We start from the raw sequence: 117,851 nt of genomic DNA, 5'->3' as shown, positions 1-117,851 counted from the left end.
TTCCCAAAGGACAAAGAACTTGGAGTGTGTGTGGGGTCACTGTGGGGGAGCGACAGCTGGTGAAGACATATACCTCCTTCCTAATTCCGAAAGGGAAAAAAGTTGTAGTCAGCAGATATCAGCTATATAAATTGTGTTCTGTCATAGTGTTAAAAGAATCCATTTTTTGTTCAGTTACAAAGGAAAAACTTAAACTATAAGCATTTTGTTATAATGTATTGATATGACTCCAATATCATTATTCCCATCTAACTGATGTTCTTGCCTGAACAAGTGTTTGTTGATGTTGACACTTACTCTTTTTATTGTGATAAAATGTACATAACATAAAATGTACCATTGTAACCATTTTTCAGGGCAGAGTTCACTAGTGTTAAGTACATTCACACTGCTGTCCAGCCATCACCACTGTCCGTCTCCAGAAATTTTTCATCTTGCAAAACTGAAACTGTATACCCATTAAAACAATACCTCCTCATTGCCCCCTCATCTGACCCTGGCAAATACCATTCTATTTTCTGTCTCTACGAATGTAACTACTCTAGCTACCCACATAAATCAAATGTGATATTTGTCCTTTTGTATCTGGCTTAGTTCACTTCGCATAATCTTGAAGATTCATTCATGTGGTAGCATATGTCAGAATTGTTTTCTTCTCAAGGCCAAATAATATTCCATTGTATGTATACATACCACATTTTGTTGATCATTCATTGATCTATAATCATTTGGGCTGTTTCCATCTTTTCACTATTGTCAATAATGCTGCTATGAACACGGGTGAACACAGATATGTGTTCAAGTCTCTACTTTCAATTTTTTTGAGGTATATACCCCAAAATGGAGTTGCTGGATCAAATGCTAATTCTATATTTAATTTTTTAAGGAGCTACAATAATGTTTTTCAAAACAGCTATATTACTTCACATTCCCATCCATAGGGCACAAGCGTTTCAATTTCTCCACATCCTCACCAACACTTGTTATTTTCTGGGATTTTTTTGTTTTGTTTTGTTTTATAATAGTCATCCTAATGGGTGTTCAATGGCATGTCATTGTTATTTTGATTTGCATTTCCCTAACGATTAGTGATGTTGAAGACACTCTTTAAATATTTTGGCTCTATTTAGGTATGCATTTTTCCCCCTCGATAACTACAGTTGTTTAAAAACAATGTCAAAATAAAAGCCTGTGTTCTCAGTTATCTCAAATATTTCTGAGAATATGCCTAGTTAGTCAAGAATGGTGCTGATAACTGCATATTTCATTTTCATTGTTATCACCAGTAACTCTAGTTGATAGAGGTAAATCTGGAATTGATGTAAATGTTGAGAATGCAGTGGTTTCAGGCTAGAACCATACACCTGGATTGAGAATCCAGTGATGAATCATATCAACCCATATTTATCATCAGAAGTACAAAGAAGCCAGGATCAATGGTGTAGTTTTTCATATTTTGTCATTCCTATTTCTCAGGATTGAAATGCAGCTATTAAGAAAGTGACATTTTGTTTCTTGTACCAGTTATGCCAACAAAAAATTAGTAATAAAAAATAATTTATAACTTAAAAAAATTTTCTATTTGGAAGAAAGTTCTGGAAAATGTATAAGTTAAATGAGTTAGAATAACTGTAGTTTTGCAGTGGAGATAAATTTGATAATGAATTAATACCCATAAATAGCCATCAGCTTACTTGAAACAAGCGGAGGAAAATAGAACATCTCCCAAACACATCTTTTAATATGTATTTGTTTGAAGACAGTGATTAGAGGTGAGGTAGGAAGCATGATGAATCTATGTTATAAGCATAAAGACAACTTTGAGACATCATAACTGTAAGATAAAGGAAAAATATTTTGATTTCTAAATTTGAGTTTATTCCTACCCAATTCAAAACTAAATCACGGGGCAATTAAAACCTGAAACTCCTTCGATCATCATGAGTACCATAAATATTTCCTCAGTTTATTCAATAATATTTGATGAGGTAATACTGCAATAAATGAATACGCATCCATTTATGAAAGTTACTCATAGAAAAAAAATTCAAGGCTGGGTAGATGCTACTAGCAGGTTCTCTACCTGGCTCACAAAGACTTGCTCTTCTCTGAGGGTGACCCCAAGGCCAAAGGAAGGTCTAGAGTAGATGTGTCAATGCTGTAAATCCCTGCACTCTGGCCATAGCTGATTGGTCATGTGTGGTTACATGACCTTAGCTAGGCCAATCAGAGACTATTCACAGAATTTTTGACCGTGGACCTGTGAGAGGCATGAGTTCATCATTACAGAAGTTCAGAAGCTATGAGAAATTAGGAGCCATGCTGGATCACTTGATTCATTTTGTACTCCATGCAAAGATGCCCATGTAAAAAGTGGAATTTGGGCTGAAATCTCACTGGCTTTTGCTGACCAAATTTTGGGCCCTAGTATAACAGAGCTGCATCCAAGAAAAAGGAGTGCCTTTTTCTTTTCACAAAGGTACCTTCTGCTCACCAAACTGGGAGACTGCCTCTACCCAGAGGAGCGTTTTTCCTAATTTGCAGAAACATGCCGTACAGGCTAGTCAAGGCCCTGAGGCTATGTACCCCACCATGGGGAGAAATCTGATCTGCAGTAGGAGAGAATGAAGAGAATGCACAGACAGAGGCCGAGGCAGACGGTAGAAGTCCCAGCTGCAGCTGTGTCCCTCTTTCCAGCTGTCCTTGGGACACAGCTGCTCCCTGATTTCCTTTCAGGCAATTTAGCTGTAAGACACCCCAATCCTTCCAATAAAATCTCCTTTTGCCTGACTTAGCTCAAGTTTAGCTTCTATTAATTGAAACCAAAAGAGTCCTGACTAATGCGAGTTATATTAATCGAGGAGAGGGTATGACCTGGACTAACTGACATAAGGCAAAACAAATTATTTGCAGCCTATTGGAATGTCTCTGAATAAAGTGCCTGGGTAGGTGCATGATTGCAATATTAACATAAGCAGAAAGAGTTGCAGTGAAGTTTAAAGGAGAAGAGCTATACCGTCGTATTTTTAAAGAAAATAAAAGAACTTCAAAATAGTCAATATTGTCAATTCCTGTATCTATTAGGAAAAGCTTGACAATTTTTTGAAACATGCTAAGCAGTATGAGGGCATAACATGTAGAATGATGTGTGGCAGGTTTTAAACACATCACTCATTGTGCATATTAGCGGGGACTGAAGCACTTTCATAATTTATCAAAACATTAAAAATTGTATGAGCTAATCCTTCAAATACAGTGGTGGCCAATGAATCAAGTTGGGTATTTATATTTGTTTCCGGTTTTGAACTAACTATTTGTTTCAAATTTATTTACCATTCACTAAATGTTACCAGAATTCTTTCTAAACAGCCTCAAAGTGTTTTTAAAAGTAGAAGCAAAACCACATAGTTGATCTTCAGAGAAAAATGATGAATATATCAACACCATTTGGCACAAAGTGGGAATTTCTCCAGAAAAACAATCGCTAAAAGTCCCATATTTAAAAATATCTTTGGAGGAGAAAGAATTAGAAATCACAAGAATTTGGTTAGTGCATTTTTTTCCTACCTCCTCAGGATAATATAAAATTCATATCTATTACTATGGATCACAAACTATGTTACTAGATTTAAATTTTTTTTTCTGAGAATGATTATACCAAAATAAGAATACTTTCTGAATTAAGTAAAGTAATATCAAAAGACATAAAAAAAATTCCTTACCAACTTGATATGATTGTAATCCTAGAACTTGGCTTTTACCTGCTATAGTGGAATTTCATCTTTTAACCAATCTTGACTCTTACTTGACTTGGTCCCATTTGTGAGTCTTGTGGTTTAGAGCTATTGTCTGTTGCTTTGACCTGGCCAGTCACTGCAGCAAGAAGGCATGACCATTTTCTACTTTACATTGATAGCAACATTTACATCGTGTTAAAAGAGGTCCAGGCCTCCTCACTAATTATTGTGGAGTAGAAATTAACAACCAAACTAATAGAACTTCAGCGTTCAGTGGTATTATGGTCTCACTAGTCCCATATACTGAGAAATAACTTATATTTTACTACTTTAATCTCTCTTATGAGAGTCTTGCCCATCAGCTAGCACTAATTTATCTTTCCTGTAAGATTTTTGGACTTCAGGTTGTCACTGTTGGGTTAATGGGCAGGCATTGAATTTTAGCTTGTGAAAATAGTACTGTTTGAAAAAATATTCCCCTGAAACATTTCCACAAGCTTCATTCTTGCTTAGTGAGAGGAGACACTGTTTTCATGGCTAAGCAATCTTTGCCCATCTGCTCCTCAAGCACCCCAAAGCCGCTCTGGGAGGCTATGCAGAGAGAGAAAAATCTAGGGAGTTCCTTAAAAAGCAGGCACCCGAGTGTTGTATCACACCACACCTTCTAATAGCAAAACCTAACACTCACCATCATGTCCATCACAGAATGGATAAAAGAATTGTGGTGGATTCTCTAGGTCAAAGCTTATACAGCGATGAGCATGAACAAAAATTCTCCCACCCAGTGTGCTGAGCAAAAGTAGCCCGACACAAAGCATTTGCAGTCCACATTCACCTAAAGTTCAAGCACAAGCAAAATTCATCTCTGATGTTCAAAGTCAGGATGATGGTTACTTTTCGGCGGGGGTGTGGTGGCTGGAAGGGAGTTTCTGGGGGTGCTGGAAATAGTTTCTCTTTTGATTTGGGTGCTAGTTACTTGCGTGTGTTCAATTTGTGAAAATTGTCACCCTGTGAACATATGATTTGTATGCTTCTCTGTATGTATGTTCTCCTCCAATAATGATCAGTTTTTAAAAGACAGGTGAAGGAAAAGAACCCAGTGAAGAAGCCAGAGCCGGATGAGCTAGAGATAACGGGGAAAAGTCTGCAAAGAGGGGTGCCTTGGAAGTCACAGAAAGGGGATATTTCAAGAAGGAGGAATTGGTCCTCACTACCAAATAGCTTAAGAAAAGGCACGTACGATCAAGACCAAGATCCATTGGATTTGATAACTGATCTCTGAGAGAAGAGTTTTAATGGGAGGCAGAAACCAGAGAGCAAAAAGTTGAAGGTGAGAGATGAAGCCTGCAGCTGGTCTTTCAAGTAACTTGACTGTGCAGGGAAAGAGTGACAGAGACAGTAGCTGGAAGGAGCCTGGGGCCAGCAGTCTTCATTTCCCTGAAGATAGGAGAGATTTGACCATGTTAATATGTGGGAAAGAGCCAGTTGAAAGAAAGATGCTAAAGTTCCTGATGGATGACTGATGGGGTCCCAAGGAAGGAGAGGAGGTGGAATTAGCCTTGGGCAGGGGGAGGGGCATGTTGCATTCCAGGGACACTTGTGAGGGGGATGAGAGGAAGGAGGCCAGGAAGGTATAGGTGCAGATTTATTGGGGAGGCCAAGGCCTGGAGTTGAGGGTGTTCACCCTAGGTGCTCCTATCTTAAATGTGGCATAGGAAAATAAGGAGATTCAGTGAGATAATGTGAAAATACCTTATGAATTATAAATCGGTAACCAACATGCAAATTGATAGTCTCATCTTTTCTTTGCCTTCCTTTGACTCTTTGTTAATAAGCAAAGCACGTGTTCAGTCAGTCACCTAAAATGGGAGAGTAATTCATATACAATGTGTAGATCTTAGGGGCCAAATTATTCCTAGACAATCCCCCTCCCAACACACACACGCTATTATATTCATCTAATTAGTTGGCAAATTACAGGTAGTCTTGTTATTCAATTCAGATTGATAGTTTAAACTAATACCACCAATAAAAATGTTTCCTGGAATTTTTTTTCTCAGTTACAGTTATTTCTGCACTGGGAGAACTGAACCATTTCAAAGGTTTGCTGACCCCGGGAAAACAAGGACCTAGTTTCTGGGTCTCACGTCCACCTCAACCTACGCCGCACCCTCCAGGCCCCTGTTGGTTTCCCTGTACTCCTCTCTTTCCGGGGCACCCAGCCCCAGTCCTATCTCTGGAGTTGCTCCAACTTTTCCCCCATTCTTCAGACTGCATGGAACATCTACTGGCACCCCCACCTCCATCGAAAGCAGATCAATTTGGAAGAAATTATTCATATGGAAATTAAAAATTTGGAAATGTATCCATGTTTCTTTGGAAGCTCTTCGTGGACTTTGGAAAGTGGGGGAAGGGGTAGTCTACACACTGGAGCAAGAAGAACTCTACTCTAGCAGAATAAAACTAAATCAAGCTGTTATCAAACATGAGGAGGCAGGTTGCTATTCCAAGCACATTTTATACCCTCACTTCAAAAGCAGTTTAGAATTTTGCTGACTTTACATTCAGAAAACCCACCAGAGCTCAGAGATTTTATGTTTTCTGGGTAATAAGTGTAAAATACTTGGCCAGATAACAGAGTCTTAGGGGTTGCCGAGGAGTGTTTCATAGCAGACCGTTAGTCTGGGCTGTTATCACATAGCTAGAGCAGGAGTTTTGAGCTGCTGGCTGTGCATCGAGTCTGATAACACCGGAATAACTCCACTCCCTGGGCAGATCTGCCTCTCCACAATCTCAGGACATCGTGAGCGTGGCCTCAAGAGTTAGACGTTACAAAAGGCTCCAGCCAGCCAGGGTCAAGCTACACAACCAAGTGACAAACTTAACAGAGAGAAAGAGACATTCTAGTGCCAAAAATAATTTTTGAGAATCAGTGACCAGGAGTAATTCAGAACAACTTCTTTGTGGTGATCTTTTAAAGAAGATAAATCATAGCAGTGCTTTGAGTACCTGTGTGGGAGGTATGTGCCTCCTTACAATTCTAGAGAAGACTTGGCACCTGCCTTCAGGAATTTGCAATCAGGAGGTTGGCAAGTAAAATCTCCCCCAAACCAGGGCCATGTGTGCCTGCAAAACTTTCAACAACAGGTGCACAGCCTGCCTCCTGGTGCCATCTTGCAACAAGCAAATGATCAGGAGGTGCTCGCTTCCAATTTACCCGCCAATGGGCAAAAACAACACAATGACCAAAAACGATGTCAATTCTTCAGTTACTGTTTGACCTTGAGCATAGGGAAAACAGAGGAAAGTGGAAACAACGTAGGCAGCATCCTGTGAGGTGGTAGAAGCAGCGTGGGAAAATATTTCCCAAGGTTCTTGCCTGCTCAGCCTGACAAAGAAAGCCTGTAGTTTGTTGTCAGATTCCCTCAGCTAAATTTGTCAAAGGGACAAAAACCTCTCTTGGATGAGGGAACTCTCTCTCTTCAAACAGCTCCATATCACCCCCTTCCTTAATGACTCATAGCACCCTGGCTCTCTACTTCCCTCTCTTTACACCCTTTGGGACAAGGAAAGCTGGAAAGGGGAAGAGGTCCATATGCTTAGCTACACATGGTATGTCAGCCTTTGTCCCTGCCCTGGACTCATCTCTGTCTCAAACCCAGTGGAAATGTTGCTTGGCCATTTTAACAGAACACAGAAGCCGTGGAGAACTGGGGTACAAGCAGTCCCCCTTAGTAGTCATCTGGAAGCCCCCATGAATGGTGGGCAAGCAGTTTCCGTCCCCACAACTTAACCAAATTCTGATTCTCTTTATTCTTTAATGAAATTAAATTATTTGAAAAATGCTATTTCTCTAGATCAATCAATAAATATTTGAGTGTGAGTACTGTGGTATTGTGGAAAGGCATGGTCTTTGAAAAAAGACAGAACTGGGTTCAGATCTCAGATCTGCCCCCTGCTTTTTTTTTTAAAGCAGGATGTTGCTATTAAAATTATGAGAGAAAATGTCTGCATTAAACCAGGAGCTCCGGAAGAAAATATATGAAGGTTTTTTTAAAAAAATAAATGATGTTTCTTTACTTTTCTCTCAACACGTATTTACGTTTGTTAGATTATACGCATATTTGGAGAAAGATTGAACGTGGTCCATCAAAGTCCCCTAATACATAAGACTGTGTTGCTTTTTTAAGAGGTCATATGAGGTCAATATTTGTTTCCTAACAAGGCCTGGAGATGCCATCTTAAGTGAAAGCCCTGTCATCAAAGACAAAACAAACTTTGCAGTAAAATAATTATCACTGGATTTTCTGGTCAAGATGGCAGAATAGGTAAATACTGTGTTTACCTCCTCTCACAACCACATCACAATTACAACTAAACTACCGAACAACCGTCATTGGGAAGCACCTGAATTCTAGCTGAACCAAAGCCCTACAACTAAAGATATACAGAAGAAACCACCTCGAGACTTGTAGGAGGGGCAGAGATGTGGAATGGGCTCGTCCCACACCCATGTGTGACCACTCAGAATCAGGAGGGATATCTAGGCTGTGGAAGTCCCCACGAGGAGTGAGGGGTCCCAACCCAGAGTTGGGGTCCCAACCAATATCCCCAGCCTAGGGTTCCAGTGCCAGGGAGAGAAGTCCCCAGAACTTCTGGCTGTGAAAACCAGCAGATATTGTGGCTAAGTGGGACAGAAGGCAGCTGCAGTCCCAAGTGCTCCTCTTAAAGGGCCCAAGCACGGACGTACTCACTGATGGACTTACTTACTATGAGCTCCAGCACTGGGGCAACAGCTTGAAAAGTGACAGGGACACACGGGGAGGAACTGAGTTGTCTGGCTGCAGGGTGAGGGCTAGAAGGGCAGTTTTCTCCCAGATAGAGGAGCTGGCAGAAGCTATTGTTTCTTTGTTGGGCCTTCCCCCTTCCTGGCGTGCAGATGCAGGCAGCCACCATATTTGAATCTCCATCAACCTGACCCTGCCCTGAAGATTCTGAGACCCTGCCCCACCCAACTTATGGGCACTCCCCAGCCACTTTCAGTGGCTTTTTTGTACAAACCGCCTGCTTTGGCTCAGCTACAGACTTTCTAAAATTTCATAAAGGTTCACAAAGCCCAAACAAGCAGCATCTGGCTTCAGTGTGGCCCATATCTATGACTGAGCAGCCGTAAGCCTGCACTAGTGAGAGCCAGCCTTGGTTTGCTGCTTGGCTTCTCAAGGAACGTCCAAGCACAGCACAGGTAGCTGATTGCTTTGTGGCTCATGCCAGGTGGCCCTGGGCAGGGCACAGGCTGCAGCTGAATTTGGCCTATGGCAGGACCCCTCCCAGGAGGCCCTGGGGCTGTCACTCCCAGTTACCAGCTTTGGACCAAGCCAAATCATCACCTGGCCACCTCCAAGGGTGACACACCCAAAGGGTACACTGGGCAGGCACCAGAGCCCTGCTAAAACAAATCCTTCTCTGTAGGATCAGCCTATGCACCACAATTCCTCCCCTAGTTATGGCCAGCCCTCACAACCAATCATCCTAAAGGTTAATTCCTCCCATTGATGTACAAACAGCAATCAACGCTCAACTACAATAGCAGGGCACACACAACCCACACAAGGGACATATCTGGAGCATCCAGTTCTGGTGACCAGGGGGACTGCACCACTGGGCCCCACAGGACACCTACTACATAAGGCCACTCTCCTAGGCTACTAAGACCAGAAGGCATAGTAGCCCTACCTAATACACAGAAACAAACACAGGGAGGCAGCCAAAATAGGGAGACAAATAAAAGAACAGAACAAAGCTCAAGAAAAGGAACTAAACAAAATGGAGACAAGCAATCTACCAGACATGGTTCAAAACATTGGTTATAAGGATGCTCGGTGATCTCAGGCAGAACTTCAACAAAGAGAAAGGAAACATAAAAATGGAGATAGAAAACATGAAAAGAACCAGTCAGAAATAAAGATTCCAATAACTGAAATGAAGAATACATTAGAGGAAATCAACAGATAAGAAGAAGCAGAGGATCAAATCAGCAATTTAGAAGATAAGGTAGCAGAAAACACCCAATAAGAACAGCAAAAAGAAAAAATAATCTAAAAAAACCAAAAGGGTCTCTGGAACAACATCAAGCTTACCAATATTTGCATCATAGAGGCACCAGAAGGAGTGAAGAGAGCAAGGAATTGAAAACTTATTTGAAGAAATAATAACAAAAAACTTCCCTAACCTGGTGAAGGAAATGGATATTTAAGCCCAGGAATTGCAGAGAGTCCCAAACAAGATGAACCCAAACAGGCCCACATCAAGAGACATCATAATTAAAATGCCAAAGTTTAAAGACAATGAAAGAATCTTAAAAGGAGTAATAGAAAACCAGTTAGTTACTTAAAGGGAGCTGCTATAAGACTGTCAGTTGATTTCTCAATAGACATATTGCAGGTCAAAAGGGATTGCCACAAAATATTCAACGTGATGAAAAGCAAGAACATACAACTAAGATTCCTCTACCCAGCAAAGCTATCATTTAGAATCAAAGGACAGATAAAGAGCTTCCCAGACAAGAAAAAGCTGAGGAGTTCATCATCACTAAACCATTACAAGGCATCTTATAGAGACTGCTTTAAGATGAATAAAAAATTTAAAAAGATCAAAATTATGAATAATAAAATGGCAATAACTACATATCTATCAACAATCACTTGAGCTCTTTCCGTCTCCAGCCACCTCGGCGAGAGGTGCTATTGCCCTGTCCGTGCTATTGCAATGGATGGCTGGGTGCAACTGCTCCAGCGTTCTGATCAAAAGGAACAAGCGGATGTACAGCATCGACCCCAATAATCTGAAGGCGCACAACTCCTTCTGCTACAACAGGCTGATTCACCGCAAGACGGTGGGCGTGGTGCCAGAGGCCGACTGCAAAGGTGTGGTCGTCCTGATGTACAGATCTGGACAGCCAAAGCCGTCCACCTCCTACGTGCGGACCACCATCAACACGAACGCCCTGGACCCGTCAGCAGCTTCCTGAACATGATCCGTAAGAACAAGTGCCGCGTGGACCTGCGCATGGCTGCCTCGTGCAGAGCCAGCACCGTCCTGTGCAGCCAGGAGCCCATGACGCTGAAGAGGAAGTGGGCTCGCCCCTCCCAGAGCTCCTGAGCACCCCGCAAAGCAATAAAGCATCAGCCGACTTTCCCAAAAAACAATCACTTTAAATGTAAATGGATTAAATGCTCCGATCAAATGACATAGGGTAGCTGAATGGATAAGAAAACAGGACCCTTACATTTGCCGCCTTTAAGAGACTCATTTCAGATTGAAAAACACACATAGACTGAAAGTTAGGGGCTGGAAAAAGATATTTCATGAAAATGGAAACAAAAGTAAAAAATAAAACTGGGGTAGCAATAATTAATGCCAGACAAAATAGACTTTAAAACAAAGGCTATAACAAGAGACAAAGAAGGACCCAGTAATTCCACTTCTGGGTATGCATCTGAAGAAACCAAAAATGCTACTTTAAGGGTGCCTGTACATCCATATGTTTATTGCAGCATTATTTACAGTAGCCAAGAAATGAAGTCAACCTCAGTGTCCCTGAATGGATGAATGGATAAAGAAGAGGTGGTACATACATACAATGGAATATTACCCAGCCATAGAAAAGAATGAAATAATACCATCTGCAATAACATTGATGGACCTAGACGGTATGATACTGAGTATAGTTGTCAGACAAAGACAAATGTTGCACGATTTCACTTATAAGTGGACTTTAAAGAACAAAATAAACAAATGAAACAGAAACAAACTCATAGATAAAGAGAACACTTTGATAGTTGCCAGATGGAAGAGGGTGTGGGAATGGGTGAAAAAGGTGAAGGAATTAAGAAGTACACATTGGGAGTTACAAACTAGTCATGGGGATGTAAAGTACAATATAGGGAATATAGTCGGCAATATTTAATAACTGTGGTGTCAGGTGGTTACTAGAATAATAAGGGAATCACTTCATAAATTATATGAATGGCTAACTACTATGCTGTACACCTGAATCTAATATAAATAATATTAAATGTCAAGTGTAATTGAAAAATTAAAAAACAAAAGTTATCACCGGCTTTCACCCTTTAGCAGCTCAATTGCTGCTGAAGAATGGCAAATACTCAAGGCCTAAACCGAGGCAGGAAACCCAACAGGGCTGTTCCAATCCTTTTCCAGAGCACTTAGGATATCCCTCTGAAAGTGTTGGATCAGGACTTTCAAGATACCAAAAGTAAATTCTCACTTTTCAAACTACAGACTCACGTCCTGTATAGAAGGTGCACCCATGGTTTGCATGCTCTATATAATGCAGAGTGAAAAGCATATTTCTTAGAGAAAGAAGAAAACAACTTTTTGACTCAAATTGCCTTCCTTATGGGGTGGGTGAATTCAGCCCGAGTAGGGGAGATGGGGCTGGGTGAGCTTTGGATAGAATGTCTACAGACCTCTTTACTGTTATTATTACTGCTGTTGAAGACATGGAGAGACCAATTAGAGATAGCCCTGACAAGCTCCTCTGAAATAAGTCTGTTTTCAAAGCAAGCTTTAGTCAGTGCTTCCTAAGATCTTTTGCCTTTTTCTTTTAATTTACCATGCTTGCCAGATCCATGTAACACCTGTACTTTATTAAGTTGAATTGATTTTAAATTGCCTCACTTTTTATACTTAGCTGAATCCTCACCAATAATATTGGAAATCACAGGGGTGTTGTTATACGTATTTTTCCGGAGTTCTTTTGAGCCCAGAACTATTCAAATACATTGTTCATGTATCTCTTAAACTAATCTTATGTCTCACCAGTAGGCACACCATACTTTGAAAGGTACTTCTTTAGATGGTCAAATATATCATGAAAGGAGTGACTATTACAGGCATGGAATTGATGGTTATTTTAATTTTTTCCTATACTACTTACTAAACCTTCTCCCTACCTCTTTCTGGTTGAAGAAACTCTTAAATATCTAAAAGCACTTTCACGTACACCATCTCACTTGATCCTCACTACTCCTTGCAAGGTGGGCTTGGATAAACATTATGACCTCCACTCTTAGAGGAAATTAAGGCTCAGAGTTTAAATTACTTACTCAAAGACACATAGCTTGTCCTTCTTAAGGCAGGAATAAGAACTTGAGCTTTCTGACACTTCATAAGTTACATCACACTTCTCCTCCTTAGCAAACTCATGGTTGACAGGGCCCCAGGTGTGTGTGCATGTGTTTAAGCTACTCTCATCATCATGTACCAATTTCAAAGGCAAGAACTTAACTCAAGGCCAACTTGTCACAGAGACAAGACTTCCGCTCCAATTCGACGGAAAATAGCGTGGCTACCATGCTCTTCAAGATTTCGGTGATTAAATACACATGCTTTAGAGTAAGACACATTTGGGTTTGAAACTCTATTCCACTGCTTATTTAGGTATATGACCCTAAGAAAGCTTCTAAAATTTTAATTTTGATCAGTTTCATCACCTGTAAAGCGAGAATAATAATATCTGTTGCATGGGGTTGTTGTCAATAGTGGCTGTTAAGAACTCCTACATCACAGGGCCGTGATTAACTAAGATGATATGAGAAGAAGACCACGCTCAATCTAAAGGGAGCTTAAGGGATGGTTATTATTCTTTGATAAGAAATATCTACTGTTGATGCATTTGCTATGTAATATTTTGAAATCAATGGTGACATGATTGAGCTTTTAAAGTGAAGGTCCACATTCACACATATAAAAATATACCTGTGATATTAGATAAGTCTATTCAAACATTTACTATTTCCCCTCTCAATGCACTAATAGTACACTTTCCTCTCTTGCCTCATTTCTGTGACCCAGAAACCATCACCATCCCTCCAAATACCTTCACAGCAGCAAAGATACTTTCATTTTTATAAGGCGTAAAATGTGCATTAATTCAAGCATACTAACTCACCTGTCTTTCACAACTCTCCTGTGATGCTGATATCATTTCATTTCACAGATGAGGAAACACTCTCAAAAGGTTGGATGGCCTGCCGAGGTCACATAAATAAACAAAAAAAGTGTGTAAATAGAAAAGTTGGGACGGAAACACAGGCCTTCTCATTCTTTCCCACCACATGAGTCTCTGACAAAGCAGGAAATAAATACATGATTGAAGCTTCCTTTGACTTCCATCTCCTCTTCCTGGTACATAATGTCATAAGCTTCTGCAAAAAGTTACCCAGTGCATCAATGAGTGGGAAGTGTCCTTTTTTCGACCGACACCAATGCAGAAAGCAGTCCTTACCTCTCCACCTTAGACTGCCATTGGTCATTCGTGGTTTTATCCCTTTTATTTCAATAGGGAAATCAGGCAGCTGGAATTGAGCATTTTCTAAAGGGGAAAACTGAGTCATTTGTTTTTCGCTGATTTCCATTCTAACCTCCTTCTGTGCTGATAGATGGCACATAGCTTGCAGACCTTTTGGTGACTCAGCCACATATTGGCAGCTTGTCTGGGGTTCCAATACAGCTTCTGGAGACTAACTTCCTATTTCCTCTCCATTTCAGAAATCATAACAATAGACTTTAATTACCACTGGGAGCATCCAAAGGGAGGGAAAGATGTGTTGGTTTTACCCACTGTTATACCCTTTTAATCCTGAAGATGAGATCTTTGACTGAGAGCCTGCAGCTGAGTGTATCATCCAGCTATCTTTTTAAAAGGTCAAATAACCCCCTTCAGAGGGCTGTAGGTCTCAGACTTAACTCACATTTCTGAGAAAAAGCGAGGGAAAGCAAAATGGAGAGCAAGGGAGAGAGGAGGAAAAGACTAGAAAAGTTAAGAGCAGAGAGAAGGGAAGGCGCTAACCTCAAGTCCTTCTCACGAAACCTTAGCCCAAAGTGGGGGAAATCCAGTGGTACTGATGCAGTCGGGAAGAGTCACTAGTATTCCTTTTCCTCTCTCCTCTCCTCCTACAAATGCTTCACCAGCTGAATCACCGTTTTAGCTGAACACCTTTGCAACATTAAGTGATTTCCTAACTGCTCCCAGCTGTAGAGAAATGTTATTGTGTCAGATTACCTAGCAGTATCCTCTTTTGATAAGATCATGGATTATATTTGAAGTTGTTTTAGTGGGGTCCGCATTCTATTTTCATTCAGATTAAAGGGTAGGCTTTGTAAAACACTTCCAGCAGCTTTGCTAAACCAGTTTAGTTCACTGGATTTGAAAACATTGACTCTGAGAAAAGTTACCCAGTGCATCAATGGGTAATTTCAACCAGGAATAAATGTCTCCAAGGATATGTAAGGTTATTGGGTGCACAAATACATTTGTTTAAGAAAACAGGTTTAATAAAACAGCATTACACACACCTAGCCTGGGAAAACTACCACAACGGCCTCTGTTGTCCAGCCCTTGCATAGGTTTCCTTCAGCTACTGGAGGAAGCACAACCCAGAGCATCTGTAGGTGTCCTAACCACTGCCTCAGAATCAACCTGGAATGGCCCTGAAACATGCAGAGTCCCCCGACGTGGTGGCTGAGCTACTCAGTCAGGACCTCGGGTTGAGGCCCAGGAATCTGCAGGTTTAACAAGCATACAGCTAGCATTAGAGAAGCACCTCAGAGATTAGAAAGACAGGCCAGGCTTCCACTGGGTATCAGGTTTGCCTTCAGTCTCTGTAGTCTGAGTCTAATTAATTCTCACAGTTTTAGGATTACTGCAAACTAATTGCCATTGTAGGAACCACCAAGAGTAGAATTGGTTTATACTAAGAAAATGTAATACTGATTTCCATTACGTCACCTGCAAATCTCTGGGAATTTTAAGTTACTGAACCATATAACTCAGCTCTGGGATTTTTTTATGTGAGGTGCTTATTTGAGTGTATGGTTATTCACATTTAATTCAAGAAAAAGGACTTCATAAATATAAAGAATGTTCTGTGGCAACAAAGGTCTACCCTTTCTGCAGTCTCAGATGGTTAGCAACCAGAATGTCTTTACCAAAAAAAATTAAAAAATAAAAAATAAATAAAAAGACCTTTTTTAAAAAAATTACAAAAGAGATTGGGCCTGTCTGGGTTAAACCAATAATTTGATGGACTTAAATAACACAACTTGAGCAAGTGCCGCTGTGGCTTTGTTGGCATTTTACTTCCTTAAAATCACTGGACTTACTTGATGTAATGATTTCCAGTAACCCCTTAAGCTCAATCTCAAACCAATTCGCCAATTATGCAAACAGTTTTTGAGGGTCTATGTGCCAGGGAGTGATGCTGGATGCTATGGACAGAATTAGGTATAATTTTACAAAGAGTGCCTCTCAACTCAGCTGAGCAGCAGAGGTACTGGTAACGGTTTTTTAAAATGTTGAAGTATGGGCCCATCTCACGTGTACCGAACTGAAAGCTTTAGGGGCAATGTCATGCGGGATCTCAGCTCCCGCTCCCCACAAAAGAACTCAGGACATGGTGAGGCCAAAAAGGAACACCCACGGAGTCACAAATAGCGGCGCCACATCTCTACCCTCTTGATGGCAGCTGGTCGAGACACAAAAGCAACCTTCCTGCACCCCATCTAGCTGGCGGCCGTGCATGACACAGAAGTAGGAGCAACACGACCCGCAATGTAATCCGCTTGCTCACCACATTCACTAGCTGCAATCCGCCGTCTGCTTCTCTGCCAACCAACCCTTTACCGAAGCCACGGCAGTTATATCAGTGGCTAATGGCTGACTGGTTACAGCTGATGGCCAACTAGTCACAGCTGATGGCCATCTACTACCTGAGCCAGCACCTTTCCACGTGAGGCCGAGAGCCTGGAAACTGCTCTCTGGGGCTCTGTCCCCACAGAGCTCTTTTTGGGCAGATTCTATTTCATGTGGTTGGTGGTAGGAGTAAGAGATTCTGCATTTGTTTTTTGTTTTTGAATTTCAAATTAAAGGCTTATAGTCAGACAAACTGATTCTAGTTTAAAAGGTAATGCTTTAACTTTTTCATAATTCTGATGTATTTGAAGTAGTATAAAAATTGTACAAAGAAAGTATTTAGAGTGTATACAACTGGTATTGCAATTATATGACCTCTAATTTTTATTTTAGGGTAGACCTACAAATAACTAACTTCTACATAAGACTGTATATGCCGTCCAGGAAATATGAAAGACTAAACCAATATGCTGTGAACATGTACAAATATACATTACATGCATATTTAAATGAATTCCAGGCAGTCACGTATCAAGTGTAAGGGAATCAAAGGTTTGCAGTCTGGCTAATGAGAGGTTCTCTGAAGGGCATTCTGTGGAAGGTATTTCTCTTGGCAGTTACTCTAGTGGACTCAATTAAATTCTAAGCAGATTTCTTTAATCCTCAGCTTATCTAACTGGGTCAGCATCATCTGATTTTAAGCAGTATTACAGGAGACATATGCACAGTGATTATTGAAATAGCTGCAATAACCTTGCCTGGAAAGTTGCTTTTTCTTTCTGTAAATGCTCAAAAGACCCAATTCACATAAATTGAAAAGTCAAAGGGAGGACTACCAGTGTTATAAGAGAGGGAGCAAACTGAGGTGGCCCTCAGATGGCCAACAGGTCAAAAATTCCACTGAGGCTTTTTGGCTTCTTTTTTAATAGGCTGCTTAGGAAAAAATACTTAATTAGCTAACCATATTGGTTCAGGAAGATTCTCTTGGGTAATTTGAGGACACGGACTTAAAGAGAATTTTCAGAGTTGGGAGGATAAACATATTGTTTTTAAATCAGAAATTCTAAACAGAACAGTCAATTGTGTAGCTACCCCTTCCCAGAGACAATTATTATTAGGTGGGTCAATGATACTATTTCAAGATAGCTGTTAAGTGTTACTCATTAATTTAGGATCCTTTTCCTAAAATTTCCCATCATCTTACCAAATTCTCTTATTGTTTATAGTTCGTTAGTGATTCTCTTTGAGGTTTCCTGTTAACAATCACATTTCATCTATAAATAAGCGATCATTTTATCTTGTGCTTTCCAAGTTTTTTACTTTTGCATTTTTTCTCTTGCTTACTTCTAATATTTCTAGTACAATGTTAAATGGTAATTAAATAGTAGTAGCAATAGGCATTCTTGTTATGTTTCTCTATATCAGAATGCTTCTAGTGTTGTTGAGCCATTAAGTATGATGCAGACATTTAAAGTTGTTACCCCCACTCCACCCCCAGGTAAAATTACATTAATAGATTTTATGTTATGTTACAGGACCATACATGTATACCTGGAAGAATTCCAGAGTTTACAAATGTAAGAGGCACTATACTAGCTGGGCCTAAGAAGCCATAGTACCGTTTCTCAAGTAAATGAACCAAAATAGAGAGGATCTTATTCTGCTTGCTTTTGAGATCTCTTGATTGACAATTCATCACAGGAAACAATTTTTCTCCACCTCTGTATCCATAAATACTCATTGCCCAAATGTGGCCTATAAGAAACGTATCAAATGCCCTCCCATCTTTGTAGCTGAGTCTTCAGATCATAAAGGCAGATTACCTGGAGGAGTTCTCCAAATTCTTAGGCTCTGTCCCTCACACACCCGCACAGAACACAAGCCGGGCACTTCTGGGAGTCAGAAACTCCATGCTATTGCCCTTTCCCATCAGTCAGATCTCTCTGCCCATTTGTAGTAAGTCACCTGCCAGACTAGTGATTTCTACAATAGAAATCGCAGCGTCTTTTCTTGTTTAATGGCTTTCAGAAGCTGGCATGTGTCTACAGGCTGAGGATTATAAGTAGAATGAGATGCCAGAGACCCTGAAGGCTGGATTTCCCAACTTATCTCAGTGTGCAGGTTGGGTGGCGGGGAGGGAGTTGGGGAATGGGAAAGGAAAACTAGGTGAGAAGAAAGGAATGACAGCAAGGAATGGCACGCCCACTGAGGTTTGCCAGTGAGGGGAAACGGAGATGTCAATTTACCAGGTGATTCCATTATATTTTCCGGTTTGGCTGTCTTGACATGTTAAAAGACATGTGAAGGTATCTTAAACTGCATAAGCACTAGCACCTATTATTTAATAGTAAGATTAAGAGCCCTGATTTTGTAATCTGACAATTCTATGTGTGAGTCCTGGCTCTGTCAGTTACTGGTTGTGTGCTCTTGGGCAAGTGCCTTAACGAAGCCTTAGTTTCCTTGTTTGTGAAACAGGGATGATACACCAACCTCTTTCTTAAGCTTGTGTGAATGAAATGAGAGAACGTGTGTAGAGCACCAGAAGCCCAGCACAAAATGTTAGCTACCACGGTTTTCTTTTTAGGTTTCCGTCAGTAACACGATGCTTTTATATTTGACACATTGAGGACCGAAAACAATGCTCCAGGCAAACAGGGTGGGCTACTCATTTTCCTCTTGTTCTTAGTGCATTAAGAACTATAATACTACTTCTCATGAAATGTATTTCCTCTCACAGCCAAGGGAAGTATGATTCAAAATGTTGAAATCTAACAGTATGGCTCACAGACCTGAATAAATTCTAAGAGACCATGATTTCAGAGGAGCCATGAATCCTTGAAATAGGTTGCAAAAATTGAGTTTATGCATCTCTATATATTTAGCAGCTATAACAAGGTCATGCAAAACATGTAGCACAGACAAATATAATGTGCAGATACCAATGTGGACACTTAGGCTATTTTGGCCTGTCTTATATTCTATTTTAGGTGCATTAGTCAAAACCCAGAAGAGGGAATTCCTGTACGTAAAACACACACTTATTGGAATAGCAAGAAAAATATTTAGCTCACAGTCTGACTCATTCATCAGATCTAGGGGTCAGCTAACTTTTTCTGTACAGAGACAGATAGTAAACATTTTAGGTTTTGCAGGCTGTAGGGTCTCTGAACCAACGACTCAACTGACATTGTAACAGGAAAGCAAGCACGGACACTGTGTAAATGACTGAGCTGGACTGTGTTCTAATATAATTTATTTACGAAAACATGTAGTAAGTCAGATATGGTCCGTAGGCCATGGCTGGCTGCCCTTGCTCTAAAAAATATATCATACTCTAAACAATATTATTTACTCAACTATTCAGAAACAAGATTAAATTAGTTTGAGCTCTGTACTAGTTAAGACTTTATGCACTGTTCACTTATGAAGATATATAATTACATATTATATATACTTATATATAATTGATATGTTACAAATATATGTTTTTAAATGCTTTACATAATAGTGAAAAAGCTTAAAACTGTATTTATTTTATATCTATACTTCAGTTATTGAGTTTTAGTTTTTTGTTTTGTTTTGTTTGTTTTTTAGTTGTTCAGTTTTATAATGTGTCCTTTTACAATGAAAAACTACAGTTAAGGTGCTCTTTAGATTGTGAGATCAAAGAAGTCATATTTTTGGAATATGACTTGATGGCTTTAAAACACTAATAGTTCATCCCTCTCCCAATATTTCTGCTTTGTTGTGCGTACACTTTGATTTTTCAAAATTTATTTTTAATTGTCATTGACATACAATATCATATTACTTTTGAATCTGCAACATCGTGATTCAACATTTAGATACCTTACAAATTGGTCACCACAGTAAGTCTAGTAGCCATCTGTCACCGTAAATAGTTATTACAATGTTATTGACTCTATTCCCTCTGTTGTACATTACATCCCTGTGTCTTATTTTATAACTGGAAGCTTGTACCTGGTTATCCCTTTTCCACCCAATCTCCCACTCCCTTCCGTTCTGGCAACCATCAGTTTGTTCTGTGTCAATGAGTTTGTTTCTGTTTCATTTTGTTCATTTGTTTTGTTTTTCAGATTCCACATGTAAATGAATACACTTTGATTTTTTAATCTGTAATCCAGTTCTGAACTTTTTTCACCATTACATAAAATACTCATCAGCATCGAATTTGATTGGGAATTTAAAATTTACATATGCCAAAGACTAAGTAATGGAAAACAAATTATCATCACATTTTAAAATCCAAGTAATGAGAGTTAACTAAACCACATGATTCCAAAACAAGTTTATGTGCATCTTCTTTTTGCAATCCAGATGATTGTCACTGGTGAAAACTAAAATCCTGGTATGAAAATATATAAACATAGTTGCTAGACTTAAGCTATTACAGGAAAATATTAGAAAATAAAGCTGTCAGTTGTCATTTGGAATATAAAAGCTTACATTTAACAGAGTACAACTGTTAAAAAATTCTCTTTTTACAACTACATAATTTATACTGGAGAGGTTTTTTTTCAAACCACTGCAGTCAGAAAATTATTTCTATAAAGTAAGCACTTAATTCCACCCTAGAAAGTGAAACTGCTTTTTACTGAATTTATCTATCAGTTTGATAACTGTACTGTATTGAAGGTGGATTAAAAGAGACCATTTTACAGGATCGAAAAAAATCAGGGGATCTTCAAAATTTTTTAAATAGCTCGCTGCATTTCTAAGTTTCCAAACACCAAATGTGTGATGCGTGTATTGCTCAGAAGTCATTCAGGAGATTTATAGACTGTCATTACATGTTTGGGCTGCAATATTCTCAGCACTCTGAAAGCAGTTCAAGAATTTGAAGCTGAGCAAGATCTAGATATTACTGATTTGTTTTTTAGAACATCTTGGTCCAAGGCCAGAAACCCGATGTTTTCTTTACAAAGGAATGAATGCCAATTATTTTTTTTACAAACTAAACTTGAAGGGCATTCCAAAAGACACATTAGAGCTGATGGTCCGGCTAGTTCTTATTTTCAGGGAAACACAGTAACAGCCAAGTTTGGGTTCATAGGTGTATAACCTTATAAATCAATAGAGAGCTCACTAAAGTTTCTTGAGTGAGAGATAGACGCAAAGTGCTTAGAATAGTGCTTGACCTAATTCTCAATACCTGTAGCTCTTTTATTATGATAAACATTTCTTGTAATATATACCGCATCATGGAATAGTGGAACCACCACAGGCTTAGAAGTCAGACTGGCCTAGGTTCACATCCTCCCTCGTGTGGTTTCACCAGGGGAAAATGGTGATATTCCAGATACTACAGAAGAACACTTTCCAACTTGTCTTAATTTACATTTCCTGTTTCTGCCATTTCACTCATTAGGAGGCTTTATAAGAAGTCTATGGGCAAAGTTACAGATCTACTCAGGTTTTAGAGGAAGTCGATGAGGGATTTTTCAGACATTTTTTATTTTGAGGGAGGAAAGATGTTTGAGCTTTTGGTCTTCGAGCAGGTGTATAATGTCATCTAAGAAAAAGAAGAGAAAAGAAAAGTGAAGAAAGGATTGTCACTGTCTATACCAAAATTGCACTTGTGTGGCACTTGAATATAAAGCCTGAGTTGACAGATTCACTATCAGAAAAATAAAATTATATAATTTTATTAAACAAGTTATTCACAGTCTAAAAGATATGTAGGAATTCGTGAATATTTCATCCTGCTTAGCAGACAAAAACGGTTACCTACTCAATAGAAATACCTATCCCTAAAGTTATATTAAAGGATTAAAGTTTCACTTGGAATAAAATTATATATATATATATGTCTGATGTAATAAACAACTACAAAATACACTTTCAGTTTTTAATACAACTTGTTTCTGTGAAATTCCTTTTATGAAAATTTCAGTATTTCCATATGACATATTCATAGAAGTGAAATTGCTGGGTCAAAGGGTTATGATTTCAAGAGGCAGACATTGGTAAATTAACCTCAGAAGTTACAGCAATTTACACACCAACCAAATGTGGGTGTGCCCTTAAATCCCAAGGCTTTTGCCAACTCAATCTGCTTTTTAATTACACTCAATCCACAGTGAGACGCCTTATGTGTCCTTCATATCTGATCAAGTAGTAAATAGACTGTAACATTCAACCTGTCCAGCTAATTCTAATACCCATACTTAGTAAATTCATTTGTATTTTCTATGTACCTAGTTGTATCATCTGCAAACAAATGATTTTTATTTCTTCCTTTTCAATCTTTATGCTTTTCATAAATTTTTAAAAAAGTTTTTTACCTTATTGTATGGCTAGAATCTCCAGTACAATGTTGAATAGAAATAGTGATTACTGATCTTAGGGGCAAAACTGCAATGTTTTACTACTACATATGTCTGCCGTAGACTGCATCTGTATGTTTAGGGGAGTTCTATTCAGTTTACTAAGAGTTTTTATTATAAATGACTGTTGAATTTCATCAAATCCCTTTTTTAATTTGCATCTATTGAGATAACTATATTTTTCTCCCTTTAAAAAATTAATAGGGTAAATTCGTTGATGTTTCAAATGTTAAACCACATTTGCATACATGGAGGGCTATCCTCACTTGGTAGTGATACATTATCCTTTTTATATATTACAAGTTTCTTTTATATAGATTGTGATGTCCTTAACAGGTTTTGGTACCACGCTTAGGATGAATTTAGAGTTTAGAAATATTTCCTTTTTCTACATACTGGAAGAATTTGTACAAAGTTGGGGTAATTTCTTCCTTAAATGATTGAAAGAATTCACTAAGAAGGTCTTACATTTGTTTTGTGGAGAGGCTTTTAACAACCAATTTAATTTGAACTAATCTACAGAGACTCTCCAGATTTTCTATTTATTTTGTCAGCTTAATATTGGGGGAATTTGTCCATATTCAAATTTTCAAATTGATGTTAGGTTCTTTTTATATTACATCTTTTCAATGTTTGCAGAGTCTCTCATGATTCGTATCCTTTTTTTCCTTTCCTGATGTTATTTTTTTCTTTTTTAATTGATTTCTTACTTGGGGTTTATCAACTTTCTTAATCTTTTCAAAGAACCAGGCTTGTAGCTTTATTGTTTTCTATTTCACTGATATTTATTGTTTATTGTTTCCTTCTTTCTACATTCTTTGTGTATCGTTTACTATTTTTCTTGCCTGAGATGAAGTTTAATTGATTTTAACGTTTTGACTTTTATAGTAAATGTAGTTAAGCTTATAAATTTCTAAGCATTGCTTCAGCCCACAATGAATGATATGGCATGTCTTCATTATCATTCAGTTTAAAACATTTTCTAATGTCTGTTATTTCTTCTTTGATCCATGGATTATTTAGAAGTGTGTTCTGTTTAATTTCCAGGTACTTGAGGATTTTCTAGTTATCTTTTGTTACTGATTCTACAATAATTTCCCTGAGATCAGAGAGCATATTTTGAATTATTTCAATCCTCTGAAATGTTTTGAGGCTTTCTTTATCTCCTGATTATTGTCAGTTTGGGTAAATTTTAAATATGGGCTTAAATGAAATACAATTCTGTCATTGTTGACAGTGTTCTCTGTATGTGAATTAGGTTGTTTGTTAACTGTGTTCTTCAGATCTATATTTTTACTACTTTTTTTTATCTCTTCAGAGGTATATTAAAATAATGCTCATGATTGTAAATTTGCCTGTTTTTCCTTTGTCTATTTTTGCCTTATACATTTAAAGCAGTGTTATTTATAATTGTGGAATCTTCCTTATAGATTGACTTATCATTACGGAATATCCCTTTTTATCTCTAACAATGCTTCTTGACTAAAAATCCGTTTTATCTAATATTAATATAGCTATATCAGTTTTTCCTTTAGTAGCTGCTTGGTTTATATTTTCCACCCTTGTAGTTTGTGTGACTTTATTTAAGATGTGTCTCTTATACACAGGATGTAGCTAGATTTTGTTTTCTTTCCTAGTCTGACAACATTAGTTTATCACTTGGAGTATTGAGTCCATTTTCACTTAATGTAATTACTGATTTAGGTGATTTTTTTTTTTAAATCTATGATACTATCCAACTGTTTCCTATTTGAACAAGTGTTTTCACTTTTTCCTTTTGTCTTATCTTTCAGATTACTCAAATATTTCATTTTCCCCTCCTTTTAACTTATCATTCTTTCTGATATTACAACATGTATCTTAAATTTAATAGTTACCACTTCCTTCATAATGCTAGAACTTTATAATACTTTCTTTTCTTTGCCTTTTCCATTACTGGTGTCATGTATTTTAAGTCTACATAAATTTTAAACTCCACATTACTAGTATTGTTTTACAACAGTCAATATTCATTTATATTCACTTTTTTAAAGGTATTCATTCTTTCCTGCATTTCTGTATTTCCTTCTGCCTAAGAACCTTTCTACAGAATTTTGATTAGTGCAGGCCTCTGCTGACTAGTTCTTTTTGGTTTGTCGTAAACATCTATAGTTCATTTTGTTTCTGAAGGATATTTTTACTCTTTATAGAATTTTTGGTTGACATTTTTTCCCCAGTGCTTCAAAGATGTTTTCTGGATAATAAGGTTTAAATGCTTCTGTGCTGACATTAAAGACAGTGGCAAAATGAAAACACTGAAATTGTTTAACGCAATGATTTTAGGATTTCTAGTACCTAGAAACATCTCAATCACTTTAAATGGAAGGTCGCGGAATCAGGATCAGAGGTTGAAAAGACGTTACAGATCATCCAGCCCAATTTCCTTCCTAATAATAATCCTTAAAGACGGTTATTTAGTTTTTGCCTTGAATACGTTTCCAGGTTTGGGGAACCTACCAAATTGCAAGATAATGTATTCCATGTGAAAACAGTTCTAATCAACTGCTTCCTGAGAGACTACTGATGCAAAACTTGCCTCCGTTTAACTCTCATAGAACTTCATTCTATCTAAAGGAGTCAGCAAGATGTTTAACTTCATCCTTTGTTTTCACTTAGGATATTTGAAGAAAGCTATTGTGTCTCCAATTTCCAGGTTAAGCATCCTGCCCAGCTCCACCCTCAGCCTTCACTCCACATTCACTAATCCCTGTCAATTATGTTCCTAAAAATAAACTGGAATTTAGGTCATCATCCCCACAGACAGTGGCTTAATGTAGGGCTTACTTCTCACCTGGGTTGCTGCCACTATTCCTGATTACAAGCAGAAGCTAAGAGAGCTCACGCAAACCCTATTCTCTCTGTGTTTCACATCTCAACAGCTCTCCATGACCGACTTGTTTTCCAGACTGTTCTGGGATAGCGTGTGGAGGGGTAAACCTGTTTATGCTGTCACCTGCTGTTGTTTTCCCATTATTAGCAAAGTTTAACCTACAAGTTTTTCTGTAACCCAGAAAACTGGGCAATTTCAGATGCAACGATTTTAACTAAATGAATGGGCTTTAATACATACGTACTAAAAATGAGATATGATAACCCTAAACTTCAGTATCCCAGCAACTAGAAAGAAAAAATATAGCCTGCAAACACATGATTTATGACAGTCTCTGTCTTAAAAAGGTGAAGATGAAATAATTTAGAAAGAATTTATAAACAGAATTGAAAGATAAAATTTATAACACAGACATGTGGGTTCAAGTCCTATCACCCTTTCTTAGCTATGTTACTTATGGTAAGTTATTTAATCTTTTTGAAGTCTATTTGCTCATCTGAAAAACACAGTTAAGAATACCTGACTCGGTGAAGATTAAATGAGATGACAACCAGAAAGCAGATTTGCTTTTTTTAAAAGTGAAGAAAAGAAAAAGTAAAAATTACGTTTTCAATGCAGCATTGTTCACTGACAAAAAACAAACAAAACGAAACAAAAACACCCCCCAAAACCTTGGAAGCAACCTAGGTGTCTATTAACAGCGGGATGAGTAATAAGTTGTAGCACATTTACCACAGCAATACTTCACAGTGTTTTAAAAAAGGAAAAATGTTTGCAGCTACAAACATCTACATGGATCAATCTCAGAAACATGTTGAATGTAAGAAACCACAAAATAAACAATGATTCCACTTGTAGAAGTTTCAAAAAACAGGCAAAATTAAATATATAGGTAGCAAATTTTTCAAAAAGCCAGGAAACAACATAAAATTCAAGACAGCGGTTACAGTCTGTGGAGGGAAAGGCAGGCATGAGATCAGGGCACGCGGTCTCTGGTGGTTCTTTAACGTTCTATTAAGGGGGTTGGGGGAAAACGGGAGCTCATTTTATAATTATTCTTTAAATGATATGCTTACACACTTCTGCATTTATGATCTATGTCAAAATAAAAATCATTTAAAACTCACTGAACCTAAATTATTAAATATCTGTCTGAACTTATAAATGGAAAATTCATAGATTCACTGCTTTCTCCCATGTGGAATCACGACACCTTCTGAGCTGATTGGCAACTGACTAGATGAACTCTCTCAACTTGGAAGAAAATAGTTGGACATAGGAAAAGTTTTGATTTCCTTGGAAGCAGATCTCAAAAAACAAATTTCTGATGTAAAATGGAATGAGATATAGATCATTAATTTAGCAGACAGCAACTATTATAACCAGGCTCTATGCCCACAGTTGTAAATAAGATCTTACCACTTAGTCTATGTCCTGATTTTTAGTTTTGGGTCACATTCACTTATTAACCAGCACTTCTTAGACAATGACAAGCTCACTGGTATATTCACTGTTATACCACCTTTACTTTCCAATTCTTTGGACACTATAAGGAAGACAAAATATCCTGTACCGAGTGGGCAGGACCATATTCAGAAACCTGAAACAGGTTTTCATGAGACTTACGGTTATTTGTTTATTTACTTAAAAGCCAACACCACAAATAAAACGTGTACCTCAGGAACAGGGAAAATTAAGTCTCTTTTACTCTATTTTCAGAAAAGCATGCTAATTTTATGTATGGAGAGTAAATTGGTTGATTGTAAAGACACTAAAAATAGTATGATGTGTAATATGGTTTAATTACAGGAAGTACTATTTAAAAATAGCTGCAAGAGTTAGGGCTGAGACAAAAAAAGGGATAACAAATAATTTAACTTCCTATTTTGTAAATATATCCATCTATGTTTAAATATTTCTTATATGCATAACTATTCATTTCAAACTTTTAGGTAATTCAATCAATATTTAATAGTTGGCCATTATCAAAAGATCATGTTTGTTCCTTTCCTCCCTTCCTGTTGGGATAGCGGATGCAGCCAGATGACCAGGGCCTAGGATTCAAATGGCATGGTGGGGATTGTCACTGGGGTCAAGGATTCAGCTGGCCTGGTCCTCCCTGGTAGGGTTTCGACTTCCATGTTAGGGATCGGTAGGGCCAGGATCAGTTCAGCAATGGCTGAGGACTTATTTGGCATATTTGGGGCTAGGATGGCCAAGGCAACAGCTGGCATTGTCAGGAGGTTGGAACACAAAGGAAGAGTAAGCAAACATATATTTAGGGTCATAGGAGCCAGTTTCCTCACTATGACAGAAAGGAGTTACCGTTTCTTCCCGAAAACAAGACCTAACCAGACCATCAGCTCTAATGCGTGTTTTGGAGCAAAATTTAATATAAGACCCAGTATTATTATATTGTTATATTATTTATATTATATACCAGGTCTTGTATTAATTTTTGCTCCAAAAGGCATTAGGCTGATAGTTCGACTAGATCTTATTTTGGGGGAAACACGGTACAATATGTAAATACAAGATTAAACCTTGAGGTACTGAACTAGAATTGAAGGTATCAATGTGAACTCGAGGTTTTCAAGACATACGACAAATTCATGATCTTGTTTTTAATGATGTTGCTAACCTCTTTTGATACCACAGGAATTATTCATTATGAATTTATACCTACTGGACAGTTAACCACATTTACTATTTGGAAGTGCTGAAAAGGTTGTGTGAAAAAGTTAAGACGACCTGAACTTTTTGCCAACAATTCATGGCTCTTGCATCATGACAATGCACCAGCTCACACGGCACTGTCTGTGAGGGAGTTTTTAGCCAGTAAACAAACAACTGTATTGGAACACCCTCCCTACTCACCTGAGCTGGCCCCCAGTGACTTCTTTCTTTACCCAAAGATAAAGGAAATATTGAAAGGGAGACATTTTGCTGACATTCAGCACATCAAGGGTAATACGACAGCTCTGATGGCCATTCCAGAGAGTTCCAAAATTGCTTTGAAGGGTGGACTAGGAGCTGGTATCAGTGCATAGTTTCCCAAGGGGAGGACTTAGAAGGTGACCATCACTATGGTCACTATTCAGCAATGAAGTATGTAGCACTTTTTTAGGATGAGTTCATGAACTTAATTGTCCGACTTGCATGTATATATAGAAATACATATGTCTGTGTGTGTGTATTTACACATGTTTCTTTGATCTGCCCACGAATAAGGGCTTAAAATCAATGGCTTTTCAGTAGCAATGAGCTCTTCTCAGCTCGTTTTCCACATACTATTTTTGTTTTAAGGGAACCAGGGCTCTGTGGAAAAATGGTTGGGGCAGGGAAAAGTACAAGATAAGCTTGAGATACCTTGAAGTGTCAAAAAACAAGGAAGAACTCAAAAAGTCAAAAGGACATAGAAGCGAGCTTGAAGAGATTCCCACAGACCACATCTGACAAAAGTTCAAAACAAATGACAGCAATACATTGCAACTTATTGAACAAAGTAGGAATCCATGAGTTCATACCAATAAAAATGAATAAAGAAATGAACACACGGAGAAGGGACTGCTCTTCCTTACAGTAGAGTATCAATCAAAGCATAAGCAATGGTAGACTAACCATTTGACAACCAGAATAGTAATAATTGGTTCAGGCATGAAGTGTTAATGGACTCAAACTGAGTGCAATTTGATGAGAAATAGGACATTTACATAGTCTCAAAGAATCCCTCACAAAGTTCTGAATAATACTGATAAGTACTATCCTAACCAATGAGCAAAGTGAACATCACCAGGAATAGGACAATCTGATATTGTGTACCTTCTTGTACCTTCTGGCACGATACAGTGAGAATACATCATTTCTGTGGTATTTCTGACAAAAATGTGTATCCTGAATCTAATAATGAGGAAACATTAGGTAAACCCAAACTGAAGGACGTTCTACACATTACTTGGCCTATAGTCTTCAAAAGTGTTAAGGTCATGAAAGAAAACACTGAAAAACTGTTCCAGATTGAAGACGAGAGAGGACAACTAAATGCCCTATATAATCCTGGACTGGGACGCTGGAGCAGAGAAACATTATTGGGACAATCAGTGAATTCGAGTGTGGTCTGTGAATTAATGTCCTATCCTATGTCAGTGTTAATCTGCTGACTTTGATGGTCATACTCTCGTTACGTAGGAGTGTTTTTGTTTTAGGGAAATATCACTCAAATATTTACGGGTAATGAGGCATCATGTCTGCAACTTACTTTCAAATGGTTCAAAAATTATATTGGATGAGACTATATTGAACCTATAAATAAATGTAAGGTAAATGAACATATTTATAACATTGAGGAGGCTTCCAATCCATGTGTATCACGGAGCACTCCATTTAAGATTTCCTCAAATGCCTCTTGATATAAAAATTTTCTCCATGAAGATATTTTGTTAGATTTATTTTTAACTATTTCCAATTTTTATGCTGTTGTTTAAGAGATCTTTCTAAAAACTTTCATTTTCTGTTAGTTGCTGATATAAAGGAATACAACTGACTTCTGCATATTGATTGTAGCAACTTTGCTAAACTGTAGATGTTACTCAATTGTCTACACACATAATCCTATCAACACATCAAAACCATTTCCTGCCTCTGGGAAAGAAAATCCAGAGAATTACGTTCACTGTAACTTGTCATAAAAATATAAAATGGTTGCCATTTTAAAGAGATTTTTATAGTTGTACAAAGACTGTAAGTAACACAGTGTTAGTTGAAGTAGTGAAGCCACAGTACCATCTTTAAATTAAATCACCCAAGGAAGTAAGGTATGATTCTATTTGCTTGAGATCTCTAGGCATAGGCACAAGTCCCTCATAGGGATATCTTCACCTCTGTATCGAAAGAAATATACTCAGCAAGATGTACTCAAAGTAATTTTAAATACTCATAAATTCTAACTAAGTTCTCAGCATGTAAAACAAGCCTATATGGGGAAGTTACGTTCACCCCTTCACAAAGGACTTGGAAACTTGAACAATACGCTTTCCACAAAGCTTTCTGGTGGTCTGGCAGCTCTAAAAGGACTCCCCACTATCACCCTTTCCCTTGGTTTCCATTCTATCCATGTGTCATAAAAGAATTTCCTGACAAAGATTGCTACCACATTACGGGGTACTAGAGCACAGTGCACACTGTAAGTACTCTACAAATAGCATCGTCTTCTCAGGAGATACGTGCTTAATTCCCCATCTATAGACTGGCAGCTTAAGCTGGACAAGATGCCAGAGAGCCCTAAAGGCAGAAAGAACCCCAAAGTGGAAGGAACTCTTACTTGTGAGGTTTAACAGGAAGGGGAAACAGAGAGCACAGCTGATTATGTAATCCATTCTTTCACTGGGTTGTCTCAATACAATAAAAGAAAACTGAAGGAGTTTTAAAAGTACATTTTCTAAGTTGCAGTATGGAATGATGAGATAGTTTTGGAGATGGACAGTGGTCATAGTTACAAAACAATGTGAATGTACTTGATGCCACTGAACTGTATACTTAAAAATGGTTAAAATGGCAAAAATTATGCATATTTTACCATAATGAAAAATTTTAAAGGTGAATTTTCTATTGTTACACACCACCTGATATGACTCTGATATGATTTAGTAACCAGTAATTAAGAGCACTAACCATTGGAAGCTGACGACCCTGTGTGTGAAGAATTGACCCCAACTATTACAGCGACGGAACCTGGAGCAAACCATTTAACTAAGCCTGTTTCCTTTTCTGTAACACAGGAGCAACAAAATACCTACCTGTAACAGGCTGCTGTGAATTTGAAATAACTTATGTAGAACTTAGCAGAGCTCATGGCATATAGAGAGGGCTCAATAACTGTTGCCTCTTATTTTCTTTTTAGGTTTTCGTAGCACTACAATTCTTTTATATCTTGTACAATGAGGACTAAAAACAAGGCTCCAGCACAAAAGAGTTATTCATCTCTCTTGTTCTTAATGTCATACAGAACTAAATAACTTCCCATAAAATGCATTCCATGTTGCAGTACTCAAGGGATGTATGACCACTAAGCCAGTGGTTAATAAACCTTAAAGTCTCATGCCCTAAGAGGCAACAATTTCAGAGAAGCCAAAAGAACTTGAAATAATTTCACAGGTTAATATATATATATATACATATATATGTATATGTACAATGTATATATATATATACCTGTGTGTGTGTGTATTTTATCAAGTATAACATGATCATACAAAAGCATTTACTACAAACAGTTCACATATACAAAAAGAGGCTATTTTATTCTTTTGTCCCTTTTATATCCTATTTTAGGCAAAATGAAGAAACCCAGACAATAAGAGAACTGCACTAGTTCTAAAAACTGGGCATTTTATAAATGAAATATATCCAATCATCTATACCTCCTCTCAAATTCCAAAACAATGAGGTTTACTGAACTATAGTTAGAATCAACTTAAATAAATCTTTGCACGATTCAGATGAAACATACATTGTCAATGGTTAAAAGTCCAGGTAGAAAAAGTACATAAAATTATTCATAAGTAAAAACATTTCATACAAAAGAGATGGTTTTTTAAAAAAAACCCAGATAATATCAAGAAGAAATGCATTGAATTTTAAAACATTTTTTGGACCATTATATAAAATACCAAAAGGTTCAGAACTGTTGAACAACAAAAGTTTACGTAGAACAAAGCCAAAAGGTGAAAAACTATTAAATGTATTAAAATCATCTAAAGACAAGTAAGATAAAACTGAACTATGTAATTTAGAAACAGGTTTAAGTGCATTTTCTTTGTACAATTCAACTGATTACCACATGTAAAATCTGGCAATTAATTAAAATGCAATTAAATACAGATTTGCAAGCCTTTTGGCCATTATGTAAATATTAAAAAGTTAAGTAAATTGCCAATTGGAAAAAAAAAGTTTACATACATAACAAGAAAAGCACAACGGTCAAAGATGCACTATAAAATTGTGTGAAAAAAACAATCATACTGAACAAAGATCTTTTAGGCACTTGCATTCAGAAACATTCCTTTTATAAATAAGCATAGTTTCACTTCAAAAAAATAAAGCTGATTTTTCCCAATTGCACCTATTAGCTGAGAACTATATATTAGGGATGCATTTAAATGGACCATTTTATGAGGAAAATCAACTAAACTTTAAAAAATATGAGTCCACCTACTTATTCACAACTTCAGAAATACAGGTAATTCCAGTGAGGCACAAATGTGGCCCTATCAAAATATTCTACTATTCAATATAACACAGGATAACACAATACAATGACAAAAAGCAAAATCCACAATTTGGCAATCCTTTACAAAAGGGGCCCTGTCAAAAATTCTTTCACAAAACAAACACAATACCACAAAACAAAACAACTAAAAAAAGAAAAGCTGAATTTTGACAACCCTACACAAACTGTGGGATTTCATCTTCAAGGTCTTCAAACTGCTGCATTCGCTTCAGCCGTGGTCTCTGACACGGCGGCTGCGCACCAGGCAGGTCATGCCCCTCCGAGTTCTCCTTAGGCTTAGCGAGTGGCTGCACAGGACAAGCCGGTGCATTTTCGGAGTCTGGAACTGATTTCAGCGCATGCCCCTGAGGGATGTGAGCGATGCCAGGAGGCACTCCTGGCGGGGATGCCGTGGGTTTCTCCTCAGCGGCTCTCGCACTACCTGCGGGAGCACGTGGCTTATAAAACGTTGTCCAGTGCTGGGGCTGCAGTGTTCTGGGTGCTCTGAGAGGAGCAGGAGGGCACGAGTCAGAGGGCCGTCTCTCTGACACCTGTCTTGCTGACATGGCCGGTTCTGTGTATGGCTTACTGGGCTGGGTGGCACTGAGTGGATGGTCCCCACCAACCCTGATGCTGGTCAGCACTCCTCCCTCCTGGAGCGCGCTGGGCACACTCACTGCAGTCTTTGCAGTGAGGTCATTTTGTTCATACTGTTTCTCCCGAGTTTTCTGTAGAGTTTGCTGGTTAAAGCCATCAAATTTGCAACAAATAGTAGGGGTGTCTTTTCTGTAAACTCCTTCAAAGGTAGGATTCTTGTAAAATTTGTCTGAATTTACATTCCCCGTATTTCTGCCATTTCTCTCATGAGGAGGGCTTGCAAGAAGCAGTCTATCTACAGGCAAACTTACAGGTCTAATCTTGGTCCTTGGAGTACACCTCTCAACAACACTGTTTGTTTCCCTATCGGATTTCAGAGTAAGTGGCTTGGAGCTTTTAAAAACATCTTCCACCTTTTGTGATGCCGATTCAAGCTCTTGGTCTACAAGCAAATGCACTTTGTTGTCTGAAAAAGGAGAAAATTTATTTAAAAAGCCAATTTCATGGTACCTGGTTAACAAGAGAGTCTGAATAAGTTATAGATGAATACGCTCTCCAAACAACAAAGGTCTGACATGTTTTTTTCAAGTTAGTCTCAGTTACCTATGCAGATGAGTTTAAAGGCAGACTCTGAATAAAAATGGTGGAATTCTCTATTTACTTAAATCAATAAAATCAATATAACAAACAAAATCCACTTGGGTTAGAATAAAATACAGTTGCTGAAGGAACCTCTTTGGATGTGCCACACATGAACAAGTATGTGCTGGGTCAAAGGATTGTCATGATTTGAACATGAAGACACTGGTAAATTAACCTCAGAAAAGTTACACCAATTCACATGCCAAAGTAGGGGAGGCCTTGAATCCCAAGGCTTTTGCCAACTCACTTAATCATTTTTCCGTTACCTCAACCCACAGTGCGAGCATATCACATGAAACGCCTTACATGTCCTTCGTATCTGATCAAATAATAAGTGGACTATAACATTCATCCCATCCCAGTGAAGTTGAATTGTTTTACTTTAAGGAAAAATGCCATTCACTCCATTGACAGTTTACTTCCAGACTTACGTTCCTCTTTCCTACCAAGTTCCCATGGTCCATGTTGCCTCAGACTAGAACGCTGAGCTGCTTTAAACCCTGTGCCTCTTTGCTACATCTCTCCTAAAGACGTCCGATTTCTGAAACATTCCAGCCCTCTGCTCACAGTCCTTTGGGCAGCAGTTTGCTGACAGGCGCCCATCAGAATCACTGCCAATAGTCACCTCATCTGACCTTCTCTCTTATCTGAGACTGCTGACCTCTCTTCGCTGGGCTACCAAAGCAACACTCTCTTGTTTTGTTTTCCCAGGTCCGAACCCACATTTACAGACCCCTCTAAGGGAACTGACTCGTTGTGGTTGGGCTGTAGGTACCCACGAAAGTGTACTCTGAGGGAAAAACTTATAGCCTAATGGATAGAGTGCAGACTCTGAAGCCCAGTGGCTGCGTTTGCAGAAGTTCTACCACTTCTGCACGGGACAAAGCCATCTCACTTCCCTCAGTGTCTTCATCTGTCAAAAGAAAATCATAATTGTATCTATGTTGATGTGTGGCCCAAATGATCTAATCATGAAAAGTGCTTAGAATTCTCTGGTATATAATAAGCACTCAAAAATGACATTTATTATCATAACTATTCGAACTGGGAGCCCTAGATCATGGGATAGTAAAATGAGCACAAATATAGGCTCAAATATTGACTGACGATTTATTAGGGGCATGACCTTTGGCACGATTTCTCAGACTATTAGGCTATAGGTTGAATGGGCCTACTACTACTACTGACTTTATAGCACAGACTATTATGAGGATCAAACCAGATAAATGGCACCAGACAATAAACACAGTGCTTAGCAAAGAGCAGGGGGCACTTAATGAATATTAGGTCCCTTACTTTTTAGACCCAATCAGGCTATGATAACTGCTGTTTGATCATACATCAAATTTAACATATATGGCTGAATTTTTAAAAACTGGCATTTAGCTCTAGTAACTTGTAGAATTACAGTAATAAATGGAAGCCTTTCTACCAGCTTGATAGTTACCAATCACTGCAACTAAAATCATCATATAGTGAATAAAATGACTGCAGTGAAGGAAATAAAAAGACACACATATATGTGTGCTTAATGTGTTAAAGGCAAGTGCTAGGTAAAAGCATTTGGAAAACATTTTAGACGTTTTAGGAGTCTACATTTTTTTGTCATTTTAGGAATCCAGCTGACTCCTCATGAGCAGTTAGACCGATACGATGATCTGTAGTAACATGCCAATGAACTAACACACTACTCAATACACTTCTGCCATGACTTGAATTCATGGCAAAAATGAAAACAAAAACATTTTCAGAAAGAGCACAAGCAATATCTATGAACTACAAGATGTCTTTTTCTAAGAAAGACTATTATAGGCAGTGACATTCATTGAAATGCGAGGTACACTAAAAGGCAACTTTCTTAATGGCTAGCAAAGATCCATGTACTAACGATGCTGCTTTCTCTGACTTCTCTCGGCCCCACTCACCTTTGCTCTTAAGCATGGTTTAGTGACATAGTTTTAAGTCAGAAAACACGTATTGTATCTGGCCACTCACCAATGAGACATGCATCACATTTTTCTAATGCATTCTGCTTTCGTTCTGCTTCCTCAAATGACGTAGCTGGTTCAAGAACTTTGCTTTCACTATCTGCTATGTGGATATCCTGTTGATGGAAGAGAATTTTTAAACTTGAAGGAGCAAACACACCTCAAAATACACAATTCAAAGGTTTTTTTTTAAAACTTAACATAAACATTATAAAGTTCCAACACAATTGCATGAAGGTCAAAACTCACTTCTTTTGAAGAAAAAAACAGTGACTTCATGTAACGGTCTAGTTCTCTTTCTTCTGGTGATAACGGAGGCTTCAGAAGGCAGCCCTGATCCACCTGAGGCGCGCCACCACTTGTACTGCACCCCACAACATCTTGTGGCTGTAGGGACCCATCAAAGATCTTCTGGGAGTAGGTAATGAGGAACTCTACCAACCGCGCTTGATTGGAGTATTCAGCAAGAGAAGAGATGGTGATAGGAGCAGTTGTGGGCCTTGGCCTAATGAGACTTGGTCCAAATATCACCCCCAAGTTTTTGGAGTTCATCTTGTTTTCTTCTGCATGATCTACGACCCTGCAGAGTAGAACACATAAAGCTGTATGACATTTGCCTGTCAGATTGCCCTGATGGTACTTTACTACTATGGGTTGAGAAGGGTGGAGTGAAAATGGGCTACAGAGGTCTAAGAAAAGGATAAATTTATTTGATTAAAAACTGACACACACCAAGTTGGGTTTCAACAGTAAGAGGATACAAATTAAGTTAGGAGAAGAAACTGAGGCAGGATACATAGCCTAGGAAATTGACAACCCCCTCCAGGGTATAAATGCCAGGTGCTTCACTGGTTACACAAGTAACAAGTGACTGTATCTGGCTACCTGCAGCTGGAGAAAAACAAGAACTAGATTCACGCAGCTGGGCTAATTCCTGACGTGACATTTACTTAACTAATTATAATAGTGACATTTACTTAACTAATTATAATAATGTCATTATATATAATCTCATTTACATTGTGGTTACTATGACTCCCATCATGTATCTGACGCCATGACAGTTCCGGAGGAAAAATAAGGAAGAAAAGGCTGGGTCCTGCCCGGGGGAGGACATGAATGGACCAGTCAATGGGACATCACCAATTCCTGCCCCAGGAGAGATGGAAAACCCTGATCTTGACTTCCTCGGGGTGCCTGCACTTTCCCCTATGTACTTTCGTTTTCAATAAATTGCTTTCCTGCATCTGTCTACTTTTGAATTCTTTATTGCGCAGAAACTAGAACCGCTGCTCCAGTTTGAACCCTCTCTGGACATCCCCGTGAGCCTCCAGCGATAGAACTGCTAGAGTTTTACCAGCAGAAATAAAAAATACCCCTAAAACCTGCAAGTCCCGGTGCTGGAAACTTAAACATCACTGTCCTATTCTCTCTGATTGCTCACAGCTAGCCTTCAAGCCTAGCTGATTCTCCCTCCTAAAGACCGCTCTGTTCTATTACCACTCCCTCTGCTATGGCCTTACTTCAAGTTCTTGTCACCTTTATTTCTATGACTATTCCAGGAGGTCTGAAGTGCAGTAAAGGCCTCCCTCCCCTCCAAACCATTCTCCACATTGCTGCCAGAAAGATGTAACAGGCAAATCTGAGCATGTTGATTTCTTGCCTCAAAATTCTTTAGTGGGCACAGAAGGAAGACAGTCTAGTTACCTGCCAGGTAGGTAAGGCTTTCTTTTACCAGGCCCCTGCCAAGCGAGCTCATTCCTGCCACTGCTTGCTATATCCTAGTCTAACCAAATTGCTTATACTTCCTCAATGCAAAATGATCTCTTGTATCTCTGTGTCTGTTACTCTCTGCCTGGAATGCTCTTCTGCATATTTCCTGCCACCAAACCATTACTTAGCTCAGGGCTGGCTCAGGGCTCCCTTCTCTGATTCATGAGCCTCCCTTAGCAGTCTTCCTTGGCTTGCAGTGCATAGCTCTATTAGAATAAGAATGATGCCGCACTGCCCTTGTCTGCAGGTCTGCCCCTGAAGCTGACAAGCACAACAAATGACAGAAACCTTTTCATTGTTTCCCCAGCCGGAGCCAGAGCCGGCACAGAAGAGGCAGCTGAGGCACAGAGGCCAGGTGCATGCCCACACATTCCCTGACTCCCTTTCCCTAACACATATCGGGGTGCCAAAAAACTGTATACACATGACTTGTATTCATCTTTCGATATCAGTATATATCATTACAATTTTAATGCAGGTTTTTCCTTTTCTTAAAATGTGTATACATTATTGGCACCCTCTGTATGGAATGAAATGTTCATTTAAAAAACATTAGCACAATAATGTGAATGTACTTAATACTACTGAGCTGTGCACTTAAAAATGATTAAGATGGTAAATTTATGTTATGTGTTTTACCACAATAAAAAATAAAAACAACAAAACTGATCAGTTATCCATCCACTAATGGATACTCATCTTATACAAAGTTCTTACCGCTTAAGATGTACTATGAGGTAATGAAGACTGTTAAAATTTGATGCTGGCAATTGTCTTAGAAGGTCCTTGCTTTTCAGAAGAATTCGGTTTATTTCTATACACGTTGGCCATTTTTTGTCCTCAGGGCTATCCTTTTTTGTCTCTTGTTCTTCATTTACACGTTGGATCTCTTTTGCAAGGTCTATAAATTCCTTGTACAATCGGAATAAAATAAATGGTTCTGGAAGCTAAAGAAATAAAATTACATTAAAAATATAATTCTGTCCTTTCCTTCCCATTAATATCCACTGAAGAGCTTACTGAATGGTTTAATACATCCCTTTACATTAACAAGAAAGATTTGAGGTCAATCCACATTTAGAAATGTACATATGTTTGCTACAGACATAATCTATAAAGTCGATCTGACATAATCACCATAAATCATATTTATATTAAAAATGAGTTAACTCATAATCAGTAAAATCTAAACCTTAGATTCATGACTGCACCTAAGCCAGCAAGAACTTCAACTGTTTTATTGAAACAAACCCAGGATGATACAAAAATTAAGCCAAATTAATTAGAAAAAGCTTATACTCTGAATTTAATTGGTATGGGGGAAACAGAACAAAATGCTTTCTGGTCTTTGTGTTTTACTTAAATCAGACTGAAGATAAGACAATATGGCTTACAAGAAAGAAAATGTCAATATTTTATTTATCAATTTTTTAAATGTAACTTGAATTGGTGTAAGTAGTTCAACAGAAAAAGTTCCTCAAACTATCAAAGGGTATGCCACCCTTGATATGCCTACTGGCATAACTTATTTCAATATTTCCACTGCTTAGCAATGGAAAATACAGCAAACATCTGGTGTCCTATACTATCTGTGGTGAAGTAGACACCTGCTTATCCAGTTTCCCGTTGGTCCCAGAGAGGGGACACTTTGAGATCCATTTCTACCTCCACCACTCTGGGATCTGAAGAAGATCACTTAACCTCTTGGAGCTTTAGATTTCCCACATGGTATATGAGTAAAATGAAGGCTACTCTCTAATACTGTAGAATTGAGCATGGCTTCCCACACTAAAGTCTTGGTCCCATAGTATTCCTGAGCCAGAATGATAGCTGATAGTATCGGACCCCATTCATTTCCTTTTCCTATATGGCTAGAATAGATAAAGGAGGCTTCACTGTGAGATTTATAGTCATTCAAAGGTACATTTTCTCAACTTCTCAGCTGAGAATATTATAAAATGTGATTAAAGAGCTATCAATGGTTTCCTGGGCTAACATGGCAGGTCCAACATTTGTATCTATTTCTTTTTTCCCCTCTGCAACCCTACTGAAATACAGTTCAGCCCATAGGACCAAGAAAATAGGAATGGAGACAAAAGCAACATTTCACAAGCGGAAGGGCAGATGACCAAGTGCTGCCTTAGCAGTCCCGAGAAAGCTACAATTCCAAACTGAGATACAACAGTTTACAGCATGAGGAAACTCAGGGGCTGTCAGCACAAGGTCCTCTAACCGTGAGGAAGGGTGGGCTACCCAAGAAGCATTAGGTCTCTAGATCCTTGTTGTCTCTACTCCATGTTCCTGAGCAACCTGTTCCCCAGAAGTCTGGGGGTTTCTTCTCTGGGCAGTGTTAAACTGACAGTTCTCAGGACAGGCAATGCCAAGCACAAGAATCAGGTGGACAATCATCTAAAAACAGAAATTTAGTGACTGGATGCATGCCGAAAGCAGAGATCCTAGAGTCTTCTTACCCTACTTGACTCCCAGAGTGCTGGCACCACCCATCTAGGCAGCGAAAGACCCTCCCCTAGGGTATCAGACTAGCCCTGGAGATGCAGACATCACGTGTTTCCCAAATAGCCCACCTAGATCACACTACAGTAAAGTTCAAAATCTTGAAAGCCTTTATGTATTCATTCAAGAGTTTCCAAAGACATTTTAATTTCCAACTCTCATTTTAAGCAGAAAATCATGGAAGACAAATCAAAACAGGTAGGAAAAACAACAACTTGAAGGTCTAGAACTTCAAGGAAACGAGCAACAAAAGTTGTAAGAACTAAAGGACAAGTAACCAGAGTGATAGAGCTCCTGGAGTGCCCGAAATAGTGGGTGAAACTACACCCCCATTAAGGCATATCATTGTTTAACTTTAGGATAATGAAGAGAAAAAGAAGATTCTATAAACTTTTGAGAGAAAATTAATAGGCCACATACAGAGAATCAGGAATGAGGACCTTAGGCTTCAAAGAGAACAACAGAAAAAATGCCTGCAAAATTCTGAAGAAAAATAATTTCCAGCTTAGACTACTATTTCACACCACTCACACTCTTCCATTCCATTCAAAAAAGTAGAATAAAGACAGATGAATAAGGTTTCAAATACGTACTCTTATTCCACCTTGCTCAAGAGATGGGCTTGATCAAAACAGGAGAATAAACCAACATAGGAAGCCAAGACACAGAAGACAGGTGTTCCCTTACAAAAGAGGAGAGGGTGGAGAAGAGCGATCCCAGGATGACAGCTATTCGCTATGTTAAGAAAGGCCCAGATGGAGATCAGAACTCCCGAGAGCGACACGTTGAGGACCGAGAGCGACACGTTGAGGACCGTAGTCACTATGCTCCCTGTAACTGTCTCTTCAATTTTAGCCAAGGACCAAATCATTTTTATACTTGGCTCATCATGACAGTGTGCTGTTTGTTCCTGAAACTCCTTCATAAACTGCTGCATGAAGCCACGAAGGTCACTTATTTCACCCCACAGAAGTGTTTTCTTTGGATCTAATCCTGAAAACTACAGGTACAACAGTGAGCATAGGAAGAGAAAATATAGAGAAGCCCAACCACATTCCTGCTAACTTCCAGTAGCCAGCTTATGCAAGGATAGCCCTACTTGATGTCCCAAATATGGTGAACTTCCAGGATGAGTTCATGACCTTGCCCAGTGACCTCCCACAACAGCTATTTTAAAATATCAATGAAGGTAAAATTGGACTATGACCTAGACACTGTTCTATTTACTGAATCCTTCATGTAACAGTCTGAATAATAGCCTTTCTTTACATAGATAGAATTATGCTATCTACAGAGTTTTCTGAAACTTAATGATACATGGCTTTGGAATACACAACAGGTATTAAAACTATTAAGGAAAAAGAGGGAGTTACTAACATGGTTAGAAAAAATTATTGGGGTGGGGTTATAGGCTACAACTGGGAGGGACATATAGGGCCCTTCTAAAAGGTACAATAATGTTCAATTTCCTTAAGATAGGTGATAGGAAATGAGTGTTTTTAGTAGTATTTGTCTGTAAACTGTACATATATTTTATACTCACTTTGATCTATACAACAAGTAGAAAAATATTAATACGGTCTTTGTTAATAAAAAGATCTGTGTAGCAAATATTATGAACAAAATGCAAATCATGTTTGTTCTTTTCTATTTAGTGGTAGGTTTCAAGGGTAAAAACTTTACCTGTCGAAGGTATAACTTTAAGACGTCACAAATGTCATGTGAACTAAATTCTGAAATGTCTACCAAGTGCATTCCATTTTCCAAAGCTTGACAAAGTTTTTCAGTTTTTATTTTGTTTCCACATACACGATAAATTCCCTTGAGAATAAAGAAGAAAAATTTTGAAAAATTCTGCTTTAATACAAATGGCTAAATGTGGACATCTAGATATATTCGATGTATCTATTTTAATTTTTATTAATACTTTACAAAAAAACTTAGGCCAAATAAGGTAATGTTTTCCAAATAAATCTGAATAAAATCAGTTACTTATTAAAAATTGAGATCATTGTTTTCCTTTAAAGTCTCCTTATCATTAGAACAAATCACAAAGGCATTTATATTTAAATTTTTTAATTTCAAGAGTTACAACATACCTGTAGACACAAGGCTCGATTTTCAATCTCTGAGGCACATATTTTGAGTATAAAAGGGATACCATCCGGTTCCTTTTTTGCAACTTGTGTGAATTCTGCTCCAAATAAGTGTATTTTCCCCAGAAGTTTTTGATGACCACAAATGATGACTAAATTTTCCAAACACTTTCGGTGACAAACAAGGAGACACTGCAAGAAAATGAAAGTTTAAAACTGGTTAACTTACCTTAAAACTATTCACAACTGGACAAACGATAGGTAGAGTGGTAACACAACAAAAATGAGTTTAAAAATATAACTTGTGGTGCTTGACATACATTTAATAGCAAAAGAAAATATAAAATTATAGAAGGTACATTGTGGTTCCTTATATAATTTATTAAAAGTATATTTGCAAAAGATCCGACTCAGTAAAATTAGTAACAGAAAAGGATAAAACAGAAAGCATAAAGGGGCTAAGGTAATGCCAGAAACATCTTACCTCTTCACACTCAACACCTGGGAAGACTACAATGCTTTCACAATCCCTACATTTCGTGGGGGATCTCAATTTGCGAAACTTGTGGGTGAGAGCTGCCTTTGACATCAATGTTTTCTTACATGTTCCAAGGGAATTGGGTCCTTGCAACAGAAATAGATTATTATATAAGAATTATAAGGCAGCAAAAATTATACCACAGAATAGTGTATTTTGAAAAATCTCTAGACTTTACAATCATTCATATATTACAAAAAGCTATTATTTTGAGCCTGTAACATCAAAATAAGCACCTTATTTAAAGATCTCTTACAATGCACATATTTATCAAACATTTTAGCAATAAGTAAAAAGCACCACCAAACCAATAAGATGCTCCTAAATCAGCACAGCATAATGTTTTCAGAATTAGAAAATTTATAGTTATTAACATGCCCTTTATAGAGCTGGGAAGGGTGTTACATTGGTAGCATTACATTCTTAGAAAAAATGCCCCTATAAAAGCTTCAAAGAAAACTAGCTCTATGACATTAGTGTGTTAGCATTATTTGCATTATGGATAAAGCTATTTTTAAATCATTATAAAATTACAGATAATAATAGCTAGTTGTGTATCAATACCCTACCGGAGGTCAATGTTCTGTATTATTTTAGTAAAAGATGCCAAAACAGGTAACTGGTGATTTCAAATATACAAAACTAATTTATATGAGTCTAATTCAAGTCATTAAGGTAACAGACTTCTCTTTTATATCCTTCAACATGCACAACTTTCCTTGTCATCAAGAAGTATACTTATTTATTCTTCTTGCTTAGCTTCTTGCACTGTTTCTTTTAAAGTGGCTTTATTTCAGAATTTCTCACGCACTGCAACCCTTTTAACAGTTAAGTCACTATATTAGGTTTATGAAAGATCAAATATCTAGCCTATTTTAGCACTGTGCTAGTACATTTTAGATCTAGTAGTTCTGCTGCTTGTTTTTACATTTGTAACATTTGATTAATATATTATCAACCCATACTTGTACATAATTTGTTGGAATATATTTAAGCCATTAAATGCCTTTTGTTTAATACACAGCAGAGTAATTCTTTGAAATATACTATTTTCCTAATATCATGCAGTGCAACTGATTTAACTGGTTTAGTGAGAACTTGATTCAGTGACATTCAGCAATTGTCAATACCAGTTTCTGAAGGGGAAGGTGGCTCTCTTTCATCTAGGTCATCTGCAGAAGACATGGTTCCACTGGACGGAGTTCGTGGAAGTTTTCGATGGAAGTCTCCTAAAAGAAAATTATGGGTACAATTACCTGATCATGCACTGGAGAATTTTATGACGGCCGGATAGCATTTTTTGAATAATACAGTCATACTATTTTTATTAGCTACAATGTACAAAATTTGCTTCCATTCTCAGACTTTGGATACAGGAAAATCCTGGGAACAAAAGAGAACTGAACTAAAACTTGTACAAATCAATGTAAAATTGAGGATCAGCCATCCCAATGAGACCCTGACTGCCAATTTCTGGTAGTGCTAGGGAATGTAAGTTTTACAGGACAAGGAGCATTTTCTATTCACATCTCATATCTAATATCTGACAGTGTGCCTGGCACAATACTAAAGTTGTCATTAAATGCTTGCTGAATTAAGTTATAAATGTACACAATATAACCTAAAGCTTTGTAAAGTATACAAAAATCTTTAAATATAGCAATACACTAACAGTAACATCACATTTATCTTCCCAGGAAGACGAGACTGGGAAGCAGGAACAATGATTCCTGGCAGGAGCAGAGAGCACCGATGCCTATGCCAGCAAAGGACCCTGCCATGTGTATCAAAGCATGTTCAGAAGCAGCCCAACTAGGTAATGAGGTTCATTTGCTCCCTGCTGATATTACAAACAGGGCTACAACTAAGTGGAAGAATTCACTTAAATCAAAGCCTAACAGTCTAAGGGTCAGAGTTAGAAAGGACTTTACAAATGATTTATAGCAATAATCTCGCCCCAAAAAGATTCCTCTGCACAATATTCTTAAAAGGTAGTCATCTAGTTTTTGCTTTGAACATGTCTGCAACAACTTAGAAATCATGAGGTCATTTGTTCCATTTTAGAACTATTTTAATTGTAGAATAGCTTTCTTGTATTACTGAGCAGAAATCTGCCTCCGTATAAATCCTAGTCTTAGGTCATACTTCTCCCTAAAGGAGCAAACAAAAGCACTCTGACTACTTTTCAGTCCCTTTACATCTCCAATATTTGAGGATAGCTGTAATGTCTCCAACTTTCCTCTTTTCCAGGCTAGGCATCCCCAGGTCGTCATCTATTTATCATGCGACCAGTTTTCAAATCTTTGTGTATCACATGAAGTCTTACAGGATTCCAACTAATTTAGGGCTTGCTCTAGAATGGGTCTTAATTTCTGGGGACAGGTGGAACTACATTGTTTTTAAAAAGCTCATTACAAATACTCAAATATTTAGGCTCAATCCTGAGTGTCCCTTGAACAGAACTAGTTTTAAAGGAGGATGCAAAGTAAGCCTACAAACCCCAGTGCTGCATGGAAATGATATCTAATTTTAAATTCAACACATTTATTTACACGAATAAAATTTCTATAATATGTAGAACACTAAAAAAAACTGTGTTGGACTTTGTGGTTAAATCCTGTAGCATTATCTCCTGCAGTGCCAAATAAAAGGAAGGAACGTAGCAGGAAGAAAAGGACTGGCGCAGTCTTTGGTAGAGGAGCGGAGAAGAAGGATGTTGAAGTAAGAACCTTTTGGGTTCAAGTGCTACCTACCTTCTTCTCCTGCTAGCTGTATAACCCATGGCAAGGTGTCCTCCTTGAAGCCACTAAGGGAGAGTTCAAAACACCTAGTCTGCCTCTCTAAGGAATATGAGATTATCAAATTACGGGCCTTAAAGTACATTTGTAAAAAATTAATGAGAATAAGTGATCATAGGCATAAGAACTGGTGTTAATTATGGTTTCATTATAGCAATTAACTACAAAACAATAAAAAAGATTGACAATAATGTTCACAGAACAGAAAGCTATTCAGAGTATAGTAAAAAACAAAGACAGCTACTCACATCAATATGGATCTCAAAAAAAAATGCATGAAAGAAGTCACAAAAGAACAGTACAGTTCCATCTGTATAACATTCCAAAGAGGGCAAAGGTCAACCAAATACAGGTACTAAAACATTTTAACATACCGTGTTTCCCTGAAAATAAGACCTACCCCTAACATAAGCCCCAGTTAAGATCATCAGCCAGATGGACGCATTTAGGACATTATGCCGATGTTCCAGAAGAAGATGACATGACTGTATTTGAATAAATGTAGATTGTTGTACATGAAAAAATAAGACATCCCCTGAAAATATACCCTAATGCGTCTTTTGGAGCAAAAATTAATATAAGACCCGGTCTTATTTTCGGGGAAACACGGTAGGTAGGGAATGATTAACAAAATTCTGGATGATGGCTTATTCTGGTGTGTTAAGACAATGTTATCACGGAGGTACACACAGGGGCCTTGTAATATACTGATAATGTTCTATTTCTTAGGTTGGGTGGTAAATATACGAAGATTTATTAATCTTCTTTTAAATATATATATGTATGTAGATACACATATGTTTGTATATACACGCATGTATGTATGTGTATATATGTGTATATATATACACATACATTCATATATATGTATGCATACACATACATACATACAGAGGGTGCCAAAAAAATGTATACACATTTTAAGAAAGGAAAAAACTATATTAAAACTGTAATACTCAATATATACCAATGACAAAAGATGAATACCAGTTATGTGTACACATTTTTTTGGCACCCCTGGTACATATTCTTCTCTAAGAGACAGTTCAATTATAAACATAAGGCAAGCAAAGCATATTCCCAAAAAGGAATATTTTATTAATCTTTCACTGAATTTTCACTGCTAAACTTACATACCTGGACTTATAGACTCTGAATCCAGAGACCTAGATTCACTGCTTCCTCCAGTGCTCTCAGAGTCACTGAACATCCCAAATGTCCATGGTCTTATGCAAGGACCTTTAAGAAAAGAATATGGAAAGTTAACCTAGGCTATAGATGGATAAGGGAAAATACTGACATTATTTAAAATGAGATCAGTTTCTTTAACAGTGATCAATAACCCACTTTATGAAAGACACAGGGCTGACAACTGTGAATAAGGCCTCATAAAGTTACAATTCAAGACTTGATTTTTAAATTCCAGAGTTGCAACTCATTTAATAATTGCATTTTAAACAATCTGGTCTTTCATAAATGAGTGCTCTCATTACTGTGAAACTACCTGTTACATCTGCACTGCTGGAGCACCCGTCCTCTTCCATGCTATTAGAGTGATCGGGGAGGCGCACGACGTCCTCTAAGGAGTCAGCAGGTCCATAGCCAGAAGTGTGGGGATGACTTGTTAACTGTTTATTTACACTGCTAAGAAAAACCCAAACAAAACTCATCACTGAGAAGAATGACTAATAATCAACCTATTTTATTTTATTTTCAGAAAAATCTGTTAATTTAATGAATGTAGAGTAATTTAAATATTAAGAACAAACATATTATATGGTTCAACTTCTTAAGGGAGATGTGAATAAAACTTACTAACCATTTGTACTTTTTACAGCTGAAATACAGAAAAGAGTAGCAAAAGTAAAATCAATTATTCATGTCATGGTTAAACTTTTCTACTATAACCTGTGGAAATGTAGGTTAAATCTGTGTCCTCTGCATTCAAAATAGTAGATATTATTTGTCGTTCTCAAAGGATTTTTAAATCTCAAAGAACTGAGCTCTTGTTTCAAAATGAAAAGTTTTTTTATTCTTAAGTGGATTAGTTATAGCTTAAATAATATAAAAAACTTCAGAAAATTTTAAAGTCAAATCTGCCAATGTTAGAAAAGATACCACTTGATACTATACAGGAGGTTAGCAATAAATATTTTATCTGATGAAGAAAATTTCATCTATACATCAATTCTCACCCATCAACTTTTTCTTCTTCAGTTGAATTCGTGGCCTTGACAAACTCACTATATTCTTGGCCTGGGTCATACAGTTTGGCATTATCACAGAGAGACTGTAAATTGTTTGCGAGGGAGGCAGCCTGTAGTTGTTGCATCTGGAAGAGGTTAACTGTAACCTACAGTCACACATAGGGATAAAAGGCAAAATAATTCATGATATATAGAATGCTATGGAAACGTACATTTATTTCAAGTGACAGCACCAAGAAATAGGCCATCCAGTGACACACACAGCACTGAATAGTATCGTGAGCATACTATGTTGCCTGACTTTGTGCATGATCTTGATCAGAAGGGAAAAAAAGTAGCCTTAACCCAATGTATCAATCATTTCCAGCAAAACTGGCTTTAAACTGAGAAGTTCAAAAATACAATCCCATGCCCCTACTCGTTCACAATTTTAAACAAATGTATTTTTGAGAATTCTCAGCACTGTACTCTCATAGTCTGATCACAACTTTCTAAAGTCTTAAGTGAAAAATGTGGGGGGAAAAATTCCAATCAGAACATGATTATTTTGACTTTCATTTTTCAATCTTATGAAAATAGAAATGCTTTATATGTATAATGCATCCTACAGTACTTAATTTTTATAATTAGGTATTATTCTGAATCTATTCAAAATACATTATTCCACTGAGTTTCTACCTATGCCTAAGTATGCTCTTACTACTACTACTACTACTACTTACAGTAATAGCAACAACAACAATAATAGCAGCTGATGGGTGCTCATACTATACCAGAGCCATTCTGAGAGCTTTACATGACTTAATTAATTTAATGTTCATAAAAACCCAGGCTTTGGGTATATTATAGCAAATAAACAAATGAGATTCCAGTACTCATAGCGTTTATGTTCTCCCAAGGGTGGCGTTGGAGAGAAAACAAATTAAATAAAGATCATTTCTGGCACTAAAAACTGCAAATAATACTATATAAGATTGTCAGGTTATGGAATATGACCAGGTATGTGCTTGTGGAAAGGTATTTTTGACATGGTAAGTTAATGAAGGCCTCTCTGAGGAGGTAGCTTTTGAACTGAGACCTGATATAAGAAAGAGCCAATGCCAAGTTACAGGGAGAAGAGAGAAGACCAATCTAGACAAGAGATCCCAGGACAAGAGTGAGTGGGAAGAGCTTGTGCTCAAGAAATAGAGGACAGTCAATATGGCTGAAGCACACTGAAAGAGGTGGAGCCCGAAAGGGAAGTAGTCATCTAACCCACCGTTAAGGAGTCTGGATTTAAGTACAATGGGAAACCAGTAAAGGGTTTTAAAGAGAGTTACAAACTACATAACATGATCTATTTTTTAAAATGCTTCCAGCTCCTGTGCGGGGAGTGCGAATGAATGAAAATTTGACTGGACTAATGTTATTTCCAAGACTGCCATGCTTCCTCTTCCTATCTCTTCATATACCAGATGATATGGGGAACTTTGGATTAGCCTCTAAGTCCTTTTCAGGTAGACAGGCATTCCTCAAGGATAACGATGACTCAGCACAAACAGTATTTAAAAAGTAAACCTAATAGAATAGCTTATTTGTGCCCTGACTCTTTCAAGGGACAAAGGAAATTCAAACTGCTGATAGTAAAACGTAAGTCCAGCAACTAGCAATGTTCAGGGAATTCTCCCGTTAATGGTAAAGTGAACTCACTCTTTTGATCCTAAAGGTAACTGTACATTTTTAATACTTTTTAATAAATTTTATTAATCTAGTTAAAAACACCACTAATTTGAAAAGCCAAATGAATAGAATGGTATTAACGGATGGATTCATGTGCTGATTATTTGTCTCTGAGTATTTATTAGTAATAAGAGACTTAAGTAATAATATATACAGATAGCCCCATCTTAAAATCTCTTTTCCCTAAATCACTTAGCCTTTTCCCTCACTTAACAGAAATGCTAAAGGGTAAGGCCCCCATGGGGTAGATCCTGCAAAACTTGCTGGGCATCTTAATTGCAGGGTGGCTCACAGATACCTAAAAAATCATCAAGCCTCTAGATCTTTTTGTCCCTCAATCGGCATTCTGAGTCAGGGACTTAGCCCTTTTCTTCTAGGTCTCCAATGTGTAACGCAGTGTCCTAAATGCTTCATAAAGGGGAAATGACCAAATGAATAGTAGTAGAAAATGTTACTAGTCAAGATCATACTGTAATTCTGCACATTTTCTGGTATTGATCACTCAAGCACACAGGTCTTCCAACTTTATGCCCAGCTTTTACCACTGACATTTAATTTTTAGTCCATGGTACCTAGATTAGTGCTAATTTTTCTGACAGCTGGTGAAATAGAATTTTCCGTAATTTCAAATCAATGAGAAAAGTTTCTCCCATTTAATCAGCACTAACCTAAAAATTTTGTTCAATATAATTTTCTGTCCTATACTTTAGAAAAAGGATAAAGGTTTCTTGAATGCTCTGTAAAACAAAACAACACAAAACACTCTTATTCTAATTTTTCCCATTCTTCAAAGCCCATTGATTTGCTTAGATCTTTAGTGACTGACTTGGTCATTTCTCCTCCTCTCTCTTAGTAATGTAATTATGATCTACATCTTATACCACCAATACTATAATTGAAGACAATTTTGAATATTCAGGAATAATCCTTGATAACCATAACTTACAATTTTGCTGGGATGTGAATCTTATTTGTGTGTGTTCCTTATGATTGTAAATGAATCTGAGTGTCTAGCATCTTTATATATCAAATGATTTTGTTTTCTCTGAAATACATATGTAATTATATGTCCTAGAATGAAAATATAATTAAAAAAAAATTTTGGAGGTGGTGTTGAAAAATAAATCACCCAAAATCCCAAATTCTTGTGCCTTTGATGGAAAGGAAAACAAAGAAATCTGAGAAAGTTATGCTTGTTACCTAGGAAATAGTATCTGCAGTCAAGAACTGCTGTTGCATTTGGTATCTACTTGGATCTGAATGTGAATAATGCCATATAGAACAAATAAACCTGAGCAAATTGGTTTAAAACAATTCTAGCTAATAAGAAATTTTACAAATATGTATATGGAACCTCTATATAATTACATGTTGTAGTAATTTTCATAAGTTTGGGGATCTGATCAAGTTTGGGAAACTTTAACATCAAAGTCTACTTCATACACCGGTATACATCACTTTCCAATTTTTCAGATGTGTTAATTCTCTCTCTCTAAATAGATACTGAACTCCTTGACAGCAGGCATATATCTTACATTTCTTTTACATAACTAGTAGGCATTAAATAATACAGATGTGTTACATACAAAATCAGGCAACCTCTTGCTGACATGACATCAAATTAAAGGAAATCATAACTGTTGGATAACCAAATAGCATCATGTTTTAAGAGGGATGTAGAAAACAAGATTGTAACTCATGAGAGAACTTAAAAACCATGTTATACAAAGAAAAGTAATAGTTTTGGAGGTATTTAATCTGGAGAAAAGACCCAGAGAGGGCAGGTAATAATAATTTTTAAATATTTAAAGTGTTATCTTATGGAAGAAGGATTTTATTAGCACAGTATGACTTGAAAGGTCCACAAGGAAACATATTTTGTTTAGCTTGATATAAACATCATCCTAATTTTGGAGTTGTTCAAATCCAGACTGAATAATCATTAAGCAAGATAACACAGTATTTACGAGCACATGGTCTAAAGCCATTTAATCAGGTTCTTATCCCAGCTTTACAACTTACATGCTGGGTGACCTTGATCAAGATATATATAACTTCTCTAAACAAGTGCTTCAAAAAAGTTAATGTGCCAATGAATCATGTGGGGGGATCTTGTTCAAAATGCAGATTCCAATTCCAAAAGGAATGTATCTATGCCTATTAAAACCTTAAAAATAATTATACAAAGAGATACAGTCAAAAACCCAATAGATAAATTAAAATGTATGTAAGCATTTTAGATAAGTGAAAATATAATTCTAATAGGTAAATAAAACAGATTAAATTAAATCTATACTAGATAAATTAAATGGATAAATTAAAATGTAATTCTAAAAAATTGCCAATTTATCCAAAATGAGGTAGCTAAAGGCAAACAAATGAAGGGAAACAGAAGGTATAAACAGAAAACCAATAATGATATAGATCTAAATCTGAACATATATTTATATCAAGTATAAATGGTCTAAACATTTCACTTGAAAGATACAGACTGTCAAAACAGATTTTTAAAAAATCAAGATAACTATGTGCTATATAAAAAATTCATTTTAAATATAATGATAATGTTAAGAGTAAAAAAATGAAAGTATACCATGCTAAAAATAAAAATGAAATAGTTATATCAATACTAAATGTAGACTAAAGCAGACTAAAATGTAAGGAAAATTATCAGAATAAAAAGAGACATTTCATAAGGATAAAAGGATCAATTCATCTCGAATATACAAAAATCATTAATGTATAAGCAGCTGACAATTTCAAAACACTTAAAAAACTGAGCTAAAAATATACTATATGTTGGAGACTTCAAAATTCCCTTCTCAGTAATTGAAACAAGTAAAAAGTAAATCATCAAGGACATAGAAGAAATAAACAACTCCATAAACTGACAGGAACTGACAGGAACTAATTGACATTTACAGAACACTCCAGTCAACAACAGCAAAATACGCATTCTCTTCAAGTGCATACATGGAACATTCAACAAGACAGACCATATCCTGGGTCATAAAATAAACCCTAACAAATTTAAGAGAATTGAAACCATAAAGAATATTTTTCTTACCACAACAATTAAACTACAACTCAGTATCAGGAAGATGTCCAGAAAACCCTCAAATACTTGAAAATTAAACAACAAACTTCTACATTACCCACAGGTCAAAGATAAAGTGTCAAGGGACATTAGAAAATATTTTGAACTGTACAAAAATGGAAATACATAATTCAAAATTTGTGGGATGCAGATAAGCAGTGCTTAAAGGGAAATTTAAATCATTAAATATTTGTATTGAAAAAGCAGGGAGGTCTTGATGAACGATCAAAGCTTCCACGTTTAAGTAACTAAAACCAAAAGCAAAATAAACCCAAAGCAAGCAGAAATAATATTTGTTTTTTTTAAAAAAAGAGAAACACCAATGAAATTAAAAGCCGTTTCTTTGAAAATATCAATGAAATTCATAAACTTCTAGCCAGGTTAACCAGTGACAGAGGAGAAGAGAGAGAAAGCAAAAATTACCAATATCAGGAATAAAAGAGAGAATATCTCCATAGCCCACTAAGACATTAAAAGGATAAGAGAATACTATGAACAACTCCATGCACATAGACCCCACAACTTAGATGAATGGGACCAATTCCATGAAAGCCACAAACTACCAAAAATTCACCCCCAAAAGAAACAATTAACTCATTAGGCCAATATCAAATAAATTGAATAGATAGTGAAAAATCTTCTGAAAATGAACACTAAGTCCAAATGCTTTCACCAGGGAATTCCAATAAACATGTAAAGAAGTAACATCAATTCTAATCAATCTCTTTCAGAAAATAGAATAAGAAGGAACACTTCCCAATTCAATTTATCAGGCCAGAATTACCCTGATATCAATATATAAAAGGAGCAATGCATCACAACCAAGAGATGGAGTATGCCAGGAACGCAAGTCTAAATCAATACTCAAATATCAATGTAATCCATCATAACAGACTAAAGAAGAAACACTACATCATCACATCAATCAAATGATACAAAAAAGCATTTGACAAAAATCCAACAACTTTATGATAAAACTCTCAGCAAGCCAGAAAAAGGAGAAATTTCTGAACCTGATAAAGGACAAAATTTCAAAAACCTACAGCTATCCTCATAGTTAATGGTGAAAGACTAAGTGCTTTCTCCCTAAGATCAAGAATAAGTAAGGCAAAGGTGTCTTTTCTCACCACTCCTATTGAACAATAAACTGGAAGTCCTAGCCAGTGCAATCAGAAAAATAAATAAAAGGAATACAAATTGGAAAGGAGGAAATAAAACTGCTCCTATTTGCAGTAACATGATTTTCTATGCAGAAAACCCCAACTGATTCTATAAAATAGCTCCTACAACTAATATGTGAGTTTAGCAAGGTTGCAAGATATAAGATCAACATACAAAAATTAACTGTATTTCTAAATACTTACAATGAACAATTGGATTTTGAAATTAAGTAAATGTATGTGTATGTGTGCATAGATACATATACACACATAAATTGCATATGTGTGTATGTATATATATATCTCTGGTGTTATTTCATTTTAATTATATGTATGTATATATCTCTAGCTCTATCCATTAATCAACCAATCACATTCACAATAGCCTCCCATATAAACACAAATATACATAGGTTTAAATCTAACAAAACACGTAAAAGACTTATATGTTGAAAACTACAAAATGCTGATAAAAAAAATCAAATACCTAAATAAGTAGGGACACACACTATGTTCACGGACCAGACAACTCTATATATAGTTAAGATGCTACATATTAGTCAATTCTCCCCAATGTCATCTAAAATTTATTATAACCCCGATCAAAATGTTAGCAAGATTTTTTTGTAGATATAGACAAAGTGATTCTAACATTTTTATAGAAAGTCAAAGGATCTCAAATACTCAAAAACAATTCTGAAAACTAATACAGTTGGAAGACTCACACTACTTGAGTTTAAGACTTACTATAAAGCATTAGTAATCAACACAGTAGGGCTTTGGCTAAAGGACAGACACACATATATCCATGAAACAAAACAGAGACTAGAAATGAGATCTACAAAAATGTGGTCAATCGATTTTTGACAAAGATGTAAAGGCAATTCAGGGAAGACACAATATTTTCAACAAATGGTATTGGAACAAGTGGACAACTGTATTAACCATGCTTTTTGTTTTCTGTATTTTATGATGTTTAGACATTTTAAAAAGCTTGCTGGCTGGGGAGAAACTGCTCCTCTCAGAGCCAGGCAATTCTTAGCTTGGGAGCATAGCATGTCTTTCATATGCCAACTCCCACCACTGCATTATCTAACTTTCGCACACCAAGCCAATATTTTCTCCTCCCATATGTCATCCCAGGGCCAGGTACCAAGCAACTAAAGACACTCCTATACCCTAAAGCCCACTGGAACTATTCAAAATAACCAATCCTATATGGCTTATCCTTCCCTATCTTGCCTTTTCCTCAGAAACCCCAGTAAAGGCTCTGTACTTCGCTTTCCCTCACTCCTACTCTGTCTGACCAAACTGCTATTTCTCCTGTGGCCCTGTGTGGCATAGCGTGTCCCTGTCTCTCGGGAAATGTAAGTAAGTAATTCATGTTCCAATAACATTGACCTCTCCATGTCAGTGTTCAATCATCTCCATAAATTAGAATCTGGTGGGTATAATTTTAATACAACAACCAAATGCAAAAAACAAACCTCAACCTGTACTTCACACCTTATACAAAAATTAACTCCAATGGATCACATATCAATGTCAAACTATAAAATTTTTAGTAGAAAGCACACAAGTTTTTATGACCTTGGATTAGGTGAAGCACTCATAGGTACAATACCAAAGCATGACCCATAAAAAGAAGAAATTGACAAGTTAGACTCCATCAAAATTAAAATTGTTTGCTCCAAAAAAGACACTGCCAAAAGAATAAAGAGAAGCTTCAGATTCTAAGACGATATATGCAAGCTCAACAATAAGAAAACAAACAACTCAATCTTTAAAAAGTGGCAAATATATACATGTGGACTGCATATAAGCCCTTCAGAAGATGCTCACTATCGTTAGTCTTTTCAGAAACACAAATTCAATCTACTACCACTACCCACTTAATGTTCTAAGAAGCTGTTCTAGCTAAAACAAAAACAACAACTGACAAGAGTTGTCAAGGTAGCAGAACAACTGCAGCTCTCATACGTTGCTGGTTAGAATGAAAAGAGTTATAGCCACTGTGGAAAACAATTTGGCAATTTCTTATGAAGTTAAACAGACATTTACCATACTACCCAGTAATCTCACTCGTAGGTATTTACCCTAGAAATATGAAAACTTATGTTCACACAAAAACAGTCAACAGATATCACAATCACTCAAAACTGGAAACCATGCAAATGTCCATCTGCTGAATGGATAAACACCATGGTGCATTCATATAATGGAATACTATTCAGCAATAAAAAGGAATAAACTATCGATTCATGCATAACATTGAAGAATCTCAAAGGAATTATGCCTAAGTCAAAGAAGCCAGTCTCCAAAACTTACATACTATGTGATTTCATTTATATGACATTCTGGAAAAGACCAAACTATAAAGATGGAAAACATATCAGTATTTGTTAGGGGTGGGTGCAGACTATAAAGCGGCAGCATGAGGACATTTTTTTTGAGTAATGTAATTGTTCTGAATCCGGATCGTGGTAGTGGTGGTGGTTATACAGATTTATACATGTGTTAAAATTCATGAAATGTACACCAAAAAAGAGGGTTATTTTTGGTAAATTTTTTACAAAAACTATTTTAAAGAGGCAAATGAAAACACATGAGGGCAGGATAATTTTGTCTTCAAATAAATCACTGAGTTCAATTTTAATATCTAGTTTACTGAAATTTTGAAGAGTATATCTCATAGTGCTGATAGAAGTTTCAGGGGTCAAATCCATTCTGACAAGCAACCCAAGCAAGACAGTGTCTTAGAGGCAATTTCAAAGTCTCAGATTTCAATTTTAAACAAAGAAATCATCTATTAAAAACTGAAAGTCAATTTTCAAACTCTAATAAATGTCCCATTAATCTTAGAAATTAAATCTCATAATAATCATGACTCATCAAGCATCCCTCTCCCTTCTGCAGATACGTACTTTTTTTCCCCTCTTGATTTCAAAGTACTAAAGAAATTACTTACAGCTTTAAGGGTAAGATCACACTGGAAAACAAGTTTCCGGAGTTGTGTTAAAATTTCTCTTTTTGTATTTTCTAGATCATTTCGTCTTTCTTCAACATTTGTCACACAAACTTTGTAGAGTTCATTTGCTTCTTCTACCTTCAAGAATGAATATCACACACACAAAAATAACACTAATCACTAGAATCTCTATTTTAAAACAAATACTTATTGCAGTAAAGCTGAATTTAAATAATTAAAAAGCCTTTACGCACAAAAATTCTGAAATATTCTATATCTTAAATACAATATTTCTAAAGATAACAAATACTCTGTTTTGGCCAGTGACTCAAGGGCACCTGACTATAATGGACAATCAAGTATGACTTACAATTAGTATATTGTTTGCCTGTTACATAAATGTTCACTTTTATTTAACAGCATTTGCTATGTACATTTACCATTTTCTATACAATCTTTTTAATTTGTTTATCAAATTAAATTTCATAAATAATACAAAGCTTCAGCTAGCCTTGCTATCTGGTACTGGAATTAGTACACATATACACATAGTTGCCTAACAGGTGAACTTTCTAAATAATCAAGTCAAAAATATTAAACTGCTGGCTTCTCCAAGACACTTCTTTCACAAATGAACCCCAAAATTAGAAAGACAGACAAAAGTCTCTTGGCATAGCGGTTCTCAAAGTGTGGGTCCCCACCACCCCCAGCAGCAGCATCACCTGGGAACTTGTTAGAAATGCAAGTTGTCTGGGGCTGATCAGAAAGTCTGGGGGTGAGGCCCAGCAATCTGTTTCAACAAGCCTTCCAGCTGATCCTGACACATAGTAAAGTTTGAGAACCAGAGCTTTAGCAGATCGTTGCTAATTCAACTTGCAAATAACAAAATAAGATCATTACTTTTTGAAGAGCCTCCTCTTCCAGCCTTCGCTTTTTTTCTAGCTGCTTGTTGAGATTTTTCACTAATCCACCACTTGAGCTCAGATGCTCCTCTTCGGCACGAATCATGGAAGATTTTGCTTTCTCATACTCTTCTTGACGTTGCGTGCATGACAATTTTGCCTTTTTCAGAGCAGTCTCTGTTTCGAGCTACACAGAAAAAGACTATTATTAAATACAGAATAAGAAAGAAACCCTAATACACATGTTTCTTTAGCATATTAAGCAAGATGGTTAACAGAGCATTTTAGAAGAACTATAGAGTAAAATATGCACCTTCCCAGGATAGATGCTAATATATACTGCAGGTGATTTTAGATGTTCATAGATAGGTAGATAAAAACTCCATTGTAATACTAACCATTTTATTTTGTTCCTGTTTCCAAAGTTCTTTTATTTCTTTCCTTTGTTTCTCCATTTCATTTTTCCTTCCAAGTAGAGGCTGGTTTTTTTTTTTTTTTTAAAAAAAAGGAGGGGGGGGGTTACTTTTAAAAAAGAAAGAAAAAAAAGCTGTTTTCTAAAGATATGCTGTTGTCAAAAAAATGTGTATTGTGCATATAAATTTTTACCTGAACAAATTTGTTGGCTTGCAGAGCTGTAATTGTTTGTTGTAAAAGATGACTGCTCTCTATATCATTAAGAAGAGCATTGGTAAACAGAGACTGCAGTGGCATAAATTCCTGCAATTTAAAATTGTAAAGTAAATTTTCCAATAGAAATGGCACTAGAGTTCTAGACCCCTCCACTACTCTTCTTTAAAAAGAGAAATTTTAAGGTTAGACTTTTTTTTGAAAGTCTAGTCATAAATATGACTATGGAAAAGTACTGAAGAAAATTTATTATAATTAATTATAAATTAGTTAGCAAAATTAGTAGCTAACAAGATAAGAAACATTCGTATAAAATTGTGAATTTCCTAGTTTTTTTCATAATGGGTATCCAGGCAAATTTAAAAGAATTTTATTTTGTTAATAAAAAGTTTAGCATTTAAGTCTTTCCTACAGTAATTGAAACCTTCTGATTTTGCAAGGCACAATCAGGAGCTCATCTGAATAATCCCTTGGTATAGAACCCTAGTAGTTCACTGAATAACTCACCTCTAGTTCAATGCTAGTTCTAGTGGCCTCTGCCAACTTGACCATATTTCTAGTGGACTCCAATTCTGGAAATGTGAAAGAAGGCATCAGAAGATAAAATTAACTTATTTTTCCCTTTCCATACTCTAAAATTATTCGTAATTCTCAAAGTAAAACGCGATCACAAATACTAGTCCACATCACGATATGATGCTGTGATTCTTCATCAAAAGTGTTTGCCAAAATCAACTGGGAAACTTCCAAAATACTTGCTTAGACCTCACCTCTGGAGGATGGGACCTAGGTTTGTGTACTATCCCTTTATAAGGCTATTCAGGTGATCCTGACGGGCATTCCCTATTAATAACAAATAATGGAGTAGAAAGAGACAGGCTTTGGGTGAATTCTATATTCTTCCAGTTATTGCTGCGATGTTAGACAAACCTATGATCTAATTTTGTTTGCCTCAGCTGTAAAATGGGGATAATAATTCTTGTCTTGCCTACTTCCTAAGGTTTTGGTATGGATTAAATGAGATAATGGACGTGAAAGCATTCTGTTTCACATCCATGAGATAATGGATGTGAAAGCAAACATAAACCCTGGGAAAATATTAGCTCATACACCTATTGTTGCTTTTATCTCCTTTTACCATATTATCTGATTGCATTTCTTTTTACCTACTGGAGCATGACTTCCTTAAAGGCAAAGACAGTATACTATTATATTTGTTGGTTGCCCTACATTAATGTCCAATAAGTACATTTATTGTAAAAAGAGTCTTTCCTATTTCAAAAAGGGAAAATGGACAATAATTTTATTTACTACAATGAAACAGCTACTAATTTGTAATTATATTACTCATAGTCTGTACAAAATGAATTGCAAACAACTTAGTTCTTACACTCCAAAGTTAATCAGATGCCCCAAAGGGCCACTTACCTAAGTTAAGCTTTTTTTCAACCCATGACACTATGTTCTTGGTATATTTTGACCATGTTTTAGCATATGACAAAGCCAATTCTATACAGTCAGTGTTCTTTAACAGCATGCTGTCTAGTTCTACAGGAGAAAAATTTCCTGAAAACAAAAATATTAAGGTAACTATATGTTAAATATGATCACGTAACTAAGCAAAAAAAGCATTCAAATCCTATGATGCTCTTCAATGAAAACTGGTTAAAAAAAATACAAGCAACAAGTTTAGAAATTAAAGGGTCGTAGTTTAAACTTAAAATGGTTTCAAATTATATTTCTGATCTTAATGTGCATTTCTACTATTATTTATCAAGAAACAAGCCATACACAATTCTTGATCAGTCTCTATCACCACATTATCTATTCTAGCAGGTGTTTTTTTCCTTAAGTTTTATATGTAAAACTTTACATATCAGTTTATGCTAAAATGAATACATTAGTTTACTAAGCAAGAAGAGATGCAATCATTTATTAAAAATAACTGCAAAAAGTTGACAAAAGTTTAAAGTACCTTAAGCATTACCTTTTTCATTGGATGAGTCCACTGATTCCACAGAAACATTTTCAAAAGACTTACAACATAGAAGAAAACAAATTTAAGATTAGAGCAGAAGGTAACAGATCTTTGCTTCAGAATTTTTTCACTCTAATTTGTTACTCTGACATAATTCCTGCTAAAGAATTTCAAGTATTTAGAACTCAAAGGGCTTGAGAACTCTGTTTAAATGCCAGAACATTTTATAAGAATGATATAGCGTTTTACAACAGCAGTTCTCAAGGTCCAAGAATGAATAACCTCATTATTTACTAACAGCATTAGTTAACATTAATGAATCTATTCAAAACTTTAAATTCTGCAATCTCGAAAATATTATCCAGGAAGTTACAGAAGCAATCTAAATAGAAGACAAAGACCTGTCTCTTCCAGCCATCTCTTCCCATTTTATTATATGATAAGCATTTTCTCTGAAAGCCTATCAGAGAGCTTAGCACAGAACTTTCTATGATGATGTAAATATTCTATATCTGCACCGTCTACTAAGGTAGACGGTAGTTGTTTGAGCATTTGAAAAGTAATGTAAATGAAAAGTGAACTTTTAATTTTATTTATTTTAATTAATTTAAATTTAAAGAATTACATGTGGCAAGAGGCTACTTTATTAGACAATGAAGGAAAAAAATTATCTATCAAAATTGTGAGATCTCAAACACATTTGATCTATTTAATTAGACAATACAGAGAATGAAGGGATTCAATGCAAAAGAAATCAAAGAGGCCTGGGTTTGAAGTCCAGATCTATCACTTATTAGCTGACATTGGGCTACATATTTCAGCTCACTTAGCTCTGGTTTGCCCATCTGTAAAATGGCGATAATTAGACTATTTTCATAAAGCCGTTTTAAGAATTGAGATGATGTAGGCTTCACACAGTACATAATAAGCACTATTACATAAATGGCAACTACTATTTTTAAAGATATTTTTCAAAACTCTTCATCAAACGAAGTAATTTTATTTTATTAGCAGTATTATATTATGGACTTTATTTCAATCTCTAGGGTAAATTAAAAATCGCAAACAGGAAAACTAGGTGCAAAAAGAAAAAGAAAGGAAAAAATATTTTCCTATTAAGAATGAGTATAATATGTGTGCACAATAGATGTACAGGAACAGGAAATATGATTCACACCTAAAATTTAAATTGTTCAGAGACTTGTCACATAAGTATAATTTTTATTACATCTTCTGAATTAGCAGCAAGTTTGAAATGATATCATTGAGGGAAAATCCTGAATGATATCAGAATATTTAAAGATCTTAAAATTATTCATCATTCTGATAAGATTTATACACTATCCTCAATGAGTCATCAATGCATGACATTAGAAATAGTCAAATTTTTTTCTCAGTAATGTAGTACACATAACAAATGCCTTAAGTAGTCATTCACATTTTGTAACATTTTACGAAAGAACTCAAGTTTTTGTATTATTCTGATATAATACAAGTACTAGGCACAATTCCAAATATTTGTTGAAATCATTTTTGGATTTGATCGTCTTTAAAAGTAAATGATCAACATATGTCCCTAATGTGGTTTGTTTACGTATCTTGCATTACGTAAAAAATTTAATTAAATGAAAATATTACTAGTACTATAAATCTGTAAAGCAATATTTTACATATATTCCTCGTGTTCTATTATTTCATAGCAATTTTGCTTCTATTTGGGAATCAAAACCCCAATCCTCTGAATACTTAAAAGGATGCTTTAGGAGAATTAAGACCCACAGGCCTATTAATAAATGTTCCATTGTAACAAACTGTGGGATGTATGAAAAGATGAATAATACCCTCTTTACTTCTTGCATTATTTTTCTAGGTTACCACCAGTCTTTAAGATCCATGACAACGTCAGGAGGGAAAAATGGTTAAGAATTACTTACTAAAATTTTAGACCACATAATATATAGATTCATTATATAAGATACTATACAATTAATGGCTATGTTCTTGATAGTTCCACTTAAAAAGTACAATCAAATTTTTCCTCCAGAAACTGACCATAAATGATCGCATTTGAAATGAACTGATCAGTTTTTCCTGCTAAACTCAAAACTATCAAAGAGTAATGCTGAGATTAAGATTAGGAAATTATTGAAATGTTAAGTTAAAAATATTAAAGTTTTGCTTTCACACTTGGCCTACCTTACTTTCCCGAGAAACTGGCAGTCGCAATAATGAATCATTGCCCACATCTCCCATAAGGAAATTTGTCAGGCTATGGAGGGAGGTTAAAAAAAACCCAGAAATAAAAAGACAAGTCATTACATTGCTCTGTCATAGGCTTTACATTCAACATGTCATCTAAAATAAATGCTTTTTCTGTAAGATCCTTAGAAATAAACTCCTAGGAATCTATTCACATAAACCACATAGTCATTTGTAATGAATGTTGCTTCTAAACAGCTATAAAGACACCTCCAGTAGAAAAACAACACAGAATGTAGCTTTTCCAAAGTTGTGATAATATTTTATAGTGGTTAATAATTTACTTGTTATTTACTGAATTGTGTGACATACGTTCACTGAGAAACCTAGGCCCAAAATTCTTTAAATGACTGTCCTCTACTTACATATTCCCAAAGGTAAAGGCCAACGTTTCAATGGAAGAAAACACTTCTCTGAAGAGATCGTTTTTGTTTTCTTCATTAACTTCTGTGAAGTTCACAGCTATAGGGAAAATTTGGTTACAAATAAGTGAGGAAGAAAGTATTTTAAACTAGATTTATATAAAGTCATTTAATCTCTTAAAAATTCAGTTTTACTTAAAGAATAGAAGATTCAGAAACTGAACAGCTTAATACACAAAATGGATATGATGTTCAAGTTTTTCATTAAAGAAATCACACAAAAGAAATCAGCTTGCATGAAAGTAGCTGCCATTCCAAACTGACTACTGCATGCATTACATAATGTGACACATCGAAGAAGTGACTCAATGTAAAATCAATCAGTTTTGGAGTCCCAGAGTCCATGCTCCACCAGACCTCTCTCATTAAGAGTGCTCTATTCTATTTCCTCTTGCTTATTGCTTTATGGCATTTTATTTTAAACAGCTAAACACATTGTGGCTCACTTAAGTCAAAATGAAGCATATTTTTCACTATGAATTACCAGTAATTGAAGTCATATATAGATTTGACATAGCATAAAACCTATAAACAAAGCATATCACATAAAAATCACCCAATGCTTTAGAAAATTTAAATTCCTATTTATTTATAGCCTTATTTCTTATAGGCTCTTGGGCTCTGAGGTCCATGTTAATTAGATAGCTGTCTTTTATTTAGCGTAGAGATATTCTAACATTTTGCATTTTGTTAAAAAAATTGCGAAACATAACTGAAAAAGGTTTCTTACTGTAACTTCTCTGTATGCACCTTCATTAAAAATCAGATACAATTTACCAAGACAAATTCTGAAGGTAGTATTTTAAAGGCAATTTTTAAAAAGTAACCCAATTCTACTCATGTTGAGTTTAAGGAGCCACTGGCTCCCTGTATTTCCCCCTCCCTAGGATCCTGGCCAACAAAGGGAAGGTAGAGAAACCAAGTAGAAAGGATGCTATCCTTTGCCTTAATACAGAGTTGTTCTTAAGCTTGGCTGCACATTACAATTACCTAGAGAGATTTGAAAACAAAGTCTGGATCCTACCACCAAAGATTCAGATTTCACAGGTCTAGATATTTGTTAAAAAGCTCTCCCAGGTGATTCTAATGTGCAAGTAAGGTTGAAAACGCTTGCTGGAAAGCAAGGATTCCTAAGCAGGGATGAATTAAACCTCAAGCTGGTAAACCTCGTGAAATTACAACCAAGACTTCACATGTATAAACCTTTGTAGATAAGAGGGGCTAAGGTCTATACCTTTCATCAGATTCTTTTAAGTATCTCTGATGCAAACAAAAAGAAAAACTTAAGAAGCACCATAACTAATTTTAAAAATATTTTTGGACTTCTGCTTTGGCCAAGATGAAAAAACAGGTTTATACTTCTTCGTGAAATACTAAAAGAAACCCGTACAAAATATACGAAACAACAGTTTTAAAGACACTGGCTATGAGGCAACAAAGGACAAGAATCCTGACAGACAAGAACCAAACATGGTAAACCCCACAATTGCCCCAGCTTACTGCCTAATATCACACAAAGTAGATTTCTGAGCAAACGAAACTACTTGGGATAAAGAAGGTCATTTTGTAATAATGGAGTCAATCTATCAGGAGGGTGTAACAATTCTATACATTATGCACCCAATAAAAACTTCAAACTGCATGAAGAAAAACCTAACATAACTGCAATGAAATAACAAATTCTGCTACAGCCAGAGATTTCAATAACCCTTCTCAATAACTAACATAACACACAGACGGAAAATCAGTAAGGATATGGAAGATTTTAATACTACCAGCCATCTTGACCAAATGGATAATTACAGAACACTCCACCCAATCACAGCAAAATACATGTTCTTTTCAAGTGCACAGTGAATATTTACCACATTATTGGCCATAAAACACGTCAATGGGTTTAAAAGGATTCAAATCATGCACAATATGTTCTGTAACTAAATGTAATTAAATTAGAAATAACAGAAAGGTCTCTGGAAAATCCCCCAATAGTAGAAAAATAAAAAAAAACACAGTTCTGGGCCGGCCCGGTGGCTCAAGCGGTTGGAGCTCCGTGCTCCTAACTCCGAAGGCTGCCGGTTCGATTCCCACATGGGCCAGTGGGCTCTCAACCACAAGGTTGCCGGTTCGATTCCTTGAGTCCCACAAGGGATGGTGGGCTGTGCCCCCTGCAACTAAGATTGAACACAGCACCTTGAGCTGAGCTGCCACTGAGCTCCCGGATGGCTCAGTTGGTTGGAGCGTGTCCTCTCAACCACAGGGTTGCCGGTTCGACTCCTGCAAGGAATGGTGGGCTGCGCCTCCTGCAACTAGCAACGGCAACTGGACCTAGAGCTGAGCTGCGCCCTCCACAACTAAGACTGAAAGGACAACAACTTGAAGCTGAATGGCACCCTTCACAACTAAGATTAAAAGGACAACAACTTGACTTGGAAAAAAAAAAAAAGTCCTGGAAGTATACACTGTTCCCCAATAAAGTCCTGTTCCCCTTCCCCAATAAAAAAAAAAAAAAAAAAAAAACACAGTTCTAAATAACACATGGGTCAAAGAAAAAAAGGAAAATTAGAAAGTATTTTGAACAGAATGAAAATGAAAACACAACTTATCAAAATTGATGAAGGGGGGTGCTGGGAGGCACAGAAGAGGAGAAATTACAAAGGGACATGTGTTTTCTGGATTTTTATGGTTTCATAAGAATATGAATATCAAAATTGATCAAATTGTAACCCTTTAAATATGTACAGTTTATTGTATGTCAATTACTCTTCAATAAAGCTGTTTTTAAAATCTCCTTGGAAAGTAGACTCTAAATAGTAATTTATAATGTAATACCAGCGAAAATGTAAAGCCTACTCCTATTTCCAAACTTTAACCTGTTAGACTTAAAAATATATGTATTTTATAACACTATTCAAAATTCTATTATTCCTCTTTCTTTCCCAGGAATGTACTTTTTCGTAGAACAAAACATGACTTGAAGATTGAAAAAATAATTGTGAGCAGTGAAAAGACAATTATTCGAACCATCTTCCTCCCTTACCTCCATTCCTACTTGAATGAAGTTACAGCCATCTAATAAAAATTCCTATTACTGCTCTTGCCTCCATTTCAAAACAGTCCTATATTTCTAACATCCTTTCTGTTTTTCCTCCTGCTCACTGCTCCAAAGAAAAATCTGGCTCCTTTCCAATAACAAATCTTCCCACTATCTCCTGCATTCTCCACACCCTTCACCACCATTACTCGTCCCTCATAGCTTCACTATCTCCCATGCAATTGACTTTTTCTTTTCTTAAGCTATTAACATACTCAAGTCTTTCCCAATTGGAAATTTTGTTAAAGATTTTTATTAAAATATAACTTACATACAATATTATATTAGTTTCAGGTGTACACCACAGTTATTCACCATTTACATGCCCATGTCACGGCACCACGTTATGACACTATTATTGACTATATTCCCTATGCTGTACATTACATCCCCATGACTTGTTTTATACTTGAAAATTTGAACCTCTTATTATTCCCTTGCATCTTTTCCTCCCTTTTAAAATTTTTCAATTACAGTTGACACTCAGTATTATATTAATTTCAGGTGTGCAGCATAACAGATATTTATATAATTTAAGAATGATCTCCATGACTAGTCTAGTAGGCACCTGGTACTATACATAGTTATTACCATATTATTGACTATATTCTCTACCTTTTACTTTACATCCCCATGACTATTTTGTAACTATCAATCTGTACTTTTTAATGGCTTCACCTTTTTCACTCTGTTCCCCAACCGCCTCCCATCTATCACCCCAATAAATCTAGTACTCATCTGACACCATACATAGTTATGACAATATTATTGACCATATTCTTTATGCTATACTCTACATCCCCATGACTACTTTCTAACAACCAATTTGTACTTCTGACTCCCTTCCCCTTTTTTACCTGCTACCCCAACCACCCTCCTATCTAGCAACCATCAAAATAGTCTTGTATCTATCAGGTTGTTTCTGTTTTGTCTCTTTTGTTCTTTCGATTCCAATTATAAGTGAAATCACATTGCATCTGTCTCTGTCTGACATACTTCACACTCAGGACACACCCTCCAGGTTCATCCATGCCACTGCAGATGTCAAGATCTCATTCCTTTTTGAGGCCTCGCAATATTCCTGTGTGTGTGTGTGTGTGTGTGTGTGTGTGTGTGTGTGTGTGTACCACTAGGCTGCCTCTACATGTTGGCTATTGCAAACAATGCTGCAACGAACATACAAATGCACAGGTCCCATCTAAGTAGCATTTTGGGTTTCTTCAGGTTGTTACCCAGAAGTGGGATTACTGGGTCCTTCTCTGTCTCTTGTTATAGCCTTTGTTTTAACGTCTATTTTGTCAGTATAAATTTTGCTACCACAGTTTTTTTTCCTTTCATTTCAATTTTCATGAAATGTCTTTTTCCCCTTTCAGTCTGTGTGTGCCTTTTGATCTGAAGTGAGTCTTTTGCAAGCAGCATATGTAAGGGTCTTGTTTTCTTATCAGTTAAGCCACCTTATACCTTTCGATTGGAGCATTTAATCCATTTACATTTAAAGTGATTATTGAGAGATATGTAGGCTATTGCCACTTTATTATTCATATTTTTTATCTTTTTTTTTTCATCTTAAAGTCCCTTTGAGAGTCCTTATAATACTGGTTTGGTGATGATTAACCCCTTTAGCTTTTTCTTGTCTGGGAAGCTCTTTATCTGTCCTTTGATTCTCAATGACAGCTTTGCTGGTTAGAGTAATCTTGGTTGTAGGTCCTTGGTTTTCACCACTTTGAACATTTCCTGCCAATCCCTTCTAGCCTGCAAAGTTTCTGTTGAGAAATCAGCTGACAGTCTTATGAGAGGTCCCTTGTAGGTGATATTTGTTTTTCTCTTGCTGCTTTTAAGATTCTCTTTGTCTTTAACCTCTGGCATTTTAATTATGTCTTGGAGTGGGACTCTTTGGGTTCATCTTGGTTGGGACTCTTTGCACTTCCTGGACTTGTATGTCTATTTCCTTCATCAGTTTAGGGAAGTTTTCTGTCATACTTTCTTTAAATACGTTCTCAATCCCTTCCTTTTTCTTCTCCTTCTGGTACCCCTATGATGTGAATGTTATTATGCTTGATGTTGTCCTAGAGGTCTCTTAAACTATCCTTATTTTTTTTTTTTTTTGGTATTCTTTTTTCTTTTTGCTGTTCAGTTTGGGTAATCTGCTACCTTGTTGATTCGATCCTCTGCTTCATCTAGTCTGCTGGTAATTCCTTCTAGTGCGTTCTTCATTTCAGTTATTGTATTGTATCCTTCACTGGTCTTTTTTTATGGTTTCTACATCCTTTTTTATGCTTGTTATCTCTTTGTTGGACTTCTCACTAAGTTCCTTTACTATCCTTATAACCATTGTTTTGAACTTTGTCTCTCCTGGTTTCTTTGCCCCATTTTGTCTAGTTCATTTTCTGGAGCTTTGTTCTATTCTTTCATTCGGGACATATTTGTCTCCCCATTTTGGTTCCTTCCCTGTGTTTGCTTCTGTGTATTAGGTAGGGCTGCTATGTCTCCCAATCTTAGCAGAGTGTCCTTATGTAGTAGGTGTCCTACAGGGGCCAGTGGTGCAGTCTTCCTGGTCACCTGAGTGTCCCTTGTGTGGGTTGTGTGTGCCTCCCTGTTGTAGTTGAGCCTTGGCTGCTGTCTGCACATCCATAAGAGGGACTGTGGGCTGATTGGCTATGAGAACTCTCCATGACTACAGTGGAGGAGCTGTTGTGCAGGGGCTGACCCTATGGAGCAGGATTCGCTTTAGCAGGGCTCTGGTGCCTGCCCAGTCTTCTCTCTGGGTGTGTTGTCTTCAGACGCAGCCCTGTGATGTTCCATTTCAGTCCGAAGCTGGTCATTGGGTGTGTTAGCCCCATGGCCTCCTGGTAAGGGCGCCGCCACAAGTCAAATTCAGCTGCAGCCTGTGCCCTGCCCAAGGCCATCTGTCATGAACCACAAAGTAATACACAGGTGGCCGCCTTCCGCACTGAGCTTGGAGGTGCCTTGAGAGGCCAGACCATGAACTAAGGCTGGCTGCCTCTAGTGCTGGGCTTAGGGCTTCTCAGCAAGGGGTACAGGGCAAGCTGAAGCCAGATGTTGTTTGTTTGGGGTTTGTGAACCTTTGAGAGATTTTAGGAAAGTCCACAGCATGAGCCAAGAGAGGCTGTTTGTATGGAAAGCCACTGTAAGTGGCTTGGGTGCGTGCAAAAGTTGGGTGGGCAGGGACTCGAAATCACCAGGGTGGGATGAACAAACAGTATTTGTTTGATGGAGACTCAGATAAGGTGGCTGCCTGCATCTGCACACCAGGATGGAGAAGGACTCAACAAAGAAACAATGGATTCTACTAATACTTCTGTTTGGAAGAAAGCCACCCCTACAGCCTGGCCCTGAAGCCAGACAACTCAGTTCCTGCCTGCCTGTCCCTGTTGCCCCTCGAGCCTGTGCCCATGCGGGAGCTCAGAGTGAGTGAGTCAGTCACACAGGGAGCTCAGAGTGAGTGAGTCGGTCAGCAAGTAAGTTCATGCACAGGCCCTTTCAGAGGAACACCTGGGACTGCAGCCCCCTTCCGTCTCTCTCACTCACAGTCTCCGCTGGTTTTCACAGCCAAAAATTATGGGTACTTCTCTCCTTGGCACTGGAACCCTGGGCTACGGAGCCTGGTGCAAGTCTGGGACCCTTCACTGCTCCAGGGGGAACCTTCGTAGCTGAGATATGCCTCTTGACTTTTAACGGTCACATACAGGTGTGGGACCAGCCTGTTCCGCGTCTCTGCCCCTCCTACCAGTCTTGATGTGGCTTCTTCTATAGGTCCTTAGTTGTGGGACTTCGGTTCAGCAAGACTTCAGGCAGTTCTTAATGATGGCTGTTCTGTAGTTTGATTGTAATTTTGATGTGGTCATGGGAGGAGGTGAGTACAGCATTTATCCACTCTGCCAACTTGAGTTCTCAAAAAAATTTTCATTTTACCATATTTCTTCTTAAAGCTACCACTCAATCTAATTTAACACTTCTTTACTATCAAACTTCTATAAATTGGTCATGACTGAATTCACCAGGATTTGGCTTTTCATCCATTTTAATGATTATCAGGGGTTGGAAAACGTTTTATGTGAAGGGCTAGATAATAAATATTTTAGACTTTTCAGACCAAACAGTCTATTGCAACTATTCAACTCTGCATAAAGGAACCATACATAAACAAATGACATACAAAGATACACAAACAAATACAAGTGGCTGTGTTCCAATAAATTTATTTACAAAAACAGCCAACAGGCAGATTTATCCCACTGGTAGTTTGCTGATCCCTGAATACTGGATGGGTTCTGAAGCCAGTCTGCCTAAGTTAAATCCTAACTCTGTCTCTTAAATTAGGTTAAGTAACAACTCTATTTGCTTAATTTTTTTTGTTTATAGAATGGGAATAATATGTATTTTGAGAAATGTTGTGAAGATTGAATGAACTCAGAACAGAGCCTGTTACATAGAAAATGCTCAATAAATGTTAGCTATTAGTTTCACTCAATACCACTGAGTAACACCATCAACAAAACCTCCTATTAGTCAAACTTGGAGGCCTATTTTGTTCTAAGTTTTCATTCTACTTGACCATTCTGTAACTCTCAACATCTCTACTACTTAAGACATATGCAACCTTGGACAAACTTCTCTATTTCAGCTTCATTATCTGCAAGAGAGCTGATACAAAAATAGTATTAACCTCAAAAATTTGATGTGAAGATAAATGGGATAATCTATGTAAAGAGCTTAACAGCTTCTGGCACACAGTAAGTAAATCTTCATTAATGTCAGCTATTATTACTCAAATTTTAACTACCCCCTTCCATCTTGAAGTATTCTGCTCTCTTAGAAGCAATGTGTTATAGTAACTAAAATAAGTAAGACTTCAGACTTTTAGACTTGAGTTCAAATATGTGACCTCTACCACTTCCTGTGTTACTCTAAATATATTACCTAACTTCAATTTTTTCTGAGAAAATAAATGTAAAGCACCTAGAGTACAGTGGTTGGTAAACAGTAAACATGAGCATCTTCATGTTCTAGATACATCTATAGGCAATTTGTACTTCATATAGTCATTCCCACTGAGCCTTCGTTTCTCATACCATGTTTCCCCGAAAATAAGACCTAGCCAGATCATCAGCTCTAATGCATCTTTTGGAGCAAAAAGTAATATAAGACCCGGTCTTATTTTAATATAATATGAGACCAAGTATAATATAATATAATATAATATAATATAATATAATATAATATAATATAATGGTGGGTCTTATATTAATTTTTGCTCTAAAAGACACATTAGAGCTGATAGTACGGCTAGGTCTTATTTTGGGGGAAACACGGTATTGGCTTTCTTCTCTATTCATTATCTCCACAGAATCTCATTCACTTTCGTACCTTTAAGGGAATGAATCCTTAAACTACCTGTCTAGTTTTAACCTCTGAGCTTCCAGACCCACATTTACAATGGTCTGTTTGATATATTCCTTCTCCTAGTTCCCAGTCTTTACCTACCAGCACTGCAATCTCAGCATGTACTAAACTGAGTATCTTCCCTTCTGCTCTGTCCCTCAAACCTACTCTTTTCCATACATCCCTTAGCTCATTGGTTAGCTTTCAAAATGCTTCTAAAATATTTTTTTTATTCCTTTCCATTAGTGTTATTATTGCCTTAGTTCAAAAGGTCACATTGTACCTCTATTCTGGATTATTTAACAACCTGCTAACCAGAGTATCAGTGTCTGTCTCTACTCTCTCCCATCTATTAGCCATTTTTCAAAAACCTCATCAAAATTTTGCTCAAGGTTCAAATAATTGTCTTTCTTGGACTCCCTATTATATCATAACAATAAGCACTAAGATACATTTAGTATCTCTTCAAGAAATCACATGAATAGCTTTCATACATACACCTTTTAGAGTAGCAACTTTCAAACCTTTTTGACCACAACCTTCAGTAAGAAATACATATTACACATCATGACCAAAAATACCATACATACATAATAATTACCAGTTATATAACACCTATGGAATTTTTGAAACATCCTTAAATCTTACGCGAGTACTGCATTATGACTTTTTCCTATTCTTTTTCATATTTTAAAAATGTAGGTCATAGTCTTCTAACTTGATGTCATAAATCATGTGTGACAGTTTGAAAACCACTGAATTAAAAGATGTAATGGAAGAAAATTTTCACCATTCACATGGGGGAAAATGCTTGGGGTAAAATAAGTGACAAGATTTACGAAATGAAAACTTTAAATTGCTTCTGAGAAACACAAAAGACAACTTGAAATAAAACGCATACTATATTCTTAGATAGAAATGCTAAGTATATAAATTGTCCATAATTTAATTTATAAATTTAATTCAAATTACCCTCAACCTACCATGATATTATTTTAAACTAGACAAGCCAATTCAAAAATCCTGATGGAAAAATAAATCATGAACAAAAAGAGTAATAGAAAGAGCAGCTACCCTTACCAGGTATTGGCACAAGGCTGAACAAATCAATGGGACAGAATAAGGTCCAGAAATAGATATAAATATATGTGGCAATTTAGTATTTATCATAAAGATGGCATCACAAATCAGTGAGGAAAAGATGAATTATTCGATAAATTAGCTAAGCACATAAATACTTTAGGGTTATTTAATAAATGACGCCATGAAAACATTAGAAGAAAAAACACTGGAGAATGCTATTATAATCTCAGAGCAGAGAAATCCTTCCTAATTCCTAAAACCCCCAAACCATACAGAAGATTGATAAATTTAAATGCAAAAATAAAATGTCACATGCAAATCAAAAGATAAAAAACAAACTAAAAATCTGCAACTTATATCAAAGATTAAGGGCTAATTTTACGTATACAGACTTTCTACAAATCAATGGTAAAAAAAAAAAGACCAACCGTCAAGAAAAAAATGGTTAAAGGGTCAATCCACATAAATGCAAATCAACTCTACACTGAAACACAAATTTTTACTATAAGTAGATACACAAAGACTAGATAACAAAGCTTGGTAACCAGTTTTGTTGGCAAATGTGCAGGAGGAAATCTGCCTTTTCAGCACTATGATCTCTACAGAGGGAATTCAGCAATATCCAAAATATAAATGCACACGCTCTCTGATCCAGTAACTACCATCTAAGAATTTACATGGGTATTCATTAAAGCATTGTTTGTAACAGAAAAAAACTGGAAACAATCTGAACATCTATTAGTAGCAAACTGGTTAAATATATCATATAACATCAATATAATGCATAACCATGCAACTTTGAAAAAACAAAACAAATAAAAGAATAAGGAAACCCTTTATGTTCAGATAACTCAGAACAATGAGGAAGAGGCAGAATGCTACCATTTGTGTAAAAAGGAGAGTAAAAAAGAGAACATACAGTATTGGCTTATACATGAGTAACATGTCTCTAGAAGATACACAAAAACCAGTAACAGTTGTTTATCTAGTGAAAGGAATGGGTGGCTAAGTGTCTGAGGTAGAAAAGACACTTCACCGTTGAATCTCTTTTATATCATTTCCATTATGAACTGACTAAATGAATTGCCCATTTAAAAATTAAGTTTTCAAAACAAAAAAACAGGAGGCTTCTATAATTTTGTAAGTATAATTTGCCAATTTTTAAACATACGGTAAAATACAGATTATGAAAAACCTAAAAAATACAGATCATGAAAAATCTAAATAAACGGTCCTTTTAATTTACATTATAAATATGACTGACCAAAATAATTGTAAATACTAATGAAAACACAAATACTAAGTACATAATAAATTACTGCAGGCTGAAGATGTCTTTATTTCAAAAATAGGCTGTATCTGTCTTACCATATTGCAAATATTTTGTCAGACTAAACTTCCTGCTTGGAAACAGGAGGAGACACAGGAAATACAAATCACTACTAGAATAAATGGAAAAAGCTAAGGATTTTTCTTTTAAAGTTACTAAAGGGTAAATTCCACATTTAAAATAAAGAGTAAGAGGAGTAAAATTCCAATTTCTCACTTATTATGCATTGAAATGCACAGATTTCACGCATTCAAACCTGTAGTAGCACAAACGAGATTATACCTCGCTGATTCTAAAGTTACTTTGTATTTATGTTATTTTTTGAAATGGTTTGGTATATTGGCAAAATGCGTTTGACAGCTAAGACTTCCAAAGCAAGTCAGGTAGGTCACCGTTGTTTTCGAAATGTAATCAGGGGTTGAGACAAGATAATTTCCACATTCCTGACAGCTTACTGATCCTAATATATAATGATTTTCCTCTTTAAAATAGAGATAAAAATGTACCTTTATAGGTTTTTGGAAAATATTAAAGTAGATAGCTTATGCAAAACAGATTGCACAGAATTAGACATTCATAAATGGTTTCTACCTTTCCCTTGCCTTTCCAGGGTTGAAGACTAAATAATCATTAAATGAAAGACATAAGCTCTGATTTGATCTCAATTTTTTAGGTCACTCAATATTTTTCATTTGGAATTTCAATGATATTTTTAGATGGGCTCAAGAACAAGAGTGGCGGGGGGAGTTTTATTTAAAAACATAAACTTACACCAAAGAAAACACAATTTTTAAAGTTTCCAAATCTCCAGTCTCATGAAGTCCTACTGAAACAGAGTAAGTTTCCCAACAAAATAATCTTTTGAATTTCATCCAACACAAAAAAATAAAATCCTAATAATAAACCTAAGGGTACAAAGACAGTCATAGTGGGAAACAATATTCAAAAGATATGCTTTACCTCACAGAAAAAAGATCTTCAAGGCAGCTGAGAGGCCACTTTCTGCAAGTCTGTCTCTGGAATGTGGACACCAACTACACACAGGCACACTCCTTCCCCAGGACATCCTGACTGAACACAATAGCTACTGACAACAATCAAGTGAACTGCGGTCGCTATTTCCAAGCATGGAAATTTTACTATCTATAGACACCAATTTCCCTATCTAAGTTAAATGGCACTTATAAACAGTCTATTTAAAAACAAATTTGGTTACTAAGCACATTTTAAAAAGTCATAGTAGAAGTTATCCATTTTTTCCCCATTTAAATCCATCTACATTTTTCTTCAGTGCTTGAAACACTGTAAAAACAGAACCATACAAACATGATAAATCTATGTCAAAAGTAGGGGAGGCGGATTTTAAGTACATGGACTATATTTTACTGAAAAGATTTTTTTTCTCTTCCTGCCTCTTCCCTTGACACTTGCCCTTTGCCCTCTCCAGATAGGAGTGTGTTCACCAATCACATCATGTTCTTCAAAGCCCAGAGTTCTCCTACAAGTGCCCTGTATCAATCCTCAACACTCCTAGCCCACTTAAGGCCAGTTACTCTTCCATTGAGATTCAGGACAGGTAATCCTTCTCCCCAACGAAGCCTTTCCTTTCCTTACTAAACCCGCAGGGAGTCACTTTTTATAGAATTCAACATTACCTGAACTCATATTACCTATCAGTGACACTGAACACTGAGGATCGCTTCTTAGAACCTTGCACTTTTTAAATTCCATGACATCTTTCTCCAGATCATTTCCTTACTTCTCAGGTGTTTCTTAGGTTCCTCTATCTTCTCTCTGTCCCTGAGATCTCATACTCAGTCCTCTATTTACTCTGCATACCCTGAGTTGGTGTTGTCCTTTTCCATCACCTACTACACAGCAATAATTCTCAAGTCCTCTTCAGGTCCAAACTCCAACTTAACCCCTAACATACAATCTGTGGTATGTTCCGTCAAATCAACATTCATCCCCTTTTCTGGAAAACCACATTCCACCTCTACCACCTCCCAGCTTCTGCCTTAGATCAGACTGTCAACCCTCATCTAGCCCATTGTTTCTAACAATCTTCTAACTGAACTCATGCCTCCAGTCTCGTCTTTTCTCAAATACTCCCTCCACCCTCAGTCTTTCTTATATACCGCAGTCCAGAATAACAGATTCTAATGTTTTTGGTTGGCAAGTCATTTCATCAGAGGATAATGTCCCAATTCTTGATTCTTTTAGCATGTTTTATATACATACATACATAAATAAACACACACACGATAAACTTATTTTACAATTTTAGTTTCATTTTTTCACATTTCAAATACATCTCCAATTAAGTCTCCTTTTTCTCCATTTTTTTCCCCTCCTTTAAGTGGAGTCACTACAAATGGCCATTTTCCAGCACCACTTGTCGTCGCATTACAAAGCCTTTCTGTCCACTAATAACCTATTTCAAAGGAGTGTGAACTCTTTCAAAAAACTCAAAAATTTTAAACATCAGTTGTTTAGTTTATTTCACAGTTAGTATTTTTTGAGTGTTTCCTGCCAAATAGTTTAAATTTTTAAAAGGAAGAGAGTTTTAGGTGTGACAGTGGGAACGTAAGTATTGAGGTACACATAACTCCTAGTAGCACACATCACACGAAAGCCATGAGGAGATGCTCTGTAGTCATTATGAACGAAAATGTATCACTTGGATCTTTTTTGCCCACACTAACCCTCTTTTAATATATCTTTCTTACCTTTCACTTTTGCAGTAAGCATTTCTGCAGCATTCTGAAGATCAACAGAATTGAGGTTCTGATGTTTATTCATTACAGACTTTAAAACACGGAGAAGTTCGTCCAGACGTATATGAATGACTTCTTTAAAACAGTCTTAAAAAGGAAAAACATTTTTAAAACTTGTTTCCAAAATCAAGTTTCAGGAATCTAACCTATGAAAGATTATTTTGAAGCACATTTCAAAATAGAAGCAATGATTTCACAATTTTTGCCTACTATATATTCACTTCTATTTTTACCATTGCAATTATGTACAATTATAAATGTATATATAACCTTCAAAAATATCTTTAATCATTTTAATTGATTAAAGATTTCAAAGGCACTCACAGTTATGATCAATTTAGCAGTACCTTTTACAGTTTTCTCAGTCTAAATATGTTCTCCACATTTCCCTTGCAGCAACTTTATAAGGTAAGTTTTTCTTTCTTATAGTTTTTATTCTACTATACTTTTTCATATATATGGTAATAAACCCCTACAATGTCTGACATATTAACCAATATTCAAGAACACTTACTTAGTAAGTTTCCACATTAGAATTAATTCTTTAATGAATTATAAGATATTAGAAATTAGCAAGTCAGATATATGACAAAAATGCATAGACCTTTACATAGTTCAATTAATTTTTGTGCTTTTGAGAAAAACTGAATTAGTTTCCAATGATGAGATTTAGGGGCTCATTACAAAAGTTCCAGATTTCTGCTTATCCTTAAAAAAATCAAAATCTGGTTATACCATCCTCCTTGGCCTCAAGGAGCTAGAACAAAGCAGCACTGCTCTCTTAACTGTACATTCTTTCCTAGTCCCCACTGGGTTCCCCCAGCCTACCTACTCCACTCATTTACACCAACTCTGGTCCGAGGGATACAGACAGCATTTTATAACCCCTGGAAATAAGGTGACCAGGTAATCTATAATTCAAAGTAGAACACTCTAGCCAGTAATAAGAGGGGTGCTACTCCTAATCATAACAGCACTTACAGGCGTATTCCTGGATCACCATCCCAGGCAAACCAGAAAGCAAAATCACCCCAACCTTTAAAACTCCTGAAGTAATCCTCAAAAGTATGAAAGACAACTACTTTAAACACAATACTCTGAAGTAATTTTCCTTTCTGTAACCTTACATAGATAGCACTAGTGCTTAATAATAGTTAACATTTATTAAGTGCGTCCTATGTGCTTTTACTAGCTAAAAGTACTTAAAGGGTGTTATCTTCCTTTAACTTTCACATCAGTCTTATTAGGTGGATAATTTCAAAATCTCCATTGTAAAGATGAAAAAACAGGCACATCTAAGTTCACCAAGTTACTAAACTGTGGAGCCAGAATTTAAACCCAGGGAGCATAATTCTAGAAGTTATGCTCTTATGTTATACTGCCTCCCTATTGAAATTGCTTAAAAAACAAACAAAAACCATTTTTAAATAGTACCATTTTATAATAATAAAATTAATGTTTCCAGAAATGTTAAAAGATGATCACTAGAAAGAAAAACTATCTCTATAGGATAAAAAAAAAAAAAAAACCTTACCATTGTCCATCAAATATTCTATTCATTAACAGCATAATCAAGAGAAAGAGATACGTAGGATAAGAGGAGCAGGCAAGGTTGGAAGCTGTGTATATTGGAACAATGAGTATTCCAGGAAGAGGCACAGAAAAATAGTTCAAGTAGTGATGGAAGCGGAGAGAATAGAGTGCCTTGAGGAGAATCTGACTCATTCAACCAACAAGTTTTAATGATAGGGAAAAAAAAATACAGGGGACTAGCTGCTGGCCTAAGTAGCCTTGGAAATGAGTGGTATCTATAAGACTACAAGCAAAGAAAACGCACATAAATACTGTGCTCTAGTTGGTAAAGTGTTTTCCATGAGGGTTCAGGTTAATTCTGATACTGTATACTGGAACTAAACAATTGAGTACATGGATAGTGGATGGTAAGAGCCAGTTATCTCCCTGTGGAGTGGAAACTTACAAATAAGCTAGGGGAGGAGGCAATAATGATACATGTGGGGATAGATTTTAGTTCCATACTTCAGTAAGAAATCATGTTTAGCCTAATGTAGATATAGGTAGCTATATATCTAAGTATTTATAGATATATGTGTATATACAGGTTCCTATACACACATATATTTCTTTTCTCTGTCAGTTGAGAGGGCCTAAAAGCAATGACAGCCAAGTAACAATGAGCACACCTGGCCCCCAGATGTTGGTTTCTAATACCTTCTCCAATAAAAGGAACCAGGGCTCCTCAGGGAAATGGCTGATTCTAGGACTGGGGAAGGAAACATACAAGATGAATTAGGAGCATCTTGTAGTATCAGAAGGTAAGAGTTTCGCTTTGTTTAAAAAAACTAAACCCTCACATTGAAGAGGGTATGCCAAGGGTGCACAGGAGCCAAGAGCTCCCAATGGCCAAAGGTGGAACAATTTGAGCAAGAAATAAATAAAGTAGTATTGGGTTATAATGCAAAGTATAAAGTAAATATCCATGAGTCCATACTGATACAAATAAATGATGGAATAAATAGATGGAGAACAGACAATCTCTTGTATAGAAGAATTCCAAATAATTTCTAGATATTTTGTCCTTGAGGTGGAAGCATGTGCGTAGTGACTTCCTTCCAAAGACTACAGTATAGAAGGGGGGACAAAAAGAATTACAGTAGAGAAACTTGACAACTACTACTTACACAGGTGATCAAGATCAGCCTCAACAGTGATAAATCATTTTCACAGTGAGTACTTTCGATATGATGTGATAAAAATGGCACTTTACATCTGTTACCTTCCTACCAATGGTCCACAATCCCAGTCTTAATCATGAAAAAATGTCAGACAAATTATACAAGGTACATCCTACAAAATACCTAGCCAATACTCCTTAAAACTGTCAACATCATCAAAAATGAGGAAAGTTTGAGAAACTATCACAACAAAGGAGGGCATAAGGAGACATGACAATTAAATATAATACGATAGGATCCTGGAAGAGAAAAGGGACATTAGGGACAATTTATGGAAATCTAAATAAACTATGGACTTTCATTAATAATGTATCATTATTATCAAATATTGATTCATTAACTACTGTACGATACTAATGTTAAAATGTTAATAGAGGAAATTGGGTATAGAAGTATATGGGAACACTCTATACTATCTTCTCAATTTTTCTGTAAATTTAAAACTGTTCTAAAAATAAAGTCTATTTAAAAAATGAAATACAAACGCGCAAAAGATTTTAGAAGTTTTATGTACTATTGAAAATTTCCCCATAAATATGTACTATTTTTATAGTTAAAAATTAATTTATGTATTTTTAATGCACAGGAAAACGTGAACATGCAGTTATCTGTATAATAATTAAGTTATTACCTTAATTAAATAAATGATCAATATCTATTTTGTCTGTTTTATAATGGTGGGTGTTCAGTTATTAGGTTGGTGCAAAAGTATTGTGGTTTAATAGGTTAAAAATAATTGCAGGGCCGGCCCGGTGGCTCAGGCGGTTAGAGCTCCATGCTTCTAACTCCAAAGGCTGCTGGTTCGATTCCCACCTGGGCCAGTGGGACTCTCAACCACAAGGTTGCCAGTTCAATTCCTATAAGGGATGGTGGGCTGCGCCCCCTGCAACTAGCAACGACAACTGGACCTGGAGCTGAGCTGTGCCCTCCACAACTAAGATTGAAAGGACAACAACTTGACTTGGAAAAAAGTCCTGGAGGTACACACTGTTCCCCAATAAAGTCCTGTTCCCTTCCCGTATAAAAATCTTTAAAAAATAATAGTAATAATTGAAAAAACCACAATTACATTTGCACCAACTTAACAGTGTCCTTAGTTGAAGCAATATAGCTTAGTGGTTGGTTAAAAGTGTAGCCTCTAGAACCAGATTGCCTAAATCTGAATTCCAATTCCATGGCTGAGAGACATGGGGCAAGTTACTTAACCTCTCTGTACCTTAGTTTCCTCACCTTTAAAGAGAAGATAAAGATAGCTACTTCACAGGGCTGTTGGATTAAATGAGTTAAAAAACATACTGTACTCACAATACTTTATGTGAGTGGCTGGAACATAGTAATACCTCAATAAATGTTTGCAGCTATTCTTATTATTAGTTTACGCAGTAGTAGAAACAGGTTAATAACACAGGTAAGGTCTAAAATGGAACCTGGTAGCTTCAAAAAAACCTTCTGAAAATATAAAATTTGACTAGTTGCAAGAAATAACAATGTATTTTTTTTCCCAGTTTTGAATTGCAAAGTCTATTCTTTGTTTGGCCTATAACTAAAACAAGGTAGTTTATGGCAATACTTCTACCAACTTATCAAAACCAAGGTTGAGTGATTACCCAGTGTTACAGTTGGTATTGTACTCTTTTTGAAACCTACCTTAGTCTTAAAATAGAAGAGAAAGGAAAGCCAGTCATTTCTATCCACTACTCTGATGTTCACAATAAAATCTATAGAAATTAATATACTTTGGGAAACTGAGAATCCTTTGCCTTATTTTCAGGTCTCAGGCCAAAAGCACTTGATTTTTGAGTGTCAACAACAACCATTAATATTCAAAATTAGTGTTGGGTATTAAGCAAGAACTACAAAACACTAATGGCTTAAATGCCTAAATAAACCAAAGTAATAGATTCTGGTCTTCTCAGAGTCAAGGAGATTAAATATATTGAAATGAATATATTTTAAAATTATTAAATGTTTTTCAATTTTCTTAGTTGTAATTTCTAACAGTAAATAGTAATAGATATAGTCCACATAAACAAAACCTCTTTAGGATCCTCAATGATTTTTTATAGTATAAGGGGTCCCAAGAATCTCTGCTATGGTTATTCTGAAAAATCACTGCAAAACATTCCAATAACTATCAGCATAAATGTTTTACCAACTTAAAATTCTTTTTTCCTACAAAGAAGACCTTATAAACACATACTGAAGTTGTTCCAAATCAAAATGCTGAAAAAAGTAACTGAGTTATTCAGCAAGAAATTTCAGAAGAACCTCAAATTACCCTATAATTAATTCCAATTTCCTGTGATTGAACACACTTCTAAAGCCTATAAATCAACAGAAATGAACGTGACAACTAAATAAAAAAATGTTAATTATAAAGATTCATAAATTTTCTAATTTTTGAATAGAAGAGTCACCTACTAGCACATCACTATATCCTGATAGGATTTCAGCTAGGACTTCATAAATTATTGTAAGCCCTTAATTACATTTTATAAGTGCTAAAAAATACTCCATTTTTACCAAATGCTCTTTTCCCTTATAAAAGAATAAAGCTACTTCAAACTCTTCGTATGAGGCAAAAAGTCTCAAGCTGAAAGTAACTTTTGAGAAAAGTTTTAAGGAGTTTAAGCAACTCCTTCACCACAGGAAAAAGTCTTCCCACCCCACTCCCCCCAAACAGAAGCAGCAGTGAGCAAAGCACATGAGGCAGTAACTATTCTTCCCCAATACAGAAGAAAGGTGAAGTGGTTGATTGGTGTGGTGGAAAACAATAGATTTAGATCAAGAAACCTGGCTTCCAATGCTTGATCTGCCACACACTTCCTTGAAATGACGATGACTGTATACAAAACTCTTAGCTTCTCTGATCTCAGATTCATCATCAAAAAAATGGAATTAATAAGAACATCTAGCTATCTTAAAAGGTTGTGACTATCAAATAAATTAACAGAAATAAAACTGCTTTATAGTCTAAATATATAAAGTTATTGTTACTGTTAAATCTGTAAGTCATTCAAACTAAATACCTTTGAAAACTGATTTGTCTCACATACAATTACATTCAATAACAAATATAGCAGGGTCGCACAATAATTCGGCTAATGAAAAACAGACATTAAAATTAAGTTTCAATTTCATTTTGTATATAAAAATCTAAATTAGTAAATTACTTGGAAATAAAATTATAATTAAAGATACTTTATAAAAATATTTCTATACCTATGAAGTTACGTTACAATATTTAATTCAGTAATATAACTAAATACAAGATAATTTTTAAACTTTATAGCGGCCACATTGTAAATGTAATAAAATTTAATTTACACTACACAAAGTTTTTATATATACAAATAATATTCAACCAAAATCTTAACAGTAGTTATCTACAACAGTAAAACTCCTGTATCCCAATGTTTGTTTGTTCATCTACTATCCCAGTAATATGGTAATCTGAATTTTAATTTATTGTTTCACTCATTTGTACCATTTATTTTCTGCTTCATTCAGCTTATCAAGTGAAAACAGATTAGCCAGCTCCACTTTTTGGTTCTCATACATTAACACAATACCACAGTGTTTATATTGCAAACACTTCATGGAAATGCTTAAGTAAATAAATGAAAAAAATCCATGGTGTTTTCCTTGATTTAAAAAAAAAAACACACACAAAAAAAAACCTGACAATTTTTAAAACAGTCTTGTTAATTCAGCTTAACCTCTATGGGAAAGCAATGAAAACAACAAGGAGGAAAAAAAGTTTCAGAACTTATCACTAGGAAACTCCCTTTTTTTTCTTTCTTTTCTTCCTTTTTCTTTTTTTTTCTTTCTTTTTTTTGCTGTAACGACTTCTGAATTTACAGGATAAAAGTAAAGCATGAATAGCAGCTTTCTTTACCCAGCCACTTGGGGAGTGTAAAAATAATAGCTGACATTTTAAAACACTTCTTCCATGAGCTTTACATTTATGAACTCATTTAATCTTCACAACCCAATGATGTAGGTGCTATTAACTCGTTTTAACAGATGAAGAAACTGAGGAAACAAAAATAAGTAACTTGCCCAGGGGCCAAATGATTCCTTGTTAGATGTTCCGGCTCCAGAATTTAGGCTTTTAATCACTATGACATATCAACATGGTTTAAGAAGTTATAATTTAATGATAGTACTCTACAATTTGTGATTTAATAGGCTTTCGCTTCCAATTGAATATGCCGGTTAACTATTTTAAGTGCTGTTAAATTATGTAAACCATTCTAGGCAAGTACAGAAGAGGAAAGCAATAGCCTAAGAGCTGGCGCATGTGTAATAAATGAGCTACCTGTATTTCATACCTCATTCCTCAGATTCATTTCATACCTTTTAGGCACCTATTAGCATTCACGTTAACCTATCCTAAGTGATGTCCATTAGAAATCACTTTTAGAGAGGTTTACTTCTAAAAGAACACAGCAGGAGGGCATATCTGAGACTCACAACCTACGGTTTCTAGTATTTCACAAAATTTCTTGCCCATTAGAAAGGCTAAAAGTAACAGTCATCAATAGTCAAATTAACACCTATCGAGATCTGTCTGAAATCAATTTATATATCCTCCTGTACATTAACCCTGGATTGGGTTAATCCGTAAAATAGTATTTCAATTAAGACCTTGAACATTTTTGCAGAACTTCCCTCTCACAACAGAACATATTACTTAATGGTATTAAACATTTTATTTAACTCCTTCATTTAACATTTTATTCAACTCATTAAACATTTTATTCAACTCCTTTATTTAACATTTAACTTCTTCTGTTCAATAAAATTTACTTTAGAAAGTTAATATTCCTCTTCTAATTACAGTTCTGTCAATTTTAGGACCTAGAATTCATCTGAAGCTTCTTATGACAGAGTTATGTTTTTACAAAATAATAGTGATACTCTTAAATTAGAAAGCACTTTTAAAAATTAGAAAACTTTATCTGAAACTGAAGATAAAAGTTTTATTTATCATTCTTTCTAGCCTGTTTAAAAAACAAAGTAGAAAAACAAGACACCATTGTCACAATAGTAAATTTTTATTAAAATACATTTTTAAAAGTGTCATATAATCAACAAGCTACAAGAAGTCTTAGACTAACTGTTGATTTTCCCTCGAATATGGCAATGGACACTTCCAAGTACTGAATACCAAAAAAATTATTCTTTCTGTCCTATTCTTTCTAGCCCAATTATAAAGTCTTGCACTTTCCAAATTCCCAAATTTTGAGCTTCCTTGTGTGGTGTTCTACTTGGGAATGAGGAGGTATGTCACAAAGACAGAGGTTAAGATTATTGTATAAACTACAAGAACATTTATGAATCTGTTCTTTGGAATTCAGAACATTATTTCTCAGGGGGGCAACCATAAACTTGAATTGGCACTTATACTGCACATGTATTAATCTGTGTTATATTTCAACACAGAGAACGTGTATATAATTGAGTGCTTTTAGCATTTTAATATAAGATGCAATATTTACCCCCATAATTATTCATAATGCACCTTAATAACACTGGATAGATCTAAACTTCAATTTCACATCTGCTACTTATATAAACGACTATAGGATAACCTCCTCCTGTAAATAAGTGGATAGAGTTAACAAACTCTGTCACTTACTATCAAAGCAAGTGTTTTTCCAGTCTAATCTCCCACATCAAGCTCTCCATTTTTATTTGTTAATAAAAACACTAGAGGCAAACTGCATACATATCTTAACTCTGTTAAGGGGCACAGAGCTCTTTGGCAGGCACTTGTTTTCTCTAATCAGCTCCTCAACAACTATCACAATGTAAGTTTTACATTCTCACTTGGCAAAGTTTCATAAATATCACACTTAGGATAGTTATCATAAAACTCACATTTAAAATCCTATAGACTGGTGGGAGGTAGCCTCTAAAATGCATTTAGAGGTATCCTCTAAAATGCATTATGTAGTTTGGAAACAACTACCGTGTTTCCCGAAAATAAGACCTAGCCGGACCATCAGCTCTCATGCATCTTTTGGGGTAAAAATTAATATAAGACCCAGTCTTATATTATATTATATATTATATAAGACCCGGTCTTATTTATAGTAATATAAGACCGGGTCTTATATTAATTTTTGCCCCAAAAGACGCATGAGAGCTGATGGTCCGGCAAGGTCTTATTTTCGAGGAAACACAGTAGCTGTCTGCTTCAGCTCTGAACTATCAACATTCAGAACAGTGTAGAAATTCCACTGTGATTCAAATTTTGAATTATAGAATTATAAAACTGACAGCATCATTAACAAATTAAATGATTTAAACTAGTCAGTAGCAGACCTAGGCCTAGAATCTAAATCACGAGATTGTCTTTCCAGAGCTCTTTCTGTCACGCCTTACTTCCAATTTAACCAAATTGTGTAACCTGGCTGGAAACTGATCTGCTCGCTCAAATCAATGAAGGGCATGAAAGTTACACACTCCAAAGGCAGCTTAAGGAAGGGAGTCCAAATAGACTTCAAGAGTTCTTATTCCTAGGTAAAATGTTCCTAAATTTGCTCCCATATCAACTTTTTCTAGTTTTCCTTTTAATGCTACACAAATCAAAAATATTTATAGCTCAAAAATTTATCTCAATTTCTCGATTGATAAAGGCCAAATGTCTATACCAGGACTTTCCAATAGAAATTTCTGCATCAATGGAAATTTTCATATCTTCATGTAGCCACTAGCCACATGTGGCTAATAAGCATTTGAAATGTGCAACTGAGAAGCTGAATTTTTAATTTTAATTAATTTAAATTGTAACACGTCTAGAGGCTAACATGTTGGATAGCACAGATCTAGATAATCCCCAGTGAAAACAGAATTAGCTAATGAAATCACAAAAACTGAGTGATTTTGCAGTATTTTTAGAGTACCTGCGATGTGAAGCAGGTGACACAGCATGGAAAGAACACACCATTCTGCATTCATGACCTCTGGGTTACAAATAAAATCATTTATCAGCAGTAGGGGCAGATGAAATCAGAGTCTAAATTATACGCACAATTCATCTGTGAATGGGACTAAACGTACCTGCCTTTGTGGGGACTGTGTGATTTAGTACTGTTAGCATTAAGAGTACTTTGTGAAACATAAAGCCTAGGCTCAACAATATGACTGAATACCAGAAGCAACTGGTCAAGTGATTTTGCACGTCACTGCCTCATGACAGGTAAAGTAAACAAAGAAAATGATATTCAAATTACACCAAAAGGTGACTGAAGTGTATGCCTGCATTCTATATTCTTAACAGCTAACTATTTAGCTTTTTGACAGACAACTGACATGAATTAAAAGTCCATCAACAATGCCAAAAATCCGGCATCCTTTCTCTTCAGGAGGCAAAAGACAAAATATTGGCAAGGCCACTGACAACATACTGACAAGGCTCCCTCACTGCAAAAGAAAAACAATGAAACAGCTCTTTGCTGTCTGGCCACAGTCTACAACAGTGGTGGGACTAAAGAACAGCAAAGCCAGGGATATTTCTCAATACCTAGAAGACAAAAGCATGGCCTATGTCTAGTCTTTAGAAACATATAATAATACCACCTTAAGTAGTTACAGAATTTTAAACTTTTTACCTGTTTTCCTGAAGACTGTATCTCATGTGATTCTTGTAATAATTCTATTAAGTAAATAAGGAATAGTCTGATACTCTAGCAAGCTGAAAATTATGACCAATATTAAATACAAGCATATTACTATTATGTGGCATTTCTTATCTATAATGAGGTTAATTTATGTTTATACATACTCCCTTGTTTAAGGAAAACAAACAAAAAAGGTTCTATCAACTCAAATAAACTAAATAGTGTATTTCTAAATTTTCATAACAATGATCCAAAGACAGAGAAAACAAATTCTTGTCAAATCCAAGATTTATTCCAAGAGGGAATACATATATCTTTTTAATTATGATTAAAGAACCAAGAATTAAAACCAGTCCAAAGGTAAAGAATGAAAATTCACTGGCCACTGCTTACTAATGAGAGTTGGTTATCTAAAAGATGGTTTTTACATTTTTAAAATTTACCAGCCATAAATAGCAAGCTTTTTTATTAATAGCAATACAATCGAATATTTAAATTTTGAAATATGGGTTTTCTTATTAAAAGGATAATATCCTTACAGACTTTTAATATTAAATTTCCATGAAAAATATATTTCCATATACATACTTTTACCTCAAGGGGTAGTCTCCTTTGGCTATCTTGTACGTATTATCATTTTTTCCTTTTATTACTTAGGATCAGCTCTCAATCCTCTTGCTTTCTAATCTCTCAATTGTCTACTCATAAATTGAAAACCATGTAAAACATTAAACACACACACACAGTTTAACGGGGCTTATGTGACTGTTGTTTTAAGGTAAATTCAAATATGAAAATTGTGAAGCTACAATTCAAGTTCACTTACTTTGGGCATTTCAAACTGAAAATTAGAGTTAGGCTAGAAGAACTCTTAAAAAGCATCATTTAATACATGATATGGTTTTAGTTTCTGTTTTTCAGAACACACATCAGAAAATTAATATTTAACTGATATATACAGAAAATATTTCTCGGATTCTTACAAATGTCTACAAAACCCCAGAAGGTCTAATATAAGTAACATGAGGTATCTTCATTTTCCACATCCTGACATACCATTATGAATATAGAAATGAACTAATACTTATCACAAAAGAATAAGAGCTGTATCTTCATTATCATTGCCATCAAATTTGGATATAAAAGAGACACTAAAAGTTGAAAAACTTAGTTACTAAGAGCAAGTCAGGGAATACAGATGTCCTCTTTACATCAGAGGAATCAAGTCTTGTGCTCCATTATCCATATCTAACTAAACAGAGAATAAATTGTAATTATCCCTTAACTCAGGCGTGTCCAAACTTTTTTCAACGGTTTTCACCAAGGGCCATATGCGGTAAAATACACAAACACCCGGGCCACTCACTCGAGTGAGTATTGCCTCATCTGGTTTATTTAAGTAAACTAAATATATTTTTGGAATTTGCTGCGGGCCAATAAACAATGGATCACCGCTGCAGTTAGCCCGCGGGCCGCAGTTTGGACACTCCTGCCTTAACTGAACAAGCAAATTGAAGAACAGCAAAACAGAATTAAGTTAGACTTTTAAGCAAAAAAAATTCACTCAAATGCAGTGGTTTTAGATTAGGTTTTAGGAACAATATAGAAAACTGAATCCCAGCAGAAGTCTCAACAATTTGAACTATAAACATTAGTCTGCTTATTAAACATGAATCAATGCACTGTGTTACCATGAACAAGAAAGTTTAAATTCCAATGATTTAAAACTTTCCTATGTCAAATGGGACCAACTGCTGAGAACCAAAGACTGATTTTCAAGTTTTTTGTATTCTTGTTCTTTCACACTTACCAAAGTTTCTGTAATGTATTGCACTGTGTCTGATTATAAAATAGTTTACGCTGTAAACATCAAAAATTGGGGATAAAAAGCCACAAAATAACTACTACAGAATATCCTGTTCCTACCACTGTGTACACATTTCTCTATCACTAGGCTGGCATTCAAAATTTTACAAACTATCCAATAAAAATGCTAAGAGAAAATAGAGGACAAACCTGAAAGAATAGCTTCTTTCAAATATAATAGCATATGGGAGAACTTCCTGATATCATTCACCAACTCCTTGATGTAATCCGGATCAAAAATGGAGTTGGAACTTAAAGACTTGAGCCCCATTTCAGAAGTTGTAACATCAGTAGAGAGCTGGCCTGATGACAAAACACGTTTTTTCTTTGTCTTTTTCTGTTTGTGAGCAATCATCCTTTCATATAACAGTCAGAAAAACAGAAATCCTTAAGGGGGGGGGGGTTGAGAAAAAAAAAAGAGAAACACAAATACTACATCAACCAGGGGAAACATTCGACTAGGTTTTCACAAATAGCCAGCCCATAGCCCACCTCAGTATTCTATTAAAAACAACCACAACAACAAAAACTGTACTATATTACTAAGTACCAGTAATCTTGACAACTCTATGATATACAAACTACTAGTCTCTTCATAAGTTAAAGAACCTGAGATTTGGAGGTTAAATAATTTGTCTAAACTCTTAGCTGATAAATGATGAACTGGATACTTAAATCAGATCTGCCTTGTCACCAAAATCCATGCCCTTAACTCCTAGGGTACAGAAATTTTTTTAATTTGTGAAAGTTTTCCTGAAACGTCACTTAGTAGAAGGACATAATCTCCCTCAATGACATCACCTTCAAAAATAAAGATGAAATATGAGCTTTGAAAAAAGAAAGACCTGTTTGCAAAATGCCCCTCCATCACTTACTGTGTGTAACCTGACAAGCTGTTCATCTTTATTTTGGTGTGCTCATTTATAAAACAGGAATAACATCCTGACATCTACCTCATGAGATGACAGTAAGCATTAAAAGAGACAATGGTATAGAAGTTTCCATCCAGCCCATAAAAGAGGTTCAATTACAGTTAGTTCTCAATAATGCATACACATACATACATACACGTACATACACGTACACACACACTTACACACACACATACACACAATCTGGGTTATCAAATTTGAGCAAGAATTTTTATTTGTTGAAAACAAGTTCTAAGGGTGTGTCCACTAATCTGACACACCCTGATTGGTCAAATAAATGTATGATCATCGGGGCAATATTTTTGATAATTTCAGGATGGTATAGTAAAAACACAATCTTTTGGAATGAGATTTAGTTTTGAATCCTTGCTGAATACTTTCTGAATGTGTGACCTGTACACTTTGCTTACAGGCTATCTGAGGACTGAAAGGAAACACAAAATTAAAAGACTTCAGATATTAAAACACCTAATCCTGGCACATAGTTGGAACTCAAAAAAAAATCTTAGTTTGTTTCTGTTTCATTCTTATATTTTACCTTTCCAGAATAAAAAGTCCTAATTTTGTTTGTTACTATTGGAATCAAAAAGGAAATGACTGGTGGAATTAAATTAGCTCAAGCATCATCATTAAAACATTTTCCAAATATTTTATCTTGAATATTTGGATAATTTCAAAATGGTAGAATTACTAAGGGCTTCCACAGAATTTACAGTAGTAAATTTTATGTACTACTTATTTTCAGGTCATGTGTAAAATATATTTTGTATCATTTACTCTTTCCAGTACTTCACCCAACTCTATAGATTTTTTTCTTCCTAATCTACAGGTCTTTCACCTATCCACTCATATCTCTACTACCACACTACGTGAAATTACTATCATTTTTTTGTCTGAGCTACTGTTACTAATTTCCTAATGATCTCTCCACATCATTCCTGTCCCATTCCAAATGTAGTAGTACACTTTTCAAAACATGAATCTCATCATGTCATTTCTCTGCTCAAAACTCTTCCAAAGGGCCAGTGGAAGCGTGCGCTACAAGGCTCAATATGAGATCTGGCTCCTATCTACCTCTGCAATGTCATCTGGAGTCAGGATTCCTACTCAACACTCCTGCCACACACAACTCCTTCTCATTCTTCCAACAATATTTGTTTACTGTGACCCACAGTAGGAAATAATATTGCATCATGGCCAGCATACACATTAGATATGTTATGTCTGTGTGTGGTGTTACGTGTAGGCATGCATAAGACAGAAAACAGATTCCAGCTAAGGAGCCAGGTGATATACTCAGATGATTTCTATCCTATCCCATTTCATTTTTTAAAATGCTGGCTGCAACCCACCAAATTGGTTTCTTACTCATAATGGTTCCATGACCCTACAATTTGTAAAACATTGACTGATTGTCTCAGGGTCCTACCTCTGCGCAGTTCCATTTGCCTGGACTACTTCTTCCTCTCGGTTTACTCATTCTAATCTCAGCTCAAAAAACACTTCCTCAAAGAAATCTTCCTGGACCACTCCTGCCCCGTAACTACCACGACCAAACTAAAGAAGAATTTCCTGTTAGATGCTTTACAGCATCATGTACTTTTCATCACTTCACTTAACCAAAGTTCATATAGATGGTTCATGTCTTCCTATCTAGACTATAAGCTCAAGGATATCAAGGTGACATGTTTGCTACGTAACCACATATTCTCTGTTTACAGCACAACGCATGGCATATGAGGGATGAATACTCAAAACTATTTGCAGAATGAATGAGCTTATAAGTTTATAGTTTTAATTAATGTTTATAGAAAAAAAATGGTTAATTCCAGATTGCTGCAGTGGTTTTAATGGAAAATATAAATGATTTTTAAAAATCTGTCTCTAAAACAGTGTCTTTCAAACACACACACACACACACACCCCAAGCATATAAAGTTGAGTACAGGCAAGATTACATAAAACTGAAATCAAAGTTAGATTTCTATTATTGTTTCTCTAACTCTGATTATTAAATAAGGTGTCCCAATACTTCTCTAATGGCTGTTATAGTTCCTTTATTCAATAATCTTGTTAATCTCAAATTATTTCTAAGAATGTAATTTTTACATTTAAACTAGTTGTAAACTTATCTAACATTGATACTTAAATGCGTAGATAATTTCTAAAATTACAACAATTTTTAAGCTATTATTTATTATAATACCTAAGTCTCCCCAACAACAACAACAAAAAAAAAACAAGTGCCTTGTTTGGGCAGCTCTTTTACAGATCATTAATTGAGAAGACTATTAACCCAACATTTTTGCAGCTTACTTAATAAAGTCACTCTGATTAACTTTGATGGCTTTTAGTTTAATAAATCAGAGAATTGGTCGTTGTCCTGGTAAAAAGATGGTTATAAAAATTAAAGACATATATCACAAGTTCCAAATAAAACAATTCACCTATCTCAGCAAAAATAATTTACTTTAACAAGTGTCAAATTAGTAACCCAAAGCTATAAAAAGTGCTTCCAAAATGCTTAAATATTTTTAGTCAAGACTAAGAAAAATCTGTACACAAGAAACAAAAATGGTGGGGAAAAGAGAAACTAAAAAAGGGTTATTATATTCTACCTATATCAGCAATGAGTAATATACTAATTTGGTTATACATATTTTACTACTATTTATATTTCAAACTGAAAAAAAGAAACATTACAATTGAAAATATTTAAATAGCAAAGTTAATTCAAGCTCTCATAAAATTGAACTATGATAATGAGAAAGTTTTGAAGATATACACTTTCCAAGACCATCCACACTACTGTGTCCCAAATGACCATCCTTTAGTTAGAGGTAACATAAAATGTAGTTTGTAAGAGTTGGCAATTTAATTAAATGAGGCAATAATATGGAAAGCACTAAGCACAGTGCCTAGTTCAAAATGAAGACTCAATAAATGTTAGCCATTACTACTAGCAGTGCTTTATTGTGGGAGATTCTTCTTAAACACAAGTAATGAACAGGATGTGGCTTCATTGCAATATATGTGTAGACTGTGAGCAAGAGATATACCACTAGAATTGCAGAAACTTAACTGACTTCATGGAAACCTACTGAATCTCTTCCAAGTGAAGTTTGAACTGTACAAACAGATTGTTGAACAAAATATTTGTGATACGCTCCTAATTCTCATGCATCTCTTCCACTCCAAACCATCAACATTAAAAAACGTGTTTAATGCACTTCTCAAAGAACTTTGTAGCAAATAGAAAATTACTGTGCAAAACTTTCTCTGTATATTCTAAATTCTAAGCAATATGTGCATTAGAAATATGAACACTAACTTTCTTCTACCCTGGGAATGTGTCTTTTCCAAGACTTAAGTAGCCTGAATTAATGTCCCTGCCCTAAGTACCTCCCCTCCAAATGTATCATTACAGAATTTTCATTTTAGACACTGGGCTGTCTAATTGAAGTGTGAAATTACCCCAAATATTTGTATATAATACTTTCCGCTTTACTGTTTCTACCTCAGGGAAAAAACTGCCAGATATTTCAGAAATCTGCCATTTCAGCACAATTTCTTTTTCCCCCCCCCAACACAATTTCTGATTTGCTGGGAATCTACTTAAAAACCAGAGATCTACAAATCAGAAAAAAATCATCCTGGAGATCTTTAATTATATATTTTTAAAAATCTCCACCCAAAAAAGGACAGGGGCACGTCAAAAGTTTTAGCAATAATATGCAAATAACTGTAATTTCTAAAGAAAGGCATGCATTGCACATACACTTCATTCCTATGCATTTAGAACCCAGCGCGTTTAAAAAAGAGGAAGCTGCCCAACCTCCCACGCCTCCAAAATGTCTAGCATTCCTGGCAGGCAGTGCTCTCCCTTGACCAGCTCAAACTATCCAATGCCCAAGACCACGTTCTCCATCCCAGGATTCAGCAAGAGCGGGGAAATGAAGCAAAAAGGGCCGGCGAGCGTTGACAGTGAGGGCCAAGAGATACCGTCGCGGAGACAGCTGGAGAAAAGGGAAGGGGCGCTCAGGTCCCGCCTTTAGCAGCTAACAGTCCTACCCTCGGAAAAGGTACAAGGCCAATTCCTACTTGAGAAAGAGCAAAAAAAGATCAACATGAAGACACTAGGCTCGTCTCGTCATTCACTAAAGCTCCATTCCACCTTGAAACTTCTCAGACTTGAACTCATGCGTCCAAAAGAAAATTTTAAAAACGAACAAAAAAACACCGTCAAGCCCCAAACACATGCACAGCGGAATTGGCAAAAACCATTGAAACTGAACGAAACACCCCCCTGAGCCCAAAAGACAGACGAGGAGAAGACTGCACCAGGGAAATCCTAAAATATCTCAGGAATGAGACCCAGCTGAAGCGAGGACGGCCGTCAGGGCAGGTGGGAGCGGGAAGGGGTCAGAAGGAAGACCGCACCGAGGGGTCAAGCGCGGAGATTCCGAAGCAAAACCGCCTGGGTTGCAAGCCGCACTCGGTCAATTACTAGTCTACGTATCCCGGCAGGTTTTGAACTTCAGTTTCCCCGTGTGAAAAACGAGGTAAGTAATCTCCGACCTGTGGGGAGGATTAAAGAAACTGAATGTGGGGCGCTCTCAGAACCGGACGCGGACGACGGGATGTGCCGCGCGTTTGTTTTTATTATCACCGTCATCAGCGGCTCAGGGCCACCGTCCGCGCCCTCCCGGTTGCTCCGGCCGAGCCCCTCGCGCCCCTCGCCCGTGTGGGACCCCTCCCGGAAGGACCAGGAGCCCCGAGGACCCCGGCCCAGCTCCCAGCGAAGACCTCAGCTGGCCTCCACCTGGGGCCACCGCGTGCCGCCGGGACCCCGGACCGCAATTCGAGGGAGGCTGCCGCCGGGAGACCCCAGCCGGCTGCCGCAGCCGCCGCCCCACACTCACCGCGGCGCTCCATCCCGCGACCTGCACGCGGACGCCCGCTCTACACTCACGCCCGCCGCCGCCGCCGCCGCCGAGGGCTGGAGCTCGCCCACCCCATCCCCCACGGCCCGCGGACGCCCGGCCGAACCGCCGCCCCGGTAGCTACCGCCAGCACAGCAAGGGCCGCCGCCGCCCCGCCCCATCCCGTCCTCTCTCCTCCCGCCCGGCCTCGCCCCGCCCCCGGGCGCCCAGCCCATTGGCCCGCGCGCCTAGAAGGCGGGGCTCCGCAGCCGGCAGCAGGTGGGGCGGCCGCGGGCTCTCACGCGCAGGAAGCCCGCTGTCAGCGGCACCGGAGCCCGCGGACTGTCCCTAACATCGCAGAACAAGTTAAGACGCCCTGTGTGGCTCGCGGCAGGATAGGCGGAGCGGACCTTAGGAACAAGTCACCTGATGACTACATCTGGCTAGTGGGAGTTTCTCAGGTGGCCAATCCTCATTTCTTATGAGGTGCTTCCTTTGACCACCTTGTACCTCCCTCTCCAATTCCTTTAAGAAAACAAAAACCAAAACAGGACCCCACACAGGTCAAGGGAGACACAGGCCTGGTTCAACTCCTTTTCAGGAGAATGAACTACCTCGAAACCAGCTAACTACTCTGCCTTCTGTAGTTCCACTTAGACCTATGTTACTTTCTTCAACTGCACTCTCAAACTCGCTCAGAATGAGAAAAATGTCTGAGAAAGATGAAAACAATGCTGGGGAAATAAAGTAAATTTGGCCCCTCAGGTGCTCCTTGGAAAAGAGAAGCATGAAAATGCTCCGCTCCTTGGTTACTTTAGCTCCACACTGAATTTTTCAGACTTAACTTACGCAAACTTACCCACCTCACCCCCCAAATCCTAAACACAACAGTACCAAGACATGCATGCCACAGATACTCAGGAAACCTCAAAACCACTTTCCTTCTAACTACACTTAAAAAGGAAAATGAACCATGGATTCTCACCATGAAAACTGATGATGCCCTGGGCTGAAAACAATTATTAAGAGGAGACATCAGGAGTTCCCAGACCAAGGGGGGGTGGGAGGCGAGTGCAGTGCAACCCTGATTAAATCACAAATAAGGTTTGGGGGAAGAAATATGAGAGAGCCATTCAACCTCAAACAGCCCCTTATGTCTATTTTAAAATATATTATTTTGTGCTACCTTATCTCCTATTTCCCTTAGTAAAGAGGACTGTGTTCCTTATTAAGTGGAACTCACAGCGTCACCGACAATGTCTTGAACAAGGTTCTGATGGGAGAAAGGGTATTTGGCGTGGAGGTAGTGGTATGACAAGAGACTGAAAGGAGCACACAGCAGGGAGGGAGACAAAAAGCAGTGAAAAAGAGACAGAGATGTGACAAGGTGAGAAACAATTGTGGAGAGGCGAAAAAGACAGAGAGAAGAGGAAGACCAAGAAAGATGCAGAGACACGTGGAGGCAGAGAAAGAGAAAATAAAATAAGATGGAGACAGAATAAGTTAAGATAAGAGACACAGAGAAGACAGAGAGACTGCCCACTGACAGAGAAAGGGAAAGGGGATACCTCTCACATACGGTTCTAGGGAAGTGAAGCCAATTAGGCCCCTAGGTTGTTACCTGAAGGGAAAAAAAAAAATATATATATATATATATATATATGAGAACCCCAGGCTCCTTTATTACCTAGGCTCTATAATTATTTTGCAGACTTAATTTTTAAAAACTTATCCATTAAGCCTTAAACCTAAATGTATTAAGATCAAAAGCACTAGAGATGCTGAAGATACCTGACATCCAAATGTTCCTGTTTGGAGAGAATGATGTGCCATGGACGCTCATCATGAAAACCACTGATGACTAAACTGAAGGACACCAATGGAAGAGAAGAAAAGATTCTGAAGGCCAAGGATGGTAATGGCAAGGCAACTCTCAGGGAGCGCAATAAAGGAAAGTCTGCCCCCTCGGAACTGCTCTGTGTTCATCTCAAGACCCACGAGGATCTACCTCTAAACCATCTCAAAACAGCCAACTATTGTACATAGGACTTGACACAGAGTGGGTCTTCAATGATAATTGATGGTTAAATTACAAGTAAGGTCACCTGAAGGAAATTTTGGACAAGTCTTATAATCCCAATCCTCCTCTTAAATCTTTTAAAAAACATGTTAATTATCTGTTATCTTCTCCATCCTTCTGAGTAAGGAGGATGATGACCTTTGGAAACATTAGAAAAAATGGCAGTTCACTTTTAAATTAAAAGGATTATTTTATTAATCCCCCCACTTGCATTGTTTTAAAGTAATGTTATATCACACATATAAGTTTCAAGTATGAAAAGTACGTTATTGCAACAATACTTTTCTGCAAGTCCAAAATCCTTGGTTTATAATTAAACTGTAAAGTGGTAAAAAAAAAAAAAAAAAAAAAAAAGGAAGAAAAAGTAAATCATCTGTATATTTATTGTAAATGTCCGACAACTTAAAATGTTCAATTAGTTGCCGAAAAACACTTAATGAAGAAACATTTATTTGAGAAGAAACTACTTGCATTTTTACCATTTCACAGTATTAGTGTCTCTAGTATTCTTTCCTTCTCAAAAAGAAATCCGTATCCTTTATAACGTTGCTCTTGAGTCAGCCATTCTGTGAAGCCTCAAGTTACATACTGTTAAAATCTTTTTCACGTGTTCTCTGCAATGTTAACATAGTATTGTTATTTTTGCTAGGTTTCTTCATATTCCCACAGTTGATTCTGTAGTTTAGGTAGTCTACTTTTCATAACAGAAGACTGGTCTAAAAACATCTTACAATGTCCTCAGACATTTTTGGTTGTCAAAACTGGGGAGGAGGTTGTACTGACATCTAGTGGGTAGACGCAAGGGATGCTGCTAAATATCCTACTTGCACAGGAGAGCATCCCCCACCCCTCACACCCCCACCCCTAACAAAGAATTATCTGGCCCAAAATGATCAATAGTGTCAAGGCTGAGAAACCCTGCTCTAGGTCTAATTACCAGTCTATACGCAGTAAGAAGACAGAGGAACATGTTCAATTCCATCAAGGATGCACCCATGTGGGCCATTTTATAGAGCAAACTACACGATTTATTTAACAACTAAATTGCAAGGATAAGATGGGAAGAAAATCTGTAGATTAAAAAAGCCCTAAAATTTTAGATATATCAAGTACAAGAATAAATGAGACCAGACTTGCCCTTCTCCTATACTGTCTTCAGACATTCTACTACAGGTAGCACAGAACCGTGATCCTTGAGAAGGGATCACAAACAAATGAGGTGAACCCTACAATTTCCCCAACTTTCTGTCTGGAGGCACATTCTAGCCCATGGCACAGGAAGGGGGAAGCCAAGCAGCGCGTGGTACTTGTGTTGAGAGACAGAGATTACACTTCAGAGAGACGGGCAGTGAGGGGTGGGAGGCTCGGGTCTGCAGGACAGAGTACCAGAAAGAAAAGAGGAAGACTCCAGAAATTTGCAGAAGCAATTCCTTAATTCTCTTACTGAATATAAAGCTGCACATGTGTAGGGTGAAACTCCACAAGGAGGGGGAAAAGATTTCCAGGGAGCTATAGCAGGACATTTCCCATGGCTCCCACAGGGCTGGGAGACCTCTGAGTTTTCATCAGCCAGAGGAGAGACACCAGTTGAACACTCAAGGAAAGATCCCAGAAAGGCGTGTGTTAGTTAACATCTAATGCAGGCCTAATAAAAATGGCATTCTAGACTCACCCCAATGAAGCTTCAAAACAAGCCTCATTTTGTAAATTTTTTAAAGTTAAAACAAAAGTAATAACAATGTGCTGTGGCATTTACAACATATACAGAAGTAAAATATATGACAATAGCAAAATGTATGGGAGGAGGGAAATGAAAGTATACAATAAGGTTCTTACATTATATGTGAAGTAGCATATTATTTGAAGGTATACTATAATAAGTAAAAATTCATATTAAAGTCTTCAGGGGTACAGTTAGTAAGCCGATAGTGGACAAAAATGGAATTTCAAAAAATTAATCCAAAAGAAGGCAGGATAAGAAGAAAAAGAAATAAAAACAGATGAGACAAAATTAAAAACAAGACATTTATAGAAAATTCTACCCAACAACAGCAGAATACACATTCTTTTCAAGTGCACATAAAATATTCACTAAGCTAAACTGTCTATGGGACCATATAACAAATCTCAATAAATTGAAAAGGATTGAAATCAAACAATGTATATTCTCTGATCCAAGCAAAATTAAATTTGGAATAAATAAAGGTAGTAATTGGGAAATCTCTAAATATTTGTAAATTATAAAATATACTTTTAAATAATCAATGGGTCAAGTTTCCACAAGAGAAATTTGAAAATATTTTGAACTGAATGAAAATGAAAATGCATTTCAAAATGTGTAAGTTACACAGTAAAAGCAGTGGTTAGAAAAATATAGTTTTAGATGCTTTGTTAAAAAGAAAGAAGGGTCTAAAACCAATAAGCTAAGCTTCCACTTTAAGAAGCTAGAAAACCAAGAACAAATTAAACACAAAGTATGTAAAAGGAAGGAAATAATGGTAAGAATAGAAATCAATACATATAAAAAAGACAACAGAGAAAAATCAGAAAAAAGTCAATGTAATTAAAAACTAGTTCCTTGAAAAGATCATTTAACTAGATAAATATCTAGCTAGACTGACCAAAAAGTAAAGAGACAAAACAAATTACTAACATCATAAATGAAAGAAGAGACTTCAGTACAGACCTTACAGATATTAAAAGAGTAACAAGGCATTATAACAAACAACTCTGACAATAAATTCAACAACTCAGAAGGAATGGAAAAATTTCCTGAAAGACACTAATGACAAAACCTAACACAATAGAAAATCTGAATAGCCTTATATGTGTTAAAGAAATTGAAAATGTCTCAGAAAGAAAACTGCAGACACAGATGACCTTACTGATGAAATCTATTGAACCAGGTAAAATAATCCTACAAAAACTCTCAGAAAATAGCAAAGACAGGAACACTTCCCAACTCATAGTATGTGGTCAACATGACCCTGATATCAAAACCAGAGAAAGACATTACCAGAAAATATAACAAATTTCTTAACACAGCATTAGCAAGTCAAGTTCAACAATATGTAAAAAGGATAATACACATGACCAAGAAGAGTTTTTCCCAGGAATGCAAGCTTAGTTTAATATTAATAGAAAAAAAGCACATGATCATCTCAACAGAAGCAGAAAAGCATCTGAAAAAAATTCTGTATCCACTCATGATTAAAGCAGGTATAAAAAAGAATTTCTTCAAGCTGATAAAAGGCATCTACAAAAAAATCTACAACTAACATTATAGTTCATGATGAAAGAAAATGTTTTCCCAATGAGACCAGGATCAATATTGTTACTGAAGGTCTTAGTCAGTATAATAGAACAAGAAAAAGAATTAAAACACATACAAATTGAAAAGAAGAAGTAAAACACTTTATTCCAAATTGATATGTTTGTGTACCTAAAAAATCCTAAGGAACCTATAAATAAGCTTTTCACAACTGGGGATAGGGTTGTACTATCTGAATGACATATAAATAAATATAGCAAAGTCATAGAATACAAGGTCAATATACTATAATCAATTTTATTTCTATATACTAGCAACAAACAATTGGACATAAAATTTTAGTAACTAATACCATTTACAATAACATCAAAAAAAACAAAATATTTTTAGGAATTGAACAAAACATGTCCAAGATCCTAAATTTAAAATTACAAAACACTAGTACAAGTTAAAGAACTGAATAAATCAACAAGTATACCATCTTCATAGATTGGAAGACTCAACACTGTTGAGACTTTAATTTCTCTCAAATTGATCGTTTCAAACGATCCCAAATAAATCCCTCCTGAAGTTTTTATAGAAATTGACAGGCTGAGTCTAAAATGTACTTGAATATGTAAAAGATATGGAACAGCCAAAACAATTTTGAAAATGAACAAAGTTGGAGGACTTACACTGCCTGATCTCAATACTTAGTAAAGATAGGGTGATATTGGTATTAAGAGAAACTTAAATCAACAGAATAGAATAGAATCCAGAAATAGACCCACATATATACAGTGAATTGATTTTCAAGGGGTGCCAAAGCAATTAAATAGGAGGAAAGGTAATCAAATGGGGCTGAAATAACTTGATATCCATTTGAGAAAAAAATGGTCCTCGGCCCTTCACAGCATACCCCTAAAATTAACTCAACATGTATCACAGACCTAAACATTTAACTTAAAAACTATGTCTTTTAAATTCAGGAGTCAGGAGGGGCGGCTGCCTGTTTTTATAAATAAAAGCTTTGGGGAAAAAGAGCCATGCCCTATTATTTATGTATTGTCAATAACTGCTTTTGAGATATAAGAGCAGAGTTGAGTAATTGAGTTGCTACAGCCGATAAGCCTAAAATATTTACAATCTGGTCTATTAAGAAAAAAAATTTAAGGATACTTCCCGTAAAAGAAAACAAGGGAGAAAAACTAGGGAACAATTTCTCAGACACAAAAAGCAAGAACCATAGGAGAAAATATTGGTAAACTGGATTTAATCAAAATTTTAAACTTCTGCTCTTAGAAAGACAACTGTTAAGAAGTTAAATAGAAGCTACAAATTGGGATAAAATATGTGACAAAGGACTTATATACAAATTATATCAAGAATTCTTACAACTGGATGATAAGAAAACAAACAACCCAATAGGTTAATAAATAAAAGATATGAACAGACACTTAGCAAAAGAAGATACACAAATGGGTTATAAGTACATTAAATAGTATGCAAGATCATTAATATCAGGGAAATGCAAATTTAAACCACAATGAGTTACCACTAAGTATCTACTAGAATTCTTAATTTTAGCTAAATACCAAATTTTGGGCAGGATGCAGAGCAACTAAAATTCTCACACATGCTGCTACACAAAGTATATAAGCACTTTGGAAAACAGTCTGGCAGTTTCTTATACACTTAAACATACATTTACAAAACCACCCAGCAATTCTACTCGTTTTTATACCCAAAATAAATGAGAGCATACATTCCTCCAAAAACTTGTACACAAATGCACATAGCAATTTTTTTCATGATAGTCAAAAACTGGAAACAACCCAAATGTCCATCAACAGATAAACTGATATACAGATAAACTGATAAATTGTGATACAGCCTTATAGTGGAATACTACTCAACAATGAATATTCAAGATATAGCAAAAACCATGGATGACTCTCAAAAGCATTATACTGAATGAAAGAAGCCAAGCACAAAAGTATATTGTATGATTCCCTTTACATGAAATTCTAGAAAAGATGGAACCAAATCCTTAGTAACAAAAACCATCAATAGTTGCCAGGGGACAGAGGTTGTGGTGTAGGGGAGGGGCAGTTCCAAATAAGTATGAGGGAACTTTCTGGAGTGATGGAAACGTTCTAGTTCTTGATTATGGTGGTGATAACATGAGTGTATTCATCTGTGAAAACTCACTCAAAGTATATAAAAATCTGTTATGACTCTGATGCTCAATGAATATTCAATAAATTATAAGTAAAATATTAGGAGGTTCCTTTTGAATTGTCCCTCAGACTCAACTTCCTCCCTTAATACTTTTCAAAATATTTTCCATCCTCTTCCTTAGAAAGAATATGGTATTTGAAAACTTTCTTAGTGACAAATACATTTTTTTAAGAAAAAGAAAAATTCTTATATAAGGAGGCAGTATCATCAAATGGCTCTTGTGCTTCTCAGAGTAATAAGACAAAGAAGACAGGGAAAAATTCTCATTGTACCAAAAATATGTTCTTAACCTTCCTTTTAAACCTCTTTGTTTCTTTACACGTGAATGTGTCTTTATGTATTGTGACTCATCATCATGCTGGAGGTGAGGTAGGAAGTTAAAAACAAGTAAACAAAATAGACTTCAAAGCAGAATGGTGGAAGCTGATCAGTGACATCCTGGTATACATTAGAGATAACCAGCAATTCTGGCCAGAAGGACCTTCTGTGCTTATTATTAGGTGGATGCAAAAGTAATTGCGGTTTTTGAAATTATTTTTAACCTTTTGAACCGCAATTACTTTTGCACCAACCTAATAAAATCATTCTCTTAACTTCAATCTCATACAAAATATCACCTCTTCCAAGAAGCATTTTCATTTACTCTACTGAAAATAAATCATCCCTCTACTTTCCCATAGGACATCCAACATACATTTCTTGAGTAATCCAAGATACTATGTCTTGGGCCCTATTTATTCAATATTATCTACTTCTACCCAATAGACTGAAGGCTCCACAGGACCCTAACACAAAGTGGGATCACACAAAATTGTCTTAGTGAAAGCTGAAACGAATCACCAACGGCACAGAGAATACAAATCCTTCCAGGGTGGCTTCTGGGCATGAGCTTGGTTCAACATACTACTAACTCCTGGGACCAACAGCAGTAGTTGTAGAAGTCCACATTCCTAGGTCAGGGGCCTTTATAGGTGAGAAGTGAAAGTGCTGATAATTTAGGTGGATGTTCTATTTTAGGGAGATGGGCAGAGCTAGAATGACCATTCACCATATATTCTCTGAACAGCACTTTCTTCATCTCGGCCAAAGTTCTATTTCCTGCCAATTTTGGAACTGAAACATTTTCTACCCAGGCCTATCTTACTTTCTTTAAAGTTCACTCTTAAACTCTTCTCAGAATCAGTAGACTAAAGCTATTTGTACCTTAAAAGCTAATGAAACTTAAGGTCAAGATTCCTCATTTGCACAATTCCTACAGTCAGAAAGCATTTCTGAGTACACATTTCTGGCAAATTTCGTTTGAAAATCTTCTGAAGAAAGGAATCTCATAATTTATTGTGATTTCTTTACTCATTCTAAAATATTCGCTTTCATATCTAATTTAAAATTCTTTTTTGTGAAGAGGAAACCCCTCCCCCAAAACTGAACAGGAGGTGAAGCTAATTCCCAAAAAAAGGAAAAAGTGAAAAGAAATGTGGAACAAAAAACATCTTGGCTATTTCAGCTTCACCGCGGTCTTGGAACTTGCACGAAACACCCTCTCACACTCCCAAAAGATCCACCGTTAGAAGACAGAGTACATCAAAGATACAAAAAAAAAACCAACAACAACAAAAAACCCAATGTGGGGATGGTGGTGGCAGTAAAGAAACTTCTCCTTTGTCTCTAAAGAGGGATAGTGGTGAAAAAGGGAGATAGACCCTGGACAAGTCAGAGAGGCTAAAAGACGAGGAGAGTCCCTGGTTATTCCTCCGGGCGAAGGAAAGCCGTCCTGAGCACGAGGTCGCGATCAGGAGGTCCTGGACACCCAGAGAAACTAACTCACAGGGATACGCTCTCCTCCTCGTAGTAGCTGCAACTCCTCGCCTGTCAATTCCTATTTTGCAAAGCACAGGACTTGCACTTGGGCCAAGGCTGGGAAAAGGTGCAGAGGCGGGGGCGGGAGGGGGGGGTGGGAGGGGGGGTTTGGTGCAGGGACAGCTACAGGCGGAAGAGAGAGAAGGGGTGGGGACAGTGGAAGGGGAGGGGTGTGGACAGAGTGACAACGATGCACCAGAGGGGGGCACTCGGATAGAAAGGGAAGGGGCATGGTTTTCTACCTTTAGTTGGTCCCCCCACCCCCCACCCCGCAGCAAATGATAAAACAGCCTGGGCCGAGGTGAGGTGAAGTGTGATAAGAAAAGGTAGAGATGGGACACCAGATGTCTGTTATTTTATCTCAGCCTTCGCATTTGTCAGGCTGAAATTTCAGAAAACGCCACCAAACTTCCAAAAAGATCGCAAGTGAAGAACGCGAACGTGAAGACCCGTTGAAGGAAACTAATGGGGAAAAGGGAAAAGGAGCCCCTGCATTCCGCATGGAGGCGGACGAGGGCGTGTGGCCAGAAAAGGGAGCGAGACCGCAGGAAGCTCGGGGGGACGTGGGATGGGATGAAAGTCGGCCCCGCAAGTCTCTTCCCGGCGGACGGGCGGCGTCGCCTAACTCAGGATACCCCGCCGGGGTCCGCGGGGTCCGTTCAGCGACCGCTCGCGCCCTCCCGGCTCCTCCGCTCCAGCCGCGCCCCGCGCGCCCACGGCTCGGGTCGGACCCTCCTCAAAGGACCCGAGGCCCCGAGGACCCGGCCCGGGCCCCAACGCACCCGCAGCCGCCTCCGCTCTGGACCGCCGCGTGGGCCGCGGGGACCCTGAACCGCAAATCGTGGGCGGCCGCCGCGGGTGTCCCCAGCTCCGAGCCGCAGCTGCCGCGGCCGAAGCGAGCGCCGCCGCCACACACTCACCGCGGCGCTCCATCCCGCGTCCTGCACGCGGACGCCCGCCCTACACTCACGGACGCCGCCGCCGCCGCCGAGGGCTGGAGCTCGCTGACCCCATCCCCCACGGCCCGCGGACGCCGGGCCAAGCCGCCGCCGCCACCCCTGTAGCTACAGCCACGACCGCGCCGCCGGCCGCCTCCCCACCCCCTATCCTCGCTCCTCCCACCCGGCCTCGCCCCGCCCCCTGGCGCCCAGCCCATTGGCCCGCGCGCCTAGGAGGCGGGGCTCAGCGTCCGGCAGCAGGTGGGGCGGCAGCTAGCTGTGGCGCCCAAGACGCTAGCTGTCAGCTGTACCCGAGCCCGCAGACTGCCGCTAACAATGCAGGACGTATTAGCCACTCTATGCCGCTTGCGGCAGAACATCCGGAGCGAACCTTAGGAACAAGTCACCTTTTGCACCCTCTAGCGAGGAGCAGGTCCTCTGTCCTTGTTGTTTATGAGATTTCTCAGGTGGACACTTTGAATTCCTTCCAGTAAGGAATCTGGTCTTCAACCTCTTTTTTCTGCTTTCTTCGCACACCCTTTGGGAACAAAAATATATTCTGTGCTTAATAAAACTGCACCCACTCTTTTCTGTCTTACTGATTGTCGTTTTCAGAAAACTAAATTTCTCCAAACATCAACTATTAAGTACCAGGTTCATAGTAGTTGCTCAATAAATACTAGTTGAATGTGTGTCTCCCTAACTGTGCTACTTGCTTCTTACCATTGGATGCTCCTTGCGTAAAGGGACTCATCAACACTGCAGCGGAAATGAACAACCAAAATTAAAGCATTTACCTAGTGGTTGGACCACACATCCTGCACACAAAAAAAGTATAGCATTTCTCTTGAATAGTGAGAGTATACGTTAGTTAACACAACCAATCTACCAAGAATACCCTTCCTGTCATCTGTGCTGAGACATAGCAGGCACTCCATGAATATTAGCTCAATAAATGTGTAAAATTATGAGAAGGGAATTTGGAAAAGTTCTTCAATCTCATCCTTCCCGTAACTCTTTGTAAAAATATATTGAACATCCGCCATATTCTCCACTTAGTCAGAAGGCATAGATAATTGAAAACAGAGACAAATGGCAATTCATTTTTATAAAATAAATGCAATTACTGAGAAAGAATGAACATCAAAAATCTGTTATCTGGGACAGGTGGTTCATGTGTTTGGTAAAGAAAAGAAGAAATAAAAGGCAATACCTCCACCAAATCCTACAACAATCCCGGAACATACCCTTACACACCAACTTGTTTTTTACATGTAAATGTTTCTTGGTTAAAGAGGCTCAGGATCATTGCTTTGGAGGACAAAGAATCACAGACAAACAAAGGAAAAATTCAGAGGCATAAAGGATGCTGGATTGATAATTAAACAGATATGATAGATGGTATAGTATTACTATTTTATAATTACAGTATTGATTAATAACATGTAACCACTCTGCTTCTTGAAATGTTCTTCATTGTTTCCATGATAGAGAGAAAACCACCTCTGCTAAAGCCTTCCTGTTCTCCTCACTGAAAACCAATCATCTCATTTGACATTATATGGTATGTAGAGTCCCATTCTTGTGGCACTTGTGTTCTCATGCAGTATTTTATTTGGTAGTCTTTAGTTATATTAATTAGACTGTGAAGGTCTACAGTATTACATTACCTAGGTGTGTGTCTGGTATAGAAGGGACTAAGTATTTCCTGTAGGAATGTTGAGGGAATGACCAACGAACTCAGGAATGAAAATCCTTCCAAGATAGTTTTGTTTTGTTTTGGTTTTGGTTTTTTGGTTTATTTCTTTGTTACCATAAGCTTGGCTCAACTTGTTATCACTAGTGAAACCAAATGCAATGGCTATAAAACCACGAGCCGGAAGCAAAGCCCGTCCCAGGTACCCTGTGCCCTGAAGTGCAGGGAATGATAGTGAAGGTGAACGCTCCATGTGGGCGGTGGAGATGGGAACCCAACCCCACAGCAGAGTACAGTGGGCATATGCTCTTCCTCTCAGCCACACTTCAGTGACAGTCTGTTTAGGAGAGTGCAACATCGTCCACCAGACCTGTCCTATTTTATTCATTGCACAAATATTTATTGAGTACCTCCCACGTGCCACGCATTATTCTAAGCACTGGGATTATACTCGTGAACTTTAAATCCACTTTCAGACTCTCCTCATCCATGAATAAATGCCTGGGAGAGGAGATGAAATAATGGAAGCAGGTAGGGGTGGCCGAAAGGGAGGTAGGTTTCCTGTCACTGCAGCTGTCTTGATGCTCGCTACTGGAGCACTCAGAAGGAATCACGGAGAGCACGACAGGCCACGCTGACTACAAAGGCACCAGATTCCAAAGTGGACAAAACTCACCAAGCAGGTTATTAATCTTGATTCCATGACGGTTGAAACTGAGAAACAACGAATCAGTTCAGACCAAATACTGGAAATGAATGTGGAAAACATTGCAAACATTCAAGAATTCTGTGTGGTCATGAGGCAAGGAAACTGAGTAAGACTGAAAAAAAGAAAAAAAAAAAACTCAAGTGAGTGTACGGATATGATCTCATACTAATTTTACGTCTAGATCATCATATTAAGTTTCAAACCCGTTTTTTATATTATTTTAAGTTCTCTATAAGATATTTGATAACATGAACCTCTTTGCCTGAGTCACTATGTACCATGACCCTACTTAATGTCTAACCAACATGTGTAAGGAAACTCTCCCCATAATTAATGGTTGGTGCACAAGAATACTATTGGCCTAAAAATTGAATCACTGATATTGTTGTGAATAAAGAGAGGATAATGATGATGATGATGACAGTAATAAAACCAGCCCTCCGTTGTTTACTCTGTACTAGACACTGTCTTAATTATTCTTTATATTTAATGAGTCACGTAGTCCTCACAACAACCCTATGAAGTACTATTATCATCCCTGTTTTACAAATGAAAAACTGAGGCACCAGACTAAAGTTCGATAAAGAGTTTCTGTTGGACTTAATGAAAATCAATTCTAAGATGAAAAGAAGTTTGACTACTTTTCTTAGAAAAAGATCGTGGAGAATCACTCCTCTTATTCTTCCTCTGCCCTTCTGGCCTTCGTGCTGTTGCCCACATATCCCAGGGTCTCACTTGCCTCAGGGATTTTGCTTTTGCTGTTCCCTCTGCCTGGAATGGCCTCCCCCCATACAACTGCCTACGTGACTTGCTCCTTGCTCCCCTCCAGTCTCTCCTCAAATGTTCCATATCATTGACATGTTCCTGGGCCACCTCGTAGAAAACAGCATTCCTCTCTTTGCTTCTCCCTGTCTTCTTTACCCTTCTTTAAATGTCATATAGCATTTACTCTTCTATTGGCTTGTTATAGTTATGTGTTTATTTGTATATATTTTTATTTCCCCATGCTAGTATCGGAATGGTAGCTCTGTGATAGAAGGGCTCTACCTGTTTGTTCACCATTGTATCCCCAGCCCCTGGAAACGTACTTGGAATTCATCAACAAGTGAAAAGGTTTAAGGATAATCACAGTACATATGCCTAAATACTAGATTTATCTTTTGAAAATATTAGTTTGTCAATATTTTTAAAGTTTTAATAAAAGTACCATATTGGGGTTTTTTTTGTTTTTGTTTTTTTTAGGTTTTTATTGGGGAAGAGGAACAGGACTTTATTGGGGAACAGTGTGTACTTCCAGGACTTTTTTTTCCAAGTCAAGTTGTTGTCCTTTCAACCTTAGTTGTGGAGGGCGCAGCTCAGCTCCAGGTCCAGTTGCCGTTGCTAGTTGCGGGGGGCGCAACCCACCATCCCTTGCAGGAATTGAACTGGCAACCTTGTGGTTGAGAGCCCACTGGCCCATGTGGGAATCAAACCAGCAGCCTTCGGAGTTAGGAGCATGGAGCTCTAACCGCCTGAGCCACCGGGCTGGCCACCATATTGTTTTGTTTGACAAAGATTGTACATTAAGTGCTTGTAAATTAACATAATAATGCATGCCAAGTTTAACCATTTCACCCAATCTTTATCTGAAAGAACTATAAATAACACCAGAATCTTAAATTATTTCCTTCCTTTTCTAAAGTGGAGGGGTAAACATTTTCTGCTGTTGTTTCTTTTTTCATCAATTCTACCAAATGCTGACCAGATAAGACAGCAAACACAGCCACCCCTCACTTGTGTATTTTATTTGATGGATAACACTGTGCTGTGGTGTACACTTGGTCCTCACAAAAACCTTATGAGATGGAAAGATGAGTTCACTTTTTTACCAAGAAAATATCACAATTTTCAGAGTCAGAGGGATATTAGAGCTCATCAACTCCATCCTCCTTTATTTTATAAAGAAAGCCCAGCCCAGCTTTCCCAGAGATCACAGTTAGTCATTGGCCTAATTATACCGAAACGAAGACCAGGGGTCTTTCTATACTAACTGATTGATTAAGGTTTTCAAATGTATTGTAATTCTATGAAATTAGACCAGCACACCTGATCTGTAAATATTTAATCTGTAAATATTTAAGCTATACTAATAACTTTAAATATGAAATTTGTACTACAAATTTACCCTTACTAATTTGGAGGTCTGACTTACTGAGTTACTGAAAAATAATGGCCCTAAAAAAAATGGGTGGCTTAACATGGAACCAATGAGGAGCTTGGTTTGCTCTTGAAGCAGAAAGTCTTCCTGAGGCATTCTGGAACACATGCCCAGAGTACTGGCTTTCTCTCAGAGAGGCTGGCTGGCTTTAGGAAGGAATGGAGCCCAATGGAAACATTGCTAATCTCTTTCTTTATCTACCCACTGAACAAATATTGCTGAACCCTGAGAAACAATGCTACCACTAGGGATTTTAATGAGTGTTTATCTTTCTAACTGCATATTTATATAGGGGTGGCTGCCTGTGGCATGCTTGCCAGAGGATTGGGAAGTGACTGCTTGTAAAAGCTGAAAAATATTTAGTTTTACAAACCTGTTCAGCGAAGTCTCCTCATTCAATAGAACATTACATTCCACAGAATCAGAAGAACGGTTATTATCCAATCATTTAGATACCTGGATTTAAATGATTTTATTCTGAAATTAACTCAATAGCTGACAATGTGAGGCTTAAATTAGAAATAATAATTTAAAATAGTATAGGAAAAATAGTACTATGAGTTAATAATTCTGTAATATTGGTGCCTCAAAATGTCTATAAACTTTTGCTTCAAAGTCCTTGAAAATTATTGATTATCATTGATGGACTGACATCCTTTGCCATGAATGTATTTGACATCCTTATTATGCTTGATGACATATTTAGTTTAGGATATTCATTAGTGTAATTAAATTTTGTCTGGGAGCTACATGGTACTAGAGTATATGAGGTCACAAGCATAACTATATATCCTACTAGCCAAAAATCTGATGAAATACCTGTTAGGTAACATCACTGAAACCATCAGCTTAGTATATGCAGGGTGGAGAAGATGGACTGGCAAACAAGGCACCATCAAGACATTAAGTTGCTTTGCTTAGAAGTTAGCCTGAACTGGGCTGCAAAATGAAATATGCTTTAGATTTCTCCTGTGAATAGATGAAGACAATACTCTTAGTTGAAATAAATATGATCAAGCCAGCTTCTAATGACTTCCTTCTGGGTAATGACTAAGAACCAAGAGGGGGAAAAAAAGAGTTCCATTCTGGAAAAATTACTAAATGATAAAACAAGCTTACCAAGACAACAGGATCTAAGGAAATGAGTAGACCAGTAGACAGGTCTTATCATAGACTATGAAGTTACTTAGAGACTGAAAAAAGTAGAAGTTTAGAATATGGGTCAGTGAACAGCGGATTCTAGAAGGACTCTTTGAAGAGGTTTCACAGAGAAGTGGTATTTGAATCTACACAATCTTTTCTTGAACTTCAAGAATGGAGCTCTCAATACAAATAGCAATGTTACATTCATGAATCAGTGTTTGAAATGCTATGAAAACTGAAGTGGCTACTTGGTTTTGGTAGTGGGGACAGGAAAAGACTAGAGGGAGGAGGAAAAGATAAAAGAGATAGAGATCACAGGGAAATTTCCTTGAGAACAAAACAGAAAACTGACTTATCAGGTGTTATGAGCTGAATTGTGTCTCCTCAAAATCAATATTTTGAAGTCCTAACCCCCAGTAACTCAGAATGTGACTATTTTTGGAGATGGGGTCTTTAAAGAAGCACTTAAGTTAAAATGAGGCCATTAGTGTGGGCTTTAATCCAATATGATTGGTGTCCTTACAAGAAGAGATGATTAGGACATGGACACACACAGACCATGTAAAGGCACAGGGAGAAGGAAGCCATCTACCATACAAGAGAATCCTCAGAAGAAACCACCATGCCAACACATTGATTTTAAAATTTTAACTTCCAGAATACTGAATTATTTTGAAAAAATAAATTTCTGTTAGGCCACCCGGTGTGCGGTATTTGGTTATAGCAGCAAATTAACGCACAACACCATTTAAGTACTAGGAATGAAATAATAATACCATTAATGGGTTCTAGATGGACCCAAGACCATTTACTCCCCCAACCCTATCAGAATATTAATTAAGTCCAACAGGTCTGGCCAAAAGTTGCCATTATCCAACTCTTTAAGTGGGGCATTTCTTCTGCATAATATTCACAAGTCCCAATGAGTCAATATCACTCCTACTCTGGGGTGTAGACCAGGATACAGCATCACATCCATTGTAATATTGTCATTAAAATCAGAAGGCAGGGTGTTTACAAGCCTGGTGCTCTGTGAGTGTTTCCAGTGGGAGGAAGCTAGTTGGTTTCTGCTCAGAGTAGAAGGGATGCCGTGGTATCTTCATTTGTATCCAACAGAGGAAGAGTTAGATTGGCAATTTTAAGGAAATTATTGCTGCCACTGCAATTAATATTGGTGGCTAGTTAATAATAGTAATTCCATCATAGTTCTTGGATCATAATAAGAGTCAACAAACATTAATTTACTTTTCTATTCGTTTTGGTTCTATAGCATTTCACAGTGTGCTAAGCTCTATCACACATATAACTTCAATTTATCTTCAAAACAAGTCTGTGAAATATAAGCATGAATTATTGTTATCATTCCTATTCAGATTTCTGATAAGAAAGCTGTATCTCAATGAGGATAAGCTATTTACCCAAAGTTGCACAACAAGTGAATAACAAGTTAATAAGACTGAACTTAAAGCAAGGTCACCTGTCTCTTCAAGCCGGACTCTTTCCAATGCACCCACCAGCTCTAAATAGTCCTACTCCATACTAAGTTTCAAACAATCCACTTTGATCAAAGAATGACATTTTCTGTATTCATCAAATATTCTAGGTAATAAAGAGCTTTGAAATTTGTTATACAGATTGTCCCTATCTTACAAATACTATGTGAATAAACATTTGCACTTACAAATGGGCAGAAGAGTAGAATGTCTCCCCAAACCCTCCTCAGTAAGTTACTTCTCTCACCAATTTCTAAAGAGTGAGTACTTAAAAAAAAAAAAAAAGAATACTTAGAAAATACTTTCTATTACATAAATACAGAGTTCCAACTACTCAGGGGTAGATTAGTACCCAGTACTAATCTTTAGATAGTCTATAGTGTATTTATTTTGTAATACATATAATACATTTTATTTGGGGTGTGTATACGTGTTTGGGGTGGCGTGGCAACAACATTGTTTCTATAGAAATACTCTTTTTGATTGTTTAGGCTAGAGTTACAAGCAACCTTTTGGAATATAACCCATTCATTGGATAGGGACTCCTTGAAAATTAAGAATTTTCAAAGAATTTGTTTATATTCTTCTCAAACTGATCATTTTATGATTCAGAAGACACTTCAAGAATCTTGCAATGTCTCTAGAGATTATGACACATATGACATAGCTCAATGACATATGCCCTATAGATGTAGAGAAAGACTACTAATTAATAAGACACCGGGTGACGACAAAGTGTTAATGACATTACTTAAGTGTTGCTAGGCTATTGGAAATTCTATCAGAATTCCTGATAGCACCCACATGAAGTCCAGCATATGTACTGATTGATGACTCTTTCCTTCTTAGAGAAGGTCAGAGATGTTGGCTTCTGGTAGTGAATTATTAGGTGTGACATACAAAGGTAGTAGAATTGAGGTTGAAAACTCAAAGCTCTAAAAGTAGGGACAAACAGAGAGCCAGACCCCCGAAACGAGGAATTCATTCCTACGTAGCTACAGACCACTGAGGTAGGGTAACCAACCACATATCCTGATTTGCCTCAGGCAGTTTCAGTTAATGCCTGTTCAGGCATAATTATTAACAGAGCCTTCTCTCACTCTCAAAAGTGTGCCAGTTTTTACATTACAATTAAGGCACTCTAGTCATAGGAAAATTTAGGCACAGAATTGCCTGGTCTTTTGATTTCTCAAACCAGAGATGTGTGTTTTAAAGAACATCATTGGATTTTTAAGTGTGGCCAAGAAATCCCAAATTTTTGAAAATTTTATCTAGGTCAAGTAAATTTCATAAGGAGCAGAATCTGGTCTGGGAGCTGCCAGTTTGCGACCTCCAGATTAAAACTTCTAGCTTAGATAAAAGTGCTTTTTGGTTTGCTTTTTTGGAGAACTTGTCTCTCATGCAGCTAGTGACAAAGGTCTTAGAGTGCCTCCCACAGGGGAGGGCCTTCTTGCTCTAGGAAGTTCCGGTAGAAATCAGTGTGGGGTCCAGGAGGTGAAAGGCCTGATATGAGCAGCTTAGGTCAGTTTTTCCAGGCATTGGTAATGAGTATAGGCAGCAAGTCTCATGTACTAAATGCATTATGCGAATTATCTCATTTACTCTTTACAATAGTAAAATACTTAAGTAGAATACTTAGTAAAATACTTAAGTAGATTAATTAGTTTGAACACAGTCACCCAATAAGTAAGTGGTGAAACCAGGATTTGAACTAATGTCAAACTTGACTCCAAAGTCCGTGCTTTTATCCTCTGTGTCTGCTGCTTTCCAAGGTAGAGAGATCAACTTTCTCTTTTTCTTTAGATATTTTTCATTTGAGTTAATTATTTTTTTTGACCTCTTGTCACTATGGAAAATTATAGTCTTGATTCTGGGTCTATAAGAAGGCACTTTCTTGCCTTTGTACACGGCATTAGACCAGAGGCACTGTGGCTCAGCCCAAATCTTTAATAGGGGCACCCTCTGGGAGTTTAGAGCCAAAGTCCTAGTTAGTCATAAGCAGTGTTCGTTTACCAGGTGTCCCTTTTACCCATATCCCTTGAGTATCTATGGTGGTGCTAAGCAACTGGTCAAAAATTTAAGGTTTTATATTTCCAGTCATCTTTGTATCCTGTATCCATTTTAGAGATGCAAGTGACAAACAGACCTCATCCAATGGAACCTAAGAAAAGTATAGGATTTTCTTTCCATTATTAATTTGACCAAATATTGGGAATTGTTTAACATGTTGTAACGGGTTGACTAATGTCCCCCAAAATTCATGTCTGCCTGGAACTCCAGAATGTGACCTTATTTGGAAAGAGGGTCTTTGCAGATGTAATTAGTTAAAATGAAGTCATACTGGACTAGGGTGGGCGCTAATTTGTTGACTGAAATCCTTATAAGAAGAGAAAGAGACGCCGAGATCTACACAGATGGAAGATGGCCAAATAAAGATACGTAGAAATCAGGGCAGTGCAGCTGTAAGCCAAGGAACACCAAGGATTGCTGGCAACCATCAGAAGCCAAGAAAGGATTCTTCTCTAGAGCCTTCAGAAGGAGCATGGTCCCGTCAATGACTGGATTTGGGACTTTTAGCCTCCAGAACTGTAAGAGAATACATTTTTGGGTTTTTTAAAACCATCCAAGTTTGTGAATTTGTTCAGCAGCCACAGGAAAGTAATATGCACATTGAAGGAAAAAAATTAAATGCTGTAAATTTTAATTTTACAGTATTTCAGGATGAAATGGAAGAATTTGTGTTGAATGTTTAAATTCAGAGTTCCCCATTCACCAGTTCAGGCAATATTTTCTGACCCACTGTTAGCTAAAGAATAAAGTCTTTAGAGAGGAATAATTTCCTCCCTATTTACGAGTAATGCAAAAGCATTTATGGAATTTCTACAGAGCACCAGGGGTTCCCAGCATGTTGGTTCAATATGGCTCAGCTCTGAGCTTATCCTGACCAAGACTTGTTGTTATAAAAAGTCCATCTACCAATCTACCACCATCTGTCACAATGCCCCAAGTCTGAAATCTGCTATGGCTGGCGTGAGCCATGGACATTCTAATGTGCATTACATGGTAGACTTTTCCCATGTGTTCTCTATCTATCTAACTAGCATCTGACTCCATTTTCCTCCTGAGACTATGATTCTGACAACCTCGCCAGCTTTTATTTCTCTAAGGACAGATCTCTGCCTTACTCAAACTCCTGGCTGGGGTCTGCCTCACTTTGGGTGGACTCTGCATTGGGGAAGAATCTCTTACATTCTCAATTCTTTAAATGCCCATTGCCCCTTCTGAGGAAAGCTGGCCACAGCTCCAATATCCCGTCCTTAGCTGATTCAAATTTGGTTGTCTCATCCAATGGTGCCCCATCTGTAGGCCAATCAGTGTTCTGTGAAATAATCTGGCAAGTGAGCTGTACCCCATGAAGAAAAAGATAAGCAACAACACCAATAAGACCTTCTATGTTGGAGAGTTTAAATAGGAGGCCTTTGAAGAGCCCTATTGTAGTAGGGAGAGATGTTGGAAAGATACACAGAAATAAAAAACATACACAGAAAGCAGACTCTATAAGGTAGCAGATGCCATTAGTGGGCAGAAATCATAAGACAAAAAGGTGAATACAAGAAGTTGGTAGTAAGTGGCAGGAACAGTGAAAACGAAGAATAGCTGTATCATTGTAGCAATGGCAGAGAATTAGAGTCAGGCTGATGGGTCCCAAGGGGCCCACAGAATAACCCAAGCTGCATTGCATTCTCCAGCAGCTCCTAGGTCTTAAATGATGTTCTGGTCCTTGTGAGGTACAGCTGTGTAGCTGTTAAGAATGTTCCCTAACTTCCTTACATACTACATCCCTATAACATCATTGTCTTATTCCTCCCATCCTCCCCGTTAACTTAGCTAAATGTGTCTCTAGTCTTGAAACATTAAAAAACCAAGCCATGAGAGCACCATCTGCCACTGCTAAATGCCATCAGATTAGCATTCTTGGGCACCATCCCAGTGATCTGAGTATCTAGTCTCCTATTAGACATTGACTCTTGGATGCTCATTACTGTAGCTTAACTAGTCCTTCTTACCCCCAGCTCTGTTGCTTCCTCTTTCCCAATTCACTTGCTGCTGAAGCACTGGCATGCCTTATAAATCAAGGCACTTAGGTCATGAAAACACTGATCCAATTGAATGATGAAGTAATAAACATTTGTTTGCTTTAGTAACTCTGAGTCTCATTTGTCTGTACTGTGTTATGCATACTGGTCAAATATAGCTACATTACAACATAACTAGATATTTCAGTAATTTAGAAGTAAAAAATTGGGGGTCTTGTGTGTCTGGTCTATTTGTAATCGGAAACAACTATATTCTAAGGATGTTAAAAGCCTTGCGAACTGTGTGCACATGTGTAATTTTGAGGCACAATCATAAAGGGTCACATAAGGAGGCAAAACACCTCAATGTAATGAATTTCACCACATCCCCTAATTCCCTTTGAGGGTTACACAATATGTTTATGTTTTCTGTTTGTAATAATACAGGCTTATTTTAGAAAGTTGGTGAACATTTTTAAATAACTTATAATATTACTAACAAAGATAGTGATTATCAATGCCTAGGTACTCCTTTCAATCTTGTTTTCTATGTAAATATATTTAAATTTTTCACAAAATTGAAACTATTTTATATATGCCACTTTCTACTTCTGTTTGTTTTATTTTGTTTTGTTTTGATTTTGCTTTTCCATTTATTTCCTTAAATTAGATGCCTAGAAGTGGAAGTTTTTGGCCAAAGTTTGGGCGTATTTTTATGGCTCTTTCTACATATTGCCAAATTGGTCGCCAGAGAGTATACCTATTCACAGTCTTGGCAGTGGCATATCAGAATAGCCATCTTACCACAGCAGCCGTTGATTTCTTTCTCCCACAAGCTAGCACAAGTCCCATTGAACCTTAGGAGTTCTTGCTGGCTCCTGTCTGAGTCTTTCTTTGTTAGGTTTTATGCTGATCCTCATCTCATCTTCACTGTTCATAATCCTACCCCTTCCATCCCAAGCCTCAGGAGGCTCTGGTTGGGAAGATCAGTGTCCTTGCCCTACTAGGCAATGAAGGTCTGGAAGTCGTTTTTTGTTCTCAGTCTGAAAGGAGAGCCAGGTGCCTCAATGTCTTTGGGAAATGGTTCTCTTTGAATGTCCCTGGATTCCCCTCTATGACTCTCTTCCATTTGAGTTTTTTGGACTTTTGAGTTCACTCACAGG

General features: G+C 37.0%; 1 protein-coding gene across 10 annotated transcripts; it reads right to left on the bottom strand.

The window, feature by feature from the left end:
* Positions 1–31,942: 31,942 nt before the first annotated feature.
* ARHGAP29 (Rho GTPase activating protein 29) lies at positions 31,943–105,566 on the bottom strand. Of its 10 annotated transcripts, none has more exons than XM_081057415.1 (24): positions 105,357–105,566; positions 89,305–89,541; positions 76,857–76,991; positions 63,164–63,260; positions 62,736–62,808; positions 60,549–60,597; positions 59,990–60,127; positions 59,069–59,133; positions 58,541–58,651; positions 58,333–58,413; positions 57,933–58,121; positions 57,033–57,170; positions 48,077–48,234; positions 47,386–47,525; positions 47,019–47,120; positions 45,837–45,923; positions 44,214–44,312; positions 43,030–43,169; positions 42,549–42,737; positions 42,133–42,270; positions 38,653–38,882; positions 36,412–36,742; positions 36,170–36,278; positions 31,943–33,998 (listed from the first exon to the last, which is right to left on the bottom strand). In XM_081057415.1, the coding sequence occupies exons 2-24, from the start codon at positions 89,507–89,509 to the stop codon at positions 33,112–33,114; spliced, it is 3,891 nt and encodes a 1,296-aa protein (XP_080913541.1). In that variant the 5' UTR covers positions 89,510–89,541; positions 105,357–105,566; the 3' UTR covers positions 31,943–33,111. The 10 variants fall into 10 exon arrangements, with proteins under 10 accessions (XP_080913541.1, XP_080913543.1, XP_080913544.1 ...); XM_081057417.1 differs by lacking the exon at positions 105,357–105,566 and adding an exon at positions 95,009–95,183; XM_081057418.1 differs by lacking the exon at positions 45,837–45,923.
* Between the last annotated feature and the right edge of the window lie 12,285 nt (positions 105,567–117,851).

The sequence above is a fragment of the Rhinolophus hipposideros genome (assembly GCF_964194185.1).
Source record: "Rhinolophus hipposideros genome assembly, chromosome: 8".
Classification (NCBI taxonomy): domain Eukaryota; kingdom Metazoa; phylum Chordata; class Mammalia; order Chiroptera; family Rhinolophidae; genus Rhinolophus; species Rhinolophus hipposideros.
The sequence above is the reverse complement of the archived record's forward strand: the minus strand, read 5'-3'. Positions and strand labels throughout refer to the sequence as shown.

Coding starts and splice junctions, on each gene's coding strand:
- ARHGAP29 (XM_081057415.1), bottom strand. CDS start 89,509: ATGATTGCTCACAAACAGAAAAAGACAAAGAAAAAACGTGTTTTGTCA. Junction 44,313..45,836: donor ACAGCTAGCAGGAGAAGAAG/GTAGGTAGCACT, acceptor ATTTTCTTTTAG/GAGACTTCCATCGAAAACTT. Junction 43,170..44,213: donor ACCTTCCCCTTCAGAAACTG/GTATTGACAATT, acceptor TTCTGTTGCAAG/GACCCAATTCCCTTGGAACA.